A 144179-nucleotide genomic window follows, 5' to 3' on the forward strand; every position below is an offset into this window, starting at 1 on the left:
CCTCATCATTCCTCATATATCACTCATTATCCATTAATATTAAAAGGTTTATGTTGCCAGGTTTTAAATATCTTCTCCTTCAGCATGACAATTGCATTGTAAAACCCCACCCTAAAAAAAGTTGTGACACTGTGTAAAACCAAAATAAAAACAGAAGGCAGTGATTTGAAATTGTAACCTCTTTGATAATCCGCCGTGGAAGAGGAGTATTTCACGACACGCTGCAGTTATTGGGTAGACTTTATATTGCTTAAATATAATTTCTAAAGTTTAAACTTAACCAGCAGTTTTGGCGATTAATTTATACAACGTTGGAGGAAGTATTCAGATTCTTTACTGACATAAAAGTACTAATATCATCCTGTGGAAATATTCAATTACAAGTTTAAGTCTTGTGTTGAGAATGTTACAAAAAAAACTAAATAAGAATAATCAAAATAAAAACATTTACTTGTGTTACAGGGTTAGGGTTAGGGTTAGAAAAAGAAAAAAAGAAAGAATTGTCAATTACAATTCTGTCAACTGGCTAATATATTACTCAACTAATTGTTTCAGTTGTAGGCTACTTGTATTAACAGTTGGCTTATAAAAAAACCCCATCATATTTCATAGGGTCATATAGGCTAAATTAATTGATATTAGGTGATGAGTCTCGCGCTCTTTAATATGCCAGTAAGAACAGAGCATGCGCAGTTACCTACAGCTAAGACCATCGAAAACGATGGTCTTATATCTTCTGGTTTTACTTTTTATTCCTCCGCTGGGTCTAGAATAAAACGTTTTGACCAAAAAGAATAATTTTAACAAACTCAACATCGACTGCATCGCTTCTTTGAATATATGTATGTCATACAGATATTACCACACTATATTTAAACATGCATAGGAAAAATATACTCAGCAGGCGGAGGGATATCATTCATCTCTGCTGGTCGCGAGCCCTGAGCAGCAGCCGCTCGAGCGCGGTGGATACGGAGCCGCGGTTTCCTGTGTGTGGTGCTGGGTGAGTACAAACGGTCCGCTTTTTATTGGAAACTTTGGTGAGACAGAGGGTTTTTTCCAACAGTAGTGTGTATTATATTAACTTTTAAATCGGTTTCAATTTTCGAACACGCGCCCGCTTCCTCGCACGCGTTGTTTGTTTTCTCTTTAATGGCCGGGATGCGCGAGCGCTTTCTTTCTTTGGGAAAGCTAGTTCATTAGCTAACGTTTGCTAACGTGTTTTGCAAAGTTAATATTATATATGGGTTTTGAGGATTCATTGAGTGGATATATAAGCGTGCAGCGCCTCTTATTGATTAAACGGTTTCCACTTTGACGCTAAAAATATCAGTCTTTAATTAACAAACACCTTCGGACTAACAGAAAATGTGCTAGCTGACGGTTGTGATGATGTCATCACTGTGCGCCCGTTCAGGGGCATGTTTGTGGATCTGTTACCGGTTTACTGCATGGATATTTTACTGATGTTCACCCGTATTGGCAATAACGCCGATTTTTGCGTAAGTGGTCGCCTAATATAACGTCGATTTCTCAATTTTGATTAATGACTGCGGATCTGTTCACCTCCTCTGATGCCCGCAGCGTTCATGAGCGCACTGTAAGAACCGTGCAGAGCAGACTGCTGTCTGCCTCCTCTGCCTCCAGCAGCTCCGTCTGTCCCATCAGCAGCCACCATGGCCTTTGTGCCTGCACCGAGCCCGACTGTGGTCGACCAGACCACACTGATGAAGAAGTACCTGCAGTTTGTGGCAGCACTCACAGACGCCAACACACGTAAGTTCAAAGAGCTCGCAGTCACTGGTGGAAGAAATATTCGGATCCGATATGTAAATAAAACTACTAATAGGCATACCACAGATTTAAAATACTCTGTTACAAGTAACTCCTGTATAGAAAGTAGTACTCCAGTAAAAGTAGGTTTAATCGAGAAAATTTACTTAAAGCACTTAAGGCAAAAGTATTCAATGTAGAAAACTTTAAAAAAAAAACACCACCCAAAAGTAGAACACATCTTAAACGTATTTCAAAAATAGTTGAATTTTTTGTCAATCAGCTGATTAATTAATAAGTAATTGTGTCAGATGTACTTTTATAAACTACCGGGTCGTTTAATTCATAACATAGCACCATACTTTAAAAACATTTCTTTCTGAAATGTTTTAAAATCTGAAACTAAAGCTTTCAGATAAATCTAGTGCAGTAAAAAGTACAGTATTTCCCTCTGAGCTGTAGTGGAATGGAAGTATGACGTGTCGTGAAAATAACAGATTCAATTAAAGTACCTCAATTTGTACTTACTACAATGAGTAAATGTGCCCAGGACATTCCACCACTATTCTCAGTATATTGCTAGTAATAAGTGATCTAGACAGGACTTATGGCAGATATCTGAAACTGCCAAAAAAGCCTCAAAATTATGCAGTTTTTATATTAATTAGTATAAAGCACATAATGACTTTGATGATTTGTTATTGTATATACTGTTTGATTCAAAAAGTGGATGCATTTTCTAATGAGTTTGGGGTTACCTCAAAAAGTTTGAATCCATCTGTAATCTAGCACCCATAAAGATGCCTTAAAAGTCATTAGTCTTAAATTTGTGATGTCATAATTACTACAAATATTTAATTAATCCGTCTCTTAATTTCTTTTTGTTAAAATTAGTCAGAAATCTTATGTATAAAATTCCACATTTCTGTTACAAATCTAAATCTAACACTGAGACTATTGATATTTTACTTTTTACCTGTACCTACCTGTTGGCTCTCTAACACTTTCCTTCATAAAAAACCTCCCTCTACACAGAAACACATATACATTTCTTAGCTTTATACTGGCCTGCATTGCTTGAAAAAGAAAAAAGATAATTTGTCCAAAAATCAGGCTTAAATTTGGTTAAAAATATTTTGAAGAGGTCCTAAAAAGCATTAAATTAAAGTTTCTGACACCTGTGGACACCCTTATCATGTTATTTTTGCTTACTTTATGGTACATTTTTGGCTTGTTTTGTTCTCTCAAGCATGAACACATGAAGTGATCAGATGTTGTATGAATAAGTGTGAAATCAACTTATCTCATTTGGGTTTCCGTTACTTTAAATCACCCTTTTAAATATTTAGCAGTTATTAAAATTATTAAGATGTTGTTCGTACAACAGAGTTCATGTAAGAATGAATGTAGTTGTTCCCATGGAAATAATATTAGCCTTCAGTGTGAATAATTAAAATTCAGACTCAAAGAAAACTTTTCTCATACATATTCATTATTAAATTGCATGGACCTTGCCGTTGCATTGAACTTTTTTCTGCCTAGTATCAGCACAATAACTGATGGTTCAGGCTTCTGTGCTCAGCTGGGGCGATGTGATGAGAGCGATATGCTTTAGTCCAGTCAGAGGTACGTGTGTCTGGGAGAGTGTGTGTCTGTGTAAGTGTGTGTGAGTGTGATATTTGATGTACCTTCTAATCAAGCTGGACGCTGAAAGTAAAACTGATAAGATCTGAAAGTCCCTTCTGAGCACATGGAAAGCGATGAAAAGTGGAACTGAATCATTAGCAGCTTTGATTGATGGTGATGATTTGTCCTTCAACTTCCAGCTGATGAGACGAAGCTGAAGATGATGCAGGAGGTCAGCGAAAACTTTGAGGTGAGTTTGATGAATGTTCTCAGCGTGTGCTGCTGCGGGCTGATTCTCATTGTCTCTTCTGATGCATGATAATGGATTTTAACAAGTTGTATAGATCCCACAAAAGTAGAATTCTCTAAGGAGTCAGATCTGAACTTTGGGAGAATGCACTACATTTTGAAGCAGTTAAATAAGCCTACAACAACCAAGAAAAATCTTGGTTGACAAAAAACTTGCAAAGCAATGAAATATAACTGCAGAATCTACTAAGTTGCTACATGACACAACATGTCTTGGACTTTTACTTTCAGAATGTGACATCTTCGCCTCAGTACTCCACCTTCTTGGAGCACATCATCCCTCGCTTCCTCACATTCCTTCAGGATGGAGAGGTGCAATTCCTCCAAGAGAAACCTACACAGGTATGTGACTACAAATAAAGCTTTCGGCTCCTTCCTACACACAATTTCTATCCACTTTCAAAAACTGCACAGACAGAAATACGGATTTGGTCAAAGACACTAATAATAATAATGATGATGATGTCAGCATCAATCAATGGCAGTTGGGATACGTGTTTACATTTGGGCTGTTAGAAGGATGTAGAAAATGTCAAAAAGGAAATTTAGTAAAGGAAAGGTCCTGACATTCAAGTTAAAATACAACTCATATCTGCCAGATAACTGTTAAAATTTGTTGGTTCTCATTTGGTAAACACTTCAACTGTGCTAAAGTTTCAGAAAAGGTGTGAAGTATTTCTTACACTCATAAAAATAATGATCAAGTGCAGCACAAAGTGCTTCACAATGAGGGAATTCTAAGGACTAAGTGCCTCACATGAAAATAGAAACAATGGATGTAAAACATGCCAACAATACAATTCAGTTTAAAAGGACAATGAAATACAAGTTCCAAAAAAAAGGGAAAATAAGAAAGAGGGAATCATAACTCGGTCAGCAAAACCACAAATCTTAAAATCGTTAAATCAGAAAATTGTACAAATCGCAAAAATCATAAGAATCAGGTAATATACAGCATTTTAAAAGAATTTCAGTGGTGTGAAGTATAAAAAAGACTTAAAGGCCTTTGTCTGGAAAATCTGTGTTTTTAGCTTTCTTTTTAAACGTCTTAGCGAGCTGGCTTCTGTGATATCTACAGTCTCAGTAATAAATCCAAAGGTTTTTACAGTAAGTTGCATGACTGCAGACATAGATCAGCATTCACAAATTGTAACTCTATACATTCACTTTTGATTCTGTCAATAAATTTGATTATATCAAACTGTATAATTGTACGCAGAGCTAGATTCTTCGCTTGAAAAGTTTTTCCATTTTTCAGCAACTGCGGAAGCTGGTGCTGGAAATCATCCACCGCATCCCAACCAATGAGCACCTTCGTCCACACACCAAGAACATCCTGTCTGTGATGTTCCGCTTTCTGGAGGTATGATGAGTCCTGTTCTCTTGATATTTTTGCATCATTCAGTTACTATGAACCTGGATTTTTACCTTTTACTTTTTGTTTTGCCTCAGTTTCTTATAGCTGATGAGTTTTCAAAGCTAAATACACATGCACGTAAATTGCTGGAAATTTAATCTAAGCACCTCCTAAAAGCTGCAACGTGCCTGTGATGGTAATATTTTAATTTTTAGTGAATGTTGTACAAAGAATGAATAACACAGGTGGGGTTCAATGAAAATGTTGTTGTCACTGTGCAAAGCAGGCAAGGACAAAATCTTGTGCATTTATTCCACAGATACAGGGGCTACTGTGTGGCCATTTCACATTCATGTGTTTTGCTTTTGTTACAGATTGAAAGTGAAGAAAATGTGCTGATCTGCCTTCGCATCATAATCGAGCTGCACAAACAATTCCGGCCTCCGATCTCTCAGGAGGTGAGAATCTCATTGCTTGTAAAGATGAGGCTGTGAAATAATTTCTAGAAATGAGAATAGGGCTCTCCTCAAATTCAGAGCTCAGCAAATGTCAAGTTGATTGAATAATCTGTCAAATTGTTCCCCTGTTCCTTAATTATTTTTGCTGATGGATGCAAATGTTATGGTTTAGTTCTTTTAAAGACACAGACATATCTGTTAAAAATCCTCTGATGCCAGAGATGTGATCATTAAACAGTGGTAACTAATACTAACTCCTTGTTTTTTGTGGTAAGTAATAATCATTAAAACATGTCAATAATTAACATATCCAGTGAAACAAGGCCTGAATGACAAACAGCAGGGCCAGCACTACATATACAACAGTTTTTAAATAATTGTTTTATTAAAAGAAAACGAACATTTGGTCATTTTCTTAAAGTCTTGCATTTACATGTTTTCCATAATCCTCTCACCTCAGATTCATCACTTTCTGGACTTTGTGAAGCAGATTTACAAAGACCTTCCAAAAGTTGTCGTAAGTACAATCTTCACAGCTACTGGCTTTTCTTTTTATGTTCTGATTTGATTGCGTTTCACTGGAAGCAATGAATTACTCACCATTGTCTTCTCCTCTTTTCATCTCTGTGCTCCCATTAGGCACGGTACTTTGAGAACCCGCAGGTGATCGCAGAGAACACAGTTCCCTCCCCAGAAATGGTCGGGATGATCACATCAGTGCTGGTCAAGACTGCACCTGAGAGGGATGACAGCGAAACACGAACAGTAAGCTCACTGTTTTTTAGCAGTTTGCAGTTTTTGACCGTACCGTCTGTAACCACAGGAGGGCAGTAGAGCACCATGTTGGCACATTAAGGCAAATCCACAAAACTACCTTCTTGCGTATTACTCACAGATAAAAAGTAAATAATCGGCAATCCTTTCAGCGTACATTTTCAGACTCATGGTTTTATAAAGCTTTTATCAGTTTAACACGGCCCTGTGGTGAGTTTATCTCTTTGAGGACCTTTATTGGCTGCCTGAATGTTAGCATTATAATTAATAGATTATCATTAGATGACAATTTTCCTTAACAGGAATTGTAGTTTTCTTTTTTAAAGACTTTACTGAAAACATAATCTTACAGCAGAAGAAGAATATTAAAAATGTGACATTTTGTGATTGAACACAAGTACTGGTGACAATTTAAACAATACTTGCTAACCTTGAAACCTAAAAAATATTGAGGTGTTTCTGGAGAGTGAGTTTCCTGACCTTTAAACAATGAAGAAAACAATATTACAAGGGTACAGCATCAGTATTTTTATGTTCAACACATTTAATTTGGTCTACTTTTTGGTTCTTGATCCTGGTACTCTGCTGAAGTACACAGGAGGGAGGGAGGGAGGAGGGAGGGCAGGCTGTAGGCTTGGCCCACAACAGGGACCCACAGCCAGTTGTCCTCCATGGCCCACCCACACCCCGGGCTCCTGGATGCCTAAGCGAGGGGTAACAGGAGCCTCATGGTCTCTGGAAGACGGCTGGGTATCCCACTGTGACGGAGGAGGGCAAGCTGGATCCCTCTCAACCCCTAAAGCGGTCCCCAACCCCCTGCTGGAAAATGGTCTTTTGTTAAAACTGGTCTGTTTCTGCAGTCGAGATCGACAAATACTTTTGAAATTGGTACTACATGACCAGAAAAAAAACAAGGACTGTTGCAGAAAAACTAAAACTGTCAGAAATCACTGCACTGCACTGGACCAATAAAGGCTCCCGATGGTGGGTGACGTAAAGTGAACTTGTTTGTTTGACACAATGGCAGCCGACTGGCTGGTGACAATCTATCTGTTACATTGTTATAATATAAATCTGGTTGAAAATCATCAAAGTATTCCTTCAAGAACGCAAAATGTGGTCAGCATGGAGATAAGGTGTCTATCTGCAGCTGTGCCAGACACTGAGTCGTTGGGCTGATGCATGCTGTACAGTGTCAGAAACAGGTTGTGATAACAAAAGGGAAAAATAAAAGTGCGAACATTTGTCATAAATTAGAAATATGGAAGAATCGTGACCACGAGAGGAAACTGTAAAGGGGAGCGTTGTGGTGAGAACTTGACTATGTTTACCTTTTGTTGACTGTGGCTGTGGTGTATGTAAAGGTAAAACTTTTGCACACCTATAGGTCCACAGGTGTGCAAACAGGGGCTGACTGTTGTAGGACAAAGAACTCTAACAGTGTCCTCTACAACTACAACAATCAGAACTTTATTGAGACTAATGTATAGAGACCTTAATCAGGTTATTCCCCCCCTTAAAAAAAGTTAGAATAACTTGATGAGGGTCTCTGAACAGGAACATTGTTCCTGCACATATCTGCTTATTGCAGGTGAAGGAGACAGTGTTCTTTGTTCTGCAGTGGTATGTCTGTCAGAAACGTTTTATTTGATGGGGCTTCTGCTGTAGAAGGGTGTGGCAGCGTGGATCTAGCATTTATCTCAGTCATCCTTACCGTGTCTTTCACTTTGTTTCTGCCTCCAGCACACCATCATCCCCCGGGGGTCCTTGTCTCTCAAGGTGCTGGCAGAGCTGCCCATCATCGTGGTGCTGATGTATCAGGTTGGTGACTTCTCTCTAAATATAACCATCACACTTTAACACCTACACAATGTGGTTCAATAACAGGGAAAATGAGTAATTGCAAAAAGTGCTTTGGGTATGAAAATGAAACAAAAAAATATAATTCCGTTTTAGGGTTGTAAATTTATGGAGCCCTGGAAGGGTCACTGTGGAGATGAAATATAGATAGTGGTAAAAAAAAAAGTCATGAAACATTTTCCCAAGAAAGTTTCTCAATCCCCGAGAAAGTTTCTGGTAGAATTTATTTTCCATCATCAATTTTTAGCCACCATCATTTTTTTTTTCATCATCTAATTTTTTTCAGCCATCCAACTTTTTTCCAACATCTATTTTTTTCTACTCCATGTTCCTTAGGGACTCCGTAGAAATTAATTTGCTATCTATTTAAAAAAACTAACATCACTAGCTGAATTGGCTCATTTTCTTTTTTAGATAATTGGAAACGTTAGCACATTTTCCCCAAAAAATACACATGGAGGCTCAGAGTTTTAGAATCCATAACTTCAGCTGTAATAATGCACGTGTATTAGAATGGGGTTTGAGATTGTGTGTTTGCTCTGTCCCCTCAGCTCTATAAGCTGAACATTCACAATGTGGTGTCAGAGTTTGTGCCCCTCATCATGAACACCATCATGCTCCAGGTGTCTCCACAGGCCAGGTAAGCCGTATGAGTGTGTGTGTGTGCGCGCGCGCATCTTTCACAAATTTCATTTCCACTTTACCGCCTTCAAAATGAGTTCAGGCTCGTTTAAGAGAATGGATTTTTCTTCCACTCTAGCACTCAGTTTGTTGATCCTGTTGCCCTTACTTTGCCTGCCAAACCTGAAGTTAAAATCCATTTTGGGGAAGTTAAAATTGTAGAAATTGGCTTAGCAGGAGGTGAAGCCTCTCAGGGTAGGAAGAGGCTTGTGTTAAGCATTCGGAACAGAGAGGAAATGGACCAGAGTTAATTTAGGAGAAATACCTCAGCAGTCTCTGGCAGGTACAGAGTTTCCTCCTGACGTGCAGCAACAAACAAGTCACCCATGTAGAATTGAGTCTCATATGAAGACCTGTGTAATTGCCACCTACTGCAGATATACAACATCATGAATGTCTCTGATGAGGCTAAATGTGTTTTATATGTAAATGGTTTCCTTTGCAGGCAACACAAGCTGTACAACAAGGAGCTGTATGCGGATTTCATCGCAGCGCAGATCAAGACTCTGTCATTTCTCGCCTACATCATCCGAATCTACCAGGTACACCGACCTGTTTGATGGCCGCACGTTGCATCAGTTTCCACTGTTCATGAACAGTTGAAGCCCTTTCACTTGCATCATTTTTGCATGTTTTCTCACCAGTATTTTGCAGTGTGCAATATATTTATATAACACATCCTCTTTTCAGACTTTAAAGAAATGGTTCTAATCTTTTGATGTGGGGTTGAATGAGGTACTTATCCATAGTCAGTGTGTCACCTCCAGTCTGGGCCTTTCCCAAACCACCCCCTACACTCTATTCACTTCCAGTCCATTTCTGCGTTGACACTGAGGATCCCCCACATAAAGTGCCATCCCAAACTAACTAATGAGGAGTGGAAGTGGGTTATAAAGCCCTTTAACAGCAAGCCTGCACTGATGCCGACTTACTCACCATGTGCAGCGCCTTAATGTGAAGATGCTCCGTACAAATAAAATTCCATGTGACTATCCTTTGCAAATGTAAGCTGCCCAGACAGAGACATATAATATTGTCATACAGATGTTAACAACTTAAATTCTACGTTGTATTCAGGATAAAATAGACCCCTCTCTAGTAAACAGCAGCCATATTTAATTAATTGTAAAGTGTTATTTACAGAAACTGTAAATGGAGCAGCTTAGAAACGGTGTAAAAAATAAGATGTTTTTGAAAGAAAGAGAAACGTCACCAATGTAGGACTAGGTTTTATTACGATTTATATGTTGTTTATTTATGTATGCATTTAATGATTTATTTATTGATTCATGCATGCATTTTAATGGCAAAAAGATGATATAAGCTACCAAAATTCCAGTAAATGGCAACACACAGCCTATAGCTCAAATAAAAGTGATACAGATACATATGAAGTTAACATAAAATGGGATTAAGTTTATTTTTCTTAATGGTTACAGCTTCGTTTTCCACTGCAGAGAGGGTTGTTTGTGCCAAAGCTTGCTGCTATAGTTGTACCCTACACCTTAATGAAAGGGGCTTTATTCAGCAGTGAAGGTGACCACAGATGAAATTACACTCCAAGATGGAGTGGGCATTTAGAGGGTCTTTTACTTTGGTGAATCTGTACTAACCATTTAAAACACCAAAGTCACACAATACAATACAAACTAACTGATCCAGGCAACAGTAGACAGTAGACCAGTGTTCAGCAATGTTGAATAACTTTTTTTCCTCAATGGAGTCCGGCTTTGAAGAGAGCAATATAATAGATTATTTTCCAGTTAGAAGTCGCTATCTGACAGTAACTTGTTTAGCTTTCATGTTGGACTCCTGTCTGCTACTCCAAACTGGGGACATAGCAACTGACATCTGTTGTAACTAATAAACTGTGTATGGATCAATACCTCATAAAACTTACAGAAAAGAACAACCGGTATCCCTCAAACGTAAACTGCTAACAAAGATCCCAAGATACAAAGATGTAGATGCAGTAAATCAGCCATGTTTCCTAAGAATATAAAGTCATAAATCAGGCGTGTTTCCTGAATGTCATTTGTTCTTGTTGGTGTCAGGTGATTGGCAGGAAGCAGAGTCTAACACAATGATATAAATACACTGAAGTTTGGAGGAATAAAGATAAAACAGACACTTTGAAATATTAAATTAAGACTTTGTATATTTAGTTTTTCACTCTGAGCCAGAATGAATGGCACAAATGACTTCCTGTAAAGCAGCCTCCTGCTACACTGTGTGCCGACTTTATCAGGGACAGTGTGTTAAAGACAGTCAAAACTAACATCAAAGAACACTGATAATACCAGAAAAAGAGGAATTCTATTAGGGGATTTAACAGTTCTGTTTTTGCTGTTACAGACACCCTGCCTGCACAAATTAAATTAAAAGATATCAAACTAAAAAAATACTGAATATTTGGGCAAACATTCGGTTTATATTGGCGTTAATTATTTTGGCAAAGCATCGCTTGCCTCAGTCTCAGTGTACAGTGATTTTAAGAGTGAGTTGTGCTTTTAGTCATATGTTGTGTGTGTCTATCAGGACCTGGTGGGGAAATACTCTCAGCAGATGGTGAAGGGCATGCTGCAGCTGCTGACCAACTGCCCCTCTGAGACGGCTCACCTCCGCAAAGAACTGCTCATCGCAGCCAAGCACATCCTCACAACTGACCTACGCAGCCGTACGTACACAAACACACACACAAACACACACACACACACACACACACACACACACACACTTATAAATGAATGAACAGAAAATGAGAAAGTTCGGTGAATTTGCACAGTGCACATTAACAGTTTTTTTCCTCTTTGAAAGTTGTAGAACCTTTGAGGCTAATTGTAGTTCATCGTGTTTTTCTCTGTCAAAGCATCAGCAGCCAGCATTCTTCATTTTTCACATCTCACACTTCTGAAATAACATTTTCATTGGCTGTGAAACTGTGGCTGTAGAAGCTCATTTTAATTTGGTGAAAGGTGAGACTGAATGAAATGGAATAAAAGCTCAGCCACCCATCAGTGCTATCCTGAGACACATTTTATTATTTTCTAAGTGCAGCGCACATTAAGCTCTTTTATGAGTTATTTTTTTCCTCAGCAAAAGTTTGTAGAGTTGAGTCGCAGAGTGGATAATTGACCACTTGATGCGGTCAGATCGATAGATGAGAGGAGCAGATTCTGTAGAATGATAGCAAATTTTTAGACCCAGTACGCTCTGCGCTCCAACAGTGTGATGCAATTAATAATCAAACTGTATATATATACCAACAGCACTCCTAATGAATGGTCCATCTCCAAAAAACATAAAATCAATATGTGGCATCAGATGTTAATATTGTGGCAGGCCGTCACAAATACATGAATGTGTAGGAAACCGTGGTGATGCACATGGCAGTTTTGGTTTTGGTAGAGGTCCTGAAAATCAGACCCATGCAGGACTCAAGTATGCATACACCTTTATCCCTGTCAACCTGTTTTTTCAAGATCTTTGAATGATGCCATGAATTGTGTTATTGTGTTTCAGAGTTTATACCTTGTATGGACAAACTTTTTGATGAATCCATCCTGATCGGTTCTGGTTACACGGCTCGAGAGACTCTGAGGTGAGTTTTCTGTGTGTTCACAATCATCTGATCTCTTCAATGTCTTGGCAAAGATGCCCCCCCCCTTCTCTGTCTCTGTGGTTGCGGATTGCTCAGCCAGGTGCATGCTAAGTGTCCTGGCATATTAATCAGGTGGTTCTCAGTGCTGCCGGTAAGCTAACTCCCAACACTGCAGCACAGAGTATGCTGTCAAGTTGTCATGTACATGGGCATCTCCGGGGGGCGGGGGGGTCCTCACCCCTCCCCCCACGCCTCCGGTCGATTTCAAACCCTTGTTGACCCTCTCCAGATGCCAGACAAGCTCACCTCATCAACAAAATAGCTGTCATTTCACATTAGTTGTACATAGGAAACGAGGCGTTTGGCTGAGACCTGGCAGGACTATCAGTGTCACTCATTAGCTCACTCGCTCTTTCCCTTTCTCCTCCACTTCTCTCCCTCAGTTTCAGTTGTATCCCAATGCTGCTTTCCATAACTGTCAAACTTCTCCTGACTTTCTGGATTACCACCTTTTCTAACTTTTAGAGAATGTCAGCTCACCGGAGTGTGCTCTTTTCTGTTTTCACTGCTATTAAGTCAAGAAATCTGATTAGAATTCCATTTCAAATATCACAGTCAAATGTTTCAATTTCTTTCCAGACCTTTGGCCTACAGCACACTGGCAGACCTGGTGCACCACGTTCGTCAGAACTTGCCTCTGACAGATTTATCCCTGGCTGTGCAGCTCTTTGCCAAGAACATCGATGATGAGTCACTTCCCAGTAACATCCAGACTATGTCTTGTAAGCTGCTGCTCAACCTGGTGGACTGCATCCGCTCAAAGTCTGAGCAAGAGAACGGCAATGGACGGGACATCCTGATGAGGATGCTGGAGGTTAGCAGCAAAGATTTTGGATCAGTAGAAAACGTACCAAGAAATATTGCATACACACTGACAAAGAATTTTTTCTTTTCTGTAGGTGTTTGTGCTGAAGTTTCACACCATTGCACGTTACCAGCTCGTCTCCATCTTCAAAAAGTGCAAACCCCAGTCAGAGATGGGTGTGGTCGACCCAGGGGTGTTACCCGGGGTGCCGGCCACACCCACTCCTTCCACCACCCCTGCCATTCCACCTCCTGCTCCTCCCACGCCTGTTGCTGCGCCGCCTCCACCCCCTTCAGCGTCTTTTGACCGATCAGGGGAGAAGGAAGACAAGCAGACTTTTCAGGTGTCGGACTGCCGCAGTTTGGTGAAGACGCTGGTGTGTGGAGTGAAGACGATAACGTGGGGCATCACTTCCTGCAAAGCCCCAGGAGGTGAGATGAAACAAATCCATAATACCATATCAATACAAATCTAGCAAGAATTACTTGATACATTTTTGCACTTACCTACATGCTCTGTCTAACTTGTTTTCCAGAGGCTCAATTCATTCCTAACAAGCAGCTTCAGCCAAAAGAGACACAAATCTACATTAAGCTGGTAAAATATGCCATGCAGGCCTTGGACATCTACCAGGTACAGCCAAACATCTGCACTGTAACGCCACACTTTTTATTTTTTTGCAATGATATGATGATGACAAACAAAAAGATACAAATCTTTCACAAACACATGGCTGTGATAAAACACAGCCCAGTGTGACAGCAAAAGGTGTGTCTTCTGATCAGGTTCAGGTTGCCAACAACCAGCAGACGTATATCCGGGTAGCCAACTGTCAGACTGTACGCATGAAAGAGGAAAAAGAAGTCCTGGAGCACTTTGCAGGGGTCTTCACAATGATGAACCCACTCACATTCAAGGAGATCTTTCAGACGACAGTGCCGTACATGGTGGAGAGGATCTCCAAGAACTACGCGCTGCAGGTACACACGATCTCACATAAACACAAGTGCAGGATTCCCACCAAAATTAGAAAAAAAATCCAGGCCTTTCCATTTAACTATATGTGAAGTAGGTTCCTTGTATGACAAACTTAAATTAATCTGCTGCGCTGCGTGACCACTGAACGTCTCTAGTATAAAGTGATAACACATAGACCAGAATGGCATTGCATCATCACTAAGACCACACCCTCTTTGGGGAGAAGAAATGTGTCAAAACATGAGGAGAGAAATGGGAAAATGCAGAAAAGATTTGCGTAGCTGCTGAATCCAAGGTTTTACATTTAGATTTTTGGCACATAAGATTCATTAATGTTTATTGTCAGTGTGGTTAATGACTAAATGTTGCTTGTGACAGTTACAACAGATGGAGAGCTGAGGTTAACTTAATTAAGAAACAACCATTTGTTTAACAAGACATAAATGCATACAAACTTGTTATAATTAGCATGCCAACTCTTGTATGGCTGTATAAATAGCGATGACATACATAGGTATAGGGCTTCCCATGGTCATGGAAAACCTGCAAAAGTGATGTAATTTCAGTGTCGTTTTATAGGCCTGGAGAAGTCATGGTACCAGGAAAACTCCTTGAAAGTTTTAGAAGAATCACAGAATTTTGTTGTGCATTACAGCTGTTTTTTTTAAAATCCTGGGTGATGTGTTTTGTTCCTCACAATTATTTTAGTCAGTACATAATAATTCACATAATACGGTCTCCAGTATTAATTCATTTAAGCTCAAATACCATTTTTTTGTTTTCCGCTTCCGTTTCCCCAGATTGTGGCAAATTCTTTTCTGGCCAATCTGTCAACGTCTGCTCTTTTTGCCACCATCCTGGTGGAGTATCTTCTTGAGAGACTCCCAGAGATGGGCTCCAATGTTGAGCTGTCGAATCTTTACCTCAAGCTCTTCAAACTGGTCTTTGGCTCAGTGTCACTGTTTGCTGCTGAGAACGAGCAGATGCTCAAGGTAAGTGGCTGTTTCTGAATATTAATATCTTTTCCTCTGTCATTCTTTACTAAATGTGACTGTCTTTTTCTCAGCCACACCTCCACAAGATCGTGAACAGCTCAATGGAGCTGGCCCAATCAGCGAAGGAGCCCTACAACTACTTCCTGCTTCTCCGTGCTCTCTTCCGCTCCATCGGTGGAGGCAGCCATGATCTGCTCTACCAGGAGTTCCTGCCCCTTCTACCCAACCTGCTGCAAGGTAATGCCTCACACACTGTCTCTCAAAACTGAATATGAGTTGTACTGATTTTAAGTGGGAGAAATAACATCTCCTCTCTCCTAATCTCCCCTCTCTGTGCTGCCAGGTCTGAACATGCTGCAGAGTGGCCTACATAAGCAGCACATGAAGGATCTGTTTGTGGAGTTGTGTTTGACGGTGCCAGTGCGTCTGAGCTCCCTGCTGCCCTACCTTCCCATGCTCATGGATCCTCTGGTGTCTGCCCTCAACGGCTCTCAGACTCTGGTGAGCCAGGGCCTCCGCACTCTGGAGCTGTGTGTGGACAACCTGCAGCCCGACTTCCTCTACGATCACATCCAGCCTGTCAGGGCAGAGCTCATGCAGGTGGGGGTTGATACTTTTACATCTAAAAAGAAATTGATTCATATCATCTTTTCATTATCACTCAGCAGATCTGCCGTCTAGTGGTCACTGTGGACAAGGCAATGTATCTGCATCTAGTAACAGTACTGAGACTGGAGGAAGTATTTAGATTATTTAAGTAAGAATACTCACACTCCACTAAAAATACTCTTGTATAAGTAAAAGTCCTGCATGTTACTTAAGTTAACATATATATGTATAATAAGGAAAATATACTTAAGTAAAAGGACTGCAAAATTGTTAATAAATTATTCTGACTCCTCCATTACTTTTACTGTTGTAGGCGCTCAAGATGGAGCTAAGTTTGAACTATTAATGATTATTTTTTTATGGATTAATCTGCTGATAATTGATTGATTGTTTGATTTGTAAACATGAGTACAAACCCTTCAGTTTATAAAAGGAAAAGCAGCAGATCGTCACATTTGTGAAGCTGGAACCATGAAATATTTTTACATGAAGAACAACTAAATGATCATCAAAAAAGATGCCAATTAATTGTCTGACCAACTGATGTACCAACTTATTATTCCAGCTATACTTGTATTTACTGTTGGGGGATTAATTCATAACAAAATATAGCATAGCATGGTGTTTTATTATTTATTATTTTCTAATTACTTAAAGTTCTTTGCATAAAATCTGACTTTGTAAAGTAGTTAAGTAAAAAGCAGGGTTTGTATGAGGTGCTTGACGTGCTTGAATTTGGCACTAAGAAATTTTACTATTGGAATACCTTGAAAGTCAGAAATTTTTAACTTGGCCCTCAAAAAAGTTACTTGAATGAAATTTGAGAAAGACAGAATGAAAAATTATTTACTTAAATGTAGTAGACTTTTTTTTTAACTAGGAGGCTGAAAACAGCCATGGTCACAATTATTTTGTAATGCCATACGAGCGGTATGAGCTTGATGTGCCAACGGGTTGTTGAATGCAAGTGAATAGGATGTTTCACAAGCTTGAAAAATTTTAGTGTGCAGCTGTAGATGTTGGATGGATTTGTAAAGTTTGTTGGGTGCAGCAGTGGCTGTGAGCAGCTAGCTTTGCTTGCTAGCTGCTGAACCGCAGCAGCAGCATGCAAGCAGAGCGAGCCACCACCAGTCGTCACATCTGCTGATCCCCACAGTACTCCACTTAGATCTGAGAATTGTGCACATGCTCTGCGCACTGTGCACAATTCTCCTGCATCACATGGTTGTGGAGAAAACTCTGTCATCCTTGAAAATAAAAATGTGCTTCAAAAAGCACTTGAAAGTACTTGAATATGACTTGCCCTAATCTCTATGAACCCTCAAAACGTGCAATTTTTACCTGTGAGATCTGGTGGAGTAGAAGTATAGAGTAACATGAAAAGAAAGGACTCAAGTTGATTTTTTTTTTTGTTTTATAGAAATAGACAGATGACAGTTCATTATACAGTCATACCCACATCCCTCTACCCATTCGAGCCCTACCCCCCACAACCACTTTCTACACTGTAGCTGGAATAATTAAAGAAAAAAAATAGTTTAACAGTCATTAATAAAGCTTTCCCAGGATTTTGTTGATGTTCAATGCAGTGTGGCAGTAATGGTAATAGTGGTAGTAATGTAATCTTTTACGATTCGGTTTTGTAAAAGAAACTATTAATTTCTTCTCAGCAATTAAGTTTGTAGTTCTTTTCGTTCTTTTTGTGTGCTGCAGGCATTGTGGCGTACTCTCCGTAACCCAGCTGAGAGCATCTCTCATGTCGCCTACCGGGTACTGGGAAAGTTTGGCGGCAGCAACAGGAAGATGCTGAAGGAGTCTCAGAGGCTGCATTACGTGGTGACTGAGGTCCAGGGGCCGAGCATCAAGGCTGAGTTCACCGACTGCAAAGCTTCTATACAGCTGCCCATGGAGAAGGTAAGAGCAATGCTGGAATGTTGTTATTCACTTTAATCAGAACTCTGAGGGGGAAAGTTTTAGTTTGATTTTCTTTCTCTGCCTTTTTACCTTTCAGTTTTAGAAAGAGAGAATTAAAAGAGCCTGATATTCCTCATTATTGTGCTCCACTGAGAGCCATATATCTCTGTCAGGGCTCTGTGTGTGTGAGAGAGGAGATGTGTGTGTCCTCCAGGTAATTAAATTCATCTCCTGTTTCTCCTCCTCATCCCCAGTCAGTAATCATCAATCTAGTGTGGGCCGCCATGACGGCATTATTTACTCTCACTAATGGCTGCTCCTTCTTTCTGGCTATCCATCTGTGTGTTTGCCATCATCACCGTCACACACACACACACACACACACACACACTCACACGCTGTACCGCCACATGCACAGGGCTGAAGGCATGAGCTCATGATGCAGCCATATGGACAGTTGGCACATTGAGGGAGAGATGCTTTAAAGTGCTGTGAGGGAAACACAGAGATCAAATAACTGCGATCTGATTAAAACATTCACATGGGATTTGATCTGCATATTTTTGAATTTGTTCCAGTGCCATTTTACCTCTTGAGTTTTACTTTTGACTGACCACTTCTGAAATATTTTCCTGTTAGACTGTACTCATAAAAAGGCTTTAGTAGTAAACCGTGTTTCCTCAGCATTTTGCCCTTCAATTTCATATCAAAATACTAGTAATAGAGTACTCATAATATGCTTACACAATGACAGGTCTACAATTCAATTCTGCTGTGCCCTCCTCATCTCTCCTCTCACCCTCCAACTATTCTTCCATCCTCTTCATCTTGTCTCCTCTGTTCTGAGTGGCATTAATTAGTTCATTTTCCCCCTCTTTAAGTGCCTGGCTGCGGTGGCTTGAAATCATAATGACCTTTGCTCAGCCAGATGGCACCCAGTATTACCTCCTGCAAATTAAATCACACATAGTTCAATTCCTGTATTAATAATATGGAATATGGATGTTTTGCACCAGAGGAAGGTTTCTTTTAAGATTATGAGATAAAATTTGTATGGTGTTTTCCTTTCCAGGCAATTGAGACGGCTCTGGACTGTCTGAAGAGTGCCAACACAGAGCCGTACTACAGACGACAGGCCTGGGAGGTTATTAAGTGTTTCTTAGTGGCCATGACCAGTCTGGATGACAACAAGCACGCTCTCTACCAGCTACTGTCTCATCCTAAGTAAGTACACAATCTGCCTTTGGTTTTCACTGTGGTAAGTGGTCTAATTTTATATTTTTTCTTTCTTTAACAACTCTTTTGAAAATATGTCAAATGTGTATCAGTGGCATAAAATGGTCTCAAAATAGAAATAATATTGTTTATTGCAATTATTACTGGAACAATCAGTCATCTAACCGGACATTATTTATATTGTCATTTCAATTGAAATGAAGTATTCAAGACTACACAATACATGTGTTAGACTACTTTTTAACACAAAACATGTAAAATGTATTTGAAAGAACATCCTTGACACACTGCATTTCCCTGAAAACAATCATGCTTGTCTCTGATCAATTATCCCCCTCTTTAACCTTTACTCATCTTGACCTTGACCTCTACCTCAACATTCCTGTCTGCCCCCTCTGGACCCCACCCACTACATCATCTCCCTGTCACATCCACCTGTAGCCCGCCACCTGCCAACATGCCCTACTCTGTCTCTCACGTCACGTCTTTGCCGCTCTTTCCACTACACACTGCCTCATCAATTCCATCTCAAGAACGAGAGTTGCTAATTGCACACTGCCCCCCCCACACACACACACACACACACACCCACACACACCCACCTCCCCACCCTCTGGCAGGCGGAGGCACATACATGAACAGACAAACAGGAAGGGGAGGTTAGTCACATTACCATCATTGATCCTCGGGCAGGGGCTAATTGACTTTCCCCTGTCTGTTTACGCTGCACCATGCCCCTTACACTCTCCTGTCATTATGCACATCAGCATGTGCGTGTGTGTGTGCACATTTTTGTAGGGATAATGAAGTGTGTCACTTATGATCAGGGGGCCCCACTGCCACCGCCTCTTGTAAGATGTCTTGATTTGCAGAGCCTCTTTCTGTCTTCTGTGCACATCACTGTCATTGTTTGGTCTCTGTAAATACACCCTTTCCATTTTAAAAGAGAAAAACACATATATGCCACCTGGAGAGCATGTACAGTGTTTGAGCGGCAGGCCCCTGGTTGAGTGAAGGCCAATTTATCTGACACTCTGTCAACCCTGCGGCCCCCTACTTTCTTCACTGTCTGCCATGTTTCCTCATGTAGCCTTCTCCCCCTCCGCCTCTCACCCCTCTCCCTCCCTCCCTCCACGTCTTTGCCTTCCTCCAAAGAGCAGTCTTTTAAATGGCAATAATGAAATGAAGCGATCCATCAGGTCTGCCCCTGGCATGTGGCATTATAAAACACAAGCTCAAGCATGGAGAAAACAGCTGCTCAATCACACCAAGGCCCAGTTGCCTTCAGCTGCAGTAAATAACGAAAATACCAACGGGGGACAAACAGGGAGAGCGAGAGAGAGGAGAGAGGAAATTCAGAAGTGCAAGTGTGGGGACTGCAGACAGGAAATGCATCTTTATTTTGACATATTGAGCACAAATTATTTAGTGTCACTGCTATACATTATCATTATATTGTTAATCCTCTAACTTAACGTGTGGTCCCCCCCCCTTAGCTTCGCTGAGAAGTGGATCCCCAATGTCATCATCTCTCATCGCTACAAAGCACAGGACACACCCGCCCGCAGGACTTTTGAACAAGCCCTGACTGGGGCATTCATGTCTGCTGTGATAAAGGACCTGAGGCCCAGCGCACTGCCCTTCGTTGCCAGCCTGATTCGCCATTACACCATGGTCGCAGTGGCGCAGCAGTGTGGTGAGGGACTGGTGCTACGGCTAATATTAGCTTTCTGATTTGCCCCGACATAGACTCCCAGCTGCACAGGAACATCAGTCACTTTCTAATTTTGTCCTTTCATTTGGTTTTATTAAAATTCTGCCTTTTCCATTTTGTATTTAACACAAATAAAAGAATAATAGAAATTTACTTTTACTGTAATAAACTTTTAATATATATTAAGATTTATATATATCCTCCCCTCTGTGATCCCAGGTCCTTTCCTGCTACCAAGCTACCAGCTGGGCAGCCAGCCGAGCACAGCCATGTTCCACAGTGAAGAGAACGGCTCAAAGGGCATGGACCCGCTGGTACTGATTGACGCCATCGCCATCTGCATGGCCTATGAGGAGAAGGAGCTGTGTAAGATCGGAGAAGTGGCCCTGGCTGTCATCTTTGATGTGGCCAGCATCATCCTTGGCTCCAAGGAAAGGGTCAGTCCAGATACAGTTATTAAGATATTGGCAGTCATGCTCATTGTGCCAAACTGCACTGCCATTGAATGTCACCCTCAATCTTGTGTTAAATCAGCCCTCTCGGTGGAGTCGTTCTGTCAAATCGAAATGAACATCTTTTTCACAATTTATTCTTTGATGTACTTTTTTTGTATTTTCATCTGTGATGGTTTTTAAATGGGAACTAGTTAATGATGTTGGTCTCTTGTCTGTGTCTCCAGGCGTGCCAGCTGCCTTTGTTCTCCTACATCGTGGAGCGTTTGTGCGCCTGTTGCTACGAGCAGGCCTGGTATGCTAAGCTCGGCGGTGTGGTGTCCATCAAGTTCCTGATGGAGAGACTTCCTCTGATCTGGGTGCTGCAGAACCAGCTCACCTTTCTCAAGGCCCTGCTCTTTGTCATGATGGACCTCACAGGAGAGGTGAGAAGAAATTATTGAATACTTAGCACATGATTACAGAAAAGTAGAAATGACACCTCTGTTTATGAATTAAGCCCCATTACCACTACACAGAAAACCCACTGACACCCACTAACATCATCTAACTACTGCAGTGCCGATTTAAAACATGCCTGTTTGAAATGGGGTGACTGCTTGGCCTGTGGAGCTTTTTCTGAGAAAGAGCTCATACAAACAACTTTACTCTCAACACTGCACTTAAATGGTGCATGTGCCACAGAATGATTTATAAATGTTGAAACAAAATCCTAACAATTATTACAGTTATGTTTTATAGTAGAAGAATATTTCAATTAAATTCATCAATTGTGTTTTTGTATTTTCTGATCACTGGCCACATAAAGAAATATGTTTTTTAAAGCGTGAATTGAATATTTGGGGACACTGTATAAGAGTGAATTTATTAAACATTTATTTAAAACTAAATATTGTAGTCTAACCAACAGCAGACCATTAAAGTGTGAAGGGACATTTGTATTACTGCACTTGATACGAGTGAAGTTATTAAAAATTTTTGTAGAATGTCTTAACGCCCAATGTTACGTTTTGTAGACTATCCTTGCACACTCATCTGCGCTGGCTGCACTCAGAAGGAGTTATTTGTCCAGCTCAGAGGATGGCTCATTTGATGAAATGTAGATCGTTGTCTACCCTACTACTGTTGGAAAGAGGAGCTGTTTTTGTTTCAGCAGTGTTTCACTTCTGACTTATTGATCCTGGAAGTTTGAATCTGTGAATATATTTCCAACATAACCAAAGTGGTTTTGTCAGGTAGCTGCTGTCCTGCCATCCTGGCTCTGCGTACCAACACTGAGTCTTTCTGTGATGCAGAGCACTGGCCCAAAATGGCCTCCTTTAGTTTAGATAGTACGAGGAAGAAATACAGCAAAGATCGCAATTACTCGTGATCAAAGGCAGTGAAATACGCTCAGTGAGGGTGGCTTGCCGTGGCATGCAGCACCATGACTCACCTTATGCAGAGCCCTGAAACCCCGCCTCCACCGCTGACAAGCGACGCAAAGGCTGTTTGCTGGTTTATTCAAAGTTTATTAATATGGAATGTGTCACCCATCCAAATTGCACTAAATTCAAAAAGGCACATCCCTGGGTCCCCAGCAATTCACCTATCAAGTGTAAAGTAGATTGGATGAACGTTTCTCAAGATATTCCAAGGACAGAGAGACAGACATTCCTTGCTTCATAATAAGATGGGAAAGATTACAATCGCTACCCAAACCCATGTCAAATGATTCTGTAGTCATGGGTATTGATTGGCTCCAGAAGTACAACATCTGGGTGAATGGGCTAATTTTAGCCCCTTAACTGGCCAGATGCAATGACACACCACCACTAAAACAGCACTCAAACATCAATTCAAATTTAGTCGGTACAGAGTTTGAGACAGAGACTGAATCAGTAAGATATATAAAGAGAAGTTACCACCACAACATTTTCATGCGCCTCCATGCTGTTTTCTACTGTTAAGTAACCTGCTTTCTGGCCTGTCAGTGACATCAAACATTACACTCTAGTAAACAAAAAACAAACAAACTGAAAGGCATGCCTGTCTGCTGCACAGCCGTGTACACTTACCTTTCTCATTGCCCTACTGGCAATGAGATATGAGTCTGTCGCCTGTTTTTTGCAGGTTTTCCTGTGTAAACTTGCTAATTTTGGTGGAAAATGGCTTTTAGACATTGAGTGCAAAGATTCACCTGCTTCCATTTGTTCCATTCGACTTTTGTGTCCACATTTTTCACAAAGGCTTTTTACTCTCCTCTCTTGTTGCACTTCTCACTGCAGTGGCATTGTGCTGACTAACCCATTGATTTTCACAATAAGGTGTCAAACGGAGCCGTGGCCATGGCAAAGACCACCCTAGAGCAGCTGCTGGTGCGCTGTGCCACTCCACTGAAGGATGAAGAAAAGACAGAAGAGCTGCTGGCTGCCCAGGACAAGTCTTTCCATATGGTCACGCATGACTTGGTGCGAGAGGTCACATCCCCCAACTCCACCGTCAGAAAGCAGGCCATGCACTCCCTACAGGTGCTCGCACAGGTCACTGGCAAGAGTGTTACTGTCATCATGGAGCCACACAAAGAGGTAAGGCCAAGGACTGTGAAGTTTTCATTAACTGTAGGTCGGGATCAAGAGTTTCATTTTTCATATGCACCTGTCACGTCAGCTCAAAACACTGATCGGATCACTCTGGACTGACACCTTCTAAGATTTTATCATGTTAAACAATAGTTGAGAGTAAACCACAGAATGTCTTTTAATACATTAAATTATTGTTGTTTGTTTCCTTCTCTTCAGGTGTTGCAGGATATGGTTCCTCCAAAGAAACACCTGCTGCGCCACCAGCCTGCCAACGCCCAGATTGGCCTGATGGAGGGCAATACCTTCTGCACCACCCTGCAGCCCCGCCTTTTCACCATGGACCTCAACGTCATGGAGCACAAGGTCTTCTACACAGAGGTATCACAGACGTTCATCACTTCTACTTTTCCTTGTTGTTTTCTACCAAATAATCACTTCCTCTCTTTCTTGGTTTTGTGTATTTTTGTACTCTAAAATTATATATTGAAATGACATAATTTGCCATAGTGTTATCTGGTACAAAGGAATCTCAGGCTTCTCAGAATGTATTAAACGTGTGTCTCTATCGAACATAAATATCTAAATTTCTGATTATTGAACTCTGATCTCTCCAGCTGTTGAACCTCTGTGAGGCAGAGGATGCTGCTCTGATGAAGCTGCCCTGTTACAAGAGCCTTCCCTCCCTCGTTCCTCTCCGCATTGCTGCTCTCAGTGAGTCCGCTCTGCTGAGCATTGTTCCCATGCATCATCGGAATTTTGCAATTGATGCTTACTCGTCTTTTGTGTTCATAGCAAACTATTAAGGATGAAACTATACACCAGAAATGTGCATACTATTCATAACTCATGCAAACTATAACCCTCAATCTGCAGAAAACTCATGTGACAGATTTTTATCATAATTTCATATTCATGTTATCAGAGACTGTTTTTATATTGCTGACCATATTTTGTTACTTTATCTGGATTAAATGAAAAACCATCACAGTATTCAAATAATCTGACTTGTTCTGTTTGGATGATGTTGATCATCTCTTGTCTGTGTTTTAGATGCCCTGGCAGCATGTAATTACTTGCCCCAGTCCCGAGAGAAGATCATAGCTGCCCTGTTTAAAGCCCTCAACTCCACCAACAACGAACTGCAAGAGGCAGGCGAGGCATGCATGAGGAAGGTCAGTGCAACATCTCTCATAAGACATTACATCATGACTTACAAGAGCTGTTACACTTGAAATTGTTATTCCCCTCAATTGCATTATTTTTTACTTTTAGTAGAACCTATAAATCTGTTTGCCGTGGAATACTCTTGAAAGTGGAAATAGACTCTTGTTTTTGCTTTAACTTATCATTTTGATGTCCATAGAATAATGACACCATCTGATTTATTATTGCATCCCTATAAGCCTTGCTTTCGCTTTGCTAATGTGTCTGCCACTGGGTACAGTTTCCTGTGAAAATGTGTTTTTGATTGCAAAATACATGAAAATCTAAATGATATTCTTAATTTTTTTTCTTTGGAAAGTGACCAAAGTACGAGCGGGATAATGCCCAACCGGGTGTCCATTATTAAGAATTACTGGCTTCCACTACACATCATGTGGTTTATGACTGTATGCAGCCATTAATTCCTTTGTTAGGCATTATCCCTTACTTAAAAACACTTGGTAGACTATATCGTAATGCTATCTTGCATATTGGTTATTTGTTTGCTTTTTGATTGTTTTTAATGACTTTGTTGATGCTCGGTGTCATTTAAAATGAGGGTTCCCCTCAATTGATTACCTGAGTATGGTTTGAATGAATGGATGATTAAATCTTACAAAAAACCTATGGAAGTAATTTTATTGTTTGCACCAAAATTTCCAATCCTTAAAAATTCCCAGAAAAGTTGCATCGAGAAATGTAGAAATATTCATAAACCACAACCTCTAATACAAGATGTTTGTATCTTTGTTTCACTCCTTTCTTCATCTTTGTATTGGCTCTCAATGGTTTGTTTAAATCAATTTGGAATTAATTTCAAGACTTTATTGATTACTCAGAAGGCTCAGACCTGTGTTACATCACTCACTTCAAATGATCAGAAACCCCAGCCTAAGAGCCACAGACATGACCTCTTTAAATCTGGATTAAATACTAAGCCCTCAGGCAACAATGTGACCAAACTCAAACTACAATTGCATTTTCTGCACCTTTTGTAGAAGCCTTCTACTATGTATGCTTTCCCCTCTTCAGTTATGTATTTCTGTGGTGTTATTTTAAGCTATGCATTTTTAGTTTGAAAGTGTAGGTTTTTTATGATCTTGTTCTCCATGGTTCATAAGTCTTTTATCTGTATCACTCGTGTCATTTGCCATCTCTGAGGTCCTTTGTTAATCTTCCCCTCGTCCCATTTCCCCTCCCAGTTATCTTCATATGGACCTCCCTCTGCTTTATCACCCTCTCCATGAACCAGCCCTGCCTCCATTCATCACAGTATCCATACCATCTCAGCCTCTACCCATCCACCTCCAGCTCTTTGTCCCTCTTTCCCTTCAATTTCTGTGTCCTTCATTTTTTTTCTTCACCACCATCACTCCTTTTCACCATCCTCTCTCCGTTTTTTCATCTTTGCCCTGCTCGCGCTAATGAGCGTTGCCATGGCCCGATCGATACAGGATGGAGTGTTTGTTCTCAGCACTCAGAGGAAAATGAATGTGGCTGCCATGCATCATTCCCTCCCTCCGTCCCATTGCTCTGTGTGCGTCATCACATGTGTCCGTGTTTATGGCTGGTCGTGCCCTCATTTGAGTGGCCTTAGTTTCTTAATGGAGACACAAGAGGTAGCGAGCAGTTCACGGGACGAGAAAACGTGACAAGGCCAGGTCTAATGTGGAATGAAAATGATTTGATAGAACGTGTCGGAGACAAAAGAGCTGCTCACAGACCTTAATAACACTTTAAAGGTTGGACATAGCAAAAACAAGCAAAACAAGCCTGCAGAGTTATGATAAGAACGTCAAATAATCAAGCTCCCACACTTTGTTTTTTTTAGTCTTCATTTTTAAAGGTTTTTATCAAAACTTTTTTCCCCCTTGTACTCTGTTTTAGTTCCTGGAAGGTGCCACCATCGAGGTCGACCAGATCCACACTCACATGCGTCCCTTGCTGATGATGCTGGGTGACTACCGCAGCCTGACGCTCAACGTGGTGAACCGCCTCACCTCGGTCACTCGTCTGTTCCCAAACTCTTTCAACGACAAGTTCTGTGATCAGATGATGGTGAGTCACCACTGTCTTCTTCCTCAACGCAAAACATCTTGAAGGCAGAGAATGCAGTTTTATCATTGCATCAACGTGAGCACCAAACATTTTAACTGACCTTTTAACTGTAGATTATTCTATATTATATAAATATCTGTTTACATATGAAGTATACTCTCTTGTATTTCTCTTTGAAATTACTAGTCTCTTATTTAAAAATATATTTTATTTTAAAAAATATTAATTGTTATCGTTTATGGCTGAACAATTAACTGAAATTTTGATCAAAATAACAATACGACCTGCAATTTTCAATTTCACAATATTTTGTAAAGGCAAAATATGTGTCAAAATACCATATTAAATTAAATGTTGTCGTGCTACAGAGAGGTCCAGGCCCGCACATCATATTCTACAAACTACTGAAGACATACATGCTCATTATAGATCCCCACAAAAATCACTACATCATCATTTTAATGTGTGTTTTTTGAATTAAATTATAATATAATATTATTATATAATCTATAATGTTGGTGAGGAACTTCACTCATCCAGGTCATGGTGACTCTATGTGCTAAATCAATGGCAACTGGACTTCCTTGAGTTTCTTAAAGATGTTTCACCTCTTATCCAAAAGGCTTCTCCAGTTCTGAACTCAAGAAAAATTGTATATTAGGTGAAAATTTATAAGACCAAAGATTTTGTCTTAGCTAATCTCATGTTCTGCCCATTGAGCTGGACAGATACACACTGTTTAAATCTTCTCTCTCCTTTTCTGTGTCTCTCAGCAACACCTGAGGAAGTGGATGGAGGTGGTTGTAATAACACACAAGGGAGGCCAGCGCAGTGATGGCAGCGTAAGTGTACACTTTTTCTCTGTACAGTAGTGAGATTTTTAAGACAAATGTAAAACATATAGAGGTCTCCTGTATCTTTTACTGACTTTAGATCTTTTTTTTTGAGTCTGACACTAAAGCAGTTGCAGCCTGTCAGAGCAGGTCAACACAGCTGGCACACAAAGCACACACAGAATGTATACACACACAAAGCCACAGTCACATGGAGACAACACCTCCTCAGTGTGGCCTCCTCCCAGATGAGTTGTGAGTGGCCATATTACAATCAATGATTAATTAGGCGCCAGGCAGGCGGTGGTGGGCCCAGCGCTGCGTCTCCTCATTATCTCCCCGACAGATAACCTTGTAAAGGCAGAGAAAAGGTGAGAGAGAATGCAGGGGGGAAACCAGCCGCCTGCCTCTCCCTCATAGAAATAAAGCCCTTCTCTTTCTGCCCGTTCATCCTGCCCCATCTCAAAACGCTGTCTTTAATTAGATGCAAATTGGCCCTTTGTCTTCCCCTCCCTCCAACCGGTGGTCTTTGTGCATGTTGACAGCGAAGCTGGCAGTCATAATAAAGCCAGGGTCGTGGGGTCAATTAGCCAAACCTGATAGAGACAGAAATTGGAGGAAGAACTGAGCAGGACGGTCTGAAGGCATGACAGAAAGGAGGAGAGGATAGAGCAGAGTAAAGAGCTCATATGGAAACAAAATGTCACTTTCTTTACTTCTGTCTCAAGAGTGTTTTCCCTCCAAATGCCATTGATTCTGTGTCGCTCCACTGAGTGCTGAGAAAAGTAGTTCCTGAGGTCGCTCTCAGAGGTCGCTGCTGCTGTCTGCCTGTTCATTTCATTATCAGCCTGTCTCATCAACACGCAGCCACACAAACATGCACACATACTGCTCTGCTGACTCTGATCATTGTCTCCCGTTCCGGTACAGCCTGCACTGGAGGGCGTTGAGGTGAGATGTGACCCGGTATTGCGCCCTCTGTTGGTGACTCTGTCAGTGATTTCAATCTAGTCGAACTAATGTCGTGCTGGTGAATTGAACCGATGTTGTGGTAGTGGTGCTGGTGGAGTTGCCCAGTATTTCTGTGTCCGTGTCTGTGGTCATCTCCAGAAATGTTTCTGTCATCTAATCTCACATTCTGACTGTTTTAGAAATGTTCAGTCCTCCTTTCCCTTTGACTTCTGCACCTCTGAGATAACGATAAAGTCGGTTTATGTCATTTATTTGTCTGTACGCTCATGCAAGTGTGCTGCTCTGTGGGAAGTTAACTGATTGCATTTTCAGTCCTGAGATTCGTCCTCGTCTTTCCACAGTGGCTGTCCATCAAAGACTGTCAGAAATAATACCCGTGTTTAGTTCAGTCACCTCTCCAAAAGTTTCATTCACTCCCTTCTTTCCTCCGCTCTTTTTCTCCAGGAGATGAAGATCTGTTCTGCCATCATTAACCTGTTCCACCTGATCCCAGCTGCTCCTCAGACTCTGGTCAAACCTCTGCTAGAGGTGGTCATGAAGACAGAGAGGGCCATGCTCATAGAGGTACAACACCAACTCTACTCCAACTCCTCTTATTATTCACTGTAGTTTTACCCGGTGTTACGACGGAGTTGTGTAATGCAGATGAAAGAAGCTAGAAATTAGAGTTTGGTCTGAGTTAACTGGTGCGATGGAAAAGCTAAGGAAAATGACCTTAAGCTAAATAACTTAAAGAGGACCTGTGTTTCTGCTCATTTTCAGGTTCATACTTTTATTTTGTGTCTCTACCACAACATGATTGCCTGCTGTAACACGTTATCTTCCTCATATAGCATTCCTGCAGCTCCTTGAAAGGAATTATTTTTTATTAAAAAATAAGGCCTAAGTGGTATTAAAATGTCTTAAATCAGTCTTTCAAGAGTCTTACAAATGCTCAGACATGGGAGGAAGGATTTTATGAATCTTATTTTTATATGACATTGCATTGCATAATCTCAGAATAATTGGTAATATCTGTTTTTCTTCAATAATTTACTGAATGCATCTCACATTAATGTCTCACAAATCAGGATAGTTTAATCTACAACGCTATTGTGTTTTCGGCTAGAATGCTCAGATCAAAGGACCCACTGTCTGCTAGCTAGCTTTCACTGTAACCTGGACCACATGGATAAGTGCAGATTCAATAAAAATGGGCTTTTTAACCATATTTCAAAGTATGGCTGACCGGTACAAGTCAATGCATACAAGGCTATGTGTATTTTGTGCAAAAAGTTTTTCAGACTCTGCAAGATGAGAATCAAGGCAGTGTAATCCCACATGCAGAGTGAAAAACACTATATTGCCAAGAAAAACTGCCATCAAGTGCCGCATATTTAAAACATCATTGGGCAAACTTTTCCCCAATCCTAATTAAATGATGTCAGTTTACATTTTTTTCTTTATTTCTGGTCATTGGTCTAAAATTTCATAACAAGCAGTATTAAAAAAGCCTAAAAAAGTTTTAATCTATCTCACCTGTAGACTCACCTGTCATCCTGTCTGTGTTAGAACACCTCTATTCACTTTGTCAAAAATGCTCTGCCCGAGCTCTTGTTTCTTTAAGCCAGCCTTGAGAAAAATCCCTGTCTGCTCTGATTGGTGCCTCTTGGTCTTCGGCATCTCACTGTCTCTGTACCGTCATTGTAGCCAGGAAAATGACTGCAACGAAGTATAGCAGCACTTTCTACCGTGAAAAATCACTAATAAAATCTTCTAAACAAACCCCGACATTAGGGTTGCAGCAATATTCTGTTTTCAAGGTGTAAAATTGTGTTAAAATTTTTCTATTATTATACCGTGTGCGTTTGCTTATCTGTGGTACTAAAAAAAAAAAGGCAACCGGATGAAAAATCTACCCCGCATATTAAGAAATCTGTAAACAGCTGACGTCAGCTTGTCTTGAAAGTAGATAAAAACATTGGAAACAGAGCATTCAGAACATTTACTTTTACATAGGCTTGTCTTATTTTTATTTGAAATTTGATAATGTTTAACATGATCATCCCCTATTGTAATGTTAAATATAGAGAAAATAAGGAAAAATGTATTGTATCCTCTCTAAGACATTTTATAGGAGCACTATGCAAAGCCTGATGAATTTACATAAATACTTAAAGTATCTATTGATAATCTCATTGATTTCTTCCATCCAGCAATAAACCTTTTTATCCTGTTTGATCTTTATCTGATGTTTTGTGGTAAACTCTGTAATTCAGCACTGATCCTCAAAGGAAAATCATTCTTATCTTTGTTTGCTTTTTCTCAGGCCGGCAGTCCGTTCAGGGAGCCTCTGATCAAGTTCCTGACACGTCACCCATCTCAGACGGTGGAGCTGTTCATGATGGAGGCGACGCTGAACGACCCTCAGTGGAGCCGCATGTTCATGGTCAGCAGAGCTCCCTTCAGTCTCTTTATTAACACATTTACCATTAAAACTGCATTTTGCCGCCTCAGTATAGGGACATAATCAGACTCAGCGGTCCTGTTACTACCAAATAGAGACAGATTAGTCCCAGTAAATTCTTAATTTTCTGCATTATGTTCCTTTAGATAACAGTTGCTGATCCAATGCAGTTAACATATTATGTTTAATTTGGTGATTTGTGTATGTGTTTACATGCAGAGTTTTCTGAAACACAAAGACGCGAAGCCTCTAAGAGACGTGTTGGCCTCTAATCCAAACCGCTTCGTTCCTCTGCTGGTTCCTGCTGGCACTGCAGCAACTGTAAGACCTGGATCTCCCTCCACCACTACGGCCAGACTGGACCTGCAGTTTCAAGCCATCAAGGTATTTATCATCAGTTTATTAGGATTCACACTGTCATTGAATTCCAGGAAAAGTTATGAAATCAGAAAATGTGTTTCCAGGTCTTGAAATATATGCTCATAAAAATACCAAAATATGTCTAACATTTACAGTGTGTTGTATGTGTTAATAATTAAAAATAAAGTGATGTACTACATGACCATTGAAACCGCTAAAGGAATGTGACTGGGATCAGCCGTAATGTATGACATTCAGGTTCAGGCAAGTTTGCAAAACATGTATTAAACATGTCCATAAAACAAACATTTGTTTACCAAGGAATAAATGCATACAAACTTGTTAAAATCATAATCTAAAATGTTTATTTAAATGCTGCGACACACCAAGCCGACATCCGAGAACTAGGGGAGAATAAAGCACCCTGCCTCGCACCACCTCGCATCCCCTCGGTGTGTCGCGGCATTAAGACTCAGGAAATCAGTTGAGGGAGACTGATTTTCAGTGAGCTGAGCATGAGCAAAGACAATAAAAGCAATTAATATGCAAACAAATAACTAATATGCATTGCAAACCAGCTAAAACAAAAATAAAATCATACAAAACAACAACCAATAATAACATAGCTGAAAGTAAAATACAGGATAATAAACATGTTATGGAGTACATGTATAGTTTAAAGCATTTACACACAAAATTTCATTTGAGCTCAACAGCCATAATGGTGTCTAAGCGTCCAAGTTAAACGTAGACAGGTTATTTCATCCATAATGTGCTCTATAAGAGACATTATTCTGAGTTCAGCTTTGTTCAGCCAGACTCGCTTAAATTGCATTGCTTTGTACAGACTCTTTGGATTTCTATCCCCCCAAAAAGGGATATGGCCTTGATGTTTTGTGAAGTACCTGCATGTGCTGGTCTGCCCTGTGTATGCAGCCAGTTGTCTAACAAGTGACTGAAGTTATCTTAAACACTAGCAGTTTACTTGGCTGCAAATGCCTGGGACATGGGTGTTTAATAATATATTGCACTGTTCTGTTTTAAGTTGCTTAGTTAAATCATGGAAATGGGGTAAAATAGTATGGAAAAGTTTTGAAAATTCATTGGTAAAAATGTTTTGGAGCCCTTTTTTTGCACACAACCACATCTAGTCAGGCCAGAAGTATACATGTGTAAAGGTAACCCCGGTTATCCCAATCTGAATACTACACACTCAGTAATTCCATCATATCCTGTGTTCAGATTATCAGCATCATCGTGAAGAATGACGAGGGCTGGCTGGCAGGGCAGCACTCACTGGTCAGCCAGCTGAGGAGAGTCTGGGTCAGCGAGGCCTTCCAGGAGAGACACCGCAAAGACAACATGGCCGCCACCAACTGGAAGGAGCCCAAGCTGCTGGCATTCTGCCTGCTCAGCTACTGCAAGTATGTACACTTATTCAAATTGCATGTGGGATAGAAATTGCCTAAATGTTGGACTAAGAAAATGGACGTTTGATATTAAAATCTGGGTCACAAAGTGATCTGAAAACAATAAGACCTCTCACTAACAACTGCTTCTGAGCCAACTCTGACATTAACAATCCTTCCAGCAGAGTGAGTGACCCTCTGAGTACTGTACTAGTGAGTTATTAGCTTGTGTTAGGACTATATCTAATGACCAAAGTGTTAAAAGTTTCTAAATAAGCTTATTTAATGGCATTCCAATCATGAATGACCTTCTGAGCCCTCTCTTCTCTGTCTGAGCACAGTGCTAAAAACACTTAGCAGATGTTTGTTTCAGACCCTGCAATTAACCCCCGACCACTTCAGCCAGTCATCTCAGAGTGCATGTGTTCTCTCAGCCTTCTAATGATAAAGTTTACTTTTTAAATAACTGGAGTCTCAGTGTAAGTGTACAAGTGAAGCTTGTGATATACAGTATCATTGATGCTGACTCATTTCTTTCCTCAAAAGACGCAACTACTCAGAGATCGAGCTGCTGTTCCAGCTGCTGCGGGCCTTCACAGGTCGCTTCCTGTGCAACATGACCTTTCTGAAGGAGTACATGGAGGAGGAGATTCCCAGGAACTACTCCATTGCCCAGAAACGGGCCCTGTTCTTCCGCTTTGTCGAGTTCAACGACCCACACTTCAATGACGAGCTCAAAGCAAAGGTATGTAATTACAGGCCACATAGACCTGAAACTCCCAGGGATTTTTTTTTTTTTTTTTACAGTTTTGCAAACTATCTTTTATAATGGTGATTTAAGTGATGGTGAGAGGTATAATACACCATTTTATTAACCACACAGGCAAAAAATTCCAGTATTAGTGATTCATGATGTGTTGATAATGACAACCAATAATTACCTGCTTTTCATGGCTAAAACTGGTATTTCTTTATTTTTTTTTATGTTTATAAACTCTAGGTTATGCATATTTGAGGGTGTTTAACAGGAAAAGCAGTTCACCACTCTAAGAGTTCTCTCAGTGGGAGGGATTAATGGGCTTACTTTGCAGCGTTGTTGTCATGTAGCTATTTTGTTTTAGCAAAGCAGTTATTACTTGTTCTTACAAAGCCTGCTAAAGAAAAAAAAAATTCTAGATTTAAATAAATATGCAGATTTAAAACTATGGGGCACATGTAAGCCTTACTTGGGGGAAAAAACATGAATTATGTTTCATACTTTTTGCGTTGTGCTGGAAAATAGATTAACATCTCAGAAAAAAAAGGATAATTTATTTTTTGGCCAAAATGCCCAGTGCTAGACTTAATGATGAATTATAAATCCTGTTTCTTAAGTCTCTAAACATCTCGTCAGCTCCCTCAGTGTGGGACCTGATCTGTGTGAGTCGTGTGTTCGGTGTGTTTTGCAGCAGAAGTTGTCTGATGGAGTCAGGAAGGTCATTGTGTCTGGTTCTGGACCCTCAGAGGCTCACACATGGATGCTTCTGTCCTCTCTACCTGACCTGCTGCTGCAAGCATTACAATCATTCAGCCTGCTTTTTAATTAAGCTCGCACGCACACGCGCACACACACACACACACACACACACACACACACACACACACAGACACAGACACACACAGACATGCAGACACACACAGACACATACTTTGCACTGCTGTTATAGCCATGCACATCCTGGCACAGAGGAGACACAGCACTGCTGTTAAGTACAAACGGGTCAGTGGGGAAGGCCATCGCTGGCACACTACAGCACAGAGCCAAATGACTGTGCGGCAACAACACACAACTGTACGCACACACACACACACACACACACACACACACACATACACACATATACACAAGGAGCTGGCAAGTGCACCCAGACTCCCAAATCCAAGGACATACACTTGTGTTTGTGATGCTGCCCTTCTTTTGCTCATGTTCAGTTTGTGTTGTCTCAGCGGCATATGGACAAGGGGTTTGGGGGGTTCAGTTCAGCTTACTGTGATGTGTCTTTGCACGCCATAATGCTGCGTTTGAATTTTTTTTTTAGCAGAGCATAGTTCAGTCTTTCAGATAGCAGCGACATCAGAAATCTGCTCATGTTGTTTTTTTCCTTAGTTGTCCTCCTCTGGTGCACAGCAGATGCTCGCTGTGCACGTGAGACAGAGAGACAGACAGATGATGAGATAGACAGACGGAGGATGTGTCTGTGTCAGTGTGTTTGTATTGATTGGTGTACAAGTGAGCAGGAGAATGAGTGTGGCAGTCTGACATTTAAATAATTGCCTTTAGCATTTTCCCAGAAGCATAATATCGCAGGGAAGTGTGTGTGTGTGTGTGTGTGTGTGTGTGTGTGCGTGCGCGTGCGCGTACACTCAGGTTGCTGCCTCTGAGGCTTTTTAAGTGTGAGCAAGACACAGTGAGGAGTCAGTCGGTGTGTGGGAGAGAGACAGCAGCAATGAATCATCAGTGATGTCTCAGACTGACCCCATGCTGCTCCTTGATCGTCTCTTTGTTTTATCCAAACAGTTCTCACAGAAAACCCCTTTTTGTTTCTAAGTGTCTTACTATTCATGGAACAGATTTCAAGCAGACAAGCAAACAAACGTGTATGAAATGTATGAGGCACAGCGCGTCTGTTTTGCATCCTGTTTTTTTTTATGTTGTCAGCGTGTCAGAATGTGTCTACCTGCTGTGTTAGTGTCATATTCTCACGAGAGACTGAAATCAAACTGTAGTGTTGAATTGAACCAACAAATACCTGTTATTCACATCTTCACTTTATTTTAAAATGCATGTTGGGAGATAAAATCTGAAGTGCACAGTGCCAAATAGACATGTAAACAAGACACAGTGATCCCATCACTCAAACATATGGCTGGGCTAAAACTGTTGACACATTAAAAATTTTCATATCAGTCAAAATCATTAAATATCAGGCTAATAGAAATAAATAGTTTCATTTAGGTTTTAAAGCTGATTTTGGCTCCTGAGTGAAAGTTAATTGTGGTTTAAACTATTATTTATTGTCAGAACATGACAAGCATTTGCTAAACAGCACGAAATTTTATCAGAATGCGTACAAGGTGCTTGACATGCTGAATTTAGCATTCAGAAATTTAATTACTGGAATATCTTAAAAAAGGTACTTCAATTGGGAGCCCAGTAGCTTACCTTGAAGAGCTGGTGTCCCATGTACAAAGGCTATGTCCTTCCTGCTGTGGCTATGGGTTAGACTCTTAGCTGCAGCCCTTTGCTGCATGTTATTCCGCCTCTCTGCCCCTTTCATGCTTAACTTCTCCTATTGAATTTTTAATAATAATATTAACAGTAATCGTAAAAAAAAACCGACTTGAATAATACTGATGATATTACATGATATTGTTTGAAATGTATAAGAAAAATGTTATGAACGAAGAAGCTGAAACAGCCATGCTTGCAGTTATTTTCTAATGTGGCATGAGTGGTTACTGCAGTAGATAGTCAGCACCAGCATGTTTTGCAAGCCTGCAAAAGACTTATACTGGAACATTGACAGCATCAATTATTTTTCAGCTTCTTAACGGTGAGATTGATGGTTGTGGAGAAAAAAATCATCATTTAAGATACAAAAGAGTGCTTGAAAAAGTTTCCTCTGTCAATACAAACCATGTTTCACAATCTGGGGTAAATTCAAAACAAGTACAATCAAAAAAAATGTCAATAAAATACAAGATGAACAAAGAAATGTTCACTCTGGTCAGCATCATGTCAAACTCTTTCTACAAATGGTTTAAAACATTTTCAAGGGTTTAATCTAAAAAATGGAAACAAAACAAAAATCTCAGTTGTGTTCAGTGCTTTCTGTGCAAGTTTAAGTCCACAGTATGTAATATCTGCCTTTTCTTAATCAAAACAGTTACAGAAAGACTTTGATGAGGTTGTGAAGTCTCGATGAAAATCTATCTGACATGACTCAGACAGAAATCATTTTTATGGACGAAGAAATGTATGAACATTTTATTCAGGTTACTTTTAGTCATGTTGTGTTGACTGCAGAGTCGAACAGAAGGCTCCCCCCTGCATACATATCTAACGTTAAATTTAAATGGACCCCATGATACACAATCACTCATGATTGTGTTTATCTCGTTTTCCTTTTGTTAAGAAAATGTATTTAAGTTCAAGTAATCAAATCAAATACAAAGAGTGTGATTACATTGTCAACATGGGTAAATTGCCTTTATATTGGTTTGTCCAAGCAGGCAAAAAAAAAACAATTAAATAAAATCAAATGATTGATGCATAGCTCTGAAAATCATGCAGCAGCAGCTCTTCACCTGTGTCTAAAACTGATCTACTGACAACAATGAGAAATAAGTACTCAAAATATCCTTCTGACGAATCAGTGCACCTGGTGGTAGCTATCATTGCTGACGTCCTGTGGCTACTTCACAATAAAATCCACAAATTATGCGCACATTCCCAGTGTGTGTGGGGGGGCATAATATATTGTCTGCCCCTGTTGGCACCATCTCCCTCCTTTAGTGGCACTGCAACATACACACAAACACTATTGTTATTTGTTTAAAGGTATTGAAATGGGATTTAAGATAATTAAGACACCTGCAGAATGAGATCTGGGCTTCGTGCTTGAGGTATTGTGTGTGTGCTGTAACACACATACACACACAGAGGCTGCAGGAATATCTAATGGCATTACAGGCAGACGCTGTGATCTCACAGTGATTGATGTCGGAGAAACTCAGAATTAATAGGAACAGATGAGACTGAAGAACAAACTGGAGCTCTGTGCATTTCTTTGTGTCTTTATTCACGGGGGGGTGGTTCGTGTGAGAGTCAATCATCCATGCATGTGCGCTGTGCAGAGTGCGTGTGAATAATGTGCTAATGGAGGAGCCTGAACATATGCTGCCACAGCTCGTTCTCCGCTGAGCGATGCCCCGTCCTCCCCAGTGATGGATTGAGTCGGGGGGTTCATTAACAGATAGCAGCTTCTTTAATAAATGCAGTCGTTAGCTGTATTGTGGTGGGGTTATTCTGCATTTTACCAGCTAATCAAGCTTTTGTCTTCACTCGCAGACACCTGGTAACAACCCCCGCAGGTTTCAGGCTGTTTGGTAATTGTGTTTTCATCCCCTGCCTCAGCAATAATTTATTTTATTGATTTCAGTGCTTATGGATTAATTAAGATAACATGTTATGGTTAGGATTATCTCAAGAGGAGAAATTGTTTTCTGCTGGGAAATGTCACAGTATTGGGCTAAATTTTACATGAACTGCTTGTTTAAGGCAGGAATATTATGCTGTTATTCTGCCTCGCCATACTGTATAAAAGGTATCTTCACAGAATGGGGGCGGAGTTATCACTCATTGGCAGAGGGGATGGTCAAGAAATAAGGTCTTTGTGAAAGGGACAATCAGCAAGACGGGACCATGGACAGGACGGGTGTGACGTTATGACAGTGTGTTATGTGTGGGATTCATCATGGGACATTTTAAAAGCCGCTTTTAGTAGTAAGCAGGTGACTCAAAGAACAGCTGTGGCTGTTAATGTCCACAAATAGTGGAAACAATGAGGTCCAATGGCTCTTTACCCTCCGAGCAGAGGACAAGATTTTTAAGACAGGACTGCTGACACGTATATTAGATTTCACACTAAAAGTTGATGTTGTTGTGTTAAACGTCACGCCTCTTTTGTTTCCATCATGCCGGCATGCTATCTAAAATCATACACTGACTCACATTCTAACACTGAAATGGGATTTTTTTTCAGACAAATCAGGAGAAAGTTAACTTTTTTGAGACGTGTCTGTTTTTGCAACATACTGTACAACTTTTTTGAGACGTGTCTGTTTTTGCAACATACTGTACTTTGCTTTGGCAACAACTGACGTCGGTACCAGCAATTATGCTAACAGATAAAAACAAGGGGCAAAAAGCCAGTTCGTAATTTGGTCACGAACACCAGAGTCTCTTGTTCCTTGAATTTGTCTGGCGATTTTTGCTTTGGCCTTGGCCTTTATTGACAGAACTTCCCAAATCTTGTCACCTTTCCAATTAGACAATGTTGTCGCTGTCTTATTTCTGCCTTATTTACACGATGGGCTCATTCGGACATGACACAGGCTTGGCACTCAATAGCTCAGCCCTGCTGATGCAAAAATTTTTACATACAGCTGCTCCTGGTGATGTCTGGATAATTTTAGGTTTGCAGTGCATGTGAGAAAAGGGACTGAAGTAAATAAAAAACCTTAAGATGTGTTTTGGTGTGTTGTAGGTCCTGCAGCACATCCTGAATCCAGCCTTCCTGTACAGCTTTGAGAAGGGGGAGGGTGAGCAGCTGCTTGGACCGCCTAACCCTGAAGGAGACAATCCTGAGAGCATCACCAGTGTCTTCATCACTAAGGTACACATATTTCCTCTCCTCACATTGAATCTGCTCTCTTCTTTCCCTGTTCATTACTCACCAGCTTTGTCTTTCCATCCGTCTCCTAATTTCATTACCTGCTGCATTTCCTCTCATAATGTCTTATCAGTCTAGCACATCTCCATCCTCTCACTTAGTCTGATTCTTTTCTTCTCCCGTGGCCTCCACGCATTACTTCATCACTTAATTGCTGTCATCCCATCCTTCTCTTCTTCCATCTGCCTTTGTTTTTTGTTTCTCTCTCTCTCTCTCTCTCTCTCTCTCTCTCTCTCTCTCTCTATCTTTCTTTCTTTCACACGTTTCATTCATCAGGCCGGACTATAATTTGTGGTGTAAATGTCACAGTGTGACCATACTAAAGGTCAGCGTGTTTGTTTGTGCTGTGGCAGATCTCATCACTGACTAACAGCAGTCCTAATGGCTGCTAATGGATCCTCACTCACCTCCCTCCCTCTTAGAGTTCTCCTCTCCTCTCTATTCCTCTGCGGAGAGTTCACATGTTGATGGGGGGCTGTTTTTTAATTTTTGTCAATATGTGAAAAAAGTATCTTGTTGCTGATGTCATTCAAATGCAATATTGGGAAATAAGCATTAGTCAGAACTCCAGTATACTTGGACAATTAAAGCAAATAGCATATTTAATAAAATGTGATTTGAGGGCACACGAACGTGGCATATGTATGGAATATGTATAAGACTACTATTGACCTCTGTTGGCATCCGTGGAAAATTACAGCCCCAACAACAGGTCTCACTTTTGTTCGCGTACACTCACAAAATTAGCTCTTGTTTCATGCACAACTCATCTCCCCACCTGGAAAAAATAATACAGGGTTCCCACAGTCATGGAATACCAGGAAAAGTCATGGAATTAGTGAAAAGCAAAACTTTGGAAAAGTAATGGAATTGTTTTGAGCTTTAAAAAAAAGATTATTACAGTAATCATCAATGCATTGGCTTCTGTGTAAAGTAGCCTAAAGGACAAATTTATTATCTGTAGCTGTTGATGTGTGGAAATGTGTTGATGTGTTTTGTTCACCATCATGTACATTTAGAATTAAGAGTTAAAGTTTAAATCTGAAATGGTAGAGAAATGCCACGCAGGTAGGGCAAGCATGTTTTTTTTTCTATCATGGGTCCTCAAGAAGTCATGGAAAAGTTTTGAGATTTTGTCCCTGTGGGAATATGTGGGAACCCTGATAACAGTTGAGTTTATTGTCATCTACTCTGCACTTTGCTTTAAAATGTACCCATTTCCCCTGAACTCAACATTGTATAACCCCACCTGTCTGCCAACCCTCTCCAGGTCCTGGACCCAGAGAAGCAGGCCGACCTGCTGGACTCGTTGCGGATCTGCCTGCTGCAGTTCTCCACCCTGCTGGTGGAGCACGCACCCCACCACATTCACGACAACAACAAGTCACGCAACAGTAAGCTGCGGCGTCTCATGACCTTCGCCTGGCCGTGCCTGCTGCCCAAAGCCTGTGTGGACCCCGCCTGTAAATATAGCGGCCACTTACTGCTGGCCCACATCATTGCAAAGTTCGCCATCCACAAGAAGATTGTGTTGCAGGTGAGAACAGAAGAGACACTCAATAAAGTTAAAGACAGCAGATATAAAAACACAGAATAACCTTTCCTTTGGTGTGCAGGTGTTCCACAGCCTGCTGAAGGCCCACACTATGGAGGCCCGGGCCATCGTGCGGCAGGCCATGGCCATCTTGACCCCAGCTGTGCCGGCCCGCATGGAGGACGGCCATCAGATGTTGACCCACTGGACTCGCAAAATCATTGTAGAGGAGGGACACACTGTACCGCAGCTAGTGCACATTCTGCATCTCATCGTGCAGCATTTCAGGGTGAGTACATACACAGGAACACACACATATAGAACCATGTATTACAACCCATGTTGCTATCCTATACTCTACATTTTATACTGTGGTGAGTTGCAACTCTCGCTGCAGATCCACGTCTGTGCGTTACTGCTGTCAGCTCCCTGCTCAGTGTGTCTTCAGCGTCTGCAGTGAAGCACACAGGGGGGAAACAGTTGAGAAGCTATTTTTACTGATTATCTGAGTGCCCTGAATTAAATGATGCCTCTTAACCAGTCCTGATGGGAGTTGAGCATCATCATTAAAAGTTGGATTATCTTGCATGACCCAGTTAACAGTTTTTAGAATACTAGTTGGGAGACTGAGGCAGAATGTCTTCACACATTTAAACCTTCCTGACATTTCATCATGGTTTACAGTAAATAAACAACAAAACATCTGAAAAAAACTGAGCTGCTAGTGATAGAAGTCACTGGCTATGTTTACTTGCACAAAATATTTAGTAATATTTCTACTCTTTTTCCAAAAAAGGCAATATTTATTACTTAGCTGTTTACAAGTCTAATGAAAAAGAATATTCCACTAATATTCCTGTTTACATGCAGCTAAGCATACTCCAATGGATGTGTCCAACATATCCTTTATAGCAACAAAATATGGAAACGTGAAGGTGAGTAGAGCTGCTTGCCATTTTGCTTCTTTGTATCAAAATATACCATGTAAAAAAAATGGCGGGGTGAGATATAATTTTCCAACTGGCCACCTTTAGTCACTGGTGGTAGTTTCTGCAGGGAGGCAAGTTTGAGAGGCCACAAAGCAGCAGAACTAACCTGTTAAACCACCTGAAAAAACACCACAGCCTGCAGAATGATGGATGCAGGAAGGTCAAGGGGAATTGCCAACATCACCACAAAAAAAACACTCATTTTACAAATGAGTACAAATACTTGATGCAAGTATTTGTACATTATTAGGAATGTAACACAACATGGAAGACAAGACAGGGTTCTGTTTATTTTAAGGTGAAAATATTTTTACACTGAATAATCAATATATATCATTTTTATCTCAATATTGATCAAAATAATCATGATCATTTTGACCATAAAAGTGCAGCCCTACTGTCTCTCTCTGCTGTTGCTTGCCAGCTTTTTACCTGCCCTGTGATATTATTCCTGCAGTTGCCGCTGCTCAGCTGCCTGTTTCACCAGTAGAAACTGACCTCTGGTGGTGTGTGATGTGCCCTACAGACAACACATCACCTCAGTACAGCATCTTTGTATCAGTTTAACAGAAAGAGGAGAGTGTGTATTTTTGACTGATCTTTAAAATCCCTGGTATCCAGTAAACCTTTATACCACCCGAGCCGATTAGTTGCTTCACTAAACTAGAGTTTGATATGGACAGTAGACACAACAGTGGTGTTGTCACTGTCCAGTCTAAAGCGGTATCATTCATCACTGAGCAGTGGATCTAGTGCTAACTGCCTGCTGCCTTTTAATGGCCTTGATGCAGATACCGTTCAGGCACACCCTCATTTCTCTGTCAGAGAGAAGTGAGTCTGCTCACAAGTCAATACCAGCTGAGGATCATTGGCCTTTATGTTTGCCTCCATCTTCAAACTTAGTTGTCACTTTGTCCCCTCTCTCTACTTCAGTTGATGTTTCAGCTGTTGCTCTCTGATCTTCGCTGCCTTGGCGATCAGAGAGCAACAGTCTCTTTGCCACCTTGCAGGTCAGAGAGCAACACTCTCTTCGGCGTTCAGAGAGCCTCAGTCTCTTTGTGGCCTCAGTGGTCAGAGATCAACAGTCTCTTCGTAGCTCAGTGGTCAGAGAGCCACAGTTTCTTCGCTACTTCGTCGGTCAGAGAGCACAAGTCTCTTTGCCACCTCGCCAGTCAGAGAGTGACAGTCTCTTAGCAGAAGACTGACATTTAGCTCAGCTCGGCTCTCTGTCTCAGTGACAGGCTGCTCTCACTGGGCCAGATGACTAATCTAATGTAATCACATCAGCATAATTACGCTGGGGAGAAGATAATGACAGACAGATGAGAGGCTCTCTGTGTTTGTGTGTGTGTGTGTGTGTGTGTGTGTGTGTGTGTGTGTGTGTGTGTGTGTGTGTGTGTGTGTGTGTGTGTGTGTGTGTGTGTGTGAGAGAGAGAGAGAGTTTGATAAAGAAATGGAGGACGTGTTTGTCAGCGCGCACACGTGATGGACAGGGCTTAGCCACTCTGATGGCCCGCTCTATCGACTATAATTACCCTCCGAGTGAGAAGCTTTAATATTCTTTGACACAGGCAGCAGCCCTCAGATAGACATCTCATCTCTTGGTCTTTTGTCTGAGTCTCTGAGAGTCCCAGTTCAGTTTGCCATGGAGCTAAGTGACTCTTGAGTGTGACGCTTGAGAGTGTGAATCCTCGGGGCTAAGTGTGTGTCATCATGTCCTTCAGACTAAATGGGAATACGACAACTTCAGTAACTGTCTCAAAGTGATTGAACACCCCGTTAAACTTTGCATGTTGTCTTATCACGCCAAAATCTGAAGCCAAAAAAACCACACAACACTTTTCCTGTTACTAAATATGATTAACTTTTTTTAAGAGTGTTTGTCATGTGACTCTGTATGCCAACTGACCAGGTCTCTCTTAGTCAGTTGGAGCTGATGTCTGGCAGGATTGATGTCGGTTACCTGGAAATGTCTGATTTTTAGGCATTTAGACAAACGATCTTCTTGGGAAACCTTTAGTTCTTAGGAAAGAATAGCACAATAACTCACTCTCATAATTGCTTTTGGATGGTTGCTAAGGTGATGAGAGCTGGCCTCATTTATATGTGATGATATCAGTATGACAGTCAATTTAACCTGTAACTGAAGAGAGGCAGATCTTTTCATCTGCATGCAAGTTTGCTCAACCAGTTATAGACTGAAATGTCCAAACCAATGTAAAATAATATGCAAAACTTACATATCAAACTTGGAAAAAAGGAGCATGCAGTGGTCTCATCAATAGTTGATTCATGCTTGTTTTTGGATTAAAAGGAAGGAAGGAGGAGTGTTTTCCTCTCATGTACTCAAAACTGGATTGTTTGTAAGATAATAATCTTGCAAAATACTATATATATCGCTCTTTCTCTCCTCTTCCATACCTGAATTCTACATCTGGATTCTGCAGCATGCAGCTCAAGTTGTCCCTGTTTGTAAAGTAAAGAGTGCAAAAAAAAGGCCTTTTGGCACTTTGTGTCAAGAATACCAAATACGAACCTGATATCTAACATGTTGAGTCATTTCTTTTTAAATTTTAACTTGTGGTCTGTTTCCAGGTTTACTACCCGGTGCGCCACCACCTGGTGCAGCACATGATCAGCGCCATGCAGCGTCTGGGCTTCACCCCCAGTGTGACCATAGAGCAGAGGAAACTGGCTGTGGACCTGGCTGAGGTGGTCATCAAATGGGAGCTACAGAGGATTAAAGACCAACAGGTGAGTTCATGGAAAAATCTGGCCACAAAATCTGTCTGAACGTCACAGTTTTTATTTACTTACTAGTTTGTGACTAACTGCAGCCCATGTAGTGCCCATGCAAGGTGCCTTGTTGACAATACCGCGCCAGAAAATGTCCTTCACTTTGCATAATGTTTTTTTTAACGCTTGCTAAAGCATCACTGCACAGCAGAGATGCTTATTATTTTACAAGAAAAGGCCGTAAATCGCAGAGATTAAAACATTTCCTGAGGCATATTCTATAAACACTCATGACTCATAAATCTTGATAACACACACGCGTTTTATTTTGTAAACTGTAGTGATGTTCACTGCTGTCCCCTCTCTCCTCCTCTCTATGGTGTGGCAGCCGGAGTCTGAGGCTGAAGTTGGGGCCGGTGGTGAAGGGACCAGTGTTGGCGCCGTGAAGCGAGGACTGTCTCTGGAGGCTGCTGCAGCCGCTGCTGCTGCCGGACAGGACGTCAAGAGGTTCCGCACAGCAACCGGAGCTGCCTCCACAGTAAGATCACTCCACCATCAAACAGTGATGGGTCCCCAGTCATACATTCTATCACTTAATTATCTGTGTTATCTCTTTCTCCCTCCAAAATAGAGCAGACTCAAAAAATGAGGCCCAACCTCACATGAACCTTCACAGTTTCTGTCTAACCATGGAAGCAGATTTGAGCCAGAGCCCAATTAAAAAACAGAATTTCCTCTGCAAAAAATAAATTTAAAACTTTCATTATTAAAACGTGTAGTACAGGCTTAAGTCAGTTAAAGTCTTTTCAATGCCATAATAGATGTTTATGACACAATCCCTTTACATGCACCCTCTCCTCCTGAATGTTCGTCTCAGCCAAAAAAAAACTGTCATATGCTCTATAAATATATATTAAAAATATTTTTTAACATTTCTTCTCATTAATGAAAGGTGGGAGTCGGGATGGGCCAATACATTATTCATGATGTTACACAGACTATAAGGCCTGCATTTGAGAAAAAAAACGAACCCAACTTGATTTATGAAATAATGTTTGGCACTGGCCAAACCAAGCAAGTCGAATCAAATCTCTGCTCCAAAACGAGCAACTGCATAGTCTTCACTTCACAATTGTGGCTTTGTGTCTCTGCGTTCCTCACTTCTCTTAGTGATAGGAGAACGCTGGGGAAGACACTTTGATCAAACAGCCATTTTTACATCTGTCTGAGACTAAAACTGCCAACAGGAGGTGACAGCACGCCTGTTGTAGTTGTTGCCTTAATCCATTTTTCCCAACGTCTGTTTCATGTTGTCTGTGATCTGTTGTCTTCACACTCTGAGAAGAAGTGGCGGTTCAAAATCTAAGTTGTTGAATTAAACTGTGGTCGATCTATAATACATTTAGGGTTTATTTATTCGCCTCGCCTGCTGTACAGTGACATTTCTCTTGTCCCCATCTGTTAAATAAATTAGAACCACACATGATCTCAAAGAGATCAAATTAATCCTCCCGAGCCCAATGAAAGGTTCTTTATTTATTCACAAATAAAATGTTGTTTTCTGTTTTTCAAATTTATCTGTATTCTGTGTTTTACAATTGAAGCATTGTGTCATCACAAAGTGTCTCTCATCATGTAGTGGATGAATAAAACATTAATTCAGTTCAGTAAGGGGGGGGTTGTTGCAGCCCAATGCTGCCCAAAATGTCTGATTTCACAGCATTGTTTAAAAAAACTGAGGTGAGTTATGGTGTTTATTTGCATGTTGCTGTTTTTTGTTTTTTGGGAGGGATGGTGGGTTGGCGGCCCTGCGATAGTCTGGCAACCTGTCCAGGGTGTACCCCGCCTTCTGCCCGATGACATCTGGGATTGGCTCCAGCCCCCCCCCCCGCGACCCTTACGAGGACAAGCGGTTACAGAAAATGACTGACTGGGGGGTTGGCGATCAGCTTTGGTTTTTACACCCTCCTTGTGTCCTGAGTTTAGGAGATTCACGTGCAGAGGGTTGAAAGAGTTTCTTTTACCTGTTCCAGTTTCCCTTCCTGTATTTAATTGGGACCCTGTAGTGTCTACCTGATGGAAGAAGTTTGTATCCTACATACAGGAAACGGGTGGTGTCTGTGAAGAAGATTTTTAACTTTTAAAGGCTGTGAAGAAACACATATAATTAAAGGGAAAAGTCATTTGCATTTTAGCAAATTCCACAATATTCCACATTATACAGCTCATTCAATTTTTATTATAAAATTCTGTAAAAACATAGCCCCCCACATTTATTTTTTTTGAAAGCAACATAACAAAAGTATCAAAATTTTGACTGCCTCTGCAAAAATCTCTTAAATACTTTTTTATGCTGTTCTTTTTGTAAGCACAAGTCTTAGTTCCAGACTTAATGACAGTGTGTCATCTCCAGCTTCTTTTACTTGATGTCAGGAGAAGAAACAGAAGCATTTGTTGCTGCTTGAAATGATGAAATGTTAATTGCTCAGACAGCTGTCAGGATCATTTTCAGACCATAATAGTTCTCTTCACTGTAAGCACTGCAGACAAAAACCATGACACTATGCAGGTTCTTTTATATTCCCTTCTCACTAACTGGGACTTTGCACAGCTTTACACTGCTGTCACACAGTTGGATTGTGAAGTCTGTTTAGTTTCTTTGGTTATAAAATCTGACATTTCCCTGCATTCAAACAAAATGACCTGGAATATTAAATGTGTTTGTGTGTGTTTTTAGGTGTTTGGTCGCAGCCAGTCCATGCCGGGAACAGAGACCATGCTCACAAAACCTGTCGAGAAACAACATACAGACACTGTGGTCAACTTCCTCATCAGGATTGCATGCCAGGTAACACACACACGCACACACACCGTACTCCATCTCTTGTTTTGTCACACACACACCAGGTTCAGTTCTGCTCTTCATAGTGCCTGCCAGGTAGGACACAACTGTCCTCAACCCTCTGTGGTGAAGGTAGGACACACCTGGTGGCTGTCCTTCTTTCACACACACACACACACACACACACACGCACACACACACACACACACACACACGCACACACACATACACACATACACACACATATACACGTACACACAGCTGTCCCCTGGTCTAGAGGCACTAATGACCTTGGTTAGCAGCTTGAAATAGGCTGTAGAGATTTCACTCACCTTGACTTTTCCTACTTTCTTTTTTGGGCCAGGCTCCATTCTCACTGTTCATCCAACCATCTCTGCTGAATATGACCGCTCACTGTTCACTGAGCACTCATAAGAAGCATAATCTTCTCTTTGTATTCCACATGATATCAGTAAATTGATCCCTACAGAAAAAAATGTATCATTTTACTGCCCCCCTGAGGATTAGCATCAACCTCAGAACACTACACCTACAGATGATTGTTCTGCTTAAAGATGCTCCTGCAGGACACTTTCTTTCCTGGCTGTGCCACTGTTGAACTCTAGCTGCATGAATGATATTGCATTAGGCCTTCTTCCACAGAGATGGCACTATAGAGCTGCTATGAAGGTTCCTCTATACGCCTCCTTTGCATTTTCACACAGAGCCAAAGAACGGCAGCTTCATGTCGCTCCAGAGTGTGATTTTAGACAGCTTGCTAGCATTGTCGAGGGCAAAACGAGGTGTGACATTTAATAAAATAGCATCCACCTCTATTGTGACATATAACATGCTTTCAGCAGCTTTTTATTAAACAATAACAATGACTTAACATATCAGTAAAAATCATGTAGCGTCCATGTTATACGGCAGCTGATCTCGTCCTCTGATCAGAGGGTAAAAAGCCCCTGGACCTAATTGTTTTTACCATTTGTGAACTTTTAGGGCCGCTGCTCTTCTTCTTTGAGTCAGCTGCTAATAGCTGCTAGCTTCTCTTTAAATCTCCTGCGGTGGGTCACATAAACATAACTAACCTTAAGGTAATGGTAACTTAATTTCCAATAGCTGTCGACTTATCGTAGCCCTAATATGCATTGATCTGTGTCAAGTTTTGTTTGACATCACATACGTTTCTTCAGTCTCCCTGAATTCCATCTCTCCCTTCATGTATGTCAGCTAGCTGAAATTATGTTTTAATTAAACTTTGAATCTGATATGGTTTAAAAATGCTAGCCAACTTTGGCAAGAAGAAAAAATGTTTGGGGTCCTTGAGAAGGCATGGAAAAGTTTGTGTCTATGAAAATGTGAGGAAACCCAGTCAAAGGCAAGCTAAGTTTGTCCCCCCATTCCGTGATTATACCTTTTGTAAAGAACTGCAAGGTGGAATAATGGTGCAATACTGAACAGGCAGTGTAAAAGGGCTAATATATGCTGACAGTCCTTGTCTCTTTTTGCCCTGTGTGATTTCTCACCTTGTCAGTACATCATTGTTATTATGAAGATGAAGACTTGTTGTCATTGATGATGATGATGATGATGATGATGATGATGATGATGATGATGATACTAAGACTCCTCTCCTGTGTAGGTGAATGACAGCACCAATGTGGCAGGGTCTCCAGGGGAGCTGTTGTCCCGTCGCTGTGTGAGCCTCATGAAGTCGGCCCTCAGACCGGATATGTGGCCTCGTGCCGAGCTCAAGCTGCAGTGGTTTGACAAGCTGCTCATGACTGTGGTAAGATGGGTGTCAGGACGCCTCGGTCACTGTACTGTACATGCATCATCTGTTTTGTAAAGCTGCATTCATGCTTGTGTTGGTGACAGTTTTGGTGCTAAGCTGTGTGGGCTAGTGATTATTTTCTTTCATACCTTATTTAATAAACATGTTTTATTCTTCTTTTTTTTTTACTCACTGTTGGTTAAAGTCACTGTATCTCCTGACAGAACAACACAGTTGAATTTCAGCCTGCATGCATGTTTTTTCAGCAAATATTGTTGAAAACAGCAGCTAATGTTGCTATAGCGAAAAATTAATTGAGTGAGATGCTTGTCCAGGCAGGTACATTGTAGTTTATCTCCTAACAACATTGCTTACATCTATTGATCCATATTTCTTCAGAAAATACACTCTGCTGATTTATGTCAAGTAAATAACATTCTCTGCATTGTCTTTCTCTTGGCTGCTTGGCATTATCTGCCTGTTGCTTGTTGATGGTAACACAAAATTTCAAAACAAAGGTGTATCCTCAAGATGATGGATCGATCAAAAGATCACTGTTTTCAGTTTGCATCATTGGCATTTGATTGTTGATCATTGTTTCGAAACATCGATCCAGAATGATGGATTGTTACACCCCTCTTAAACTGTCGTTACTGCTTACTTTCTGTGCTGCATTTCCCATGGATCAATTGTCAATCACTGTATTAAGACCTGCAATGGCTTTTTCTTGGATATTTCCTTTCTCAAAGTGTCTAGCCTTTCCTATGTTGCAAGGGGACTACTTTTTGCTCTTTGCATTAATCCCCACTAACAGTATTTGTTTATGTGAGCGTGTCACGGATTATTTGAAGTTGCTCGTGCACGTGCACATCATCAACAGTGTTTTAGGCAAAATGTAAAATATTTAGTCATCAAACAGTAAAGGATAACTGTTTTCCAGAGACTGCAGAAGTTTCTGCTTAAGCTCTGTCTTAGTGTTTGCTCTAACGCCTCAGTCCTTTGTCTGTTATCAGTAAGACATGAAGTGAGGCACCAGCTGCCATAATGACAAAATAATGACAGTGGAGAGATAACGGGAGTCTATCCGGGTCGGCCTGTGCCACCCCTCTCCATACTTGCTTCTCTGCATCTCTCCTCGCCTTCTCCTCTGAGTCTTCCTCCTCTCATCTCGTCTTTTCTCTTCAGCCTCTTATCACAGCTTCTCTTCTTTCTCCTCTCCTCTACTCATCTTTCTGGTCTGATTCAGTGCCACCATTCAGACAAGGTTATCGCCATGCGCCGGCGATTGTCACGTACTTCCTTTGTTCCCTTTTGGGGATCACTGCATTGGCCTTTCTCTCTGCACACACTCACACACACACACACACTCACACACACACACACACACACACACACACACACACATAATCAACCCCTGCAGATCCCGTGGGGACAGTCTGACAAACAAGGCTTTCTGTAGGTCTTATGCAGATGCACATACACGGCCCTTTCCCCCTAGGGAGCATGCTCTACCTGCAGAGCCGTCTTACTCAGACTAATGAACAATGCTCCAAATCGGATTACCTTTTATCATCTCATTGTACTGCCATGGCAGTGATTAAGAGTCAGAAGGAGTGGCGCGAGAGGGCAGATGAGGAGGGGCAAACATCTATGCACATGCTTTCTATCTGCATGGCTCTAGAGACCAGGTCCCATCCTGTTAATACAGTGCCAAATCAATACCAGCCTAATATCTACCAGAGGCCTTATCACAGGAGTCACCTTGTTCATTAGGCCAGATTAGTGCTATGGATCTGTCCCAGATTATCCTCTTGGCCCTGCCATCGGTGTAAACCTTGATTGCAATTTAGACAAAATTAGGAGCCGATGTTGCCCATTGATCTTCAGTTTAGCAGCCATCACATATCCTCAGCTCTTTTGTGTGAGAAATACCTCTGTGTGTAGATTATTGATTCTGCAGTTTTCTGGAATTTGTATGGAGCAAAAAACAATCAAGCGACTGAATTTGCAGTTTTTCTTGCTTATGTTTAGGGCCAAATACTGACTTTGAAAAAGACATTTTTCCTTGATATGGAAGTCACGTTTATTAAGAAACACAATAGGTGCTTAATATTTCTGTATATAAAAGGATGAGACTTCTGCATGACTACTTGGTTGATGCACACACTTGTTTTCCTCCACTGACCTGATTTCACTGTTCTCCTCCCTGTCCCTCAGGAGCAGCCAGCTCAGGCAAACATCTCCAACATCTGCACTGGTCTGGAGATTCTCTGCTTCCTGCTGACGGTGCTTCAGTCTCCAGCCATCCTGGCTCATTTTAAACCCCTCCAGCGGGGCATCGCTGCATGCATGACCTGCGGCAACACTAAAGTTCTGCGGGCTGTCCACTCTCTGCTCTCTCGTCTGATGAGCATCTTCCCCACTGAGCCCAGTAAGTCTCCACTGATTACATGAATTGTTCAGATCTTTTGAAGTACTTATCCACAGTCATTGTATTACCTACAGTAGATGTCAGTCGGCATGCCCCCACTTTGGAGAAGCGGGGTGGATTAATGACACAAAAGCAAAGCTATGTACTGCTGTGAATTTGGGAAGCAACAAAATGTATCATAGCAAATATCTGTAAAAGCTCAAGTGTATGCTAAACATAGAATATTTTTTGACTGCTTTAACTTAACGCAGACAGCCCTTCTGATGGGGAATTGAAGCCATTAATGGTTACAGTTTCCCATCTATGCTTTTGTCAAAAGCCACCAGACTTCATGAAGAAAAACAGTAATTTTAGCTCGCTGAATGCAGGAGCTGTTAAGCTCCTGCACTTTGATCAGCTAGTTAGTTTCTGTGGGTTTTTTTCTTTTGTTTGCTCGTTTTTTCTTAAGAATACTTTTATCAGGGTTTTCAATTACAATAGTTTCCGAATTACAATAGATACTAGATACATATAAATTAATTTAATTTAATCAATTTCTTGACAATAATTATGTTATATCATCAAAGAAAAGAAAAAGAAAAACCACCCTTATTGTTGACCCCTGTCTACAGCAGTGCCTTGTTTAGCTTGCGAATGTGTACTGCAGCCTGCCCCTAAATACTGAAATCTACTGTAGATAATACGCTGACTATGGATAAGAACCTCATACGACGTCACTTTAGAAGATCTGACGTTTCCCTTGAATGCCTAAATTCTCACTGGAACAGGCCAGCTACACTCATAAAAACATGAAGATGATCACTGCGTGTCTGAGTTGTGTGAGAAATGGCTCTGTCCCTTCTGTGCTTATTGAAGATGTGCCAAAACATTTGGACCATTGCTTTGTTGATTGATGCTTCAGTCTTTACATTTGCTTTTGTCCTGCCATGTGCTAAAAGCAGGACATTAATTCAGATTGTCAGCTTTTCTTTGTCTGAAACAAACACTGATCTCTCCCTGCAGGCACATCAACGGTGGCATCTAAGTATGAGGAACTGGAGTGTCTGTATGCTGCTGTGGGCAAGGTCATTTACGAGGGACTCACCAACTATGAAAAGGCTACAAGCAACACCAACCCCACTCAGCTATTTGGTAAGACCTTCAGCTCTTCTCCTCATGTGTCCCTCTCCGTGCCCTCTCTTGCTCTCACCTTGTTGTTGTGTTTTTAATATTTTTCACACTCTGTACTGACAAAACCACCTCAGTCACTTTTAGCCATTAAGCCGATGAGTGGGTCGTTAAAATGCAAGCTGATAAGCCCTGCCGCTCGGGCTAACATCTGGTCTGTTTAAACGGAGGCCACAGTCCAGAGGTTTAGGAAAGGTTGTCTCGGGAAAGATTGCTGCTTTTGGCCACCCTCCCTGTTCAAACGTTACTGTTACCCTCCCAGATGTCACAGACAGTTATTCGATTTTTTTCTTTGATTTGAAATATGCAGCAGCTTTCCAAAATAAAGGGCCCTCAAGGTGACAAATGGCTGCTGGAGAGCGCTCTAAAGGTAATGCTATTTTATACGCTGTCCCAAAATGGCAGTAGTGGTCAATAAAAAGCATTTGGTATCCTGCTGTCACGGGGAGGCAGCGCTGATGTGATGGGGGGTGACATTTTAGCATTTGTCTCCCCTCAGGGGAGCAGCAACACAGGGACATCACTCAAACCTACTATATCCCTGCCACTGTGACAAACTTTGGTTAGATTCCCTCAGAAAAAGTAAAAACAGTCCTTGTGTGAGAAAACTGAATGCTGAGTGCATGTGTGTGTCTGTTAGAGGTCAAGCTAAGGTTTTGCATTTATTTTTCCCTTTATCTCTGATCCCCTCCTTCATTTGCATCCAGGAACACTGATGATCCTGAAGTCAGCCTGCAGTTACAACGCCAGCTACATCGACCGCCTCATCTCCGTGTTCATGCGCTCGCTGCAGAAGATGGTGCGGGAACACCTGAGCCCCCAGCAGGCCAACCCCGGGGTCACCGAAACCAGCACAGGTACACGCACATGAATTAATGCCAGGTGCAGCCATAACAGATACACACACACACACACACACACACACACACACACACACACACACTTAAAGTATACCTGAAATTCAGGGTTCCCACTGTCATAAAATCCTTAAAATGTTATGGAATTTTACTATCACATTTTCCAGGCCTGGAAAAGTCATGGAAATAGTAAAAATCATTGAATGTTTTGGAACAATTGTGGAATTGTGTTTATTGTGGCCAATAATGGACTGTAATCTTCTGCGGATAACCTTCAACATAAATTAATTTTCTGAAGCTGTCGACGTAACGCAGCTCTACTATGCGCTGATGTGTAACAGTGATTATACACCATTTAGCTCCTCCCACCATGTATCCCAGCAAGCTGAAATTACAATTATGGCTGCTTGTTTTTTTTTGTTTTTTCCTTTTTTTTTTTTTTTTTTTTTGTTTTTTTTTTTGTGTTTTGGTTTTTTGTTTCTTTGTTGTTTTTTATTTTAACCAAGATACTGCTGTTTCACGTCATGATGCCAGACCAGAATCAGTCGAAATCCGTGAGGTGGGCGGAATCAAAGGTCAGGAACCAGGCAAAGTATCTCTTTCTCTGTGGCTCAGTTTTTCAACCCAGTTGTTGAGTTCACAGCACCTGAGTCACCGTAAGATCCTCCTCAGACATCAGCTGAACTTGTTGTGCAGGCTGCGGTTACAGCCTGCTGACATTATCAAGAGGGCTAGTGTGTGCACTTTATCCAACCCTGATTCAACAAGGAGCTGTCTTTGTGTGAGGTCAGCTGAACACACCTGCATATTGGTGTGGTGACCTTCCTCAAAGATCTCAGGTATCTGAGCAGAGCCTTGTTCCACACAAAGATCGGTATATCAAAAGTTCTCCATCACCGACCCCAGCTGTGTTTTGAGTAGCTGTGTTGTGTTTGGGGGAGATCCTCTGTGCAGATAGTCTGCTTTCACAGGGAATGTTCCTCAGCTCTGGTTCCACCCTGTATTGTCTCTCTGCGGACAAAGCAAACAGATGGTCACCTTGTGCTGTTCTGCTGTAGGTTTAAAGAGTAGACACTGTCTGACAGCTTGCCCTGTACATCAGACAGCGAGGTTAAAGAGAGCAGTTTACCTGTTTCACATGACCGTTACAGAGTTCACCGAGGCTCCTCCCCGTTCTGTGTCTTTACCGGATTTATAGAAGTCAGGTGGTACATAGTTCCTGATGTTGGGTGGTAATGGCTGTAAGATACTATCTGTGCTTTAAATGTGCTCCTAATGACTGTATCTGGAAACAACGACATTTACCCTCCACCAGAAGCAGTTAGAGTCACTGAGACCAAAGGTTATCTGACCACAATAATCTTATCATCTTAAATTCCACCCAGATTCTATTGAAACTGAAGTTGTATTTTGGTTGCTATCACACAGTATATATGCTGAGCTGGTAATGTGAGCGTAAAATTGCTTGAGGCCGGCTTGGCTCTTAAGAAAAAAGGACACAAGGTCAGACTTCCTGTAACAGCTCTTTCAGTGTAGTATAACAGGAAAAAAAATCTTTCTATGTGGTCATTGTTTGCTGATATTAAAAAAGACTTAACTTTTAACTCTTTTAACCCTTAACCCTTATTCTTGCAAAAGCTTAATTTATCCTTAAATGTCAACAAATACTTCCCATCAATGTTAAAGCACAGGGAGGCAGTTTGAGTATGTTGTGATTCATGTGGTCGGAGAGACCACTAGACTTTTGTTTTCTAAATTTTAGCCTTTGATGAGAGACTTTGGCCAATCGCAGGCTATTTTCAAAGAGAGCACCTCCTGACAATCATGTGAATCATGGTAGTTGTACCACGAGAAAGTTTGTGACACAGCCACCATGTGGGATACAGTCAATTCAAAACAAAGCACCGCCCACTGGCAGGGTCACAAACTTTCTTATGTTACAACTAAAAAATAAAATGTTTGACAAAACATTTGAGGAGAGAAATAGTCAATATAGTAACAGAATCTTGAGTCATTTTTGATCAGCGCTGCCTAGTTTGACTGATTAACTGCAGTCCATGAAGACAGATTGACATGATTGACTGCTGCGTTAAGGCTGGGACACATGCCACGTCTTTCACCACCTGGAAAATGCAAGGTCATGAGCTGGGTGCTACTCTTGCATCTACTCTGTGCCGACTTTCAAGCACACAAAGGCAGATTGCGTCTGAGATTGCCAAGCAACCATGACCAATACCGTATCATAGCCTACTAACCAGAAATCCCGAGTGCAGAGCTGATCTTCTGGCTTTGTTTTTAAGTGTGTATTGGGCCTAAAATACAGACTGGCACACATGAAGCTGTGGGAATCCCTGCATTAAAATGTTCAACCTCTCCATATTTATCACAGACTTATATTTAATGAAGAAGAGAACATATGTGCTGGCAGTGATTGGTTAGTTCTCATCAAATGACGTGTGGTGCGTGCTGCTGTGTTCCAAAAGCTGAAATGTTAATCTTAGGACGCCTTGGAACATTAAACATTGGATTTTAGGGTGCAAAAAATGCGGCAAGTGGGCCCTTAGAGACTTAGAGACTCCTCAGCTCTGATTGGTTGTTTTCATAATTCTTGAATGCCATTATGAGTGCTATTTGGAGGCAGATAAACATGATTGTGTAATGCTTTCAAAATACAATTAAAATTTTTTGGAAAAAAGTTTTTGTCATATTTGCTGAAAAAAGGTAACTTCTCTAGCTTTAATAGTAAAATTACTAAAAAATAATTACCCTCTGTTTCTTGTTTGTCTCAGTGCTGCTTCTGACCATCATCCTCTCTGTTCCCACAGTGACTAGTGAGCTGGTCATGTTGAGTCTCGACTTGGTGAAGACACGACTGTCTGTCATGAGCATGGAAATGAGGAAGAACTTCATCCAGGTCATCCTCACCTCGCTGATCGAGAAGTCACCTGACCCCAAAATCCTCAGAGCCGTTGTCAAGATCGTGGAAGAGTGGGTGAAAAACAATTCTCCCATGGCTGCCAATCAGGTAACTAAAGGAGGTTTTGTTTCAATATATAATTTTCAAATACAAATAATGATTCAGCAGATCAGCGCATTATTTCTTAGATAATAACAGGTGTGAATCTGAATCAGCAGAGTGCATTTTAAAAGGCGTGAAACCCTTCGGACAAACAACAAGCAAAGCACTTTTTCTAAATCCCGTTAACATTAGCATAAAAACCAGAGAGATGGGAAGTGTCTCTATTTTCTTTTAAAAGAACAAGCACAAAACAGAATAGAGCATCCCCCCCCCCGTCCTCTGTCGCTTCACTTTTCAATGCCCTTGCCCTCTATTCACCCTCCTGCCCCCCTCCCTCCAGATGCCCAACCTCCGAGAGAAGTCCATCCTGCTGGTGAAGATGATGACCTACATAGAGAAGCGTTTCCCCGATGAACTTGAGTTAAACGCCCAGTTCCTGGACCTCGTTAATTACGTCTACAGGTAATTACCGCCATTCATCACATGGCCAAATGGCCGTGCCGATGCCGCTGCGCCGCCCTTGCATCCATCTTAACGGGAAGGATGAAGGTCAGGAGGTTGAGGCGGGGAAAGACGCAGGAGGTTGGGTCAAAGAGCACAGGAAATGGAGGCAAGGAGGAGGAGTTTGTAGCAGGATCACAGTCAGGATAGAGGAAGATGGTAGATGGTTGGAGGTGTAAGTTTTAGCTATAAATACAATAAAGGTTTAGAGCTGGAGTAAGGCGTTGTACAAACAGGGTCAGAGAGACTGTAGGTAGTGATGGAGATAGATAATGTGCCAGGATGTTTCACAGGGCTGCAGTGGTGTCAGGACTCAGCCGACCCCTGACAGGACACTCAGCAGGTGGGGACCAGAGGGCAGAGGCTGTCCTACTGCCCGCTATTCATCAAACCACTGCTCTCTCTGTCTCTCAGCCTCACACACACACATTTAATCAGCCAAATGTAGCCTGCATCCCTCCATCCCATCTGCTGTGCATTTCAGATGATTTAAAATGAGCAGTGAAGCCGTGATGGACAGCCAGTAATGATAATGGAAGGATAAAGCAGCTGTGTAGAACAATGTGTGATTATATGCAGCTGTGGCAGCGTCCTCTCCTCTGTTGTTGCTTTTATCCCACCTTCCCCGTCTCCTCCTGTGATGTGAATCAGACCCACAAGGCCCATTTAGTGCAGCAGGATGATGTAGAAATGATGACATTTGGTATTTAAGTGTTAAGTGCTTCACTAACAGTGGAGGAACCACATCAAAGATGCTTAATTTCACCAGATATTCACTGTTAAGTGCCATCTCTCAATACTTCACTGATCCTCAGTGTTCCATGACAGAGCCATTAGTTTGAACATGCTGGCACCATGCTGTGTTTGAATGTTTCTATCAGGTCATTTTCCCCTTTTGTAATATGTTCACAAGCATAGCTGCCTGCCAACTGTGTGAATAATCCCAAGCAAGACTGTATTCTGCTAATTCTGTGTGATTATGGCTCCGTGCAAAATCATTGACTACTCATTATGTAGTCCACTATACAGTGCATTTTCTGTAGTGTAGTCAGAATGTGTGAGAAATGTGATATCTTAGATTAGATTAGAAAGCTTTAGTGATCCCCAATGGGAGAACTCACAACTCGTACAGACAACACAGTGTACACAGTACATTCACAGTACACAATAAATGTAAATGCACGATGCAACAAAAATAACACCATAAAAAGCCATTTGAGACATAATCAACAGCTGAGACCGCATCTTAAAGTGTTTATTAAAAAAAATCTGACGGTTGTGGAACAAAAGGACCTTTGAGTAATTCAGAAAAACACTGAGGCATCCAGAGTCACTCATCAAATGAGCTTCTGAGTCCGTTATAGTGGACTCAAAATATCACAGCAATGCATTTTGAAAAGTAGTATAAACCTTATGGTTTCTAACCAAGCACTATGTACTATCATGAATGCGCTGAAGGTCAAATTGCAGAAGGACGAGAAGAAAGAGCAGCACAATTGCAACCTGTGTTTACAAATATTTCAATGATTGATAGAATGCAAATAAAGACTGATATTGGGTGTTATTAACACAGAACACGAAAAGCTGTTTTATAACAAAGTATTGATAAGAAGTATTTTTATTGGGAGTGTAGTTTGTTTTTAATTATGACAACAGGCACAATGCAAATTTGTAAAATGCGACAAAAGAATAAGACATTTAATTTGAGCAGGGCATCACAACACAATCGGCCAGAAAGCACTTTATATTTATTAATTTGGGGAAAATAAAAATAAATTATCATATGTTTAGCGCAAAAATGCATGTCAGTATTTATTGTGGATGATCCACCAACTGCTGTGACCTGACATTTTTTAACTGTGTTATAGCAGTGACATAACTAACAGTGCAAAAATGACCCAAGTAGTGTTTTAAAGTGTTTTTTATTTTGCTGATGAGCTCACCATATAGTCCTCTACATGGAACTTCCTACATAGTGAGTAGTGAGTTGTAAATGATTTCAGGCATGGCCTGTGTTTACAGTTATACAGAAATACCAGAAAAAATAGCTGTAAATATTACTTACTTTTGTTGTAACCTTTTGATTATTTTGACAATTTTTGTGATAATTTCTTCAGACATTAATGAAAATGTAACGGTGAAGAAACTCAAAATTATATTTTTCTGATATTTAGTGATATAATAAATTAAATGCAGTGAATAAAAGTAAAAACAATGCAACGTCAGCTTATCTGAATGTTTTTACAGAGACGTGCCTGTGAGTATGGGTGTACATTGCTGCTATTCTCTTTGTGCGTCACAGGATAATTGGAAGTGCAGTTGCATTTTTATAAAAGTTACACAACATGAATACTTACATTTCTCAAGCGACTTGTGCAAGGCGACAAACCACAACGTCTTATGAGTGGGACTTATGTCATGGTGTACTTTATAGCTTTGTTAGATATTGTCACATCTGTCTTCCTGCAGTATGGGCTCTTGCATCCACATGTGACTCTTGTCAGTTCCAGCTGATGTTCTGGGTGTAGTAAATGTTTTAACATCAATAAAATGTTCTGCCGTCATGAGTCATGTACGTTAAATGGCAAAGAGTCGGGATATAAGCACTGTGTTTTGTACATTGTGTTTTTTAGGGACGAGAGCCTTTCAGGAAGTGACATCACATCCAAGCTGGAGCCAGCCTTCCTGTCGGGGCTTCGCTGCACGCAACCTCTGATCCGAGCCAAGTTCTTTGAGGTGTTTGACGCCTCCATGAAGCGGCGCGTCTACGAGAGGCTGCTTTACATTTGCTGCTCTCAGAACTGGGAGGCCATGGGCAGCCACTTCTGGATCAAACAGTGCATCGAGGTAAATAGCACAGCGCCATCTCTCATCCTCCTGTTCAAGCGTTCTCTCCAACATCACAAATAAAACAAGTCTGTCTATATGTCCGTCACTTACCGTGTCATGTACTGTCACTGATCTGTAGCTGCTGCTGGCAGTGTGTGAACGAAACACCATCATCGGCACCAGCTGCCAGGGGTCCATGCTGCCATCTATCACCAACGTCATCAACCTGGCGGACAGCCATGACCGTGCTGCCTTCGCCATGGCTACGCATGTCAAGCAGGAGCCACGGGAGAGAGAGAACAGTGAGACCAAGGAAGAGGTGGGAAACACAGACACACAAAACAGCACAAAGCATCACAAGACATGCTCTCTTAGCAATTTGTCTCATTAGGAGTATGTCATGAGAAAGAGTGAAAGTCCAAAAAATTACCCCGAGCATCATTTAACGCATAGTGTGAATGTTGATGATTGTCTTCTTCTCTTGTGGCAGGATGTGGAGATAGACATCGAGTTAGCACCAGGTGACCAGACAGCCATCCCCAAGACGAAGGAGCAGGCGGAGAGAGACGCAGGAAACCAGCTGCACATGCTGACAAACCGCCATGACAAGTTCCTGGACTCTCTGCGGGAGGTCAAGGTGAGGCTGATCTTTCTGTCTCTCAGTTCATAGTGGGGGAACTGATCTTTAACAGAGCTGTTAGGAAATTCTATTTCTAACAAAATGAGTCTAATTATCACATGGCGATGTTAGAGAATGCACTGTTAGAGATATTTAAGTTTATCATATTTTCAAGTTGTTTTTTTTTCCATTCTAGCCATCAAATGAGAAACTGACTTTGACTTGAGACATCTGTTAAATGCAGTTGACCACCCTGTAGGATAGTAGATCCTGAACACAAGGATTCAGAACCACAGCAGCTCTCATTATTTTGTCTCTGTTCTGTTTTAGACGGGTGCTCTTCTGAATGCTCTGGTCCAGCTCTGTCACATCTCCACACCGCTGGCTGAGAAGACCTGGGTGCAGCTCTTCCCTCGCCTCTGGAAGATCCTCTCTGACAGGCAGCAGCATGTGAGTTTAACTTTACTGGCCTCTGTCTTCCTACGCCTGAGACACACTGCCTGTCTGAGCAGTGCAAGTGCTTCACCAAATCTTTTTTTTTTTTTTTTTATTTGTTTGTTTGGAGGTTATTTTTCCATACTTTTCCTCTATTTCTTCTCTTTTCTTTTCTGCGTCCATGTTGACAGTTTGTGTTAACAGCTCTGCTCAGGTGCAGATCATAGACAATAGAATTCTTGCCTATTTTTTTCCATGAAATGTGTGCGGTTTCAGCAAAACTAGACAGTGAAAATGGTCTTTTGATGCGTATATTAAAATTATATTACCTTTCATCACAGTTTCAATGAATAAATATCATTTTTAACTAAACCTTCCCTGTTTCCATTTCAAAATAAAAGCCTTCTGACCATGTGTCTGTCAACAGAATCCCTTCATTTTACACGAGGCTTTTTGTTGTGACATATTTGCACGACTATGTTGTTGACAGTACAGTGGCTCTATAAATTATGCATACATCATACATACATCAAAAGTACACAGTTAAAACTACCAAAGAGCTAACAAGAGCAATGTAACAGGGTCAGAGAGATGAAAACACTGCATTTGTAAATAAAGAAACCTATGAAGTATTTATGATTGTTAAAAATAAAAATATTTCTACATAATACAGACACAGAATCGAGAAGAAGTTCTTTAAAAATATCAGGACAACTCAACTCTGAAGGAATTTTCACGTGAAGTAATCTGCTTTAAATTCCTCCTTATTGTTTTAGACAAACTTCCTGCACTTAGTGCATTGGCTGTTTGGGTTAATTATAAAGTTTTACGGTTGTTCTGTACTGTTATTTTTATGCACCGAATATAATATGAAATATAAAGAAAAAAATGTCTTTTAGTTTACTCAGTGATAGAAAAGGTTAGAAAAAGGTTTCGGAACCAACCACTTGTAGTAACAGTTGAGTCTCTTTCAGAATACTAATCATAACAACATGTATTTCTTGTCTGATTTCTCAGTATTTTTGGCTAATTGTGTCCGCACTCATTCACTCCCTACATCCTGTTCTGTATCTCATCAGTGACGTTAGCAAGCAGACAGTAACTGTGACCTTGGCCATCCTGCTCCCGTCTCAAAACGTGCATTTCCACTTAATGAGGACAGATTCATTCATGCTAAATATGGAAAGGAGAGAGCTGTATTGAGTTTAACGAACCAGATGCATATGGAGTATTTTGAGACTTGTCAATTTGAAGTGATTGAGCTCTTAAACATCTGAGAAATGCACTCAAAAGAAGGATGATGATATTTCTTTTCCCTGTGACAGGCGTGAAGTCACAGATGTGTCACGTGTGTTTATTCTGACGGCTGCCTCAGCTCCGCAGCGTTTCACTGTATATATCAGCTTATAGTGAGAACAGAGTGATGAGTGGTGCTCAGGCTTTATGTCTCTAGGGGGATTATTATGATAGAAAAGCATATTCCTCATGACATATTGGCCCTCTCCACCACCAGCCTCATTACAGTGACCATCAGAGGCATTAATTACTGCATGCCGTCATCATCGGCTAGATATTATATTCATTAGCATTACATCATTTATTTCTGACTGTGTGTCACTCATGATTATCAGTCACACGCAGAGTCTATTCTGTTGCTCAGAGTGCGCACAGGGGCCCTTTTACTTTGAAGGGACAGTTCACCCCAAAATCAAAATATGTCTCCTCTTCCCTGTAGGTTTGTTTTTTATGTGTTGATATATTTTGTGTGAGTTGTCAAATGTTGGAGACACAGCTTGTTGGGAGCAGTTTCATGGAGAAATTATTTTCTTTCTACACCTGCCAGCCAATAACACCATGCAGAAGGAAGCGTGCATCGAATCGTGGCTGAAAATTCGATCCTTTGTTTTACTTTAGCTGTCAAACAGGTGTTTTGAAGTGCAGCCATCATTAACTTGACAACTCTCAGTTTCTCCTCCACTCTGCAGTCTGCACATCCTGGAACACCAAATGCAATGACAGCAAAACTGTGTTTTTTATGTTATTTAACATCGTTATAAAGACACATTTCACTTCAGGCTGAGAGTCTCTTGCACTGAACTGTTGTCACTGATGCACAGTATTACACCACGGGCAGGTTCGGAGACAGACAGCGGTCTGTCACTCAACACACCGCTGAAAGTGCAATAAAACTCCCAAAAGTAAAACGCTAACACATGTAGGCTAAATCATTCATGTTATCTGGGCAAAAGATCTAAAAAAAATTAGAAACTAGAGAACAGTTTTATTCAGGTAACAAAGGCTGCATCGAAGAAATAGAACACTGAAAAATACTGTTGTTAGGGACAGAGACAAGGCCAAAAGATCAGAGGACTTTTTTAAAAAAAAAATTAAAGATAGATAAATAAACAGCATTAAGGAGCTGCTTGGATGCAGCGATTTTTTTTCTCTTAATGCAATGCAGAGCTATTCAATTACCAAGCATAAGATGTACATCAGATAGATTTGAATAACTTTTAAGTACTTAAATGTGCAGTGACCAGCTGTATTATCTTGGAAAACACAGGAATCAGATCAGTATCAAGTCGGTATCAACAGATACTTGATATTAAATGACTTGGATTCAGGCAAAAAAACATGATCAGGACATCCATAATAGCAACAATATTTTTTTTTAAACTCATAGTCCTACACTGCTAGCTCACCTGAGCTATCTAATGTTACAGCTTAGTTGAGGAGGATGCTGTTAACATTTACACCTCACTCTGTCACAAGCCTGTCGTCCATGAGTAGATACTCTGGTCCTTCTGTACAGTGATTCGATTGGAAGCTGTTGTGGCAGAAAGAAACAATCCCTTTATGAAACTGCTCCCAACAAACTGTGTGGATTATCTTGAGTAACCGGGTCAAGATTTCTGCATTTGAGTTTTTCACATTAAACTAGTTCCATTATATTGGAGAGAAGGCAGACATTTCCAACACTCGACAACTTGTACCAAAATTATCTACACTGAAAAACAGCACCACAGGTAGGAGGACACATATGAAGTTTTGATTTTTTGGAAGAACTGTTATTTTTTTTAAAATAAAATGCTGCTTCCTCTTACTTAATTGAAAATTAGTTACACAGAATTAAATGGTTGTAATCACTTGCATGTTATTATTTTCCAACGCTGACTGTTTGTACATATATGTGTATAAAATTACAACCTTCTGAGATTATTGGACCTGCAATAACTTGTTGGTCTGCATCCACAAAAGGTCTGCACACTGTACAGTCATCTTACATGCTTTCTCTTTTCCTGTTTTAACAATTCTGTCTTACTGGAAAAAGGCCTCATGTTGCATCCTATACGTGCAACAGGACACCTTTATCAATAAGCTGCATCTGTGCACTGATGATCTCTCTCGGTCTCTCTGCAGGCTCTGTCAGGAGAAATGAGTCCTTTCTTGTGCAGTGGCAGCCATCAGGCCCAGAGGGACTGCCAGCCCAGCGCCCTGAACTGCTTTGTTGAGGCCATGTCTCAGTGTGTGCCACCAATTCCCATCAGGCCCTGCGTGCTCAAGTACCTGGGAAAGACTCACAATCTGTGGCTGCGCTCCACCTTGATGCTGGAGCAACAGGCCTTTGAGAAGGGCCTCAGCCTGCACAGCAAACCCAAGCAAAGCACTGAGTTCTACGAGCAGGAGAGCATCACTCCACCTCAACAGGTCAGAATTAACTTGACAAACTGCAAACTGTGTGTCATTTCCTCCAGGACTATTTGTCAGGAAAGCAAAGCCTAAAACCTGCCTCTTTATCCTTTTTGAACAAGACTCATTAGCAAAGCTGCTCTCATTCAGTTCACAGTTTGACCACTGCCAATGTTTCAGTTTGTTCTGCTGGCATCCACATGTTGTTCTGCTTCTCTGCAGGAGATATTGGACTCCCTGGCAGAGCTCTACTCTCTGCTCCAGGAGGAGGACATGTGGGCCGGCCTTTGGCAGAAGAGGTGCAAGTTTCCAGAGACCGCCACGGCCATCGCCTACGAGCAGCACGGTTTCTTCGAACAGGTGAGAGGAAGCTTTAAAATGTATGTATGATCCTGTGCTGGACCCTAATATTTAACTGTTTAGTCATATTCCTTTGATATTCCTTTTATTAATTTTGGGATTAGAATAATTGTTGATTTAGGGTTTTTTTTTAGGAAAATTACAATATAAACATTTTAAGCAACCATTAGCACACAGCTAACGTTACCCAGACAGTTATTGCTGGGTTTAATGGCCGATGATGGTGTGAGTGTAACAGCTCGGTGTTGGATGTAAAAAGCTTCCGCTGTGTTAGCTCAGGGTAACTGGGCAGACAACAAACTGACTGTTCACTGGGAGAATAGTGGCTCTGTGTCTAACACACCAAATAGACTTCAAAGAACTAGCGACGACAAAAGTCAGCTGTTGCGTCGCCTCGCATTGCGCAACATTGACCTACGGTTGACCATCAGCTTTGTGCGCAAGGGTCTTTGACTTGTGTTGACAAAAGCACTGAATCTTATGAATGTAAATTTCAAATCTTAAATTTGTTGGAGGTAGCATGCTGCATTTCAGCTTTTGTTTCACAGCACGTTGTCAAGAGTTGTCCTGGATTCTGAGCCTATTATTGTAAGCAGGGCTGAAGCTTCCAATATTTGTTGTTGTTTACTGCTGCAACTCCAGAGCCCAAAGAATGTTATTCAGCAAAACCCTAGTATGATTTTAACTTTGTAAACACTGTTGCCACTTTATTGGGCTCATTGTCATGTAAAAAAATTAAACCTCCATGAAGGCTTTCTTTAACTTTATGGGCTGTAATTTGTGGTGCTGTTAAATTGCATTTGACTGAGGGGGTGTTTCTAATCTTGTCCATTTATACCAATGAGGAAATTGCATGTTGGCAGGTCTGTTGCACTAATACTTATTTCATTATCCTCAAAACGCTTGTATTAAACCTTTTTTCATATGTGTGCTCAGGCCCAAGAAAGCTACGAGAAAGCGATGGAGAAGGCGAGAAAGGAGCATGAGAGGAGCAATGTGTCTCCAGCCATCTTCCCTGAGTACCAGCTGTGGGAGGACCACTGGATACGGTTAGACTTTGTTTTGTTTTGTTTTTATATATATATATATATATACCAGATAAAATTGATTCACATGAATTATACAACAGGCTAATATCCGAAGAATAGAATGCACAAACTGAACTTCTGTGTCATATCTATAAATTTCTTTTAAAAATATGTCAACTCTTTACTTCTCTGCAGGCTTTTATTATAATACTTTTTAATATATGAAATACATAATATTATACATGAAAAAAAAACATTAAAGTTGAACCCTGTCAAATCTATTTTTCTTCCAATATGTTACGTATTTTATTGTGTAAATAATGCCAAGTATTAAAAGCAGAAACATACCTGTATGGATGAGGCTGAATTTGTATCCATGTGACAGCTCCAAATGATGCACTGTGACTCAAACTCATAAAAGGAGAAATTTAAAATCTTGTTTAGCACATTTAAAAGCATAAACTATCTGAACTAAACTTTTCATCCTCCCCCGTGTCTTCAGCTGCTCTAAAGAACTAAACCAGTGGGAACCTCTGACAGAATACGGCCAGTCTAAAGGCCACTCTAACCCTTACCTCATGCTGGAGTGCGCTTGGAGGGTCTCCAACTGGGCTGCCATGAAGGAGGCTCTGGTGCAGGTGAGGAGTGTGAAACTGTACTCATGGATGGATTCCTGCACACACAAACATGCATCTGCACACAAGAGCGACCTCACCGTCTTCCAAAGGGTTTGACAGAAAATAGAAACCACAAGTTCTCAGTGACACCATCATAGACGCAGCGGAGCCTTGTGGTTTGAACCCAGTGAACCAGAGACTTTTTTAAATTTTATTCCCAGTTTCTGGTACAGTGCTGTGTATGAAGCTCAGGCCCCTGTGTCAGTGTCCACAGCCCCTCCACAGAGCGTCAGCTATAAAGCTGCGGAAATGCACTTCAGCTGTTTGCTCCGTTAATTTATTGGCCTCATGTTTCCTAAAACAAAGTGTGGACGGGTGGCGAGCGTGCGATAGTACCTGACACATAACAAATACTCCTGCTTTGCTCTTTCAAGGAGACTTGGACCCAATCCATTGAGCCGCTCCGTCCTGAGGTGACACCTAATTAAATTGTCTGGATGGCAGCACTGACTCGGCCATATCCTTTCCTTTCTTTTTCCATTTCTCTTTCTTTTGTCTCTCACTTCTCCAACTTCTTTACTTGATTTTCTTTTTGTTATTACTTCTTCCTCTTCTTCCTCCCTCGCTCTGCTCTGCAGCTCTGGTTTAAGCGGCTAATATTTACGACAGCTGCGCGCATGAATAATTACCCCAGCATCTGCTGCAGGGTGATTTGTTTTATGGTGGAGGAGAGGAGCGAGGCGTTGAGTCGCCCGCCTGCCCACCGCTCACCAGCGGCTCAGAGGCGAAGTCCAAACGTCCCCGCTTTCAATTAAAGCTGGCTCTTGATAAGGGCGGCCCTGTCTCCAGGATATTCATCAAGTGTCACCCCTGATAAGTGAGCTCTGACCGATCACTGTAATTTTCTCCAGCATGCACAAACACACACCTATTCTTTCTCTTCTTCTGTCTCACTCTCTTCTCACAGCAGCAGCAGGTCTGACGTCGCAGGCTCCCCCGGGCTATTGTTTGTTTAGTCTTAATGCACTCAGCGTTTTAATCAATAGCAGAGCCTTTTCCTTTCCTCCTCCTCCAACGCCACCGCCTCGGTGTCAGACTTGTCAGGTTGATTAGTCATTAGTACAAAAGTCCTGCTGAAACCATTCAGGAAATGAATTGGAAACAGGATTGTTGTGTGTTTGTACTAAATTATGCAGGGAAAGTGTCATAGGCCCTTTCCACTCGGATGTTTTCATTTAATTAAAACTGCCACACTCCTGACGCTGTGAGGAGTATGTGCCATTCTGCCCGACATCATACGGACAAACACTCAGAGACAAACAGCATGACACACACCAACTGTGGGTCTGTTTCCGGAGAATATGTTATCAAGGCTGCCTTTATTCTAAAATTATACACTCACAGCTGCTGTAGTTAGCACTAGAAATTCAAACTGTGCAGTTCACTTTGTAAATTAACTAACTAGTGTAAAAGTATAAGTTTGTATGACATGTTATGGATTTTATTTTGTTTCTCTTCTCTGTCTTTCTGTTGTTGATTTTTTGTAGTTCATGTTTTTTCTTCTTCAGTTCTCATTATTGTTAAATTTGTCTTAAATTCTATTGCTCATTAAAAAGTGTAGGTGTCTTAAGTGCATTCCTCTGGGAAGATTGTTCATTAGGACCAAAATAAATAAATTAACTATCTAACATAATTATAAATTTCTGAATGGAGAAAATTAAAATATTCTGTATTGTGACCTTAAACAAGATATTCTCAGTTTTAATCTGGTGTGCTCCCAGTCTGCAGGGTAACTGGTGGATTGCTTCATAAACATAAAAAAAAATCAAGAAAAGGCTGTTTTCAAGAGCAAACACAAGTAAAACTATTTTCTGCAGACAGCAGATGGTAGAAAAAGTAAAAGACTTTCAAAAAAACATTACAACACATTTATGCTCTTCAGACGAATGTAAACCAGTAAAACTCCCATTTCAAGCAGCAGCAGTGGTCTGATGGTGAATTATCTCCATGCGTGGCAGTATCTGAACTAACCTTTTGAAACATGAAATCCCACTTCAAAAGATCTGAGTGAAACCTTTAAGTGTATTAAAAAATTAAAATAGATTAATTAATTTAGTATTTTTTTTTGTGTGTATTGCCTCTATAAATTTGTGTTTTGTTGAATGTTCCAGGTGGAGCTGAGCTGTCCGAAGGAGATGGCGTGGAAGGTGAACATGCACCGAGGCTACCTGGCCATCTGCCACCCCGAGGAGCAGCAGCTCAACTTCATCGAGCGGCTGGTGGAGATGGCCTCCAGTCTGGCCATCCGAGAGTGGAGGAGGCTGCCTCACATCGTGTCCCACGTGCACACACCGCTGCTGCAGGTCAGTGTGTAAACATGCACGATGATTTTTTTTTCTGTTGTCATGGCAGTCAAGAAGCCAGGAAGTGAGTTTATTGTGATGATAAGCAATTGAAGAACTTGGTGTCATGAGATCACAGGTCGCCCTGAGACATTGTTGAGTAACACTGATAACGGCCTCTATCTCCCTCTCTCACTGCATTCTGTAAAATTGAGATAGATGATTAAAAAAAATCAAAAAAGCCTTTAAGCCTCTTTGATTCCACGGTGAGAGATTACAATAGACAGGGGCAGAGATGAGAAAGGAGAAGAGAAAATTGAAAAAGGTGGAAAGTGAACAGACACGAGGAGAAGAAGAAGAGGAGTTAGTTTAGAATAGCTGTAATTACTTCCCTGCCATCAGATAGCGTTTGATTAAATACCTGCAGCAGAATTACATTTACATGATGAATGGGACGCTCTGAATGAAGGTTAGAAATGGGCCATCAGCTGATATTAACTGATAATTGTGAAAAATATTGTATTGCCTAATTTATTTTGTTTTGGGAGATTTGACTTAGGTGCGGGGGGGGGGTTAAGTCTTCAGCACAGCTCTGATTCAACACATTTATCTTTTCAAAATGGGTATTTGAATTGGGTGACTACGTTCTTTGTTATAGTGTGTGTGTGTGTCTGTGTGTGTCTGTGTGTGTCTGTGTGTTTCGGCGTGCATGTGCTTGCATATGTGCAGTCCAATTATTTACCCCAGCCGAGGGAAAACAAGCTATTTATTGGTGTGCCCAGCCGAGCGGCTTGTTGTAAATCTCCATTCCAAACTCTATATCTCACATTCACGACTCCTCCAGACTCAACAAACACAGAAGGGGGAGGGGGGGGGTTTCAAAAAATACCATCTGAATCAAGTTATCATTAGATCCCAGCTCTTAGCTCTGACTGATGATCAATGGATTATCACCCACACTATTGATTACCAGGGCTTGGCATTAATATTGATTGATGAGGAGTTATAATGGAATGATTGATTATATGTTCACAGAGCGACTTTGGGCCAATCAATGAGGTTTCTTTTTCTTCCTCGGTATGAGATAGAAGCCCTCGCTTATCATTTCCCCATTTTCCCATCTCCTTGTCCTTTTTTTGTACCGTGCCATATTGGAGCAGATTAGCCACTGAACTAATGTAGGGTGTATAAAATTATTTTTGTGGCATCAAAGAAATATTGCTGGACTCTCACTTCCAATGCAAAAATCATGTAGCATTTCTGTGACATTTTCATTTTTTTTAAAACTAATTATTAAATCATATTGACCTAAAAAGAGGAAATGCCGACAAATATTATAAAATGTTAACAATAGTACAGTCCCTCCAGCATTTTGTTACGTTGTGATCACAACAATTTTGTGAATTCTGCACGACAAGGCAAATTCTGTCCAATCACTGTAACTTTACTGCAAATGTGACTGTAATTGTGGGTAAAATCTCTTTTAATTGTAGAACTTCGTGCAGAGAGGGCGTCAGTGTTTTGCAGTGTTCATTTGCCCCAGCAATTTCATTGCAAAAAAAAGCCTTTAAACGTGGTAACATGAATCGCTATGTTTTGGAAAAGCTGTCATGAAGCTTTCAGGCGGTAACAATCCCAAGAAACAGCCCACAAAATCCTGGAGGGACTGAGTAATGTGAATATTTTTAACCAAAAATTTAGTATGAATGTCAAAAAACCTAAAAACTGAAAACTTTAACACAAACAATGAACATGTGATTTCATCAAGTTTAAACAAGTCACCATCAGTCACTGAGTGATAGCAGATGGACAGTGTGTGTGTCTGTGTGTGTGTCTGTGTGTGTGTCTGTGTGTGTGTCTGTCTGTCTGTGTGTGTGTGTGTGTGTGTGTGTGTGTGTGTGTGTGTGTGTGTGTGTGTGTGTGTGTGTGTGTGTGTCTGTGCGTGCGTGCGTGCGTGCGTGCGTGTGTGGGTGTGTGGGGAGCACTTTGCTTGGTAGCGTACATTTGTGGAGAAGTGTTGACAAAATATTAACAAGATTAAGTGCAGCTGGTCCTAAGTCTGTCTGGAGCAAATATTTGCAGCAGGCCTGGGAACACAGAATATTAACTGTAAACAAACAAACAAAAGAAATCCAAAAAACCAAGAAGCATTAGCTGATTTAGATCTGTCACCTCATACGCATCATAAAAGTAAGCGTCAAAGAGTCAAGTGAGTTGTGACACAAATTTTAACTTTTGATTTCCTCCACAGGCGGCGCAACAGATCATCGAGCTGCAGGAAGCGGCCCAGATTAATGCAGGGCTTCAGCCAGCGAACCTGGGCCGCAACACCAGCCTGCACGACATGAAGACTGTGGTGAAAACCTGGAGGAATCGACTGCCCATCGTCTCTGATGACCTGTCGCACTGGAGTAGCATCTTTATGTGGCGCCAGCACCACTACCAAGGTACACACCCTCTAAACTTAGATCAGTGACACTGAAACACACGTTTGACTTTTTACACATCGAATGTGAGTTACAGGGCGTTACCATCACCCAAACACTCTCTCAGACTACTGCTTCTTCTTTAAGAGGCCACGAGCTGCAGAACGCACTCAGGGTCTTTGTACATTTCCAGATATCAGCTTGCCAAAGCACTCTTGCTCTCTCTCTCTCCTTCTTTCTGCAGGACACACACACACTCTGACACACACACACACACACATATTTACCTTGCTTGGTGCTCTCTCTCCTGCAGTGACTTTGAAACCATTCAGAGAGGCAGCCACTGCAAAATGTGATGTCTCAAGCAAGATGAGCTCCAACCGAAATAATGACGGGCAGCAGCATGCCAATAAAATCCACTTCATTTATACGTGACAGCCTTCAAACTTATGTTAAAGTGAAATGGAATTTTCTTGATGAAATTCATCGCCATGGCCCATTTACTGTTCAATACGTTCAGTGTCCCCAGTGCCCTCTTCTGCAGTATGAAAGCAGAGCTCTCAGAGTGGGAGATGACGCTCCAAACTCTCCTCTCTTTGCTCTCCTCTTCTTCATCACATATGACACTTATTGTTTTGTGTCTGTCCACAGCCATAGTGACGGCATATGAGACAAACACACAGCATGATCCAAACAACAACAACGCCATGTTGGGAGTTCATGCCTCAGCTTCTGCCATCATTCAGTACGGAAAGATAGGACGCAAACAGGTACTGCTTAAGGCTTTCAAAATATTAATCAACGTTAGTTTCTCTCAGTTTCTTTTAACTCTTTTTAACTGTGTATGTAAAACCACATCACTCTGTCTCCTCAGGGGTTGGTGAACGTGGCTTTGGACATCCTGAGTCGTATCCACACCATTCCCACAGTGCCCATTGTCGACTGTTTCCAGAAGATCAGACAGCAGGTCAAATGCTATCTGCAGCTAGCTGGCGTCATGGGCAAGAACGAGTGTATGCAGGTGAGTTGGGATGTGATCCCCGCTCCTGTGCTTGGGATGGGATATTTAGAAGTGGTTCTAAACTAGTACTCGTTCCTCACTGGTCGGTACCAAAATATAACGATAAGTTCATAGAAAAGTGGTGCTGCTGTTTATATTTATGTAACATTAATTCTGTGTAATATTCCTAACCGTCCCCTAGTGATGACAGAGATAACAGAATCTGGGTTAATATTTGGTCAGCGCTGCCTAGTTTAGTTCACAGCAGTGATTGACATCATTGACAGCTACGCAAGAGACTCTTCAGGCGGTGATAAGTTGTTTTTCAGGTCTGACTCTAGCAAATCCCGTTAGATGCAGCAGGAAGAAGGGGGGAGGGACATGGCTTATGAGTATAGTAACAATTTAAGCAAATATGACACAGTTTTTTTCATAAAAGTTACTGACTGAAGTTTAAATCTCCTCCACCATAGTATAAACAGGAAATGTAGGAAAAAATCAAACTTAATTTCTTTGAAGACGTAATAATAAGATGCCTGTTGAATCTTTTCATGTCTTATTTCTGCACCAAATTATGGAGAGTGGTGTCAAAAAAAGTACTGATAGGTGTTGGTATCAATAAAATCCTTATAATACCAATCCCTACCTCTCCTATATTTTCAATGATATATATTTATGTGACCTGTGCCCTAAATATGGATGTAAGCATAAACTCTTTCTGCGATGTTTTATTGTTGGATATATTTATTTTATCGGAACATAAAACGTGCTGTTAAACAGCATGTGGTTTTACCACAAACTGGTGTAATCTCAATACCTTTGAGCCTCAGGATTGTTTAGTGCAACATAATTAACAATACATTACAAATGTCAGTGTGTTAACGAGCATGTTTGGTTTTATTAGCTTGTAAGGAACTCGTGAAATGTTTCATTAACTAACTCATTCTGTAGAAAGATCACAAATCATTTAGTTTGTACGATCTAATTATGTGTGATCAAAGTATGATGTATATGTGTGTACCACCTGCACAGCTGCGGGAGAGTTGGACCGTGTTGATGCACGCAGTCAGCCTCGACTGAAGAACAACACATTCGGTGTGATTTAAGTAGTCGGGTTGATTTCTGTTTGCAGTAGCCAGAGGTGTCGTTAGCGGTGCTCTGAGTGGGAAGAGTAGTAAGAGCAAGAAGTGTTTGGGGTGGCTCCAGGTGACAAGTTCTAGCAGGAGACTTATAAGAGAGTGTAACTCAGGAGCTTGCTCTTAAGCCCATGGAGTCCTTTGATTAATAGAAGCAGTTCAGCACACCACAAGTCATTAAGTGCCAGTAGACACTCTCTCTCTTCTATCTCATCTGCTCTGCTTCTCTTCGTCTCTCTCTCCCGCTACACATCGTTTGTCACAGCGGTACATGGGGGACACCTAATCAGAGGCTCACCATAATGGAAGTTTAGCTCCCTGAACACCTCCTTTCTTACTTCTTAATGAACACACAGCACTTTGTTTGTTTTTCACCTGTGATTACGGCCCTGTCCAAAACACAGTGTCGTGGTGTCTTTTTCGGGTTTCCTCTCTCCCGGCGGCGCCACTGAAAGTTTGTTTCCTGCAGTTTGTTGTGGAGTTAAACCTCTGCTCCTTCTGTGTTTGCAGGGTTTGGAGGTTATCGAGTCGACCAACCTGAAGTACTTCACCAAGGAGATGACGGCCGAGTTCTACGCTCTGAAGGGCATGTTCTTGGCTCAGATCAACAAGTACGTCCAGCTGTCTGCTGTTTGGCCTCCTCTCTTACTTTCCACATGCAACTTTAGATTTGCTTCTTCCTCCTTTTCATGCCTCCATGTCAGCAATGGCTGTCGCAGGATGCATAATGTTTTCAGGTGGTCTGTTAGTCCATCCCATTCGCGTGAATGTGATATCCCAAGAACACCTTGAGGGAATTTCTTCAGATTTAACACAAATGTTCAAATGGACTCAGCAATGAACTGATCTGACTTTGGTGGTCAAAGGTCAAGGTCAGTGTGACCTTGCATCTCGAGAATGCCTTGAGGGAATTTCGTAAAATTTGGCACAAAGGTTTACTTGAATTCAACAATGAGGTCATTAGAATTTGGTGGTCATAGGTCCAGGTCACCTTGGAAACAAAGTTTTTGGTTATAACTCAGGAATGCATATGCTAATTATAACAAAATTTATAGGATAAATATGGTGAAGTCATGATGTTTTATGTCCAAAAGGTAGTGTGAGGGTTTCTGGCCTCGCCAATATCTATGGTGCATGGAGAATGAAGAAAGTCTTGATGAGGTCAAAGAGCTTTTGGTCTGTTGCTGGAGCTCTCTGACCTTATATCCAAAAGGTCAAAGGTCAACTTCACTGTGACGTCATTGTGTTTTTTGTCCATTACTCAATGTTATATCTCAGGGACAGAAGGGGAGACATTTGGTCAAATACTGAATTGGTGACAGCAACGTTGAAACTGTGCCGATGGTAGAGATCTTCTGTGTGTGAATCATCCATGTTTTCACAGACATGGATGTAAACTTGTCTCATAGAGGTATTCAATCACAAGTCAGTAACTCAAGTTTGAATCTACCATTCTGTCTTCCCTTTGTTCATAATCACACCGTCCTCAAACTGTGTCAGTGGTCCCTGAACCCTGCGTGGGTGTTTGATCCTGTCAGGACACGGCAGTCATTTTTAACAGCCTCCAGCTGATGCACCTCGGAGACAACGTTACCTGGTAACCCCCGTGACGTGGCTCTCAGATGTTAATGTTCCTCTGAGTCATCAGCTTGTGACGGTGTCAGCAGAGTGTTTTTGGCTGCAGGGGTTGCCTGTGGAGCGTACAACTTCACGCTCTGCTGGGCCGTGCACACCCACAGCCACACTCTTTAACACCCTTTCCCCTTCAGCAGCCCCTGTTTCAGCCGTCATCTTTGACGTGACATGGCGTCCTGAGGGGTGAGAGACAAATTACGGAAGGCTTATTAAATGTATATGCAGCTCAATAATTAACTGGAGGCAATTTACAGGAATCTCTGGGATCAGCAGAAGTTGCCTCCACCTCAGCAGGGTTTATTGCAATCATTAAGTTTCCCCTGCACCGGGGGAGAATTAACAGCAGAGGGGGGGCTTGGGAGGGTCTGTGTGTGTGTGTGTGTGTGTGGGTGGGTGGGTGGGTGGTGTGTGTGTGTGTGTGTGTGTGTGTGTGTGTGTGTGTGGGTGTGTGTGTGTGTGTGTGTGTGTGTGAGTGCGTGCGTGCGTGCGTGCGTGCGTGCGTGCGTGCGTGCGTGCGCAGCCACATGTGCTGAGGATTTTGCGATCATTCAATTAAAGGGGTGTCAGAGATTTGACAGTCTGCTGGGTGCTGGTGCTCCTGTTGAGCCGGGGAGCTGAAACTGTTAATGTACTTTAACTCTGGCAAAGTGACGGAGGCAACCCATTAAGTATTACTGGAGGGTCTCCGGCTCTGACTCCCACAGCAATCAGGCTCCCATTTCTTAATCACATGCCAAAATGCCTTTTATAATAACATTTTTTAATTGATTGGCTGGGGAGACGTGTCACTGGAAGTAAATGGGAGAGGAGTTTTGGAAGCACTCCTAAAATGGAGGTCCAACTGTGGCATCAACAGGCCCGTCTCCGTGTTCTGACTGCAAGCCGCAGCGTCTCACGGTGCCTCCTGCATTTTATTTATTAATCAAAGGCTGAAAGGTGTGCAACAATTATTCACACTGCGTGCCAACATGAGGTGAGGAGCTGCTTGGCGTGCTGAAAACGGCTGATGATTCACAATATATTTCCCTGTCAGCAGAAAATGGTGCAGTCAAAAAACTTGTGCCAGAAATCCCCTGTCTATATATTTAACAGTTTCAGAAATTTCAAGGTGTCACTTCCCACCAAAATACGAAATAATCCCAAGGATTCATCAGGCTGCAGATTCCTCTGAGATGCAGCTTCACGGTCAGTAAATTGTTTACAGATTAATACAGCCGTTATACACCGAAGTTTCTAACCTCGCCGCAGCCGTCATTTATGATAAAATAGGAAGATGCTAAACTCATATGTCAGCCAGCATTACATGGATTGATCTGAGCAGTATGATGAGGTTACAGTGTAGCAAAGCGCCTGAACCTTCAGTGACATTAATTCATGCTGGGTTAAATGCTTACTCTGTACGCTGAGGGGAGACTGAGGCCTTGAAGATTACTGCAAATGAAAAATGGTGCTTATTGATGTGTAGTACATAATTCAGAATGTGATCATCATAATCTGTTTCTCACACACTTCATCTCTCTCCTTTTCTCCGTGCAAGGATTACATCCATCTCTTTCAGCCCTCCCCTAAGTGTCCCTCCCTGCTTTGTATCTTTTTTTTCTTTTACTCATTCCTTTTTCCTATCCTAAGTCGCCCTTCACTTGTTTGTCCCTCACTCTCTAACCCTCGTCCTTTCTGTTCCAGGTCAGAGGAGGCCAATAAAGCCTTTTCAGCAGCGGTACAGATGCATGACGTCCTGGTGAAGGCCTGGGCCATGTGGGGAGACTACCTGGAGAACATCTTCGTCAAGGACCGCCAGCTCCATTTGGGAGTCTCCGCCATCACCTGCTACCTCCATGCCTGCCGCCACCAAAACGAGAGCAAGTCCCGCAAATACCTTGCAAAGGTGAGAAGAGATGCTAATATTGGCAGCACAGTCACTGATGTTTGTTTATCCCCTGTCCTCAGTTGTTGAGGAATTATGAGTGTGGGTGTTTGTTTGCTGTAAAACAAGCATCAGGGACAATATGGACCAAAACTCATATATACAGTATATCACTGTATTTTGTACATAACTGGAGAAATGTTCAGTTGTAAGTTAAAGCTATATGTGCAACAGTAATTATAAACCTAATTTGTATGTAATAATAGAGACCTTTCAAGGTGTATCTCGGTTGTTATAAAATAACATCATTGTTCCACTCAGTCTTTGGATCCATCCACGATTGCACAAAATCAGCGTCTGAAACGCTAAACCCCTACACTGAAATACACACCGTGGGAAATTTGCTGCTCAGTGCAAAATATGGATTGCAGTGGTGAAAAGAAAGAACTGGACATTTAAACTTCAGGGTCTGTAGTGCTCATTGTATAACTGCGATGTAAGCAAATGGTCACGAGCCAGCAATCTACAGAGGGAGAGAGAAGCGTTGGTTTTTGTTTGTGCTGTGTGTCTCTTGTCATTTTCATTGCACAAAATATTGCAAAACGTACCCACAATGAAACAAGTGCTTCAAACCCTGCAGCTTCCCAAAAATGTCCAGTTCTTTCCTTTGTTCAGCAAAGTTCAATGTCTCTTACACTGTTTACGTGCAGTAGTGGCTGGACCAGAAGTCTAAGTGGAATAATGATGTTGTTTCCTAGCAACCAACAGACACCTTGAAATGGTCTGTAGCACTTTGCAAAACACAATTACAAAGTACTTTAAAGAACGGGACAAAATTGCATACACTGCCAAGATAAAAACAGCAAAAACATAAAAAGTAACAGCATCAAAGAACATAGGCTAATACCAGATGAAACAATGTGTAATAAAAAATACTAAAATTGACTTAAAAAAAAAATTAGAAACTAGACAAACAAAACAAAACAAAACAGCTTTTGATAGATGCAAACTGTAGAGAGATGCAAAATGACTTTGCTATAAAGAAGACAAAAGGTTTTGTAATGCAACATGAAAGTCACACTATTGCTGTAAACGGTATTGTATTACTATATCTCATTTAAAATATATTGATATACCTCCTACTTCTAACTCAGCATTCATTCCTTCTTCTGTAACAACAGGAGCTTCAATCAGGCCTTTTATCAAACAGGGTCATTTTGAATTCCCCAGTTTCCTGACCCCATCCAGCCTGTGCATTACAGTTTCTGATGAGCAGAAACCCCTCTTGGACTCTGACTCAGGTACCAGCTGATTGATTATAGTTCAGCTGCAGACGGTGTGGATGAGTTCCCACGGCAGATCGATGGAGGAGTGAAGGCCATCTCCTGGCCGGGGCAGTTAACAGACTAATGGCCTCCCTTGATACATGAGTCTCATGACCCCTCCACATGGACTGACCTCTCTCTAACAGTCACACCAGTGCTCCCATAAACCAGTAGAGTGAGCCTACAGTGGCAGACTCCTTGATAACAAGCATCCTGCCTTCTCACACAGACACACACCAACTCATTCAATAATGAGTCCTTTCTGGAAGGTAAAGCACAAGCACAAGAGATGGCGCTATAGAGCCACTACGAAGTCCCTTTTTTTTCGCCTTCTTTGCATTTTTACGCAGAAACAAGCAACAGCGGCATCATGTTGCTCCAGTATGTGATTTTAGACAGCATGCCAGCATTGAGGAAACAAAAGTGCTGTGATGTTTAACACAACAGTGTTGGCCTCTAGTATGACATATAGCCCATGATCCTGTCCTGCTGCCTGTCCCTTTTACACAGAAGACAATTTGGACCTGTTTCTATGTCCACTGCCAGTTTCTAGGTTAGACAATTATATTGGAGAGAAGGCAGACATCTCTAAGCCCGATATCTCCAACTCTCAGCAACTCACACCAAAACAGCCTACACTGACAAACAGACCTACAGGGAAGAGGACATATGAAGTTTTTTTGGGTGTGAACTGTCCCAAAATGTCTTAAAATGATGACAAATGTAGGTGAATTCTTTGGCAAGTTTTTGCTTCATCAAAACAAACTGGATATTTTGTTGTATTATTTATAAATGATGTGGAGGAGAGACAATGTGAAAACTGGACTAAAATGGCTTTTCAAGAAGAGTCAGATTAGAAAGAGTTACCTTCATGTGTCTGTCAGGCTACAGAAAAACACGTGTTAGCATCAGACTTTACCATCATCATCTGCTCTAATAATGGCTACTACCAGCTTCACATGATATCACCATCCCCCCCAAAACAACCACCACTGCCAGTGTTGTGTTGGCAGCTCTTTGTCCTGATGGGTGAAGAGAGATGACCAGTCATTATCAGTAATTATACACAATCTGTGTACCTGGGTTGGTTCTCTGCAGAGAGTCCAGGGGGGCTGAGTGGGGTTAATGTCTTCATCATGATGAAGGTGCACACATAAGCTCACCAGGCAGAGGGGGGAGTGGGTCACCTCCATCCTGGCTCAGCTTTAAGCAGAGTGACCTCTGCCAAGATGCTTTCACTCTTTGCTCTGCTGCCTGACTCCTGGTGCAGCTCTGATTCATGACAGAGCTCCTGCAGGAGCTACTTTATTCTGAAATTTATGGAACATTTTACAGTGGTTGTAGAAGATGCTTGAGGTGCTTGAAATCCTTGAGTTTGGCACTGAGAAATTGAAGAACTGGGATACCTTGAAAAAAAGACATTCTTTTACTTGCTCCTTGAAAAGTACTTGAATAAAGTTAAGAGAAGAGAAGTAAAAAAAAAACATTAGGAAAAGTTTCTTAACTAGAAAGCCGAGAATGTGCTTGCAATTATTTACTAATGCTGTATCAACTGTATGAGATCTGCAGTGATGCAGATGAATCGGCAGTGATGGGATGGTAAATGCCAGTAAATAGTCAGTGCCAGGATTTTTCACTGACCTGCAAACACTCACACCAGACTTTGTTAGTTGTCACAAATTAGTTATATATGGTTTCAAAGTTTGAACTTTTGAACTTTTCAAACCATGATCAATACGTGTGTGCTCGTCCGTCATCCTGACAAATATTCTGCTGAATAAATACAAGTTTGTAAATGTGCAGAAATTTTTGTAGTTGTAGAAAAAAAAAAATTTTTTCGGAATGATGATATTGCGGCACCACATATATCAACAAAGGGGTTTCACAAACACTGAGCCCTTTTGAGAACATGAGATAGAGCTGAAACAAATAGTTGAGTAAATGATGCACTGTGCTCCACTCTGAAAATCTAAGTGCTTTTTTGTCCTTTGCCAGTCACATGCCTGTGACATAATAATATGTTAAATTAAATAATTAGTTAATTTTTGGCTCTGGTGGCATGTGTTCACTCCATTAATTAGGACTAATGTTTCTCTTGCAACATATGATTGTGGAGAAGAAGCCTTGTTTTGTTTTGTCTTTCTTTCTGCTCCTGTCTCCACCTTCCTCCTTGTTTTCTCACATTTTGGGTCATCTGGTTTCATCGGCAGGTCTTGTGGCTGCTCAGCTTCGACGACAAGAACACACTGGCAGACGCTGTCGACAAGTACTGTATTGGAGTCCCACCCATCCAGTGGTTGGCATGGATACCACAGCTCCTGACCTGCCTGGTTGGTTCAGAAGGAAAACCTCTGCTCAACTTAATCAGCCAGGTGAGGCCTCGACAAAACTCTCCATCCCCACTGAGATGAAGCCTAAACGCTCCTGGTCTCTGATAACAACATGTGACAAACAGCTTTGACCGTTGACTATTGTTGTCTTCTTCAGTTCCATGTCTGGATGTCTGCTCCACCTATCACTCATTGATAGTTGTTTGTTTTTTTTGTTTTTTTTGGCCAGTATGTGTTTCTGTGCATCAGTGCTCATGCACATCTTTCTAATCAAGATAAATTAACTGCATTCAGGCCAAAGTGGCCTCTCTCCTGATTCCTACTTACCAAATCAAGCATTCAGATTCTTCCTCTGTCCTTCTTTCACAGTGATTTATTGGCTTTCAGCCCTCCCTGCTGAATTGGTTTTTAAATTATTTGTTCAAGAAATGATTATAAAGTTAATATCGTACGCATCCGCACTGCAGGAACAGAGCTGGTGATTAAACCCAGGACTAATTTGCTTTGCTTAATGGAGTATTATTTCCGCACAATTTGAAGAGGGTGATCTTCAAAGAGTAGTGTGCTCTAACAAACAGCCGTCCTCTCAGCAGAGCACGAGTATTGTATGGAGGATATGAGACAGAGTGAGGAGGAGGAGGAGGAGTAGAAGGATGAAGAGAGTTTCAGAAACAAGTGGGCAGTATGAGAGATTGGTGTAGTGTTGTGAAGAGACAGAGTGTGTGATGATTACCTTGGGAATCCTCTTTCCTGTCGATAAGGTCAAAACATCACACTGATGACTGGCTGTTGAGCTCAAAAACTAGCTGCCTTAATGCAAGTTTGCAGGTAAATAAATAAACACAGAAACAGCAGAAACATATTCACTCATTTCCTTTCATATTTTTATCTTGTTTTTTTTTTATGGAACGTGTAGCCTGTCAGTGTAATTATAGTATAGTACGTGGACAAGACCTCGATGTTGTGTTCAGGCTACATGCATAATATATCTTACATCAGGATGTCTTTTAGCCAGCTTGATGCCAGAATAAACTGCAGGGTTATCCCCAACCATTTGAGGAACTGGATGCATGAGTCCAAAAAAACATAAAACAACACTTTAGTGATGACACTATAGCTTACTGGTAGCCAACAGCTGCACGTTGAGTGGAAGAGGCACAGTCCTGATAGTCGTCAGTAGGCTTGGGGAGAATCTATTTTCTCATACCTTCCTGAAATTTCACGAAGGTATATGACTGTTAGTGTGCAGCACACCAACCACCAGCTTTTTCGGTATAATAAATAATTACGTAAACTCATGAAATAACAAGAATGCTAATATTCTTACTCTTATTGCCCTTTTTCATATTTAAACAGAGAAACACAATTGTACATCTTCTGAATTTAAGTTTCTCTCTGTCACCAAACTAAGACTAGCATTAGCTTCATTGCCTCGTTTACTCATCCAAGAACACATTTCATTCAAACTCCACAGGAACAAACAAAAGCTCACCCAAACTGTCTCAGTAAGTCTTAGTAGTTGGTTAGTTGGTTATGTCACTGTTCCTGCAGTCACCAACTCAGATTTGGTGGAAATAAACCCTTAATTGGCAGAGTTAGATGTGAAAATATGCTATTTTTTTAACCACAGACTTTCTACTGTTACAGCCGTTTATAGTCCTGTAACGTTTTCCCCAACCCTCCACCACTCTTGAGTCGTGCTCCACCAGTAGAGTCTGGAGTATGACCTCTATTGGTGCATGCTGTGCACAACAAATAATGAGTTTAATAAGAAGAGGAGCACATTTATGTCTGACTATATTGAAAAACATAGCTCAGGATTTCTTAACATCTGCTATACTGTTATACTGTAATACTGCGATGCCACCCAAGTCTGTTGTTTGTAGTTTTACCCACAAACAACTTTCTCCATTTCGTAAATCCCCAAGTCTGTCCATCCCTGTGACGCGCCTGTAGCATTTTGGCCAGATTATGCTGGTAACTGCAGTGTCAGCAGTCCTCACTAAGCTTATTTAAGTTGCAAGAGGTATCGCTAGGTCTTGTTTTTTTTGGCTAATCCACCTGTCTAGTATCACATGAATGAATTTAGAAATTCCATATACATAAAATGGTCTCGAAATGACAATAATTTTGTTAATTTAAATTATTTTGGTGACAATACATCATCCAAAAAAAGTAATAATCATGACAATGATTTTTTAGGTGTTTTATATATGTGGAGGACATTTAAAGAGGACCTATGGTCGGCACCTCTCAGTTACAGTCAAGTCACTTTGCTCTGCACTTGTCTTTTGCATGTTGATGAATGGCAGTCACTCAGAGATTTTTCATGTATGCTGTGCCTCATCACCCTGTAATGACTGAAGGGTAAAAGGTTGACACACTCTTCTTCATCCCTCTTTTTTCTATAGAGAGAGAAACCCACATTTTAATGCGCATCAGGCTTTGTCTCTGCCGCTCGCCTGAATTATTTAGAGTTTCTCTGCGGCGGCGGGATGTTTAAAAAACGTATGTTGAAATATTGATGAAGGTGAGGAGAGGAGCGCCTGGGGGCAGGCGGGAAGATGAATCAGAAGTTAACAGAGTATCTCAGCACCCCTCGCTCCCTCACTCACTGCCTTGTCTACTGCTCGCCCTCTCCCCCTTGGCCCACCTCAGCTTCGCCAAAATATGACATTTCTTATCTTCCCATTAGCGGGCTGATCTCTGGTACCTCCTCTTCCTCTCTGCCTTCCTTCCTCTTTCATCTTTAATGCTGCTGTTAGCTGCCACTTAGATAAACTCCCTATGCCCGACTCCAGTCCTTCACCATTCATCATCTCAGTACTTAAAAATCTGTATTTCATCTGAGAATCACCAAAATTACAAATTTACTGTATGTGGAAAATACAAAGTTGAAAAATAGGAGTCATTATGAGGAGGCAGACTGCGGAATACTTTATAAGTGCCTATATTCAACTGAATAAATCTGTAGTGGAGGGTGCACAGTCACAGCTAGGGGTAGTTTGTATTTCTGCAGATTTGCAGAAGGAGAAGAGAACGATAACTTATTTAGAGCTTTTCCTTTATGTCGTTTTCTTTGCTGGAAGCATTACCGTATAGATTGCCGTATAGATTGCCGTACTTTAGCCACCATAGAGCAGTTAAAACCCTTTGGTGGTGGCTGAAGGTGTTCCACAGCTGCATGAGCTCACCAATGTTGGCAAGTGTTTTCCTCAGTATAGTTTTCATTCTTCTCTTTTGTATTGTCTCCATGCTGTTCAGACTCAGACCTCCAACAACTGCATTTAGTCAATCCCATCTGTCTCCCTGGCCATTAAACACACAGTAACATATGAAATATCAAAGTGCTCGACTTAAATTCTTCACAGCTTAAGTCCTATGTTGTTTTGTTGTTTAATAGTTTTTATTGTGTACTCATGGTGAGTGTGGATTGAGGGAGCTGAGTCTCCTGCAGAGATCTGGAACAGCTATTTTAGTCAGGACTGTTTTAGTGAGCTGTATGCCGACCTATTGGCAGCTGTAAGCCCCAGCTCGTTCTGGTAGAATCCCTCTGCAGACCTGAGCTAGATCTCAGAAGAACCTGGATCGAGTTTAAGAAAGATTAGAGGTTCCAAAATCCATTCAGCCTCAGGCTTCTTTTCTTTCTTTTTCTATCTCTCTACCCCCATCGCCAGACCCCTCTTTGTCATACTGAACTCAGTTTTGTTGTTGAGATGTGGAGGTATCTCTTTCTGCCCTGCAGGCGTACAGAGGCTCGAGAAGGGATCAAGTAGCGATGTAATTACAGCCGATGAAATTGGGCTCCGAGACCTGAGAGAACCTTGTGGTTTGGTCTTCCATCAACTGAAGCTAGGCTCACACAGCCCCCCCCCCCCCAGAATCCCAAGAAAAATCTGTTATAGGTTTTTGTCCCAATACATAGTAGAGTCCCTCCAGGACTTCAGGATTTTGCAATGCCAATAATTAACACAAATTCAGCCAATCCCCATGAATTCTGCACAACCTTTCATTTTTGTCCGATCACTAACCACAAGTTTGACTCTTTAAAACCTGTTTTTAAACCTGATTTAAAGAGTCAAACATGTGGTAAAGATGGCAAAGGTGATTGGACAAAAAATGTAACTTAATTATAGAGCTGTGTGCAGCATATTGATTCACTTTGTTAATGTAGTTGCATTGTCACAAGCTTGTCTTTGCTGCTTGCCGCAAAGCATATTGTCTCATCATCTAAATTTTGTATTTTGTCAGAAAAACATTAATGTTGTTGAATAATGTCTGATTTCCATTTTAACATCACATTTTGCTGCCCCATTGTATCTCTGTGTGCACAGCAAAACACAGAAAACTAGCAAAGCATCAACTTGTAACACTAAATAACAAAGAACCACAGCTGTAAACAAAACTAGACTGGATTGATGCTTGATTACATCATTGCAGTGCTTAAAAACGTTGAGGCCAGCTCAACAGTAATTTGTAGCGTGTCATGCCTCTCAGCAGTGACAAGGGTCGGACTTCCGTTTGCAGCTACACATCACCAGCCTCCATTAAAAGGTATTGTAGCCTGTCGCTTGAAGTGTGAACACAGCATTACCATCACACAGCTGACATTACCCAATGATTATTAATGTGTTAAACAACAGTCGAGCCGTTTTAGTGTCTGTGTTAACTGCTGCTGCAAGGCTTCTGACCAAGCAGCAAAATATGAAGAGCTGTGATGAGATCACGTTATACTGAGTGCTAAACGGGCGTACAGAGTACTTCACGGAAACCATCCCAAAGCACTGCATCAGAATGCAGCAACAGCTGTTCAACAGCAATTTCACCTACAAACACCGCAATGTGCATCACAACTTTATAGAAAAGTGCTACGAAATCATACATTTCAGGCTGCATCTATACCAAAAACAGCTTGTAAAATTGTGGAGAGACTGATTGCATAAATGCAGTGTGCCAAAAATACCAGGATGTCCTCCTGCATCCGGGCATATTTTGCAGTATGCAAGGCAGCATGCTTTTCTGGCTGACCCACAATCCTGTGCCCAGTAGACAATTCGTCACATCTACTAATCTGCAGACAGGTGACAGCTGATAGAGGCCACAATGACTAGAATCAGTCGATCACAAACAATTTACAAAATATGAAGTGATAACTCTGATAAAGTAAAAACAGCAGAGCTTTCAGGGTTGACCTTCATACCTTGAGCCCAGTGAATGGCTTTTTGTTTTATCTCCAATTGATAACATTGAATGATAACTTTAAGATTTGCTGCGTTCCAAATACCATACATTTTTTATGTCAAATTTCATGCTACAGACTGTGATGATATATAAGCAAGAGGGTCAAAGTTCAAGGCGTGAAGTAGTGTCTCCTAATTATATGTATTCTTCATGCAACAGTCTGTACTTTGTAATGGTAGCTTCAGTGTGTATGTTACTGTGAATAAACAGAAAATGAGGCTGTTATAAAACAAATTCCAAGTCAGCCATATTTTCTGAATTACATATTTGGAGATGAGACTAGAAAGAGCCAACATTTTCCATCTATATGCAACTTTTAGATTATATGAAAATATAGTTTAAAAAAAGATCTTTCTTTAATGCAGCGTGTTTTCGTTTTTATACAGAAACGCCAGATGTGTAGGATTTTGGGGAGCTCTGTCACAGCTCATGTTCTACCTTTAGGCTCTGGCTTTGTGCAGTCACACTGATAGTCTAATGTCACACACACACACACATACACACACACAAATATATCAGCTCTCTCATTTTTTCAGAGGGTGACTCCTTTACACCGTCTGTGTTCACTATGTATCGCAGTGATCGCTTTCTTGTATTAATATGTCATTTGATGCCACGTGTGGAATTGTTATTGTCGCCACATAAAGGGGGCATTTTACAGAGATTACAGAGCTTCTGCTGCAGGTTGAAGACTCTTAACATATTTATATGTGAGCCCACAGCACTACATGAGTGGATAATGAATGAACAGTCCTGTTGATGTCGAGCAGTTTTTTTCTTTACATTTTTTGTTTTTTAAAATTGTTCTAAATTTTACTTCCAAGTGCTATTGAAAAACTCCAGAAAAGTCTTACATGTAACTTGCTCTTAGCAGTAGGACCCCTGTTATTATTCTGGCTGAACTCTAGAGTAAGATAAATATTCACCAACAAGGACTTGACTGTATCCTAAAACGCTTTGCAGTTTGCCTCAGTGATTAATATTCCTGCTAACATTAGTCATCTAATTAATGTAATTCAGAAATTATGACCACATCCATGGTAACAAGAAGGATTAAGCTTGAGACTGTAACACTTGCTAAGTAGAAGAGCAACTCTCTACATAAAGCATGTTTTGTGCAAAGACACTCAGATTACAGTAAACTGAAGAGAAAATATTTTACCAGTATGCTGGTGAGGTAAACATTGATTTTCAGCAGACATTTTCAGGGAATACAAAATTTAGATTTCAGAAAACGATCTAAGGTCTTGGACGCTGTACTAATCTAACTAGTGAATGAACTGTGACCTGAGAACGCTACTTATGAATTATACAGCACAGGTAGACGCTGGACTCACCTGCTGCATCAGTTATCAAAGGAGCCCTGCTACTCCACCAAGTTTGAGGTGATTCTGCAACGTGTTTCAAACTTGAAATCTCTTCTGTCCTGACTTCAACCATTAAGCCTTCCAATGTTGTGAGTGACTTTTCTTGAAAGTCTTGAGGGCAATTTCATCATCAGTCACATTGAGTTTTGTAATTGAGCCATGACGTGTTTTTAACTTCCCTAACTCCCCTGACTCAAAGCTTCAAACGCTCCCTGTGTTCCTGCAGAGGTCTGCGGCTGTATCAGTATGATCTCTCTCTCTCTCCTCTGCCGTCCTCAGGGGGAGTCTTTGAAATGTAATCTGTGACCCTCTTTTATCTGCTAGGTGGGACGAGTGTACCCCCAGGCTGTCTACTTCCCCATCCGCACCCTCTACCTGACGCTCAAGATCGAGCAGAGGGAGCGCTACAAGAGTGGTGAGTAAACATGACTGCCTCTTTACCACACTCTGAACATTTAAAGGCTCTTTCTTACCCACCCCATGCTGAGCTATTAAATGTAAAGGGACGTATAGGTGAAGAAAGTGTGTTTACAGCATTTGAAACATGCTCTGTAATATATTTATTTATAGCTTTTTTCCCCACCTTTTTGCTTTTCCAGTTTTGAATACACTCCACTTTTTTATGCCTCCATGCTGGCGATACCCAAGGCCATTCTCATGAGTGTGTCACTTAAGAACAACTTGAAGGAATTTTTTTCAAACTTGGCACAAATGTCCAATTTAAGTCACAGATGAACTGATTAGATTTTGGTCAAAGGTCAAGGTCACCATGAACTTATGTTTGTCTCATTCTCATGAATGCAGTATCTTAAAGAACACCTTAAGGAAACCTTTTTTTAATTTGGCACTAATGTTCACTGTCACTCAAGAGGTACTCATTGGATTTTGATGGTCACAGGTCAAAGGTGAAGGTTACTGTGATCTCGTTTGTCTTATTCTGGGAACTTGATATATTAAGAACAGCTTGAGGGAATTTCTTCAAATTTGGCACAAACGTTGAATCACTGATGAAGTGCTAAGAAGTAGGTGGTCAAAGGTCAAGGTCACTGCAAGCTTAACTGTCTCATTCCTGTGAAGACAATATGTCAAGAATAGCCCAGGTAGTTTTTTCAAATTTGGTGCAAAAATTAATTTCAACTCAACTTACTTATTTGACTTATTTGTGTGTGTGCGTGTGCATGTGCGTGTGTGTGTGTGAAGCATCCATGTTTTCACAGACGTGTATGTAAACTATGTAAACTATAAGTGCAACTTTACTGATTCATGGGCATAATACCACGAAGCATAGTTTTCTTCTTCTCTTTCCTTTCTGGGTTCACCAAATCCCCTTTTCCGCTACTCATCTCTCCTCCTCTTCCTCTCCAGATGCATCTGGACAGCAGCAGCCCAGTTCAGTGGGGGCACAGCCTCACTCAGGGGCCTCAGACCCGGGTCCGATACGGGCCACCGCCCCTATGTGGCGCTGCAGCCGGATCATGCACATGCAGCGGGAGCTCCACCCGACCCTGCTGTCCTCGCTGGAGGGCATCGTGGACCAGATGGTGTGGTTCAGGGAGAACTGGCATGAAGAGGTGAGAGGAAAAACAAAGGTGTCTGACTTTGTGTTTTCACTGGATCAGACGGTGAGAAAATAATACAGCCGGCTGTGAGATTTTTTATCCGTGTGTGCAAACGTGTGAAAGCAAGTTGGCGTGAATATCTTGTGTGTCACGCCACCTGGTCTACCTTTGTCTCTGGTGTTAAGTCGGAGGTGTAATCTTCACCTCTGTCTCCAGTTACCTGCCTGAACTATTGTGTTGTCAAAAACTTTTTAAGTATAGAATATGTTCGTGTGTGTTCTCCATCTTAGATCAAAAGATTCATTATTTCTCAGCTGGTAATTTCTCAGATCCCTTTTTGTTAAAACACATCGTCTTAAATCAGCCGTTTTCTCTCCTGCTAGCTCTGTTGATGTGAGGGCATGATGTCGGCCTGACACCATCATCCACACTGATCTGCTGCTGCTATAAATTGTTTTATCCATGCTCGGCAGAATCCAGGCAAGGTAGAACTGGTCTGTGGGTGGAGGGGAGGACTGGGAGACAGAGGCAGCAGGAGAGAGGACAGAGACAGGTGATGGATGGGTTCGATGAGCGTGTAGGATGGGGAGAGGGATTTAGGGCCGGAAGTTTGTTGGTGTGTGTGTGTGCCTGTGTGATTATCTGTGATGGTTTGGGGCGCTCTGCAGCAGCTGCAGGCTCTATGCTTCGTTCCACCGGGCTCACAGGAGGCAGAGGCAAGCCACGCCGTCATCTCCACCATCACCTCTACCTCTCTGCCTCTTATTGTGTGACATCACAGCACCGCACCTTTGTTCCTACAGAAAACTGTGTGTGTCGGTTTCTTCTGTAACATGAGCACCCACCCACTCGCCCATTGTGGGTAGAATTCAGTAGTGGCATTTTACACAGTCACTCTAACGAGCCACTTTGGCAGGTTGCATATGTTTATTAGTGGTGGAGCCCTAGTTCCCAGACACATGGTGGTACAGTGTTGGGTGTTAATATGCTGTTTGTACGAGAGATTCCCAAGAAAGCTGCAGGCAGCAATACCACAGGCTAAACAATCAGCCCTTTCCAAAGAGGCATGTTTTGAATGGGGACTGCTGCACTCTACATTTAAAAGTTATAAATGTAGTTCTTTAAATAAATTGTAGCACACCATGGTCAACTTTAATCAAATAAAATTACCCAACAACAAAAATGTCGCTAGTGAAAATGCTAAGTGGCTCGTAACAAAACCAAAAAAGGTTCATGTCAAGCTTTGATCAGAGTCAACAGATACTTTAAAAATAATTATTCAGATTGGAGAAAGATGTCTGATTAGTATTACTCTAACTTTTCTCTCTCTCTCTCTCTCTCTGCAGGTGCTGAGGCAGCTCCAGCAGGGTTTGGCTAAATGCTACTCTGTGGCCTTTGAGAAGAGTGGCGCTGTCTCTGATGCCAAGATCACACCGCACACACTCAACTTTGTCAAGAAGCTGGTCAGCACCTTCGGCGTCGGCTTGGAGAACGTCTCTAATGTTTCCACCATGTTCTCCAGCGCTGCCTCAGAGTCGCTGGCCCGTCGAGCTCAGGCCACCGCGCAGGACCCCGTCTTCCAGAAGATGAAGGGACAGTTCACAACAGGTCGGTTGGCTTTTGAAATGTACTTACATCTGACTGTGGAGACATAGGAGCAGACAGAACAGACAGAGAGGAAAACAGGAGCCCACTCATTTTGCTATCTGTCTTTTGTGTTTGAACTTGGTGTTTGTTGACTTTAGATTCAGCTGCTTTACATCTTGCAAACTTTGTAACAACACTTGGAAATTTGGAGAGACATAAAAACATTTTCAGGCAGCTTTGGGAATGTTTGATGAGGTACGTCAAATGATGTACATCAAACACCCAGGTAGCAACCCAGCAGCACCTCCTCGCCAGGCATCAGCCACCTTCCAGCACACAAAGCAGCACTGGTGTTACTGCGTGTCCACACCAGTTTAAATGATGGGACAGGAGGCCAACTGGCCTCTGCAGCGTTAAATATTGAGGTGGCTACATGCTTATATCAGAGCTGTCAGGACGGACTGCACCATCACTAGGAGCAGCTGGAGCTTTGGTGTTCTGTAATGTAATTAAGGTTTCCAACCACATGATTTGATTTAGGGAGGGACTGGAGGTGGTCAGAAATAGGTGTGTGTGTCAGTTTGTGTCTTTATTACACTGTGAGCGCTCACGCCCACAGTGGTTTGATTATACACCAGTCAGCTGTATTCTAATCTGAGCTGGTGCAGCACTGCGGTGATGATCTCAACAAGCATGAAGCCACTCTTAGGTTGGATGAAATACAGCAGGAGGCTCTGAGCGCTTTTTGAAAGGCTGAACTCTGTTGTTTAAATTCAGTCTTAAGTGAGTCTGTAAAACATTTGTTACACTACTTCTCTACCGTAACCGTGATGACATTATTTTATTTCTTGGCAGCTGTTTATATCAGCGTGGAGTTTTATAGACTTAGATTAGTCCAACAAAGACTCAGTAAAATGATTTCCACCTTACTGGCACGGAGCAACTTTGGCCAGTTTATACTGAAATATAAATGTAGTGCAGCTCCAGTTTGGCTCTGTACCAGCAGCTGGGAGCCTTCAGTATTTATCCTCTTTGTCAGGGAAACAAAAATGAACAGAGCTCATAAAATATTGGAACAGGTAAATTTGATTGTTCACTGCTGCTGATGCTACAGAGATGAAATATTTTTGAGTTGTTTGAAAACAATTGCAGGGTAGCCATTATGCTCACATTACAGAGAAACCATTCTTTGGGGAGCAGAACTGGTAATGAATTGGCAACATAAACAGTCCTCAAAGTTGGATGATATACAACAGAATCAAAACAAAGTCCACTAAGAGATTTTAAATGTTGGACTGTTATTGCGAACATCCCCAGGGTTTTGTTTTCCTTGAGGGAAGACAACTTCTTCCAGTGTGAGACTAGAAATTGCACGCAATTGTAAAATGTCGTAGAGGCACAGCAGGGTATCAGTACTCCAAAATAACCCAGGACCAAGTAGTATGGAAATTTTTTCAGTCAAACTATAGCTGCATTTGATCCTTTTTGCGCCGGATCAGCAAATTTTCTTTTGCTGCCGTCTCTGGAGCTACTCTCCTCCATGTGGCCTGCGTCATTAATAAGCATTTATATATGAGTGTCTGTGTTGTACTGCAATCACACCTCCAAAACAATAGTTGGCAGTGGGGTTGCTGTGCCATTGTGTTGTGTTACTGTATTTCAAAACACATCTAAAACACACATTAAATGCGGCTTAATAGTAACAATATTAAACACAAGTACAAAATTTGGCTCTATTATAACTCACAAAGTTCACAGACAAAACACTTTTCTTATACTCACATCTTCCTCATCTATAGGTATTAAGTATAAATTCTGCTTTAGCATTTGCTTACACAGCATGCAGCAGCATGACCATCCAACGCTGAGCAATTGAACAATCCCTACAAACTCACACCGAAACAGAAACAGCTCGACTCTGTTTTCAGTACTCGTTAATAACTGTTTGGTAACGTTAGCCTTGTGGTGCTAATAGTTAGCCCTGTCACCATGTGTGGCAGGTGTAATCTCACAACTGTCCCTGGTGCGAAGCTCACACTCCCACAGCAGCTAGTACTCATACAGTCGGTGGTGAAGTTAAGCGCAGTTTGGTGGTTCAGCGTGCTGAGATGCCACCAAAATGTTGGAATGTTTGGCTAAGTACTACAGGCCACTCCATTCACATTATGGGTGTCGAATGAAGCGCTCTACTGGGATGGGCATCACTTTAAGGTTACTGGTACATTTTTAGATGATAGCCAGCCCTCCATTGAGGTGACCTACTGACAGTGTTAATTGTAGTTTTTTATCTTCAAATTGGCTCAATTTTAAATTCCCAGTGGCTTATTTTCTACTGTACCAATCTTATCTGTGAGGTTTGTTTCGAACTGATGTAACATCAAAGATTAGGAGTTGGAAGACACTCAGTTCTCTGATTCATTCCCAGTTCTGGATTAACACATTTCAAAGCAAACAATCTGTGATCTTCGTGTGTGTTTGTAAAGAACAATGAATCCCTCTGCATGTTCAGATTCATGTGCATGCTGAGGAATCCAAAAGGACAGGTGCAGCTCTAGTTTAGCCAAGTTTAGACTCCTCGGAGACATTTTTCTCCAAACAATCATTCCCCTGTTTTTGGACGCCACGTGTCTGTTTTCCTACATTACATAAGGGAGTTGAACCGCAGTTCACTGGACCCAGTTTAAACACAGACCGATCTGTAGCGTTCAAATAAACGTCTGTGCTTTTGACACCGGCTGCACATACATGTTGGCTGAATTACACTCCTAGTAAACAGCCCCGTCTCTCCTTTTTTACTGCTTCCTCCTCCCCCTCTCCTTCCTCCTCTCCCATTCTGTGCTTTTCCCCTCCACTGGTCCTGAGAGTGGCCAATAGAGCTAATGCGTTTGGCCCTGGGATGGTGGAGGACAAGGACTAAGAGAGAATGAAAAGCAGCTCAGAGAATAAAAAAAGATCACCCGACTCGTGGAAGACAAAGGTTAGCCGGAGCTGAAAGGCATCAAAGATGGAGGAGAGTAGATCGAAAACAATCTGTGAGGAAACATGAGGACAGGTGTGATGGTGTTAGCTATCACAAGCACACGAACTGACTGAATGAACAACACAAACAGGAGCAAGCCTCGAAGCGAGCGCCGCACTGATGAATCTCACCAGATGTTACAGTGCCAGCTGTGCTCACGCAGCCAGGCGTCACCGGGGCTTCTGCGTCGCAGGGTGCCCGTCGACCATCGCTACCAAGCTGTCCCCACGGCGACAGAGACCGAAACCACACAAGCCTTCCAGAGCGGAACAAACAGGGTTTACAGAGCTGCTGAGCAGCCAAGCTCCCGTTCCCCGAACCACGTTAGTGGCTCACTCGCTTTCACAGGGTTTGTGGGCTGGAAAATATGGGTTTATGTGTGCACATATAACATTTGGCAGCAGGGAGGCATTCAAATCCAATTACGGAGAATGCTATTTGCATGAGTTACTGTTTTAGCAGTGGATCTGTTCCAGAGACTTTTGTCACAAGAGTTTCCTGGCTTTTGGATTCTGTGCCTATTCAACAGTCATTGGTCACGCTCAAATGACATTCACCACAGTTCAGAGTAGCTCTGTGCAGCACCTCTGTACCCTCAGTTGGTCGGCAGTCAGAGCTTTAAATGAGAACTCACACTTGTGGTGGAGAAAAAAAAAAATCAATTCAGCATAGTATCCCAATATTTGCATTGCAATATCACATTGATGCACGGACAAGTAGCCTTTTTTTTATATATTTATGAATTGTACTATTACAAATTAAACTTTTGGTAGCCTACTAGAATAATAATTGTTTTTTCCAGTCCACTAGATACTTTTTGCTGCAATAAAAATCACTGAAGTGAGATGAATTGACTAAAAACTTTATCTCACTGGATGAAACAGATGTTTACAAAGGTTTCGGATGGGGACATAATTTACATTTTAAAAAATAAAATAAATCCCAATAAATGTTAGTGCAGCAATTTTTGCACATAGCAGAATGTTAAAAATCTCAATAATATGTAGTGCTACTTAAGTTTATTTTTATTTATTATTATTCTTTTAAGATGATATTTTTGCCTTCACTAGACTTCTACACTACAGTCCAACACTACACTTCTACTGTATATTTCATACTCAGAAGGTAAGATAAAGAGGTAGGAATTTTGCCAACAATAGCTTTGTCAATTAAACACACACACACACACACACACACACACACACACACACACACACACACACACACACACTGCTGTGATGACCTCTGATCTGCCCCAAACTTCAGCTCAAGAGTCAGACATAATAAAGTTGACCACACACTCTGAGTTGATCCCACAGTGAGTCAGGAGCAGGGCGGTGCACGAGGGAGTGATGGTTCTGTATACAGAGGTGGCCCACCTCCAGAGTCTGGACCCATCATTTGGTGCAGGAGTGCAGATCATCTGCTGTGGTGTGTCGGGCAGAGAACCAGCCACACAGGTCAGAGAGCAGCCGGGATACTCTGTCTGTTCCCCTGACAGAGAGAGCAGGGGTCACAGATGAGTTCAGGGTCGCTGAAAATAACTATCTGCTGCTGTTGCTGGCTGTAGTGAATTTAACACAGAAAGCACCCCTGTATTCTCTCTCAGAAACCTGCTGCAATTTTTTATATCGTCTCACTATTTTAACAATAATTAGAGCTCAGAACAAGGTGGTTTCACCAATATTGCCCATGTTTGACAGCGTGTTTAGTTATTTTTCTGAGTCTTGTGCGCAGCGGGTAAAATGTTTTTTACCTGATAAAGATGGAACGATATGACTCTATTGCTTCATGGATTCGACGGAGTGGAGCATGTCTCGCCTTTTCTATTTGTAAGCATTATACGCTTTTATGGCGCTGAATTGTTGTCGGGTTGCAATTCCTCAGGACTGTTTCAATTTTCCCTTTTGCTATCGAGGCAGGTGAATTGCAGGCAGACGGATGGCGAAATGGGGCCGCTCCGAAAAGAACATTGGCTGTTTTAAAGGGCTTATTTAAAGTATTAGGAGGTCTCACTCTGGGAGAGATTGAACGGGTTTGAAATGGCAAGGCCTTGCAGTTTCATGGATTCATTATAACAGGCAGCACAACAGGGTGTGCTGAAATAGGAGAGCGAGGTGTGTGTGCGTGCGTGCAGTCATGTTACGGAGCTGTCCTGAGGGCTTTACTCCAAAATGGAAAACCTGGCCAGCTCACTTCCCCTCCTTCCGTTGTTATTGCTGCAACTCATCACAATATGTTCTGTGCAATATGAGTTGTGACTTGAAACAGGAATTTAATACTTTAAGACTCTCATTTTTATAGCTCTAATTTAATCAGCTCGCAGCCTCCACCGGGGAGTTTGGAGTCGATAGAGCAAACAGCTCTCCTCCTCATGCTGCCAGCCTGCAATGAATAACTTAGCCGTCAACTTCCCTTAAGCAAGGCACTTCAGCACACAGCTGGATAAGACACAATATTTAGAGCGAACATTTCTCAGATTGTGCAACCGCTGCCCTCCATGAGGCCGTCACTGTTAAAAAAACGTGTTATAACTCTGTGTTACTATAAATACCCACGTTTCACTTTAATCAGTCTTTGCGGTTTCAAACAGGCCAACATTTGCGTCAAAATATCATCTGACCAATAAGAAATACTTCCCTGTGATTCTTTTTGTAATTTTCTTTCAGCGTACTTGAACTTTTAGGACCGTTCTTCGTGTGTTTGCATGTATTTTAACCCCTGATTATATTTTATTTTGGGAGGCCACTCTGAAACACGCTGGTATTTATAGCTCAGATATGGGAGCACATTGCTGCAGGGGAGGTCAAAGGTCAAACACACACAGAAACTCATCTGGGAGCTGCCCTGCACTCATTCTGTAGTCTTGTAGTGTTGGCTGCTCCTCTGGAACAGTTCTGGGGGTCAGTGTCTCGCTGGAGGGCATTTAGAGGAGAGTTGATTAGTGAGAGGAAAGTGTAACACATTTGCTTCCTCATCCAGACTCTCCCAGCGAGCAGCGGTCAAATCACTGGCAACCCTCATCTGCTTTTGTATATTTTTTCATTTTCTTATGTACAGTATTTATTTCAATTTAAGTATCATATTCTGCTGGCAGTCATTCATACTAAACCTGGCTACTGTGAACAGTTATTTTATGTGGCTAATTTAGGGCCTGTGTCCACATAGCCTTTCTTTTTAGCAGAAAAGCAGTGGCAGGGTGCTGGGGAGTCATTAATTATTATCAATTAGCAACCATTAATAAAAGCAATCCAAACCTCGCTGCATGGGTGTTGCTTTCATTTGATTTCTTTTGAAAAAAAGGAAAAAAGACAGTGATCAACTTGGCACAAGTTGCCCCACAGTGGAAAAAAAAGGTGATAAGGAAATGACCTGGAAATATTATTAGATATTATCCAAAAAAATAGGAAAATGTCTAGAAAACCATATTTGGAATTATATTTGATAAGCATTTTCTAAAGCTCATTTTCTTGTTTTTTTTTCTTCAGATTACCGTTTACTGTACTATTTTTGCTTATTGTTAGATATTTTTCTTGTAACTTTTTATTAATTTCTTGCCCTTTTTTTCTATTTTTAGATACTTTTTTTTATTTTTTTTAAAAGTTTTTATTAATTTATTGCTAATGTTTTTTTTATATTTTTGATAATTTTCTTGTAACTTTTTACTTATTTCTTGTTAATTTATTTTGCTCATTTGCTATGTGCTCATGTTGTTTTATGACAACAATATCAATAGCAGCATCATTTTTCAAGAAAATATCCAGGCAAAGATTAAAAAAAAAAAAAAAGAGTGTGTTGAAACTTCTATTAGTCAAATACAGCGATTCTGACAGTTCAGAGTTACCTCTCAAATGAGACCGTGCTCTAACTTGTTCAAAAGCTAGAACTAGAACAAGAACAACTTTTAGTTTACTTTGAGTATGCCTTGGATAGAAGTTTTTGGTGAATTTTATGTAATTGAAAAAACCTTCATATACGTGCTGATTTAGGTGAAAAAAGGGTTTTTCCCTTATATAATAAAGATAATAGAGCCAGTGCTTTGAGGAGACTTTTATTGTAACTTGACTTTTCTCTCATCCCTCACCAGACTTTGACTTCAGTGTGCCTGGCTCCATGAAGCTTCACAATCTGATCTCCAAACTGAAGAAGTGGATCAAGATCCTGGAGGCCAAGACCAAGCAGCTGCCCAAGTTCTTCCTCATTGAGGAGAAGTGTCGCTTCCTCAGCAACTTCTCTGCGCAGACAGCTGAGGTGGAGATCCCCGGGGAGTTCCTCATGCCCAAACCCACGCACTATTACATCAAAATCGCAAGGTAAAAGACTCTTCTTCCAGGACACCTGGCCCTCAGAGGTCCCTCTCTCTTCTGAAAAGACGGTTTTAAATGGCTGATCAGTGTGAGAGATTCACCAGCATGTCATTCCTCTCACGTCAGTTGTCTCTGTTGATCCTCCCTCTGCAGGTTTATGCCCAGAGTGGAAATTGTTCAGAAACACAACACAGCAGCTCGTCGTCTCTACATCCGCGGCCACAACGGCAAGATCTACCCGTACCTGGTGATGAACGACGCCTGCCTGACCGAGTCACGGCGAGAGGAGAGGGTCCTGCAGCTTCTCCGCCTCCTCAACCCCTGTCTGGAGAAGAGGAAGGAGACCACCAAAAGACACCTCTTCTTCACTGGTACGACCACGAAGAAGAGACATGTCTTTATTTTTTGATATGTATTTGTTAATCCCAGATACGATTGGATCTCTGGCTCTGTGGTGATCAGGTAGTCATCTCCAGAGAACAGTTACTGGCAGTGTCCTCCTCTTTTCAATTTTCTCCTCACCCTGTCGCCGTCTCTCTCTCTCTCTCTCTCTCTCAAACACCACACATGCCTTTTGCATTGGCTTTCAGGCACTATTTCCTCTACTGTCGTCCCCCTGTGGTTTGCCTCTGCCCAGATGTTTGCCTGCTCACCATTTATGCACTTGATTGGTTTGTTTAAGGGGAAATATGGACAGGGAATTCAGCGGTCCCTTCCAACTCATTTCCTCACAACTGGACTGGCTGCCATTGATTTGATTTGGGGTGTTGCTGTATGTAAATGTTTAGACTGCTTTCAACGCACAGCCTTTCACCTCCTCTGACCCTGCTCAGCGCTGAGCAACAGAGCTGTTTCCCAACTCTGCACTATTTTAGTTATAGGTTTAGATCTGTGGTCAAATGTTTACAGTTCGCGTGTCACTGACTGGGTTGTTTTCCCCGACCTGTTCCTCCCCTCTTCTTATTTCTCCTCCCCGTCTCTCTCCCACCTGTATCCCGTCCTCTCTCTCCCTCCCTCGATGTCCCTAGTGCCCCGAGTGGTGGCAGTGTCGCCTCAGATGCGCCTGGTCGAGGACAACCCTTCATCCCTGTCACTGGTGGAAATCTACAAACAACGCTGCGCCAAGAAGGGCATCGAACACGACAATCCCATCTCCAGATATTATGATCGTCTGGCCACAGTGCAGGCCAGAGGCACGCAGGCCAGCCACCAGGTACACAAACACGGCTGCATACAAACACGCAGCATGGCAGAGCATAACAGTGCTGTGTCTTCACTTAACCCTAATACAGCTGGAGCGACATCAGTTTTCCTGCGCTGCATTTAATTGCATTACACAAGCATTTGTGTAACCTGAGAGAAAAGGTTTGATTTCATTATTAGATATAATCAAAAAACTAAGGAAAAATGTAAAATATATATATATATATATATATAATTCTTTTAATGTTAGTTAGAATTATTAGAATTATGTTACAGATATCGGTTTTGTTTTTCAGCCATTTATTGTTAAGTTGCTCGTCACCTTCTTCCCATGTTTTTTTTAAAGAAATCAAGCCATTTTGCTCAGGGTTCAAAGGGTTAAAGTGTGAACCACTGTGTGGAATATTGTAAAACATGAATGTGAGACCCTCAGCTGCGTCCCTTACCTCTCCTCCCTCCTCCTGTTCTCCCTGAAGGTCCTGCGGGACATCCTGAAGGAGGTGCAGGGGAACATGGTGCCTCGCAGCATGCTGAAGGAGTGGGCGCTCCACACCTTCCCCAACGCCACTGACTACTGGACCTTCAGGAAGATGTTCACCATCCAGCTGGCGCTCATCGGACTGGCCGAGTTCATGCTGCACCTCAACAGGCTCAACCCCGAGATGCTGCAGATCGCTCAGGTAGGATGTCGAACTCCCTGTGACTGACGGGGGTTAATTCAGTATATGAGGAAGATCTCCATATTTGGCCATATGAATTACCATCCTCCCCCGTGACATTCACGCTATCAGTCAGCCCGCTGCCGTCAGAGCGCAGGATGTTTTGACAGGACGTTATATTCTGTCCCTCTGCAGCTCTGCAGCTATCAAAGACGTTTCAATTTGAAGAGGCCGTGTTTGTGTGTGCGCTCGGGGTCTGCACACAGCTCTCTCAAAGTCATTATTAAAGATGATTGTGTCAGCCGGCCACCCCACCCCTCTGATCCTAATCGGCCTGTGCTGACAGGCGTTCCTCCGGGCAGCTAAGCGCTAGTATTAAGCCCCCTCTCTGCCTGTTCCACTCGGCAGATCCCATTAGACACAGCAGGATTACGGGACGCACACACAAACATTACACACAAACACAGGGAGAGTGCAAGGACAGGACATCACAGCCACAGCATCGTGCCCCACCCCGCCCAAACACAGACCTTATGTTCCTTAAAGAAGGAAATAAAGGCGATTCTTTGTGGCGTACCTCAGATTTCATTCTGTCAACACCTGTCTCCTCCGTGAGGTATCACAACCTCCCTACTAATGTGATTTCGTTGACATTTGTTGTGAAAATTAGCCGCTTTCTGTCGTCTCTACATGCAACACAGTGATGATGCGTCATCCCGTTCACGCCGGCCCCAGAATGAAGCCATCGGCGGCCACTCGTGTGGTGATTTAGCATTCTGAGCGCTGCCTCCACAGCCAACTGTCTGCTGGCTTATCTGAGCCTCCTGGGGGCTGCTGGTGTCTCAGCCCACTGCCTCCAGGCCTCCGCCGGGGCCTGCACGAGCAAATGACAGTAGGAGAGAGAGAGAGAGAGGAGGGAATTAAAGGGAGGAGGGAGGCGAGACAGAGGAGGAGAGGGAGCACGAGCTGGAATGAAATGCTCTGCTATAAAGCTGTCAGAGCCACTCACCTTTTCATATGAGGGAGCTTATCTGAGTGGAATGGCTGCTCATGTAGCCGTCCTCTCTCTCGCACATAAACGCAGGCTTAAAGATGAAAACGTGGCTGTATATATTTAAGTCAGCAGGGAGCGGCGGGGGAGAGAGGAGAGGAGGATTATAGATGTTGTGCTGCTGATAGTTTGACGTGATACCGTGTCTGGGCCACGCAGATCAATAACTGCAGCCGTTTGGTTGGTGGGAGCTTGTTCACTAACTCCCTCAGTCTCTCTGAAGAAGGAGAGTTGTTTTCTGCGGAGACCTCTACATGCAGGAATATTTATAGATGTGTTGTCTTTATTCTGAGCTGCTACTTTGTTTAAAATGCCCTCCTTACACTCACATACACACAGCCTGACTCCTACTCAAACGTTTCATTCTGTTATTTTAGGACACGGGAAAGCTGAACGTTTCCTACTTCCGCTTCGACATCAACGACGCCACTGGCGACCTGGATGCTAATCGCCCCGTTCCATTCCGCCTGACTCCAAACATCTCAGAGTTCCTGACCACCATCGGAGTCTCCGGCCCGCTCACCGCCTCCATGATCGCTGTAGCACGATGCTTCGCACAGCCAAACTTTAAGGTAACTTGTCTGTTCTAGAAATGTTTACACTCGTACGATTATGGTGTGTTTAGAAATCAGCTCCAGCTCAGAGTGAGATTTTTGTTTTAATACTATTTTCCCCTTAGATGCTAAGATAAGGAAGACCCAGAGGCACTGACCGATCAGAGCAGAATGGATTATTTTCAGGAGGGCACAGCCTAAAGACACTAAAACAGGCAGTAACTACAGGTGTTCAGCTCAGACAAGATTAGGAAACATTAAAACACGAAAACACAAAATACAAGTCTGAACCTGAAAATGAGCTGAATAACAGGTCTTCATACTGTAGTTGAAAAATGAGACTTGACCCAGCTGGCTCCAGTCTTTGCGGGGTTTAAAATGTGTTGTTCCAGCCAGCCGTCAGCGAGGAGGTTATCCATCATGCGGTTTGCTGTTGAATTGAAGCTCCTGCTGAGTTCTCAACATCTCGTTTAGCATCTCAACCTCAAGAGAGGAAGTTGAACCGAACACAAACAGTACAGTCAGAGGGGGCTGTATAATGTGTGTGTGTGTGTGTGTGTGTGTGTGTGTGTGTGTGTGTGTGCAGCAGGACAGTAATGACAGGCGTGTGCTGTCTATGTTTAGGTCTGACTGCTGCGGATGGAGAACGAGTCCTTTAAGATGCAAATTAACGGTTAAGCTCCAAGTGACAGAGCTCGGTGGTCAGAGAGGGAACGCTACAAACACGTAACAATCATCCTGTCACATATACTGAAACCATTAAAACACTGCAGGGAACAGGGTGTTCCCAGTGAGGTGATGGTTTCTGCTGCTGTGGCTCCTTCAGGATTCACATGGTTCTGTGTTTCAGCTCCGTGTCACCATAATGAGCTGCTAACAACACACACAGATTCACACCCAGCTTCGTTTTCTGTGTGTGCCTTTAAGTTTTTATCAGGTGTCACGTCTCCGGTTCCCACGATGACATTTAGGAATACTGTGTTCATAGAAACAGCATCAACAAGTACATGCAGCAGTCACTGAATGAGCTCCAAGCAGCAATACACAGGGCTCCAACGGTCACAGAAAAGCTGGAAAAGTCGTGGAATTTCACAATCATATATTCCAGGCCTGGAAAAGTCATGGAACTTGTAAAAATGATTGAATGCTTGGGAGAAATTCTTGAAATGCCTTGTGTATAGTAAATTACAGTGATGTATCATAAAGGTGAATTTATTTTCTGTAGCTGACAAGGTAACGTAATTCTTATATGCACTAATGTTCGACAACACTGAGGTTATTTTTTGTTTATTTATTCATCAGGAAAGTTTCTACATTTTCTCTCATTGTTCAGATCTTTCCCTTAATGCATGCCCACTAGGCATCTCAAATATTTTTTTAAGCACTTTTTGCTGGAGGGGCATATAACTTAACATGGCTGTATTATGTATTTATTTAACCTTTTTTTCCCTTTAAAAAAAAGATTTGTATAGAAAACTTTAAAAATTTTGGTGATTTCTTTTTTTCTTTAAAATTTTTGGTGATTGTTTATAGAAATGTTAAAAATGTTATCTTTAAGAATTGCCAAAATTACACCACTTATCATAGCCAGAAACTGTAAAAACAGAAATTATTATTGGATTTTCAATTTTCCAGCTGTCCTTGAACACATCATTGGGCACACTGAAGTTATGATTGCATCTCATTTGTTTAAAAATGCTGGGCAAGTGGGGTAAGGGAAAAAAAACATTGGACAAGGAAAAATAAAAATTTTGAGTCCTTGAAAAGTCATGGAAAAGTCCTGAAATCTTGTCCATGACAGAACCCTGGTGTCAGCTACCACCAGATATTATGTTGTTACAGTTCTGGGCTCGATTCATTTGACCACATGGCTCAAATGTCTCACCTTTGTGTGCACACTTCTCTCTCTGAATCTCAGCTAAGACAGTTCTGTTATTAATAAGACACTAATCATCCAATGATACGCAAGAAGTGTCTCTTAATCTGGTAAATAGAGATTCCATCTACAGATGAAATGTTTCGTGTTTTCTTGTCCATGTTGACTCCTGAACTTAACGTCTTCCTGTTTTCTCTCTCTGATAGGTGGACGGCATCCTAAAGGCCGTCCTCCGTGATGAGATCATCGCGTGGCACAAAAAGACCCAGGAGGACACGTCCATGCCACTGTCCCCGGCCGGCCAACCGGAAAACATGGACTCCCAGCAGCTCGTCTCATTGGTCCAGAAGGCTGTCACGGCCATCATGACCCGCCTCCACAACCTGGCTCAGTTCGAGGGCGGAGAGAGTAAAGTCAACACGCTGGTGGCCGCCGCCAACAGCCTGGACAACCTGTGTCGCATGGACCCCGCCTGGCACCCCTGGCTCTGAGAGGAGACAGACCGCGTGACACAGAAAAGACTTTTACTACATCAGACAGACAGAGACAAAACAGAAGCCTGATGGACACATTGGATCGATGGACACTGAGACAGTTTGCTGAGTGGAATCAAGTAGAAACAAAGAACCTGACTGAACGGAGCTCGCCAGGATACAGAATAGTTTTATCTGGACTGATCAAAACACAATTTCTTCCTCAACTTGTATTTATTTTTATACCTAAAGGACGGGGACGTTACGTGTCTGAAAAGGCGAGATTCCAAATGTTTGTGTAGGTGTGATAATGAGCTGCTCACACGAGCTTAGAGGAGTTTTTTGTTTATTTAAGAGATGGAAAAATGTTCTTTAGCTGTTGTATTTCACCTGCATCAAGAGCTTTACATTTTTACACTTTGATTTCCCCCCAAAATTTGTCTCAAACTATTTGAACTGATAAATGTGGAGCTTCTTTTCTCCCGCCCAATGAGGAATTATATGTTTTTTTGTACCCACTGCCTGAACTTTATTAATCTGTGACTTTTCCAAAAAACTTGATATTTTTTTGTGAAACATTCAGGGTGAATTAACTCTTAATAATTAGCTATAAACCAGCTGTAATGCAAATCTGTCTTTCCCAGGCCAGCTCTGTGTGTTGATGCATATTCCCTTTTTGTAAAGCTCCACTGCTGTTTTCTCTGGCCTTGTAAATAAGCATTTTGTTTTAATAAAATGCTCTTTTTTAATATACGTGTCTGTTGCCCTGCAGTCTTTCTTTAAATGAATAATTCACCCACTAAATGACCATCTGCATATGAATTAGTCATACCACTTTATCTTGAATTTGATAAAAACTTTTTACACCTCTGCGATGGTGATAGCCAACACCAGAGGCGTTATGTTTTAGGGTTGTCTGTAGGTATGTCTCAGTTCAGTTTTGAATCGTGATGTATTTTTTGTGTCAACATTTCTAGGATTTTAGGGTATTTCTAGGATTTAAGACATTTCTAGGATTTTAAGATGCTTCAAGGATTTCAGGACATTTCAAGGATTTTAGGATATGAGGAGCTTGGCTAGGAGCTCTGTTGGGAGGTGCAAGGGATCCTCAGCTGGCACTGTTTTTTATAAACAAACTCAATTTTGATGACGTTTTATGCACTCTGCCACATTACGTATTCTAAAAGAACAAAAACAGTTCCCAATGTGAATCACTTTATTTTCACTGTGAATTAGAAAATGCTCTGGGGAGCCACCTGGCACCCTATCGGGGTCCAGATAAATTGAGTATCACTGCTTATAACTATATATTTGAATAATTTAAACCAATGAGTCTCAGCTCTGCTCGCAGTCACCATGAAGAGAAACTCTCTGTTTTCTTGGTGAGTTGTAAAACAAAGATAATAATAAGCAGTACTCTCCATCATCACCCTGAAGGACGCTCTCTAACATATTATTGTGGTAATAACTCTCTCCAGACTAAGCACTCTGACTACGGTTCACAGTCAGTGGACATTTACGGAGAGGTGTTTCTGCTCTGTCTGGTGGAGGTCCAGAAGCCTCCCTGTGGTTAAAGCGTCCTGTGGAGGTGTGCCGAGGCGTTCCCCTCCTCCCCTGGTGTTTGATTAATGCGAGCCAGTGGATCTCCAAGTGGGCCGCCCCCGTTTGACTTATACACAGTGTCAGCCGGCCCGCCTGCACTCGTAAACAAAGGTTATATCTCTGTTCGCCTCAGTACCGTCCTCCACACACTCTGCCTCTCAGCATGTTTACACACCGGCTGTCTCCAGCACTCCTCTTCCTCTCTCATTTACGACAAACTGAAACAAGCCCCTACTTTCAGGAATTTTCTCTTTAGGTGTGCTCGTGTTTTCTTTCGCTGCTTGAAACTGCAGAAAATACCTGTGATACTTTTTCTCTCCTCACTCTGGAAATGTTTGGACGAAAACACAAGTTGTCTGGTTTTCTGAAATGTTGACTCATGTCTTTATACCTACAGATCTGCATATGAATGTAGAATCTGGAGGCAACAGGACAAGATTTTAGTCGTTGAAGCTTCCAGGTTTCCCTTTGTAGTCCGTTTGTAGTTCGAGTATATTGGCTAATCACATTTGACCGGGCTGTAGAGGTAAACAGCCCTTGTGAAGAGGGAACAGAGGCAGAATGATACAAATGCAGTCTGGTCTGATGATGATTTGGCATCATATTTGGGTTTTTTTTAGTTATTTTTTTTTAATGTATCTGCATTTATATGCAGCTATCTGTTTACAGCACATAATGACTGTGTGTGTCTTGGATTGGGGCGGCACGGTGGTGTTGTGGTTAGCACTGTTGCAAGAGGGTCTCAGGTTCGAAACCCGATTGGAGCGGGGTTCGGTCCGCTCCAACCAGGCCCTTCTGTGCGGAGTTTGCATGTTCTCCCCGTGTCCTCCTACAGTCCAAAGACATGCTTGACATGGTTGATTGGTGACTCTAAATTGCCCGTAGGTGTGACTGTGAGCGTGTATATGTGTCTGTCTATATGTATCGGCCCTGCGATAGTCCGATGACAGCTGGGATAGGCTCCACCCCCCGCGACCCTTACGAGGTTACAGAAAATGGATGGATGGATGGATGGATGTCTCGCGTTGCTAATCAGAGTGGAAACAATGACAGGTGCATAGAAGAGGAAATTTTGGCCATGATATGCACTGACTGACATATCGGCTGCAGGGGTGCGTCTAGGGAGTGGCCTGGTGGCACGAGTCACCCCTGAAATCCGATTGGCCACCCCATTATAACTGGCTAACTGCCCAGTCAGTGTGAATCGTTTGATTATAGGTGCAATTCAGTCTTAAACCTGAGAGGCAGTAATGTTCCAGAGTGGTGTCTAACTTGCCAAAAAGCCACAGAAGAGGAAGAAGATATGGTTTTGAGGTAAAGCTGAGCCGCAGAGCAGAGCTTTATTTTACATTCGTGTGGTGTTGCTCTGTTGTCTTTTAGGCCTATTTACCTTTTAAACTAAATAATAAAAAGGAATTTAAAACACTGCAATGTTAGTTATTAAAGTAGGTATTGGTGGTGGAGGCAAAAATGGTTAATTAAAGCTATGCTAACACGTGTGCCCATAGTGCTCATATTTCATACATAGGTCAGTGCCCCACTCGGGCCACCGCAGTGAAGGAAGTCTGGATGTGCCACTGAGCTGTGGCTCTGCAGAGGCTAAATTATCATCAGACTGATGGCTGATGGATTTGGCAATTTCTCTGCAACATCTGACTGATTTTAGGCCTTTCTGATTTAAACATCATTACAAGTTGAAAGTTGGAAGTTGTAGTTGAAGATTCTCCTTCGTTTTCATGAGGAAAAATCCTGCTTATCTACACCGGATTACAGTTTTTTTCTGAATACTCTGGAGGTATCTTTCAGGCTATTTTTTCAAAACTCTTTACACTAACCAAAAAACTTTATACCAAACCAGCAAAACATCATGCATCTCCTGCAAAAAAAATATTGAACATTATATTGAACACATATTGCCTAAATATTGAACAGGGTGGCTGCATCTACAAACCCTCACAACAAGGTTTTTTATTGCAATATTTACTTCAGTGGAGATGTGAAAAGCTTTATGATCTTTTTCATTCCTAAGGTCTGAAAACACAGGATCATTTGACTCTTTACTCAGCAGCTTTACTCGTTTCTGGATGTAACAAGAGCAGGAGGCGGGCTGACCCCGTGATCTGGAACCATTGAAACGACAGTGATATCAGAAGCCTGATGGAGGGATTGAATTCCTACATCCAGAGTCCTTCTGAATGATCGTGTTTGAAGTCGTGGGTGCCCTCTGTTAGGATGGGCATCCATTTCACACCTCAGGTGTCTGCCCCGATTTTTATAAAGATTAGGTGAAATATGAAATCCACAACATGCCCCCCCCCCCGTATGACTGTCACAGCTCGCCTTCTGGGCGCCTTTTCTGGCATCAGACTGTGACTGCAGACAGATAGAAGAGGAGCAGCGGCTCCCACCTCCTCCAACTCCTTCTTCTCTCTCCTTTTCTCTCTGCTTGATCTGTGTGAAGTGGAGGTGAAGGCTTCACCCCCACCCTCTCCCTCCCTCTCCTGTAGCGTGAGAGGAGAAGAGGAGGTGATTGATGTGCTCCGGGGGGAGTGAAGGTGTAGAGCCGGGATCATCGTCAGCACCAGCACACAGCAGAGCCCTCAGAGGACACAGCAGAGCAGGAAAAGATCCTGGCAGGACCACATGATGAAATCTCCCCCTCCAAAGAGGAGGAGGAGGAGAAGGACAGGCTTCAAGGGAGGAGAAGAGGAGGGAGGTGTTTGTCATAACGTGTCATAAAATTCCAGTGCAGTAAACAGTTGCGGAAGAAGTATTCAGATCCTATACTTAGGTAAAAAGTACTAATACCACCCTGTGAAAATACTGTTACAAGTAAAATTCTTGCATCGAAAATGGTAGTTAAATAAACATAAGTGTAATCAAGAAAATCTTTAAAACAAAAACACACATCAAAAGATCAAAATTCAAGTCAAAAAAGGAAGAAAAGACATTTTTTAAAAAAAGGGAATAGGGAAAAAACCTCTAAAAACTTTCGAAATTTAAAAAAAAAGAAAAAGAGAAAAGACCCCAATAACATGAAAAAACCTCTAATTAACAAATATTGAAAATAACTCCCCTAAAACTCAAAATCATTTTTTTTAAAATTGAAAAAGACTTAAATGTTTATCAAAGAGGTGATTGACGTGCTCCGATTCTCTGTGAATTGACAGATTGATTAATCAACTTACCGTTTCAGTTGTATTTGTATAAACTCTTTATTGATTTCATTTATAACAAAACATCATATTTAATGAACTCTTCTTATGTTTTTTATGCAAAAATTGAATTTGTAAAGTAACTAAATCTGTCAGATAAATGTAGTGAAGTGAAAAAGTGAAAAGTACAATGTTCCCTCTGAAGTATAAAGTAGCATAAAAGGAAAATACTCAACTAAAGTACAAGTACCTCAAATTCATACTTTAGTACAGTACTTGAATAAATGTACTTAGTAACATTCCACTGCTGGCGATGAAAGTGTGCAGTGGACAGATGAGCGCTCTCAAAGTTGCTGAATCACAGACTGACAGTTTTTTTTTTTTCTTCGTCACGATTTGTGATTCAGACCAGGGCCTGTTTTTGTGTTTTCACAGCGAGCATCCAATTACACATCACATAGTGTTGGGCCTGGTGGCTCAGTGGGGGGCTGGAGGGGTGCGTGGGGGGGGGTGCTCCTTTGTCTCCTCATGTAAACAAACAGTATTAATCAAATAAGAATTGTTGTGTAGATCTGCAGCTAGTCTCGTATCCAGCAGCTGAGGTTTTGTTTTGTTCCTCCCATTAGGACTTCTAATGGTGTTTCCACTCAGAGGAGTTGAGCTCATTAGTTTGGTGTCGAAAATCTGCCATTATGATTTTAATTGCCCGAGCAGCAGTACGGGAACCAATAAAAGTTGCTTTTTTTGTGTTTGGGTTGACAGTGATGCAGCAGCACATCAACACGCTGATTTAAGGACGTACTGATGTACTTCGGACAGACGGACAGCGCAGGGGTGAGTTCAAAACTCACAAAAACTGATTGAAGTAAAGGTCATGACCTCCTGCTTTGTGATACTCCAGTTGGGAAACCAGTCGAATCTGCAGCTCACGTTTTATTTACACTCGCCGATGCATCTAGTCATCCTTGTGCAATCTGAAACGTGCCGGGCCAATCGCAACTGTTTATCTAAAATGAGACGTTTTTTGACCATAAAGCCAGGTTTATAATTGCCGTTGTGTCGCCGATACAAGGTTTCTGCACTAGAAAATGACATCATCATATCTTTAGTGTCGAGTACAAAGGCCTTGAAAGTTGCTGTGGTGCTTCATTGTGCACCGCTGTTTAAAAATTCAAATTTGCTTTTTAGCAGAGAGTTAGATAAGAAGATCAAGACCACTGGCATATCTTTAAATATAAGGTTACATCCAAGCTAGTTAGCTTAGCTTAGCATAAAAACAGTTAACCTCGCTCTGTCTAGGTAAAGTACAAACTTTAAAATAAAAGTAACAAACCTTCCTGTTAGTACCTCTAAAGTGAAGTAGCCTAATTGACTTACAGATTTAACAATTGATTCAGATAACTGCCTCTGGCTTCTTCTCCATAAAGAACTCCAGTAATGAGTCCTAAAACCTGGAGATCTGTTAGCATTTCTGCTCCTCCGGTTCCTTTGTCTCAAAGTCTATGGGTTTTTTTGAGTGGGTTTTTGGTTAGAAGCCTTAAATATGCTTAACACACGCTTAAAAGACTTTCACGTTTTGTTCCTCAACATGAAATATATTAGTAAATGCCCAACTCGGAAACTCTGAAGCTTTTGTGTGTCTTAAAAGAGATGCTTGCTAACAAGTGGCTAAATGAAAGTACATAATATCATCGCCCCAAACCAAACACAGTCAAATGCCAAACACAGCTTTACAGCCTCGAAGTGAAGGTGACACAATAATAGTGTAGTTCATTATAGCCTGGCATTTGCTTTTTACTTCTGGTGAATGCATTTAGGCTTCAAAAATCCTTAAAGTGGTGTTCATTTGTGTAGATTATCTTCCCGAACAAAACATGTAAGTATCATAAATGTTTGTTTACCACAGATATTATTATCTGCAAATATCCAATGGAAAAATCCCAAAGTCTTTTTGACAAGCGAACCAGGTGTTTCCTATAGGAAAACGTCATTCCTTGGGCCTCCTATAGCTGTGGCAGCTAAAGCTAATGGGTACTGTAGTATTTTAAGTCCTCTATTGCGTGGTTTCTAAGGAACAAAATTGAATAATTTAAACTTTTGACTGCAACATAAACCTATATGATCATCACACAATGTCCCATGTTTCTACAGTCAGTTAATGAGCTGTTAAGAAACAATCCCTGAGTTGATCTCGTCATCGCATGGTTAAACCAAGCCAAAGATGAAATGACAAAAGCGACATCATTCGTCTTCATTCTTCCTCATTGTTGTTTATTTCCAGTTGGCACCATCAGCTGTATCCTGCAGTGTTGAGCAGCAGAGCTGATTAATTAATTATAGAGTCCTCTTCAACACCATGCTGAAGTGGTGTTAGTGTAAGTGTGCATCAAGTGTTGTTTAATGGCTTTTTTTAAACACGGGACGACACACTCGGTTTAAGTAGCTGAGCTTTTCTCACCAAAAGTGTGTTTGTTCACGTGATTGTAGACTCAGTATATCCTGCATCTAACAGAGAGAGGAGTCCAGCTGTAGCTCTGAGTTCTGATCAGGACATAAATACATGAGATATGACCAACCTGACTTCTGTTTTAGCACCTTTTCTCTCAGCTTTTCTCTTTGATTGTGTTCACTGTCATCCGCTGGGTCTTTTCCATTCTTCACTATCTCTCAACTCATGTCTATTTCCTGCTCTAATCAAACATTCTGTGCTCGGGCTGAGCGGCGTTCACATGACTTCTGATGTCCAGCAGCACATCACAGCTCTTCAGAGATCAATCGTGCGGTAGGGCTCGGTGAGAACCTTCCTGCTCGCATCGATTCAGAGCCACAGATCTGGAAATGTGCCGTCAATGTTACTGCAGGAGGAGATCAGAGGGTCTGCAGCTATTGAGTCAATTCCCAATGATGGGATTTTGGATTTGGATGAACAGAGGTCTGTCAGGAGGGGAACTACCTAATGATTCCTGGGGCCAGTTTAACACGAAGTACAAATAATCACTGTTCAGATGCTGCAGAAGAACATTTTCTCACTGTCTGCTTTCTGAAGCTATGCTGCAGGTTTGAATATTAATTTTGGTGTAGTCACTATGCCAAAGGACTGTTGTTTATTTATCAGAAGCGGAGGATGAAGCTCCTTTTTAAATGTTGTTGGCCTGCAGGTTTGGAGGGCATGTTTTCTTGAAAAATTGCCAAATGACAAAGAAATAGTGATTACAAAGAAAGAAAGAAAAAAAGAAATCACTTTTCTTTGAAACTGCAAAAAACAAATAAACAAACAATAAACAGCTAATGTGTTTTCTTTAAAAAAATTTTACGACATTTCTTTTAATAGAAAACAAAAATTGCGGGGGTTTAAGGCATGTTTTCTTAAAAATGGCCAAATGTTTACAAAGAAGGAAAGAAATAACACCAAAATGTTTTTTTTAATTGCCAAAATAATAAACTACTAACCAAAAATTGCAGGTTTGGAAGGCACATTTCTTTGAAAATCTGTGGTAAAATAAATACAAATTATGGCCATTTAAAGGTGTGTGCCCCTGCCCTAAGCAAAAAAAAACATAAGTCCTTCCCTCATGCCTCCCCTCTCACAAATAAGGAACAGTCCCTAATGTGCCCACATTTAAATCCAGATTAGCTGTGCAACCAATCCTGTTGTTTGTTCTGGACTTTAAAGGGAAATTCAACTCAACACAGTCTAACTTTGTTCACCTTTGTCCATTTCTGTCATGATCTGCCCTAAACTCCTCCTGACCTCATGTTATTTGTCATTCGCTGTCAGTGTTTCCTGTTTTATTTTGTAATTCACGCCTTCTCTCATTTTAAATTCACTTCCTGGCCTTGTGTACGATTGTTCCCACCCTGATTAGTTTCACCTACAGTCAACTCACCTGTTCTCATCTCCCCAATTAGCGTCTCCCTGCTTACACCTGTCCAGTCCTCTGTTCTCTGTCAGTTCATCTTCATCTTTGGTTTGGACTCCTGTTGCCTGGTTTCCTGTGCCTGCCTGATTTTGGGACTGTAAGTACATTTTTTACATTAATCTTTAAATTTGTCCTGTTGCTGATCGCCTGTTGTCTGATCCAGCTTCCTGCTCTCCAAGATCTGACAATTTATGAACATGAATATAGAATAACAATAAAATCACCTCAGTCTGGGTTACATAAAACCTTCGAACCTCTTCAGTTTAAAAGTGAAGGCTTTACAGGGTGTAACATTAACTTACATCAAATGTGGTCATGTGTAAATAGTTCCAGTTAGCTAGCCACATCATTTAGCATCAGTAATGTCACATCACTTTTACTTTATTTTAAACAGAACTTTGAAGTTTTAAGGCCTCTTGATTTTTAAACAATTGTATATAGTCAGCTGTTCAAGTGAGTTTAAATCCAATACTTAAATCTGCTGCTGTCATGTTTGGGGACGCAGCTTTACATTGGACTTCTAAATATCTAAATATTACATCTAAATATTACATTTTAGGTATTCCATATCCTTCTGCATCTGCTCTTTACATTTCGGGATGTCAGCAAATGCATGTGGTTATGTTGAGGCAGCAACAGCACATGGCAACCGATGCTGGGGCATCAACAATTGCAAATGCTGGCACGAATGGTTAGGATTAGGGGAAGGAGACATACATGAAAAAAAAAAACTTGCATTAAAACAGGAAGTGAACACAGGAGTGCGTCAAAGTCCAGCTTTTTGTGGTCCATTTACGGCACCTTCCACCCTTACTGGCAGCGAAATAGCGACAGAAGTCTCATCCGTCTCCACATAATATTGAACATAAATTAACCTTTACACAGACTTTTGGTCTACTTCCTCCTTCTCTCAGTTGCATGATCAGTCTTCCTAAGTTATACACAAATTACTGGTTCATGATTACTCAGGTATGTGCAAATTTTGGTGCATGACTTTTCCTACATCTATATACGAACAGTGCATGAGGACAGCCTGAGGTGGTCCAAAAAGTTTGAGAATCACAGTACTAAAGGAAAGCCGGATATTTCACAGAAAAGCTCTGAATCATCTCTGCGTTGACTCATTTATAGTTTTACCTCCATTCAGAAATTGCTTTGTGAAGTTGAAATCCAGAGATGATGTCTCATATCTGACTCATGTCCACATTTCTCCCCATTAGTTTTTATGGCAATGAGCTTATTCTAACACAATTTAAACTTTACCTCAGTGGCACTCTCACAGTTTCTCCAGCTTTAACCTTTAAAACATTTAGTTTCCCAGACGATGAGATACATTTCACAGCTTTTGACTCAAGTGAAGAAGTAATACAGAGAATATATAACTCATGCCAGCAGGAATGAGCTAGTGAACCAGTTTTATTTGAAGAAACCCCCTCCCCCCGATGCTCTCGCTGTTATGATCAATGCACTCCAGGAGTTATTCTGTGATCAAGTGTTGTAATATACTTTTTGGTGCACCAATTTTCCCGCAGCCTGCCTTATCTGCTTCGACTGAAGTTAGAGATTTCCCACCTTACCCAGAATCACTTTCAACCCCACCATACCTGAACTAGAGACGGTAAGCGCAGCAGTGAGCACAAAACAGTAGATTTTTCAGGAAAGAAAAAGTGAGTTGTTCCTGTAATTCAAAATGCAAAAATGCTGCCTCCTAACTTCAGTCCTGCAACAAGCTGCTGTCACCTGCTGTCCCCTGGTGTGGATCAGTCCTTAGATGTGTCAGATGAAAAGCAGCGGGACTGAAAGCAGGAAGATTCGTTATGGTCGATTGTTGCTGACACTGTGTCTGTGTCTTAGGTAATGGATTTGTCCCTGTATGATTGTTGAGTGTTGGCAGGGAGTTGAAGAAATGGATGATTATGAGGCTTTGATATCAAAAGGTAATTTAATTACTCACACTAGAAGCTTGAGGGATGACAACATCCATTTCTCCAACATTTTGTTCAAACTGAAATATTCCAACAACTATCGGATGAGTTGCCATGAGCTTTTGTGTACTTTGTCCCCAGAGGATTAATCATAATGACTTAACTAATCCCCTGACATTTCCAGTGGTGTGTCCAAATTTTATTACTGGTATGGCCCAAGTGGGGCACTGACCTATGCAGGGGTGGCATGAAGTACGAGCGCTACTGCTGGCACACTTTCATTTACCATTTTAATATCCGCTACCCATACCTACTTATCCCATACTTACTTACACTTACCCATACCTACTTATCCCATACTTACTTACACTTACCCATACCTACTTATCCCATACTTACTTATACTTACCCATACTTATCCCATACTTACCTTTCCCATACTTACTTATGCTTACCTATACCCACTTAAGATTATCTCACTGAAAAAAAACATGCAAGTGTCATAAACATTTGTTAACCATGGAGTTTATTTTCTGCAATAATCCAAAATCACATGGAAAAATCCCATAGGCTTTTTGACAAGGGAACCAGGAGCGACACTGACTTCAGGATCGGACTACAGAAAAACATCATCCCTGATTAACTTGAAGGGCTCATTTATCCTCAATGTTAGATATGTTTATGGAGACAGATGGAGCTCTGTTGTTGTCTGAAATTTTTCTATCTGGTTATAACAACACACAGAAGGACAGTAACATTTACAACATTTGAAACGGACAGATCTATTTTTGTACGTAAAGGGAGAATAAATCATCACCTCCACCTGTTTTTCTCGCTTTCTCACTTCACCTGCAGCTCCTGCCGCCACCTCATCTCTAATCAGGCCTTTAATTGGCCACCATCATGGCTTTGTCATGGACATGGCCAGCAGCAACAGAGTCGTCTCCCACCAGCGCTCCCCTCCACCCCGAGCCAATTAATGATTCTCCTCCTGGATGTCCTGATCAGAGCGGGCAGGAGGCTGCTCAGCCAAGCTGACAGCCATCCCCCCCCTCCTCCCTCTCCATCCATCCCAGCATCCTCAGCTCCCTCGCTCTCCTCTGCGCCCAGCCGCGTGATTTAATTTGTTTGGTAATATCAGGATTGGCATGTTCAGCCCAGCTTCACTCCAAAGTGAAATTGGACAAGGGCATTGGAGCCTCACCATGTAAAACTGCCTCACCTTGACAGCTGCTTGAGTGGGCAGCGGATTGGAGGACGGGGAGGAGGAGGAGGCGTGGGGGGGGCAAAGGATGTACCTGAGAGGAAGGCAGAATTCACTCTTCTCTCTTCCACGGGGGAGTTTAGTGTCAGGACAGGAGCCAGCTCTGAAGACGGAGGCTGTTTTAAGTGGAGACAAAGCACCAGGTGCTGCTGGGGACCAATCTGCTCCACAACACTGTGCTGCTGGAGCTCGTCCAATCTGTCCAATCAGCTTCCAGGGAGACTCTGGCATGACCGCTCCTCCTGTACTGTGTGATGGATCTTGTTGTAATTTGTCACATTTATTTTGTCGACTCAGATCTTCAAACTCTGTGTTTGATCGTACAGATCACAAATATGTGCTCAGGAGAGCTGTCATGTCCAGATTTTTCCAAAATCCACATTTCTGTTTACTGACAACAGACGTTCTTTTCTTTTGTTGTGCCGTCAAAGCACACATAGCTTTTGTAGCCTCTTTTCCTGTGAATAAGGAATGTCCATAGTGGGTATTTTTGGGACAAATAATAAAATATTTGCAGTGACAATATTGTTGGGGTGCCTAGTAGCTCAGCTGGTAGAGCAGGTGCCCCATGTACAAAAGGCTATGTCCTTACTGCAAAACCTGATTTGGCATCAGTTTTCTTGTGCTACATTCAGACACCTTTAACAAGCTATTTAAACCTTCAAAACCTGAGCAAATCAGTTTGCTCAAATGATTTATTTCCAATCATTATAATTATATATTTAGAATTAAACCCCAACATTTTTTTCAAATTCTCTTGATTGTTTTTGTTTTTTTTTACTTTTTTGTTATTATTTTTGGGTAATTTTCTTCTCTATTTTTTGGGCCATGTGTTATTAAATTGCTCATGGACTTCTCCCCATGTTTTTAAAAGACATTCAACCAATTTTCTCAGGCTTCAAATGTTTAAATGCTTGTGAAAGGCATCTGAAAGCAGCACAAGAAAAATGATGGTGATCCAGGTTTTAAAGGGCTAAAGTAAAAACCATTTGAACCTTAATACTTCAGAGGTCTTGTCTGTAAAAAATTACTTGAGGGCCGCTTGGTTTTAGTTTTTGGCCCTGTGGTTTTTATTATTTACCCTCAACAATAACAAGTGTCAATATCCCTTCTTTCTTCTGCAGGTCCATTAATTCTGCCACTTTCTTATTATTCCCTTTGTTTCTCTTAGAGCCTTTAAAGTCAGAAGGTCTCATTTCATCTGCAAATGCCAACGTGAAGCAGACTGTCACCAGCTGTTCTTTTTTCTCCTCTCTCTGCTGCGCTGCTGCTCCGACAGGAGCCAGATTTATACAGCAGGTCAGGACTAATGAGAGTCTGTGGAACATTTTCTCATATTTATCAGGATGAACCTGCTGATCCTCTGCCTCTCCAACCTTCTCTCTTATTCAGTTTGTTGTCTCCAGTTTTTTGAGATTTCCCTCAAACCCACACTCAGATTTCACACTTAATGGTGGATATCACAGTCATGTGGAAGGTGATGTGTGGAAATAATGGGCATCCTGGAGACTCTGTTAGCCTGAGACACCTGCTGACGTTTTTAAGCCTCTGTGCCAGCGATAGCCGAGGCCAGAAGCATTATGTTTTTGGGTTGTCCGACTGTTTGTCCATCACATTATTGTGAACACGATATCGCGAGTACGCCTCAAGGGAATCTCTTCTTTGTGTCAAATTCTTCAATTTGACACAAATTTGATCACTCACTTGGACTCAACGATGAGCCGATTAGATTTTGGTGCTCATAGTTTAAAGGTCAAGGTCCCTGTGGCCTTGTCTGTTTCATTCTAGTGGACACAATATCTCAAGATAACCTTGGGGGAATCTTTTCAAATTTGGCACTTGAAGTCAAGGATGGAATGATTAGATCTTGGTAGTCAAAGGTCAAGGTCCCTGTGACCCCATCAGTCTCATAATTGTGAATGCAATATCTCAAGAAAACCTTATGGGAATATCTTCGAATTTGGCACAAATGTTTGAGTAGACTCAAGGATGAGCTGGTGAAGGTCACAGTGACCTTGCATTTGTCTCATTCTCTTTAAGGCATTATCTCAAGAATTCCTTGAAGGAATTTCTTCAAATCTGAAACATTTACTTGGTCTTGAGACTGAACTGATTCGAATTTGGTGGTCAAAGGTCACAGTGACCCCATAAAACATCTTTTTCTGCCATAACTCAAGAACCCTCCTTGAAACTTTGCTGATTGTTTAGATCTTATGTGTGTAAAACACCCATGTTATCACAGACACAGACGTAAACTGTACGACTTTACTGGTGTGCCGAGGCATACAACACTGCGGCAGTAGTTTAGACATTTCTCTTGTCTCAACTTTTTTTTCTGTTACAATTAAGTGAAAGTTTAGAAAGAGATACTGAGTAATAAATATCAAACTCAAGTTTCTCAGGCATTATATCATCTTCTTTATCTCTGCCCCGGTTGGTTAAGACCTACAAACCCGCTTTTCCCCTCAGATGAATCACACGCTTGTCTTTTAGCAGCAGTCTGAGACAGTCATTGATTTTCAATCACTAAATATGGAACACTAATATGGAAATCTTGTAAAACATATCACTGGGGCGAAAGGCTTGATGGGATTTGTGCTGGAAGTGAACGTTGTTTCTGGTGATTGTCAGGTAATGGAGGATCTATCTGTCCTCGTCGCAGGCAGACAAAGGGATTTGCTTTCAGTGAAAATCTTTCCGACCTTGTTCCAAACCCATTTGGAGGTGTAAATTCACCAGGCTTCACTCTCACAAGTCAAATTTACCCCAGCTCCCCTGATAATTCCCTCCGATCCATTACCCAGCATGCCGATGTGCTGCAGCTGCGTCTGCCGCAAAACATACAATCAACCAGAGGCAGACCTCACAGACACACAGGAATTTATTTGGTAAACAGGCTTTTATTTGATTTCCTGTCGTGCTGCGGCGTGCAGCGGCGGAGAGCGATATTGTGTTCATTAGTTTATGTGCATTAGCAGAGGAATCTAATGGTTTATGCATACGAGGCCAACAGCGCAGGGCGTCCATGATTTAGGATGATGCTCATTTTATGGAAATCAAAGCAAGAAGTAAGAACAGTTCTTCTATTGCACAGACGCTTCCCCTCCTTCTGGTTTTCTGTCCCACAGTCATCTTCGTTCTCCCCACCTTCTCCCTCCCTCCACTCGCCCCCTTTCTCCTTCGATCTTTCTCCTTCACCTTCCTCCATCCTCCTCTCCTGTTGCTGTCAGAACACATTAGGACGTTGCTAACGAGTGACTTAAATTAGGATCCCCTGCAGTCCTATCCAGGTGTGGGTAATGAGGTGGGAAGATGGGAGACTGGTGCTCCTCCTCCGTTCTTTTACTCACTAAACCAGAGAGGGACATCATCCCGTCTGTAACACAGCAGAATATTAGAGGTCCAGAATAAAATATAATCAGTTTGTTTTCTTTGGTGTAAAGTTTGCTAAAAATAAGAATAGTTGTGTTTTCCTTACGTCAGAGTGAGCCGTTTATATCCATGTAGGGAGCAGATACTCATCAATGGCATGGATGTATTAAGAAAACCTGGATACAGCATGGTTTGTCGCATTATGGGGCCCATAGAGCAGACGCACTGTGCCTCAGCGGGTAACTTCCACCCACGGATCGATGGACTTACGGTTTAGCACTAGGCTAGCATGTGGGGTGGTCAAATAATTTGATCTTGCAGCTCATTTAGACTTTCCAAATGATATTGAACCAAATGGATTTAATCTTAATAGTGAAATGAGTCATTTGTGGAGGTTTTGATGCTCACAAAATGTATTCACTGATTTACAGACATCTCTTTTCCAATGTAAGTCAATGGGAAACACTGCAGGTCGATGTGTTTTAGACATCTGGGAACAGAGGGGGCGTCTGGTGGCTCAGTGGATAAAGCAGGCGCCCCATATATGAAGTCAGTGTCCTTGCTGCAGTGGCTGCAGGTTTGATTCCAGCTTGTGGCCATTTGCATGTCACCCCCCCCTCTCTCCCCCCTTCACACCATCACTCCATCCTATCTAATAAAGGCAAAAATGACAAAAAAATAAATCTGGGAACTGAGATGGACACCAACCTGTCTTTTTCACATCATGCTGACTGTGTATAAAAAGCACAACAGCGCCTCCACCTGCTGAAGAAACTGAGGACATTTAATGTTAGCAGAGACATTTTAACCCTGGTTACGTTTCACTCATTGAATCCATCCTTACTTTTAACATCTCATCCTGGCACAGCTCCCTCTCCACCAAACACAAAACTACACTCTCCAGTATCGTTAATAAGGCCAGCAAAATCATTGGTTCACCACAAACTCCTGTCTCTGAACTGTATAACCGCTCTGTGACCAGGAAAGCCACCCGGATCACAGAGGACCCCTCTCACCCCCTCCATCACTCCTTCCAGTTGCTGCCATCAGGCATTTTACTGTCTGTACTCTGTGAGTTTGAATGTACCTTAAGTGTGTTTAATAATGTGTTGTATTTATTGTTGGAGCCTTGTCAAAGGAGAATTTCTGTCACTGATTGGGACAGACAATAAAGTTTATCTTATCTTATCTTAACCTCCAGAACAATGAACACGGGGAATACACAAGGAATTCTGACCAGGAGAAGTTTCAGCTGGTTGCAATCTGCAATACTCACCACTAGATGCCACTAAATCCCCTTAAATCTGACACTCTGCACCTTAAAAGCGGAACACGGTGATGTGACACACACACATAAGCCTGTAAACACCACACACCTGACACTGTTAGATGCCTGATTTGTTGTGTGTTACTGTGGATTAATGGGCAGTAGCAGTGAGATGCGTTAACGCAGATGAGTTTAATGAGATGGAAATTGAAGCCGTGAGCTGCAGAGATGCAGGGATGAGCTCTCTCTTGTGGAGGCCGTCAGTTAGATGTGAGCTGTGTGATCTGTTATCGTCCCCGTGGCCTGGCCTCTTTCAAACGGGCTAAATAGGTGGTCTCCCTCCACTGGAGGTGGAAATGAACCTGGCCTCACATCCCGTCTCTTTTCTGCTCCCTCTAACACCTCACCTGTCTCCCATCTACACATCCAGGCCATCTCACTTTCTGTTTGACGTGATATCTGTGTGTGTGTGTGTGTGAGCCTCAACTTTCCAAAACTGCAGATAGATCAATCGCAGCAGGAGTTTTTATTGAATCCAATTACCTTTGATTGTCTCTGTGACGTGGTGAAGCAGCTGAGTCAGCTGAACACCCAGGGACTCACACTTCCTGCTCTTCATCACTGTCCGTCAGACTGCCACCACTCATCAGGATCAGCGGAGGCCTTGACAGAGTGACATCGTCACAAATGATGGCCATCTGCCTCGCATGAAAGTTTCAGAGGAAACTAATCTGATTACCATCTCTGCTCCTCGCTGCCTCAGCAGGTTTCTGCTCCAGGAGCTTTTTACTGTTGCAGCAGAGATTTTCCAAATATACATGGAACAAGGTTCACTGGCTGCTCTGTCAGTCTGCTGTCTCTCCAGACACATCAACCTCTTCTCCTCTCAGCCTTTGCACTCTGTTATTAAACCTGCTTCAGGAGTGAGGATGATAATGTTGAGTCAACTTTTGTGGGAATCACTCACAGTAATGCAGTTGAGTGAACCAACCTCTGGATCTAGGAGAATTTGATCTGAAACGACCTTCAAACAAAACAGATCAAACATGGATCTTTCAGTGACTGAGCTGTGAAGTTAACTGAAGCACAGTTAAGATATAATCTTTTTTTTTCACCAGTTTCCTTTAAACTACTTCATTTTCATTTGGTGACTTTCAGTAGTTCCCAGAGTGAGTGTGAATAGACATGAACTTGTTAGTATCAGTCAAATGTGATTTACATTAGCCTGAAAGCCTCCATACCTGGATTTGTACAACAGGGATAATAATATTTTACTATAAGTTAAGAGTTTGCAGCCAACAGAGGATGATGGATAATTTTGTTACTACAGTTGGAGGAGAAAAGACACATCAAAGTGGAGTGATTAACATCTACAAACATCAGTTTAACCTTAACCCTTTGATACCAGAGCAAACTGGCATATTTTTTTCTTTCGTAAACATGGTATGAGGGCAATGAGCACCTTAACAAGAAATGGCCAAAAAAAGTAGAAATAATGAATAAGATAATTACATGGACTTGATTTAATTAACTTTTAAACACATGCATATATTGGTTTTAACTATTTTTTCCTCTAATAATCCAACCAATCACACTTTTTGAGCTCATTTTAAGGTAATTTTCATTTCACCTTTTACTTATTTCTTTTATACAATTTCTGGTCATGTATTTCCAAGTTGCTCATTGTCTGTTTTCCCTTGTTTTCAGATTAAATCAAACCATTTTTTCTCCGGTTTCAAATGTTTGAATTTTTATGAAAGGCATCTGAATGCAGCACAAGAAAACATATATAGAGCCATGTTTAAAGGGCTTAAATAACTTTGTACAGGACTGCCGTCAGCAGTATTTGTATGATGGCTGCTGAAGGCTAATCAATGCTTTTATTCTAACCACTGATGACATTTTTCTGTGATGTGTGAGGGAGAGAATGATCAGCTGACTCTACAGTTCTCTTGAAGCATCTTTCAGCTCTTTGTTTTGGTTTTACAACCTGCAACAGTTTGGCCAAATCGACCTTAAAAGCTGATAATAATATATTAATGTTCTGTTTGTTGTGGTTCCACTAAGTTGCAAAAATGAATTGATTGACACAAGTCTGAAAAAGCATCTTAGTTTCAGCTATTGGTCTTTTTCATGTATTCTGTCATAAATCACAGATTACACATGAATCTAATGGTAGTGATGGGGGAGGTATACAGTTCCTTTACTGAAAGTACTATCACTCAATAAAAATAAAAATACTTATTCAAATAAATGTCATGCATTGAAAATGTTACATAACTAAATAACTAAAACACAAAATTCAAAATCATTTAAAAAAAAAAGGGTGTGTTTATGAAAAGTTTGATAGGTTGCCAAATAATTTTCTACCACTAATTGTTGCAGTTGTATTTGTATGAAACTTTGGGTTAATTAATTTATAACAAAACTTCATATTTTATAAACGCATGTAAAAAGTGCAATATTTGCCTCTGAACTGTATTGTAGTAAAGGTATAAAATGGATTGAAAAGTAAATACATAAGTAATGTGCAAGTACTTCAAATTTGTATAGAACTTAAGTAAATGTACTATATAATGGGTGCACTGGATGTAAGTAGTTTCAGGGTGGAAACCAGGATTTGTAAAAATACCACCAAAGTCATGAGTAAAAATCCTGAAAGTGCAATCTTACTGTTTTTCCTTTTAAATAATTAACTTTTTGCTTTATTTTCCTTATGTTTTTTAAATCTGCATAGAGACAAATAAAAATAAATATCCGTAAAAAAAAAACACCTGTTAACACAACGCAAGTTGTTAAAAGCATACATTTGTATAAATATAGACAATAAAACTACTATCAGTAGCAGGGGGCGTGGTTTCACAGTGCGCCTGCTCAGAGGTCAAAGGTGCGTCGGAAAAATACCGGAAGCAAAACATACCGCGCGATACGCTTGATATTTGAGCTTAAGGTGGAAACACAGCTGTTAACCTGCCTTTAGCGGCGTGAACATTAATTTATATTGACATATGTCGTCTGAGGACAAAATACAGCAGTTTAGAGGTGAATTACTGTTATTCCTAAATGTAAATCGACAGCTCGTGTCACAGTTGAATTTGTGGAAGGACGGAAAACATCCCTGCGCGCTGCTGCAGCTGCTTCCTGCTACCTCTTTACCGGCCAGGTAAGAAACTGAAGATTTATTTGATGCTTTATGTTTTTAACGGTCCAGAAACACGTTTAGTGTCCTCTGAGAGATGGAATAACTGCTGAGTTTGATTGGTTAGCTTCACACAGACGAGCCATGGCTGTATTTGTTTGTTTGAGGATATTAAACTGCGTGTCTCTAAAATTTAACTTTATTTTGCAGTAGCTTGCTGGTACTACGTTCATATTTGTAGTGATTCAAGGAGTTGCCATTTTTTGTGTAGTTAACTTTTAAAACAACAAACATTTTTTGCCATAAATTTTCTTTTCTTATTTTTATTTTACCATTACTTCTCTGCTGTTATTGAACCCACGTCTGTCCGTCCTGGAGGAGGGATCTTTCCTTAGTTGCTGTTCTGGAGGTTTCTACCGTTTTTTCCCCTTGTGGGTTAGTTTTTCATTATCTGCTGTAAGGGTGCAAGGACAAAGAGATGCCGTATGTTGTAAAGGCCAATTGTAATTTGTGGCATTGGACTTTATAGATGAAATTAAAATTTAAATTGAATAAAAGTTATTATTTGCACTGCCGTTTGGGGCATGCTTTGTAACTGGGCTACAATAACCTTTGACTTTCTGTAAAGCACTTTGTTTTGTCTCTGGGTATAAAATTTGTTATATAAATACGTTTGCCCTTCCCCATTGACCACAGTCAGTCAGAAGAGTGGAGTATTGTCATGTATTAATAAATGTCCTGCTTGGTGCTTCATGTTCACCTGGACTCTAGTTTCTGAAGGCCAACCATATCATTGGAATAAATGCTGCAAACCATGAATATGTTTCATTTGTTCATCAGTATGCAGCAGATACGTTGTAACTTTATGTTTCAACAACACTGTAGTTAAAATTTGGGTCATGGGTTATTTGGCATGAATACCGTATGGTAATGGTTAGGAAAAGACCAATCTTTTGTCTCAAAACACCTGGTCTGGGGACACAATCCCTGCTGGAAACACATCGATGTCTCAGTCAATCACAAACCTGTTCTGTTGTTTGTTTGTTTGTGGTGTGCAACTTGGCAGGCATCTCGTCTTGGTGACATGCGTAGGATAGCATTGCTGTAGTTCAACTTCCTCAGTGTGAAATTACTGGCATATTGCAAGGCTTTGCTTTCAAAGTAGCTGCTCAACACTGGCTTTAGCAACACGTTGTCGTCCCAGCTCTTCAAATATTGCTTTTTTTTTGTCAGTGGACAATATATGATGCTCTAGGTATCCTCCTGTGTCTGTTGTTGATGGTCAGGGATGGCATGTCAAGGCTTGGTATATGTATTGTGTCTTTTCAAAATACACTTCTCTTTCACATGAATTGTACAAAGTAGGACAGAGATACTAAACAGGGACCAGTTGCAGCAGCCCCATACATGTTTTCAGTATTTAAGGACATTTTTCAGTCTGGTTCTGCTGCACTGTCTCTGCCCCAAATGCACAATAAATAACCAAACAGTGTATATATTCCAGTAGCACTCCTGAAATCTATTTGGTGTGGCAGATGATTAAGTTGTGGCGGCCCAAATAAATTAAAATATGAGAAACTGTGCCTTATTTCAGCAGATGCCTGTTTGTTTTTGTATAATGAAAACCATTTTTTAGTGAAGGCCAAACTTTTGACATAATATTCCAATGATAAAACTATTATAAAAAAAATAATGGTATAAAAAAAAATAAAAGTTGTGAAGACAATAAAGATCCCACAAAGTAGCATTTCAAGTTCAAGTACATTTGTCATATGCATTAAAAGGTACAGTGTACATTCAACGCAATGAAATGCTTTATGCCCTGGCTCTCTCTCAACCCTTAAAACCCATAAATAGTGCAATGAATAAAAATGAAAATACTTAACCTGAGAGTAAAAATAGTGGCATCTCATAAAAAACAAAACAATAGCAGCATAGAATTAAAAAAAACAAAACATTAGCAGCAAATAATTAAAACAATAGCAGCTTGTAATAAAAACAATAGCAGCATATAATAAAACATAACTAATCCAACGCATCTACAGTCATTAATAACAACTGTTCAGTAGCCTGAGCGCCTGGGCTAAAAAACTTGTCGTATTGTGCATGATGCAAACTCCTCCTCATAGCCCCAAATTACCAGCAAGATTCAGGACACGATTCTGAAAGGTCCTATGGAAACCGAAAAGTAACATTTGTAGTGTCCAAACATTCCTGGTGCAACCAAATAAAAACCTGTTTTAGCGTCAAATGTACAAGATTTGATCCTTGTATCACTGAACACAGAACCAGCTGCTTTTGGTGTCAGCTGCTCTTTTAAATCCTGTGAGATGGATAAAACCACAAACAGCAGAAGTAAGTTATTTTAGCACGTTTATATTGTTTATTTACAGAATAAAACTTTAAAATGATCTTTTCTGACTAATGCATATATAGCTGATCGTTGCAGAACAGTAATAAGGGCTCTGCGTGCGTTTCAGCTGCAGGTAATATAAATATGAATATGCAGTATAAATAACTATGTAATTAATATTAAATCTTGTCCTTACTGTACCCTGGCATGCTGGGTAATGCAGCCTCACCGTCCACAAATCCAACAGATCGCTGAATAATTCCCTCCCTGGATGTAATATTGGGAAGCCTGCAGCACAAAGATATGAGTTTTAATTTGGTCCGCTGATGCATTCTGGGGGATAAACAAATAGATAGCGGCGTGATCTTAGACGGCCACAGATGGATTTCCTGGTTGCTTTTTCACGGTTCACTTTGCCTGTGTAGCGTGTAGAAACACACTGCTAATGAGATTTTTAAGCCGAAGTGATATTTAAATACTGGTACATATCAATAATGTGAGGAATATTCATAAATAATCTGAAGTCAGTTACAGTTCAGTGTGTTTGCGTTAAAGGTTTCATCAATTAACCGTGAGCTAAATCTGCAATCGTCAGATGGCTTAGCAATTAGGATTATAAAAATTAAAAAAAAAAGAAAAAAAAAGCTAAAATCATTTCTTTAAAAATCGCCAACAATTACTTACGAAAAATGCTTTCTTTCAAAAAAATAAAAAGAAAGCAACTAAAATAACCAAAAATACAATAACCTAAAAGATAATAAAAAATTTTCTTTAAAAACTGGCCAAAAAATGTAAAGAAAAAAAGGCAAAATGTTTACTTTAAAAAAATAAAAATTCAAATAAATAATAATAATAAAAATTGCCCAAAAAAATTCAAGGAAAAAGTTTTGCCAAAATTTTAAAACTGCTGATGTGCTATGGAAGCATGTAAAGCTTGACAGGTGTAACTTTAACAGTCAGTTCAGTTTATTTCGCTTTAATATTATTCTGATCAGCCTCCGATTCTGCATTTTTCCACTGCTCAGAAAGGCACGTCCACTGTCAATAACATGAGCCATATATTCTGCTTCGTCCTTGTCCGTTGTACCTGAGCGGCGTGTTTGCAGCTTGTTGACCTCTGCCTCTGCTTTCCAGCCATTAGACTAATTTGTTGTGGGCTCTGCATGAGGAGCAGTGAAGTCCAGTGCAGCTTCACAGTAGGACTGTAATTAGCACAGATTGAAGCGCCGTGACTTCGCTGCCCGTGTGCAGCCTGACAGATGCCTGAATGATAAACACAGAGAGACTCCGTGTTACAGTTACATCTTAAAATATCTGAATAAATACGGAGAGTGTTTACGGAAGGAGAGTACTACAGCGTGAGTGGATCACTTAACCTTCGTTTAACCTCTTAATGTGCTTTTTTTATTCAGTCACACTGAGATGTAATTTAACAGGGGTCACCCCTCCACCTTCAGCTCCTGTAATACTGTCTCAATAAGAGGACTGGCTGCAAGATTAAATGTGTGTGTGTGTGTGCGTGTATGTCTGTGGTGATAGTGTTTGTGTGAGTGAGGCGGCGGGTCAATGTCACAGGATCACGGGGAACAGCCTTCTTATCTACCTGCCGCTCAGTTCCACCCGACACAAGGGACGGCTGTCACATGAATCAGAGTTTAAGGGCCTGAGCCACAACAAGTAACCCCATTACCTCTGTGTGGGAGGATTGAGAGATGACTGTTAATAATTAAAAACACTGATGCTGTTGTCACTTTTCATAAATCACATTTAACAGTGGTGATGGAGGGTTTCGTGCTTGTGTGTAAACCGCACAGGAAGTGACTTACAACGTGACCTCAGCTGTGGGATGATGGATTGTTGTTGAACATCCATAACAGAATTATTTTGATGACAGCAGGAATAATCTCACCCTAAACTTGATGATACACACAATAAATAAAAAATATCAATGGCCATAATTAGTTTAATTGGTTTTTATGCTAATGTTGCAAAGCGCTGAGACATAAGAGGTTTGTTTACCTGCAGAATGAAAATTAATAGAATAGAAAAACATGGTATTACTCTACAAGCACTTCAGTAAATGAATGGCTGCTGTTGCCTGTGTAAGTGAGTGTGTGAGTAAGGGACTGTTGTTTATTTATGAGAAGAGGGGGTGGGGAGGATGAAGCTCCAGATCTTTCTCCTGGAACCTCCCTAAATGAATTGGGGAAGTTGTATGACTGTCCCTCCACCATAAATTAGTTGTTACATTTTAAAAACAGACCCTTTGATGTTTGAAAATTAAAAGTTGAAGATGAAATGCTGGAGTTGAAAAAAACACCTCTTTTTCACCCTTTTCTCAGTTCATGCAAACTCTTCTTTTTTTGGACACATTTTAAATGGGACATGTAGGCGTTTTAATGAAATATCACTATCTTAATCTGATATTTGATTGTTTTTTTGTTGTTTTTTTTTTTAAAAATGAAGGAAGCGTACATCCCATGTAATGTGTTTAACCACCAGAAATTTCTAAATCCAACAATAACTTTTGTTCTTACAGTTTCTTGCAGTGATAAATGGTGTCATTTTACATTTTTTTTTTTTTAAAGAAAACATGCCTTCAGTTTTCTTTAAAAATTGCCAAAAATGTTTAAAGAACAAAAATCAATTTATTCTTTCAAATGATTTCTTTAAAAATTGACAGATTTTTTTAAAGAACAAAAAATTCTATTTTTTTCTTTAAAAGTTTACCAAAATGTTTTCTTTCAATATCATCCCCCCCAAAAATGCTAAAATGTTTTCTTAAAAAAATGTGGGTAACTTGACAGAAGAAAAAAGGTTTTCCTTTAAAAATGGCAAAAAAATGTTGAAAGTTTTTTTTTTAAGAAAACTGTATGTAAAATAAATACAAAATACAGCTATGTAAAGCTGTATGCCCCTCTCCTAAGCCAAGATAAAAACACAAGTCCCTCCCCAGTTCTTAAAATATTATTTTAAATACCCCCCCTCTATTGCACCGCCCTCACCTCTTCATAAATAACAATCAGTCTCTTACTGAAAGAGCCGTTCTTCAAAGCACTCTGCTCTATCATGAAGGACAGAAAGGTGATGTAGAGTCACACTGACACCTGCGTGCCTTTGAAGCTCTGTACATGTGTGTGACTTTGTGTGCTAACTGGTCCATTTGTGTGTGTGTGTGTGTGTGTGTGTGTGTGTGTGTGTGTGTGTGTGTGTGTGTGTGTGTGTGTGTGTGTGTGTGTGTGTGTGTGTGTGAGCGTGCACAGTCACGTCAAGCCTGGGTGCAGGAGCCCACGGGACCTGGGTGATAAATTGTTGACAACCTGCAGTAATTACTGATGTGTGCGCTGATAGCTTGAGCCAGCGTGTCTGAGGGGGAGAGATAATGCAGCAGATAGTTTTCAGTCCAGCAGGTCGTCATATATAATAAAGAGGTTGTCCCATTTGATCATCGCACAAATCTGCTCACACAAATTAATATCGGACTCTGTTTGTTCCTCGAACACTTTCCTCAGCTCTGTGACTTTTAACTTCTCCAGTGAGTCACGTTCCTGTGACAGAGTCATAACGGCGCCGAGATGAAAATAGCTGAGAATAATGAATTCACTGTGCACGCTCTCGCACGAGGCTCTGCAGCTACAGTGAGCCTGATGACATTCAGATAGTATTTGTGTTTCTCTGTGGGTGACCGGTGTCAAAGAGCAAATCTTCTCTTTTCATGTGGCTGAATCTCTAATTACAGAGCACTGAATCATGTTATTTCCTGCCATTGATGTCGTCTCTGTGACTCGAGCTCAGCCAACTGCAGGAGGAAATCAACTAAATTGTGTAGAACTGATGTTTAGGATGTGACGCCTTTCTTGTAACATCTGTTTGTATTATCCAAACACGTTTTTTTTTTTTTTTTAAACCATGGCTGTTTTGGCAGCGCTTGTTAGCTGTCATGCTACCAAGCTAGCACAGTTGGGAATGATCTATTCAGAGATGGCACTTTGGATCAAACACTTTGGATAATGAGGCTCTTATAATGTAGTTTAGACATGAATGGGTTAATTGTGATAATTGTGCATTCACACTATTCCTCTAATGTGTTGCTATGATGCATGCTAATGGGAGTTGTGAGAGGCTGTGAGTGCATGAGGTCTGCAGCATGTCAGGTATCTATTACTGCTCTTTTTTTATTATTTTTTTTTTTTAATAACTTTATGTGTTAACTTTTAGTGATGCATCAATTTCCCAAGTATCATTTCTCAACGTTTTTGTTGCAGGCTTGTCTTATCTAAGGCCAATATTCACTCTCCTTTTAGCGGCTCTGTTTTGGCTTCAGCCAGATCCTGAGTGAAATATCTGGCTCATTAGATGCTAACAGCTCCACCATGTTCACCAGCTAGTTACGAGCCCCTTTTGCACTGTCTGTTCAAGGCGGAAATATTGCACCATTGTGTTGTTGCGCCGCTCTATATAAGGTGTAATCTTCAAATGGGAGGACAGTTATCTCACCTTTAAGCCAGTAGCGAGGGTAGTTAAAGAAACAATGTTTGTAGAAACAGGACAGCTGGCAGGACAGTACTGTGGGCAGGACAGTTGTGATGTTTTGATGGTGTATTATGTGCGCAAGAGATTTAAACTGCTAACTGCTGCTGCTAACAGAACAAGAACATCGTCCTTAAATGTCCACAAATTGAAACAGTGACGTCTAGGAGCTCTTTACCCTCCAAACAGAGGACGAGATCAGCTGCCATAACAGGGATGCTCCACGATTGTTACTTACATGTAGGGTTGCAGCAATATACAGGTTTTAAGATAAACTGTAATATGAAAGTTGACAATTATCATACTGTGTATATTTACTTACATTTAAAATTAGCAACTGGACAGAGAATCTCACCTTTATTTTAGTTATTTTCAAAAGGGAGACTTTTTACACATGCTTCTAATTAAAAAAATGCTTTCAAGTCTTAAAAATAGTGAGAAAACATTTAATCAACCAAAACTAACCCTTGTGTTTTCATTCCTTTAAGGGTCATTCTGACTGATAATAACAATCCCGTAATACCGTGAAACTGCAATATTGTCTAAGATGGTTATCATACTTTGCAAATCTCATACCACTGCAACCATACTGACGTGTTATGTCATTGTTATTGTTTAAAAGGGACTTTTGATGCATGTTTTATATGTCACACTAGAGGTAGACGCTGTTGTGTTAAACATCACACCTCTTTTGTTTCCGTAATACTGGCATGCTGTCTAAAATTACACACTGGAGCAACATGATGCAGCTGTTGTCTGGTTCCAAAGGGGATCATTATCTGTGACCGTGTGTGTGTGTGTGTGTGTGTGTGTGTGTGTGTGTGTGTGTGTGTGTGTGTGTGAAAAAGAGAGAAGAGAAGTTAATCTACTGGATAAATATACGTAATATTTTATGTGCACATTTATGATTGTCTGCTTATTACAACCTATATCGTCTGTTGCAAGACACCTTTTGACCTTAGTTGTGGCTCAAAAACTAAAAATTTTGGTTTTGTTTTCAACCAGAGCATCTGCAAATTAATTCCATATGTAATATGTTATGATCCACTAAAGTTAGGCACCATAGATGAATAAATCCCCATTTTTTTGTTGGGACCCAGTTTTGCTCCATCCTATGCATGGCCTCATACCATACTACACCTGTTCTGTTTTGTAGACCTGCATCAGTGGGTGACCACCATCAGTGGGTAAGCAAGCAGGTTATGAAGTTCAATGATTTTGTTTGTTTAAGTTGTGTTTCATGTTATTTCCTCCTTTGTACCACTGTAGCCAATTATCCAAAATATAGGTAACATATCTGAAGTTTTTCTCTAAATAGATCAGTAGTCATATTACATCAGCACACAGCGACATGTTTGATGATAAACATTTAAAGATACAGAACAGAGCAGTAATATAAGATAAAGATGTTCACAAATTAATTTTTGCCTTTTTTTTGAAGGGCCTTTTAATCAACTGATCATTCCTTTATCTCAAGTTCAACTTTAAGAGCAACTTTATCTGTCCACTTCCACTTTCATCAACTTTTTATCATTTAATTTTTGTGAGTTTTTCCCCTTGCCTGTTGTCAGTCACCGTGTTGGCTGAGTTTCCTGCTCACTGAGGTCTACAGGAAATGAATAATTCTTTGGTGACTTATTGCTCACGTTGCTCACAATTGGGGCATATGGCAACATCTTAGACAATTGAGGGAAGAGTGTTGCATCAACATATCAGATCTGCAAAGATCACTGTGTTTCTGCACTTGTCTTGCAGTTAGTGATGCAGCCACTGGCACTCACAGTTAAATCACCAACTCCAAACTGTAATAATTTTTCCTGTAAAATTACAGCAGCTGTAGTTGCCAGCATTCTTGTGTAATTTTTGCAAACCTCAAATTCTACTGTAAAATACTTCAACATTATAATACAGTTAGATTTATTACAATATTTTACAGTAGAATTTGATGTTTACAGCTATTTAATATTGGCTCAAAAAAGCATCAAGATTTACAGTGTTTTACTGTATTTTGAAAACAATATGCATGACTGTTAGAGTTTGACCTTATTTTTACAGAAATCTGTTACAGTGTAGATCTCTTCTGAGTTACATGTAGTTGCCAGAATCCTACCACTATTTTACAGTTTTTAGAAGTGTACATCACAGTTAGACGTCGCCTCCAAAAATTCAAAATTGACAGTTTTTTATTGCATTTGGAAAAAACAAGCAAACTGTACATTACTGTAAGAATTTGGCCGTATTTTTTACAGAAATTTGTTAGTGATAATGTGCAATATATTTTTGTATTAGTTCTGCTTCTGTGTTACTTTGGCGTTAGTACTTCACCAAATTAACAGCTTCAATGAAACCATTAAAACACACTGATGTAATTGGTTATCACTATTGCATCTGAAAAGTGAGAATTTCCATCAGTTTTGTTGCATAAACGGCTGAAATGTGAGGAATCTTAGCAGTCTTTGGATCCCTGGGTGGTTGTGCAGTGAGGAGTAAGATGACCTCACTGCCCACGAGCCCTGAGGAACCCAAATTAAACAAACATAAAGCAGTACATGATTAGTTTTACCACCCACAGCTCTGCCTGTGTGTGCCAGCTCCACGAGGTTACAGATTGTGATGTAACCTCTGTCACCTTGCAGAACTCCTTTCCTCAGGCAATGAAAGGTTAATGTTGTCTTTGGCCTCTGCTTGACACCGAACATTTCTCTGCACCCCATCCACTTCCTGCCAAACTGTTTGCAAATGCTGCTCTGCTGATGCAGAGAGCTGCGGACTCTAACAGACCTCTCAAAATGTCCTCTCAGGTGAATATCACCTCGGAGAGTGTCGAGTCAATAAATAAGTCCTGCTGGAGACGGCGCCTCTGATGTTTGGGGGGAAAACAAACTTCTCAAGAAGAAAGTGAGAATGTCTTTTGCTGTTTTAGATGTGTGTTTTAATGTGACAACATCAGTTTGGACAGAGCTGTTCCCTTCTCTTTCTGATGCAGTCTGCGCTGCACAAACACTTCAGTCTCAAGGTTTTCTCTTTCTTAGTCAACATCTGCAGCACGAGCCAAACAAACAGCCAGGATCTTTATCCTCTGTCCTCCTGGGTCTTTCAATGTGTCAAGTTGTGATTTTTTTCCAGTATTTGTTTTTGCATTTCATAGACCGTTTTATTGATAGATTACTCGGAAAAGCAATCGGATGAATCAAAAATGTATATAATGGTTACAGCTCTGATATGAAGCCATGACGCCGACAGCACAGGTTGATGATGTAGGCTACTTTTTAATTTGTCAGAACGTGTCATAGTTATAAATGCAGGTTCAGCTGGTTTGCAAAAAATCAAACTGGTTCAAGCTCAAATGCTGGACTGGACCGGCAAAACCAGATATCGACCCAACTCTGCTGTCAGCTCCTCTTACCTTCTCATCAGCATCACAGTGAAGAACATAGCACCAGTGAAAATGCATCCAGTATTGTTAAGTTAGCTTTGTTTGGTTAATTCCTGCTCTCACAGACATCATTAACAAACGCCCACAGGCTATAAATGTTTTCTTTTTATTCAGTTCCTGACACAGTTTTCTGATTTACCTCCCATGCTATAATTACTTACATTTGCTTGATTGCGTCAGTTTATTGATTTTGTTTTTCTTTGTGTAAAGTGGAAAGAATTGATAAGTATGAAAAACTCACCCTAATCTATGATCAATAAGTGTGCCGGAGGGACTATTGGTGCACATTAATCCTCTGCTCCCCCCTCATCAGTGATGGCTCCGTATTCTTAGGTGTCGGACAGAGCAGAGAATTTTAATGCTTACAGTGCATCCTCCATTTTCGTGTCGCTGCAGCAGCTGTGAACTGAGCCGTGGTACAGCCTCTAATTAGCCGCAATGGTTTAATCAGCCTAACAAGCCTCAGTCAGTCAGTCACCGAGACAGCCTCCTAATGAACCAACAAGTGTTTGTAGTGAAAGGAAGCCTCACGCTGTGCTGTGTGAACGGACTGAGAGGAGAAGTCTTTCTCTCTCGCTCGCAGCATGTCGCCAGAAGCTGATGAAGACGCCGCTGATGGAGATTCTTGATCAGCGAGGATTATACTGAGCGGCGGGAGAGGAGGAATAATGCAGACACCTACACGATTCAATATAATAACTGCAGATGTCACAGAGAATGTCCTTCGCTTTAAGGAGGGCGATTTGAATAAATCCCATTATCAATATGCTGAGGCAGTTTTTACATCACAGAGGAGGAGTGAGTGAATGACAAAGAGGAGAGCGAGCGAGATGTAAAGCGGTGTCTAACAGAGATGAGAAACAAAGACGGAGGGGCGGCGGGGTGAGCAGCAGATATGATAATAGATTCAGTACAGAGCCAAACCAATTTCCATTCTTAACCTCATCCAGACCAGCTGATGATTAAGAACACAGCCAGGGTCACCTTCTCCCGCTCGCCTTCCTCTGGCACAAATTAGAGACACTTATGGATTCATGACATGCAGACAGCGGAGAGAGTCGCTCTGAATTATTGGCCAATATAGAACTCGGGACACTTACACTTAATAAGTGAGACTCGCCAATAGAGCGTATGTATGTATGCATGTATGAGAGGATTTAAAGGCAGCAAAGTGCTGGAGCTTGATCTATTTTTGTGCTGCATGCTAAGGGTCAGAGGTCACACATACACTGTCAGAATCAGGACACTTGTGTTGTGTTCATGTGACCTCAGAGGTCAGGGTTGTTTCTGCTCTTGTCATGCAGATCTTAGAAAGTATATGTAAGTATTGCAGTTTTGTCCAAAAAGTTTAAGGGCTGCCGAGAGACAGATTTTTAAAAGAATAGCTTGGCATTCTGGGAAATAAATGTATTTACTTTCCTGCTGTGGATAAAATAAGAAGATTACAGGGTTTCCCACATATTAATTTGTTTGTGACAGCCCACCACAACAAATACATCTGCAGCCAGTTTTGTTATTGATTGCTCCACACTATTGGCACATAGAGTGTACTCTGGTGACAGATGGAGCAGCAGAACGTCCGGTGCAGTGAAAGTGAAACTTAACTGTTCATTTAGCAGCAGCTGGTCCTAATCCATTGATTTGATCTGATCGGCTCTGATTGGATCAGATCCACAGATTCATTATCCACGACTTAAACTCCTCAAACTGCTGCTAAAAGTTATGCGTAATTAAGGGCTTGGCTGCTTTGAGTGACAGGTGGGTGCCGTCTGTTGACAAGTCGCTACAGTGCCAACATGGGTAGATGTCATGCAGCAAAGGGCTGAAGGTCCAATTTCAACTTGTGGGACACAGTTGAAATTGGACCTTCAGGACACAGCCTTTGTAAATGGGGCACCTGCGCTACCAGGTGAGGTACTGTGTGCCCCAGTGTATGGCTTTTACGTGGGGTCTATGTGCTGTGTAATTTCTTGGAGGTCACTGTGCCCATCTAAGGAACAGTCTGGTACCCAACCCCTGATTAAGTAATTTTACGCTTTGTTTTGGTAGGTTTTTTGCATTAAATAACTAACTCATTTTTACTGATATGAGTGGTATGAATCTTCTTGTCTAACTCTAAAATTGGACTAGCAGAAGCCGAGATAATTCCCATATTGCTTGATAGCACATTCATTAGACTAACTGATGAACACCCACATCCATCAGACTCTTCAACCACTGTCCATATTTGTGATAACTGCTCCTGCACAAACTCCCCCAAACAAACCACTTGAGCTGCCTTTTAAAATTCAATATTTTAAACTTGCTGGGCAGCTATTTTTTATATATTTTTTGCATCACTACAGGACCTTGTTAGAGGAATATAGAGGCAGGATTTAGTTTTTCAGGACAGCAGCATTCAAAGCTAATCTGGTGTTCAGTGAAATCTCACATTGCACTGATCTGAGGAGGGATCCATCCCTTCTTTCATCCCTCCCCCCACTGACATCCTTTTCTTCTGTCAGCTCATTTATCCCATTGGACTGGAGCCTGCTGTAATTGACTCCAAAGTAGAGCTGAAATTGCTCACGGTAGCTCCATAATTTACAGTATTATGGCAGGAAAATGGCTTGGAAGTCATTTTGTTTTGTCTCTTTCTTCTTTTTGAATCCCAGTGTTCATTTATTTTGGACTCAGCTCCACATCCTGTGAGCTCTTTCTGACAGAAAGGAATATTTTATACACAGCTGATGTACAACATTTCACTTTATAACCATGTAACTCTGTTAAGACCAAAGATTTGTGTCGAGACAAGTATAGACGTTGAGTTTTTCATTTTGTTGTTTTCTGGGTGTTTCCCTTTGTATCATTATGTGCCCCCTTTCTAAGTTTGGATGTTTTTGTGGGTATTTTGTGACTCACATACCTGAATGAACTGTTTTCCCTTGATTGTTTTATTTTTTTATGCTCACACCTTCTGGGACAGTTACGCTTCATTTAATACATAAGTCATGTTGACTTTTTGCTTGTGGAGCTCACATACTTGAAATCATGAATGAGGTTGTGGTAAGCTCTGCACTGCTCTTTTTTCCTCCTCTCTCCTAAGGGCAGGGTGGAGAAACACCGTGCGCTGCAATTGAAGCAAAATGTCAGACTCTCAGACTGAGCTGAAATTAAATAAATGCTCATAACTTGGGTAAATAAAAACAAACAGTCTCATACTGCATTGTTGTTCATGGTGTGTTGTGTTTTGTGGCGGGCTCAGCTCATCTGCTGCTCTTACATACACATGGAAGCTTAACAGAGGAAAGAAACAGATAGCTGAGTGGAGGAGAAATGATCACGGTTGTGCTCAATTTTGCTGTGCATGAAAGTAAAACACCTCTGTGACAGCTGACATTAAAGAAAAGATCGGATCAGGTTCTATAAGCTAAATATTCCTGATCCTGACCAGTAAAAAAATGCCTTGATTGCCCCCAATACCGATATTTTAGATCGGATTCTTATGAAACCTTAGTCTGTTGTTCAGCTTTTGTGACATTTATAATAACTACATTGCCATTGTAAATTCATGGCAATATTCGTCTTATCTATAAGATAATTATTTGAGAGCAAAACAATAATCAACAAATTGTGAAAAAAAAACTTGTATTGGAAAAAAAAACAATTAACAGCATAAGGGAGCTCAATAGCTGCTAATTTCTGCCTCGTCTAAGTGACCTTGTTATCTTGCACACACACAATCAACACACACCCACACGCCCACACACACACAGACACACACAGAGAGGTAAACTCCTACTGATGCATGTTGGAGATAAGAAATACTTGTGGGGATCTGAGAGTTCTGTAATCTCCTGGATTATGTTCCTGATTACGACTCTGATGCAACCATGTCTTCTCCTGTCCCACCTCAAGATCTTTTTTAGCCCGACGGGAGGGGCACCACCTGACATGATTTCCATTAGAAAGCACAGCGTTAGATCTTTCCTTCCTCCAGCAGCCAGTTTCCCCGCAGCTTACGTACTAGCAGGTTAATAGGTTCAGTGGTAACCTCATGGTAAATTGGTCACTCTGCAGTGGTTAAGGGAGTAATCAAAGTGGCTGATTGCGGCCCGCTCACCTGTCCTGATCCCCAGGGTTGCACCATCAAAGTGGCTGCTGCTGCTGCCGGCCGGGCTTGTAGACGGCTAATTGAACAGGGCCACGGCTTTCATAGCGGAGACGGAAAAAGAGCTGGGGGCGGGAGGCGCAAGGGACCGAGGGAGCGACATATACAGTGAGCAAACCGTAAATATCATGTTGTGAATCAGTGACTTGAAATGGCTTTTTAAATCAGTTTTTTCCAGCGCTCATTAATACCAAGTTTACCATTAGACAAATTAATTTTTGCACATTGCTGTTGTACAATACGTGTTAGGAGGGAGTGAATGCAGAGAGACGAGAATCAAAGAGACTGAGAAAATAAACGGTATAAAAAAAGTAAAAGATGTGAAGGGAAAGCTTATTTCTTATTACTGAATGTTAGGTGAGAAGATCCATCTCGTATCTCTTGGGTCAGTATAAAGCTGCTGGTTGTGCAGTGGGTGAAGCACGTCCTTTGTGCTGTAAATCAAACCTTCATTTTACCGTTCATACCTGTTTATTAGTCTGAAAAGCTGATAGTAAGCAATGCACTCGCCATTGGTTTTGTTAAAGTGGCACACTTATACCGTCATATACAGTATACTGTCATAAAATTTCAGGAAGGTATGAAATATTACATACTGCCCAAGCCTTAAAGGAAACAAGAAAATTTCTGTCAGACTGACAAAGATTAATTTCTAAAAATGCTGAACTATGACATAATTTGTAAAATAAAGCTACTGCAAGCAGCTGGTTAACTTTAGAGTGAAAACAGAGCAAAACAGCGAGCCTTGCTCTGAAGAATATTTCCATTACAGCCATGTGTTTGTAGTTTGTGTCATCTCCCAGAGAGAGATAATGAGGTAGAAGGACTTGAATAATAGAGCTCAACTCAGAATTCTTCCAGTCGAACCGCATTTGGTTGTTTAATATGAATATTTAATGATTTGTTTTGTTATCCTTCAAAAGTTTTAAAATATGGGGCCCAGTGGGATGTTCAGTTTGACAGCAGCATTCATGTCATATAATAAACAAGCTAACTGCATGGATGAACGATGGATCACAAATGTGCAACAACATTTTTGGCCAACACTAGATATCAGACTCTGTCGTATTGACTTGCTGTGAGTTGCAATCTCACCACTTCTTCACATTACAGTGCGATCTCTCTCTCACTCTGTGCCACTGCCTGCAAAATCTGGGGACCAAAATGCTCCAAAAGTACACTTTAAAGAAAAAGAAGCTCGACCTGAAGCAGTCTCAGTCGACTGAGGGTAGATAAGAGGAATAGATAAAGGTGAGAAAGGATGATAGTAAGGAAGGACAAATGCAAAAATAAAGCTTTAGAGAGATCCAGGAGGTTTAGAAGAGAGAGGAAAAAATAAGGATTCTTTTAAATATGCAGAGAAGAAGAGAGGTGGGCTGTAGGGTCACTCAGTCAACATGACCTGTATCAACCCTCTGCAACACGCCAGCAAAACCCTGTTTGAATAACCGCTGGTTTCCTTTGGCCCAACACGACCCCTGGCCTGTGGCTCTGAATATTTATAGAGATGCCATGCAGAGGAAGAAACTCCGCTGTACATTATCCCAGTGAGAAATTCATCTGCGATTCCCTCTCGCTGCAATAAATGCTTTACAAAGCACTTTTACACCTAATAAAAAAAAAAATAATAATAATGCACCACATGCAATTTTTTTCCCGGTGAGAGATCCATTTCGGCTCTCGCTGTGGCCAGTTTCTCTCGCTCTGATTATCACAGTGGCTCTGAGCTTTCACCTTGACTTTCCACTCATATCTGCAGTTAATAACTTTGGTTAGAAGGACACAAAGTTTGAATGATTCACAATGACTCAGGGCACATGAGGTGTTTACGGAGACGCTCTGCCAGATGCTGGTTTTACTTTGTTTTATTTTCACCGTTTGATGGATGATGGCAGGTCCTGTTAATCATCTTCCAAAACTAAATACCGCTGTCAGTAATAGATATCCGTTTCATCTCTATTTTCCTGTCACCTGGTGCAATTGTGTGTGATTCACTTTTTGGCTCACGCAGTCGGAAGTAGACGAGAAGAAAAGGATAGGTGTCAACCGTCAAGTGGTCAAATGGTTCATGGAGTTAAGCAAACAAATGCCCACGCAGGGGGCATTTAGGAAATTTCGATGATGATGCAGTGAGACAGACAGTTGGACACATCAAGTGTTTGCAACATGTTCTCATTACAACTTGTCAAATTCCGATGGTCTGTGGACCATCATGTCTAAATATGACAGTTCAGGTATCCTCCTGCATCTGTTTGGATGTTTCAGGATGGCGTGTCACTCCACATTTGTTATATATATTTTTATCTTTTCCAGTTTCACAGGAAATGTGCAGTTTCTGCTTGTTACCTGCAAACAGTCTTTTTTTTAAATACACTGCCAGCTTCGGTGAAACACCTTAAATGTATGTTTATTTACTTGTACAACAAAATCTTTTGGTTAAGTTTAGAAAAAAACATCACGGTTTGGCTCATCATTAACACAGGAAGTGAACAATCATACAGCCGCAAAACGTGCTTTGTTGCGCCCATGTCTGACGCTGACATCCACTAACAGCGCAGTGGTATTTGACCAATTCGGCCTCTAAAACTGACATGCATGGTTGGTATCGCACCGCCACAAAAGGAGCCCCAATTCATTTGTGTCTGATGCTGACGTCCACTGACGACTTGGTTGTATTTGAAAAGTTTGGTTGTTGCCAGCTGCCTCTAAAATGTACCCCCGTGTGTATAATACAGCCACAACAGGAGCCTTGGTGCGTCTGCGTGTGACACCAGCTGCCACGGACAATATGGCAGTATTTGATAAGTTCAGTTGTTGCTGCTTCCTCTACAACTGACGTGCCTGGTTCATATCATACAGCTGCAAAAGGAGCTCTTGTTTGTGTCTGATGCTGAGTTGACTGACAACTTGGTATTTGAGTAGTTCGGTTGTCGCAGCTGCATCTAAAACTGATGCCCCTTGTGCGTATCCACCACAAAAGGTGCTTTGTTGCGTCCACTTCTGACGTCCGCTGACAATGCGGCAATATTTGATGAGTTGGGTTGTTGCTCACTGCCTCTAAATCTGACGCACTGGAGCGTATCATACTGCTGCAAACGGTGCCTCTTTGTATCACTGACATCACTGACACTGAGACGTTATTGACAACTTGGGAGTGAGAACAGACTGGTGTTGGTACAGGTGGTCAACCAGTTCAGCAGACACAGACAGGAAGTAAAGTGGCAGGTCGGCTGCTGTGCAGAGAACACAGTTAACAGTCAGCGAGTGTAGTTATAGCCGTACAAACACAGACAGCACGGCAGATTAGCCTCTCTCCACTGACCAGAAGGAGCCGCAGACAGTGAACGGATCATTTAACAATAGGTCCCTCTTCCTGAGCGGGTGGAGGGTGGAGGGGGACAAGACGACCAACACGACTTCCAGAAAGATGACTGTGACCACTGAAGGAGCGAGCATGGCGAGGTGTGTCTTGGTGAGGAGCACAGTTACCATCTGGCAAATGTCACTGTGGAAACCTTTGTCGACGCTCTGTATATGAAGATCTGTGAGGAGTACTTTACGTGATCTCAATACAGACTGAGGGCGAGCTGTTGTCGCTGTTCAGTTAAATTGAGTGGAATGGTGCAGTTTCAGCCTCATTAGCTGATAGCTGCCCATTAATTCAGTTAGAATCAGTATTTCCTGTGTGGACGTTATCTGTGACCTTCTGTGGAACAACATTAGTGATCAGGCATTCTTATTATAGATCCCTGTTGTAGTGTAGGGGGCGGCACAGTGAGGGCAGAACAGCAGGTTATTATATATCATTTATTAAAAATTCAACATGACCTGTGCTCGCGCTGCATTGTGGGTGACTCAGGCAACTGTGGGCGGAGAAACTGATATCTGTGTCTCTGCTGTAATGAATTTGTATCTGTTGCTTTCTGCACAGCCCGACCTGACACTTAGAGACATGCACTGATACACATTAAATATGGATGAATGTATTCCAACACCATCTTATCCAGATCAAACCACCAGATATGTTTTAATAAAGTCACGGTCAGTAGCAGCCTGGAGCTGGTTACTCCACCTGCTTCTAAGTTAAAACTTTTCCTGGATATACAAAGAAAATGTTTAATACAAGGGCTGTCAGCATCAATGTGTTAATTACGATGTGATCAAGGTTTTTAATTAACATGTTGATAAAAAAAATAGATTTGTTAATTGATGGCTGACATCCTGTACTGGGCTGAGCTCCAAAGCTAAAGTGATGATACAAGTAGTCAGTCAGTCAGTCATTTTTTTTTTTTTCATACAAAAATACAAAACCTGAGAAATCAAGTGGTAGCAGCCATGTCATGCTAGCTTCTCAGTAAGGGGGCAGAATAATGCTCCAAAGTTAGGCAAAGTTTTGGTGATAGAAAAATGGCATGGCCATTTCGCAGGGGTCCCTCAACCTCTGACCTCAAGATATCTGAATGAACGGGTTCTATGGATACCCATGTCCACTCTGTGCCAGTCCCATGCAGGGATTGCTGTCATTTAATTCCTTATCCATACAATCTGGTAAGAATTGCTTCACCTTGTCAATATTGACTTCATATCTGTTTTGTAATGCAAAATAATGGAATTAAAAATATGTGATTAAAAAAATGTGAATAATCGCAATTAGCGGTAGAAATTCTGTGATTAATCAGGATTGAAAAAACAGTTGTTTGACAGCCCTTTTTAATATCTACTATTTGATTTTTCTCCCAAATACTTTTTTTTCCATTTTATTTTTTTCTGATTTCTCTGTATTATGATTTAACCACATTTTGTCATCAGTGTCTTATCATGTAGGATGAATAAGTAAAAAAAACCCAATCAAAAAATATTGAAAACTAAGCCCCTGCTAAACTGTTCTTTTCAGCAGGTATGTTACAGCTTGTGCAGCTACAGTGAAGATTTTCACTAAAATCTTTAAGCAAGCTTAAGCTGTAATGATGCAACCAGATTTGGTAATTGTTAATTTGAAACTGGCTTCTATAGTTAGAGGTAGAACTAAGAATTTAGGAAGGGATTTAGATGCAAATTTAATGGCTTTAAAATTAGTCAGCGCAACCTGGACCGATTTGTTAAGCAAGCCTAAGCGAATGAAGTCAAACAGAAAGTCATTTTAGTCTGATAGAAGGCCAACAGTTTGACTTGTCACACTAAGAATAGCACAGGTTTTGCTTGTTTCATTAACAATGTCTATTGAAGTGTCCCAGCACGACGTGAACGTGTGACAGAGCAAAATTAATTTTATTACTTCCACCTGTTTTTCCTAATGTAACATACCAAAATGTCTCCTGTAAAAAAAAAAAAAAAAGAAAAGGCCTATTATCTGCAAAATGGCTCTGCAGTCTGCAACACAAGTTCGACTTTATTCTCCTCCTTGGATCTACGTAGCGAGCACAGAGACTTTTAAATATATTCAAAACTCTGCAAACTCTGAATCCAGCTCCTCTAAATTCTCCTCACACCCCTCCTCTGCCTGGTTGTTTGTTAAGGTATTTTGTGCTCACAGCCACTAAATGATAGAGAGAGATTTATTCCAACTCCTGCTCAGGTCAAAAGGCTTGTTTTGCTTCCGGATGCAGTTTAATAATGCCCATAACGAGGGCTGACAGAGAATTAATATAAATTAAAATGGACCAAAGAGTGCCTGCAAACTTGTCTTCATTAATAGGTAAGTGACAATATAATTTTTGTGGGCTACTCTTTGCCAAGAGGCTCGTACAATAAGCTCTGTGCAGGCTGATGAGTTATTTCATTGTTTTTGAGCATAATTAGCTTTTGATAAAGCTTTATGAGGGGGGTGTAGACCAAGGCAGGAGAGAGGAAGGGTAAAATAAAGCGGCTGTAACAGGGTATTAGCCTCTGGGCACTGGGTCTGGGCTCTCCACGTTGTGTATTAGGTTATATTAATTTGGAGAGTGGTATCTCTTGCAGGAGGAGGGGGGAGCCGCTCTTTGATGTGCTCTCTGTGGTTTCCCATTTTTCATGTAGGTGCTCCACTCCGTATTGATTAGGCCTCATAAATTGTGAAAGAGTATCGGGGCGATGGAGAGGCCCTAAAAGCCGCCCTAAATAGGTTAATGCTGGAGAGCGAGAGCCAGCAGGGAACAAGA

General features: G+C 41.3%; 1 protein-coding gene and 1 long non-coding RNA gene across 3 annotated transcripts; both read left to right on the forward strand.

The window, feature by feature from the left end:
* Window positions 1–910: 910 nt before the first annotated feature.
* trrap (transformation/transcription domain-associated protein) lies at window positions 911–104682 on the forward strand. 2 transcript variants are annotated; one of them, XM_088069803.1, is made up of 72 exons: window positions 911–1003; window positions 1585–1776; window positions 3600–3649; window positions 3940–4050; window positions 4967–5071; window positions 5440–5523; window positions 5984–6040; window positions 6163–6288; window positions 8041–8118; window positions 8709–8797; window positions 9284–9380; window positions 11377–11515; window positions 12361–12439; window positions 13079–13313; window positions 13399–13735; window positions 13840–13937; window positions 14090–14284; window positions 15083–15274; window positions 15349–15514; window positions 15621–15877; window positions 17600–17800; window positions 18873–19024; window positions 20533–20732; window positions 20970–21187; window positions 21430–21627; window positions 23509–23769; window positions 23983–24144; window positions 24381–24477; window positions 24817–24938; window positions 26857–27027; window positions 27801–27869; window positions 29277–29396; window positions 31141–31260; window positions 31498–31662; window positions 32881–33062; window positions 33594–33792; window positions 39356–39484; window positions 40812–41078; window positions 41158–41364; window positions 44660–44818; window positions 45189–45338; window positions 47538–47648; window positions 49291–49437; window positions 51640–51853; window positions 52856–52984; window positions 53728–53877; window positions 56703–56902; window positions 57237–57358; window positions 60031–60244; window positions 60366–60545; window positions 60717–60863; window positions 61176–61295; window positions 64701–64988; window positions 65193–65330; window positions 66267–66379; window positions 66861–66996; window positions 69147–69338; window positions 71569–71764; window positions 72395–72513; window positions 72618–72764; window positions 74390–74490; window positions 77198–77399; window positions 80914–81075; window positions 87966–88056; window positions 89007–89212; window positions 90547–90808; window positions 97894–98119; window positions 98267–98484; window positions 99142–99326; window positions 99793–99996; window positions 101404–101598; window positions 103663–104682. In XM_088069803.1, exons 2-72 carry the CDS (start codon window positions 1677–1679, stop codon window positions 103945–103947), a joined length of 11544 nt encoding a protein of 3847 aa, XP_087925929.1. In that variant the 5' UTR covers window positions 911–1003; window positions 1585–1676; the 3' UTR covers window positions 103948–104682. The 2 variants fall into 2 exon arrangements, with proteins under 2 accessions (XP_087925929.1, XP_087925930.1); XM_088069804.1 differs by lacking the exon at window positions 911–1003 and adding an exon at window positions 1024–1040.
* Window positions 104683–109464: 4782 nt separating this feature from the next.
* On the forward strand, window positions 109465–120286 carry LOC148186353 (uncharacterized). The gene is made up of 3 exons (XR_015775060.1): window positions 109465–109520; window positions 112596–112703; window positions 115387–120286. It is a non-coding gene; the product is annotated as an uncharacterized LOC148186353 (long non-coding RNA).
* Window positions 120287–144179: the final 23893 nt, after the last annotated feature.

The sequence above is a fragment of the Plectropomus leopardus genome, chromosome 19 (assembly GCF_026936395.1).
Source record: "Plectropomus leopardus strain MGB_pleo_1.0 chromosome 19, ASM2693639v1, whole genome shotgun sequence".
Taxonomy (NCBI): domain Eukaryota; kingdom Metazoa; phylum Chordata; class Actinopteri; order Perciformes; family Serranidae; genus Plectropomus; species Plectropomus leopardus.

Bases quoted from the DNA above. Each gene is read 5' to 3' on its own strand.
- trrap (XM_088069803.1), top strand. From the start codon at position 1,677: ATGGCCTTTGTGCCTGCACCGAGCCCGACTGTGGTCGACCAGACCACA. The intron at 9,381-11,376 runs GTACACCGACCT...TGTGTCTATCAG, and splicing joins ACATCATCCGAATCTACCAG to GACCTGGTGGGGAAATACTC. The intron at 14,285-15,082 runs GTACACACGATC...CCGTTTCCCCAG, and splicing joins CCAAGAACTACGCGCTGCAG to ATTGTGGCAAATTCTTTTCT.